General features: G+C 38.9%; 2 protein-coding genes across 2 annotated transcripts; one reads left to right on the forward strand and one right to left on the reverse strand.

Annotated features, from left to right (window-relative positions):
- Nucleotides 1-13,617: 13,617 nt before the first annotated feature.
- LOC139744723 (GTP-binding protein Rheb-like) lies at nucleotides 13,618-18,898 on the forward strand. The gene is made up of 4 exons (XM_071655146.1): nucleotides 13,618-13,643; nucleotides 14,281-14,435; nucleotides 17,730-17,786; nucleotides 18,321-18,898. Exons 1-4 carry the CDS (start codon nucleotides 13,618-13,620, stop codon nucleotides 18,896-18,898), a joined length of 816 nt encoding a protein of 271 aa, XP_071511247.1.
- Nucleotides 18,899-32,109: 13,211 nt separating this feature from the next.
- LOC139744724 (NADPH oxidase 5-like) lies at nucleotides 32,110-117,362 on the reverse strand. Its single transcript, XM_071655147.1, has 13 exons — nucleotides 116,822-117,362; nucleotides 108,636-108,786; nucleotides 92,317-92,527; nucleotides 77,892-78,091; nucleotides 67,671-67,871; nucleotides 61,102-61,292; nucleotides 59,247-59,438; nucleotides 57,154-57,286; nucleotides 45,893-46,209; nucleotides 43,881-43,991; nucleotides 39,320-39,529; nucleotides 34,060-34,323; nucleotides 32,110-32,778 (listed from the first exon to the last, which is right to left on the reverse strand). Exons 1-13 carry the CDS (start codon nucleotides 117,002-117,004, stop codon nucleotides 32,647-32,649), a joined length of 2,496 nt encoding a protein of 831 aa, XP_071511248.1. The 5' UTR covers nucleotides 117,005-117,362; the 3' UTR covers nucleotides 32,110-32,646.
- Between the last annotated feature and the right edge of the window lie 26,817 nt (nucleotides 117,363-144,179).

A 144,179-nucleotide genomic window follows, 5' to 3' on the forward strand; every position in this document is an offset into this window, starting at 1 on the left:
TCAGCTGTCAGTTTTCTATGGATGGACAAAAGAATTCCACAGGTGCATTTGTGCCTTTGATGTTCGATGTTTGAAGCCGCCATTTTTCTGAGCAATCTGAAGATTCATTTTTAACGCTAACGTAATATCGGGTATATGCTGCTCATTTATATATCAAATGCAATGAAATTTCACCTAATGATAAAGCATATAAAACAAAAGTCAATTCCGTTCGAAAATATGTGCAAAAGTGTAAATCTGAGCTGTATTTTGTGAAAGTGTTTGAAATTTTACCCTCATGGAAAGCCGGTTTTATCACTTTTCTGATTATTTCCGCAAAATGAAACTAATATGGTATCAACTTCAAGTATAGTTCTTTCTAAATTAATATGTCAGATTAGCGTACAGACACGTACAGTCGAGTAATTTTGATATCTATTTCAGCAATATTTGAGCAATTTCTATTTTTGCACTCCCGTGCCTTTACCATTGGCTACCGCCCATCGTTTCTAAGTAGGGATAGCGAAAAGTAATTACCATCATAAAGACATATCTTATCTTCCTTAGACAGTGGCTGGTCATTATGCAATGAGAGTTGACGTGAATTCATTTGCTTCCTATCTGATAAGGGGCAGATCCAGTTTGACACACACTTCAAATGTTTTTGAGTGGCGGCTTCGAGCATGGGATCAAAGCGAATAAGACTGTTGTGACTCCATTTCTCGAACCTCCTTGATAAAACAAATCACCACCATCAATGATATCAGACTTAACGTAACATGAAAACTTTATTCTTCCCTCGTCTCAAACGGCATCGTCCCAGCAGTTTTCTTCAGTTCTAACGTCGGCCGAACAGGCCACACCCATTTTTTCCTTTTAGTAATGGTATGTAGAGCTTTTAATGCTTTTCAACCCAGAAAACAAACAAAAACAAAAACCAAACCAAAAACTACAAAGGGTGTGAAACTTTAGTTTGTAGAACGCGCGATTTTTGCTCGTTTCACATTGATCGAGACAAAGGGAAGAATGAGGAAAGACCGCAACACTGGTAACCAGTTTTACGTAACAGAATGCATGAAAAAATGTACTATAGCATTTCCCTCGTGATTCCTGTTAAACAAAGAGAAATGTATGAAAGCTAAGTTCATGTATACCATTTTTAATCACTTCTATCACATTTATGAGGTAGAAGAGAAAAGACCTTTATCTATAACATCGTGATTTCATTCTAAATGTGTGAAGCTGTGTAGTCTGGTAGTTACGGAAACAGAATAAACTACAGACTATTTCTAAAACCCAAACATTCTTGTTATATCAGTCACAAGGTAACAAAGATTTGTCTCAGTGAGAAATGACGTGGGAGGATATTTTAGGTTCTGAAATCAATATCTATAACATATCTGCGTTTTATGACTCAAATTTGCCAAGGTGAGGAATCCCTAAAGTGCTCTTTACTTGGTCAGTGTGGGTATTTCTCATCCCGGTTACTACACAAATCTTTATCATTGTTACTTTTGTTCAAGGTTTTTGCGCTATATAAATGTAGCCTGTCTTGTCTATTATCACACTTGTTTTGTTGTTGCTGTTGTTGTTGTTGTTGTTTGTCCCTATCATTTAATCTAGTTACAGGAAATATTTATTCAACTCTTTGTTTGACTTTTATTACAACACCTGAGCTATGTAAGTCATGCAAGGGCAGATCAAGTTGTATAACAGAAAACAAATAGGAGATTAAAAGTAGAGGGCATGACAATCCTTTTTACCTTGAGTTTTGGCGTGGAGAAACCTTGCGTGTTTTTGGATGCATCCTGTGTCAAAGGTTACTCATTTGGGATCTTTTCGCTGGTGTTCAATGTTGAAACATGAGTCATAAGTCCATAAGCGACTCGTTCAAAGACACGTTTGACCGAACAAAGAGAAAGTTAGATTTAGAGGCATTTTCGTTGCTTCTCTTTGCAAACTTTTTGTTTTGTGTATTGCTTCTCTTTATATCATGTTGGGGACAGGTTGGGAATGAGTCATAAACATTTTTGTTGCTGCTGCTTACTTTCCATTTGAAAGCTCAAGAGTGGTATTGGGATTGTCGTTTGTTTGTTACTTTTCGGATTTTGGATTTCCTTCGTAATAACGTTGTTGCTGTACCGGGATATCAGCATATCTTTGATTGCTTCCTTTGGTAATCTGACGCGGAAAGAATCAGCGGGTAATTACCGGTATAATTCCTTTGTATGACGATAAAGCATCGGATGTTCCGACGGTCGGTTTGATCGATCGCAGGTGCAGTTATCCCCCCACATTCCAACAAGATTTGATGGGCTCGAAGTTCGCAGCGCTAATACTTCCTGCCTATATATTAGTAATCTGTTCTTGTGCACCTTGTACAGCGGATGTGTCCCAAAGATTATCTTCCGAAATGACTGAAACGTTGCACATGATAATACGGGTTCACCACGATGAGTCAGAATTAAGAGAAAGCCCAGGGAGAAAGCCTTTAAATATTTGAAACTTATCGATTCCGAAATTGACAAGCTCTGATCCACCACGTTTCTATCGATGTATAATTTCTTCGTGTGGGTTCTGTTGGTGTTGGTGTTGTTGTTGTTGTAGGTAAAATTTACAATGTAAATGATTTACAAACATGTTATGTTTACATTATTGTTATTATTATCATTATTATTATCATTATTATTATTATCATCATTATTATTATCATCATCAACTCTCTAAAAAAATCGAGTGAAAATATTCACTCCTAAAAGGGTGAATACTCAAAAAAGAGTGAATTTTGAGTGAAAATTCACTCGTTTTAGAGTGACCTCAGGGATCACTCCAAAATCTTCGAGTGATCCCTGAGGTCACTCCAAAATGAGTGAAAATGAACATTTTCACTCAAAATTCACTTCAATTTCACTCTAAATTCACTCTTTTTTTTATTCACTCTTTTAAGAGTGAATATTTTCACTCGATTTTTTTTTATAGAGAGAACATTAACATTCTAAATGAATCGTCATGTTCGTGTCATGATAGTTGATGAAAAGAAAAGGAAATCACCTTACCAACGAAGCAATCCAGTTCTCAACAAATGGCGCTTTTGACCATGCTATGCTGCATATACAACTTTGCTTTTCATTTCCTGTGCACATAATTTGCAAAGACAACTGTCAATATTCCCCTATAAAAATGGCTGTAAAAACAAACAAACAAACAAAAACTCATCATCAGAGAAGGATCTCGACAACCGACAACTAGTGAAAAGTTAAAAAGATTGTGAGTCGCCAAACATTTTTTTTCTTTTTTTTTTTGTCAGGTGATTGTTAGTTAATGATAGACTAAAAATGGGGACACAGCTATGACAATGGTATGAATTGGGATCATGCATTAAACATCTTAGTTTCTTTGTTTCATCCATTTTCAATGTATATCAGTCAATTGATCATATAATTTCTTGTATTACGTGTGAGGGAAATGCACCCTACAAGCCCAGCTTTTTAGCATTCCTCCCCATTTCCAACATTTTCATATACTTACAATTTTTCTGTAAATTTATCCTTTATTTTGCATTATGATGAAATCTTTGTACTTGTATTTCATTTCTGTAATATATTTATATGTTTCTGTTGGAAATGAAAAATGAATGAATGAATGAATGAATATTAAAATTGAAAGGTATCTGGAAAGGTATCCTTATGAGTGTCCTGGAATGGTGTTTGCGAAACACACGACACTTTGAATGAAGTGTCGAGTAACTTTGCTGGATTATTTGCGGGATTGTGGGGATGCTGCATGTATTGAAGGAGCAGCAACATGGTGCATCGACCCCCAACTCTAATTAAAGCTTGAAATTGGTAAATAGCCTACTAATCCATCGTTCAAGTATAGCTTAAAGGGATGGTACAGTTTTGGTTGAGATTGGACTTCAGCTTTCCAACGTTTTTTATGATGATTTTTTGACATAATGAGATACCTATTATGAAACATGAAAGAACACATAATTCTTAAAGAAATTCAAAGTTTATTTTATGAAAATTGGTTTTGTTGGGGCCGAGATATCCAAATAAAGCCGTCCTAATAAAAGGTGGGACCCACCTTTTATTAGGATTGCTTTGTTTTACCTTGTTTTGTTTTTTTATATCTCAGCCATTTCAAATGTGATTTTCATCAAATAAACTTTGAATTCCTCTCAGAATATCATGCTCCTCAACATTTCATGAAATTGTTTCTAAGTATCTCGCAAAAAAAAAGTTTAAGGCTGAATCTTTCCCTCAACCAATATTTGTCCCTTTAAGGCAATTGTGATATTATCGGTATGATTTGTGGGCGTTCATAATAATCTCTGCCCCAAAATGAATGATTGTGTCTTCTGTTCAATTTTTTCATGTCTTCTGCAAGCGACGAGATGGACGTGATGTATTGGAGACTGATATAGTAGGTTGATGGTAATTTGGCAAGGACGGGGGAAGGGGGGCTAGAATTTGCGAAATAACGGTAAAATGTTTTCCTTCAGCTTGATTAAAGCTGACGATGCAGCAAACACATTCCTATCTCCTTGAAATTCTTTGGTAGATTAAAACCTTTGTCTCAATGATCGCTCACGCTAAAATGTAAACGTGGTAGGCAGAGAACTGTTATCTCAATCTTGAAACAAGTTGGTTCTGTTGTTACAAGAATCGTGACGGGAATTATAAGGCGTAAATATTTCAGCGCTCCCGCAACAGATATCTGCATCTTGAGGTTTGTGGGTATCATAATGTGTGTTACTGGTCATGCGGATTAACCTGCTTGAACGCAGGAATCACATGGCTGTGTTTGCTAATACGTGTCATTAGTTTCATATCGTCCAAAGGGCATTGCCCAATCTCACGCCTGTCAGCTCGCCCACTCGGTTGTTGCATTGCTTGAGTGACCGCTGGAGAGTGGGATCAAAAGTCAAACGTCCGCGAGTCTAATGATGACCGTTAGGTCATTATATTCTGGATCACTTTCTCCCTTTATCACCCTTTTTCAACCAGACTTCTAGAGTACCTGTGATCTGTTATGTAAGAGTACCAACGCGATGGGGATTTCTGTGAAGTGTGCGCTTCAGCCCGACCGGTCAATCAACCCTTTTCTTTCCTGATCTCTTCGTTTATTTTACGCAGACATTTTATTTCACTCTCTCTTCATAGATTTTGAATGAAGACATTTTCAAGTTTTATTCGCTTAATGCATAGAATGATAATAAGTCATTATCTGGTAATACGATACACGCATAGTGACAATACAGTGACAAATTACAGAACCTATCAACATGTAGACATAGACAAAATAAATGTGAAAAAAAGTTGATTCATCATATGACTTGTACATAGTTGTGCGTGTATGTAAACACACACACAGACATATACATATATACACACACACACACAAGCAGGCGCCCACATACCAACACACATACACTCACGTTCATTCACATTGTACCCCTTTTCATCCATATGTGCATGTTGAAATGATATTATTCGCATTTAAACACTTAAAATAATAGCTTAAGACTTGATCAAGCAATGCTGATTACGATGCTGAATTGAGTGTTTATTTTTACAAACTGAATTCCTTCTAATGGTCATGAGCATTATCTTAACTGTTGCTACATAGGGTGAGTCCACGGCCAACTTCGAGCATCACTAATACTCAAACACAAGCTACAAACCTTTTGGAAGGTAATCAAATCACACACAAGTCTTCTGTATATCTTGACTCAGGTAACTGCATCGTAACCATGGCGACAATCAAAGCCCTTAGAGCTGATTGGTTGCCCGGCCGAGCTGTTACCACGGTGATTTCACTGTTGGACGTTTTAGCTATATTCTTCGTTATTAAAGGAGCTACTGCAAAATCTCTGTCTTTGTGTCTCTGTTAGTACATGTGTGTGTGGGGGGGGGGGGGGGGGGGGTCCGGAATAGTACTGTTCCCATTATATTAATGGTCAACGCACCTTTCTTACCTCTTTCTTCATCTTCGTGCTGAGCATCACAATTTGGTGATTACCTTCCCTCTTAGCGGGACTTAGGCAAACAATCATGAAAAAGCTCACTTTGATAGTCCAATCTCAGTTATTATGCATGTTCAGTCATAGCGACATTCTCCGCTATTTTATTCAAACCGTAGGTGGGTGTGCTAAGTGCTTAATTCTTAGCTACCAGGGCAGAGCAGGGCATTCTTAGAATTCAGTCTTAAAACCTGTGGCTCTCAGAACATATACTAAGAACTACTTACATGTCTTAATGGCAATAACTATCCTTAAGCAATATTAATGGAGGATGGGGACAAAGAGATATATGTATACGGGTCGAGAATGGTCATTCATGACATAAAGAAATGAAAAAGGCACCTGCATGGCCTATTATTAACGGACTTTTAAAAATGTGTCGTTGTGGTGTGTAAGATTGAAACATTTTAGATCTGCAGAGGTAGCGCAGTGTTAATATGTTGCATCTGTAACCGGACTGAAGCAGAGTCCTCAATATCCAAGTTATTGAGTATTACAAAAGACAGAAAATAACAACAACAGCAGCAATAATGATAACAAAGACAGCAAACACTGAATTGTCATCATCTCTTTGTTTAGGAAGAACACAAAAACACAGAGGATTTGCTATACCGCTCGAAAGGTCATTAATCTGTAAGCAGTTTGCAGCTGGCCCAAACTGACCACTTGGTTTCTCAAAAGGTTACTTACACATGAACAAAGGAATTACAGCATTCTTTTAAACTCTTCACACTACTTCAGCATTTCTTTCTTTTTTCTTCCTTTCTTCAGTTGCTTGGCCGTTTAAAGGATTACTTTACTAAACGGATTATTGTGATTGAAGGATGAAGAGTTGTACAAGATGGAGTGGTATTGTGTTTCCCAGGTCATAGCCCCGTATTCCCTTCGTACCACTCGTTAGCAGGCTCTAGGGGTAAATCCTAGGACGCTTCAATGCTCATCTCAGCGATTACACCCAAAACAACTCCATTCTTCACAGTTTTCTGTTTTCTGCATTTTTGGCCTGTTTTAGTGACTTCACCGCCTGACCGAAGTTCGTTGACGCGGAAGAGTACGCGGAGATACACCGACATTTTTGTGGTCAAGAGAAACCAGGACTCGTGCTATATACCTGCGATTCATTTTGCTTCGTTATTTTTAAGTTAGGGAATGACTTGTTTTGTCTAAACCACAGGAATTTATTTAAGTAAAACTCTTATTTCTGAAGTGTCATGTCCCTTGTGGTAGGCCTATGTTTCAATGAAAAAAAAAGCAACGAGAAAAAAAAAAGTAGTTCTCCATGGCACCCCCTCTCTATCTCTTTCTTGTTTGTATTTCCAGAGGATAATCTCGCTGAGTAGTATAAAGAATCGCCTGACCGAAATGTTTAATGATGGGATGGAAAAATGTTGAAAATTCGGTAATACCATTGATAAAGATAGAAAAAACTCACTTCGTGGTTTTTGTGATTGTCTTGACGAGATAATGATGAAGGTGATAGTAATAAAGGCACAACAGCTGCAACCACAGGACCCGAATCAGAGACCTCGTGAGTGACAATCCGTGATCATATCCACTCGGTCACATCAACTCCATAACCTAATTTCACTACCTTAATGTTAAAGGATAACCCCTCCTTTGCTGAACTATCAATCACCGTTTAGATTTCTGGGCACAAAACAAACGATATTTGAAATCATGTCACTGACATATTTTTTGTTTTCGCGAGACCAAAATGGCAATTCTAAAGAATCCATAATAAAGGATGCAATGCTGAATGACCTGCCAGAATTTAGTTTGCTGTATCTACTTCTTGCTTGATTTAATTGAGGTCAGATTTCTGTCCAACTTATCACGAGAAATATCTATAGCATTTGTTTGATTGGACGTGAACATTTTCAAAGTCTGGGACTCCTGTCCGTTTTGAAATAGAATTATCAGCATAATATATTATCTGTCAAACGAACAGATACAATTAGAATTCGAAACATTGACTAACATCATGACATAGCATGGATTTCATCAATTTCAGTGAAGACAGCTTTCATTTTTATTGTGATTTTCGGGGGGGGGGTGGAGGAAGGTTGAGACACCAATCTATTTGGACCGTAAACCATACTTCCTGTTTTCAGTAATATGATTGTTTGTCTGTATGGAAGTGTTTTAGTTGTTATAGATGCACTTTGAAGGAGTTTGATGAAGATCGTTGTTTAATGATAATATGGGGGGGGGGGGGATGAGGGTAGCGGAATACATTTCCTTACCTACGTCCGGAGTCTCTTCCGGTGAGTTATTCTTAGCTCTGTTTCTTTCTCTCCTCTCTCCTTAACTTTCAGGTCGACGGTCAAACCTTATCAGTGTATGAAGAGATCTTTGGGCGTCTGTGTGGTAGTTTGCATAAAGGATTCGTACCATATATTACTCGGAAATCCAGTTACCGATATGTTAATGTGGTCAAAACAAACAAACAAACAAACAAACAAACAAACAAACAAACAAACAAACAAACAAACAAACAAACAAACAAATAAACAAACAAACAACAAATGTAAGGATATATCTTTGGGCGTTTGTGTGGTGGTTCGCAACAACAACTTGTTTAACTACTCGGAAACCTATATAGTTGCGGATTTTTTTATGAAGTAATAAAACAACATCAACAACAGCGAATAGCTTGAATTTGGTACGGAATACAATACAACAACTTTCGTCGAAATTTTCACCCATAAACGAATACACATTACAACAATAGAAATGGACCTCACAACTGTCACGCGGTGTCCATTTTGAATGATCGCTTACTGATATTGCCGAATTGTCCCGTAAACCATACACTCTTTATTGCTTGTCTTGTCCTCCATTTAGCGTATATATGAGTCATTTTACATTTTCTTCTTTTCTTCTTTTTTTCTCTCCAGAATTAGGCAATTAGGAGATATAACAATAAGAAGAGCCGTTCCAGATCGTACCAATCTGTCCAAATGCTCCTATACATTCACAGAAGAATTTTCATTGCCATGAAAACATAATCCACAACACCTGCAATTGTGAAAAATCGGATTAGCATGATCAGCATGATTAGGACTGGACTTATGTGCTTTTCTATGTCGTCATTGGTGGCTTAAACCCGTTTCACAGTGTGTCAGATTTATACCAACAAAATCATCTCCGACAATAGACCGGTTTACTACCAATACTGCTTAAAATGTTATAGGTACCCCTATGACAATAATTGTGATATCTTACCCGATATACTGGAAGGCTTGCCTGCAACTTCCCGACATAGCAAAAACTGATTATTGAGGTTGGATTCCAAGCCCTGCAGTACATACAAGAGAAGAATAGCTTGTCACTCGATCCCCACTGGAAAAATGAAAACCTCAGATAACTTTTCAATTCAATAACTGCATAATTATGAGTCCAAATAAGAAGAGATTTGTCTCTCTAATGTATCCATCCCCTACAGCACTAGTTTTTGGGAAAACAGATACCTGAACAAATATCCTTGTGAAATAACTTGTGAAATAACACTCAACATGATGGAGTTTTGTCACTAAAAGTTCAGTTTAAAGAGAGAGAGAAAAAAATACCTAATATGTAGTGGCTGGTGAACAGAAGACTGGATTTGATTTACAATTTCAATTCATTTTTGTAATTCTCAATGAAAATTGCATGAAATGTAACAAAACAGGATGATGTATGCATGATGTACTATACATATTACAGTACAATGAAATGTTACTACCATAAAACATGGCTGCCAATACATGTATATCAAAGTTCAAATCTAAGTAAAACTGTGAGAGAGATACGATGGAACCTACTTCAAAGCAAACTTGTTAAGCGTGCGTCCCAATTCTCTTAAACATACCTTTGTATTTTGCCGGTATGCATATATTATCTTTATTTTGCTGATTATTATTCATTTTTATAAAGTCAAGTGTTTGCCTAAGATATCATGAGTGATTTAATCTACGTTTGTTTGTATTTTGAAAAGAAAAAGTGAAAATCGAATGAATTGAATTGAAATCTTTCCGGTGAAGAACAAGATAAGGAGCACGGATACAACTTAAGACCAATTAAGGGGGAAGGGGACAATACTATTTGGGGAATATATAGACAATTCTACTCAAATACAATTACAGGAAAAAAATAATCCACATTTACATCAACTGATAAAAGTATCAAACATATTACTTTCGCCAATCAAGGGATATCATAACAATAACTTAAGAGTCTGCGTTTTGTGCTCGTGCTTTTGAGGGGTAGACTGACGGAAAAAAAAATCCAGAATGTTTTCAACTCGCAGATAATGTCCTTGTCATTAGCTTCAAAGATCGCTGAAGGCTAATGAAGCACTGCTATGCCTCTCTATTGTTTGAAATGTTTTCCTTCTCCCAGTCCCATCAGTTGTTCTTTATGTAAAGGAGAGAGTGGTAAGTACCTATCTGAGAGACTTGGTATGTTATCTTCATTCAGATTCCTGGAACAATGCGATTGTAACGGCTTGAAGTCTGCCGGTGCGTGAAATCTTCTTAACTTGCGAGCAATCACAGATGAATAACACATGCAATGTACGATGTCATATAGGTAGGTCCAATCGGTTGACTTTTCGCAAGCACGTTATAGGTGCAGTCCCTCGCTTTGTCAGAACATTCCACTTGTGGGCTTCATTTTCACTAGTGTCCCTTCCCCATTACGCAAGTGACAATGTGTGAGATGCAATGCTCTCGTGCTCCAGTTATGACGTCACGAATGTGTTTATCTCTCTTATTTTTTTCTCTGTCACTTGAAAGGGAAGAGGGAAAGTTAACGGTATGCCTAAATTCACGGCAAACAACTCTTATTACATGGGAGGGAGCATCTCCCGATACCTGTGAACAAGAAGGGACAAAAGAGACTTTATGAGGTCACAAAAGAACTCTCTCACAAAAACATGTTTTCTTGTAATAGCGGTAAAACGAATACGAGACAACAGGAAAAGAAGGCAAAAACTAAGACGAAGAAGAAACTATTCTTCAAGGGAAACATAGAAGGAGGAACAGTGGACATTGCTAGTTGGAAAACAGACAATTATTCCTTCTCTTCTCCGATGTTCATTTTTTGTTGATACATCCATAATGCTTTTCGACCTACAGTAATTACAGTTCATTTTCCTGTCAATGTATCTATGTGTAACTATTCTTCAATGAAAACATAGAAGGAGGAAAAGCGGACATTGCTAGCTGGAAACGTGACAATTATTCCTTCCCTTCTCCAATGTTCGTTTTTTGTTGACACATCATAATGTTTTACGACCTACAGTATATAATCACAGTTCATTTTCCTGTCAATGTATCGTAACGTAACATTGACACATCTATGGATTCGGAAAACAAGACAGTAATTTCATTTCATTTTCATTTTATGGAATATTTCTTCACATACATTCGTGATACATACATACATACATCTACTGATCAAACTATCATAGAATTTGAAATTGCATGCATACAGAATAAACTTTACATGATAATAATAGTTGAAAATAAGAAAAAATCTAAGAATAATAATGATAATCACAACAAAATTACTTAAGTTAGATTTCGAGACGATCTGCCACCCTAAAGTCTTGAAACAAAAGGAAGTTTATCAGAACTTTCGTATCTGCAACTCTTTTCATCAATGGCTGTAACTAAGAAGATCGCAGTGCATTGTAGAGAGCGCAATCCGTGCTAAGTTGTCTACTTGTTGCCTTTATAAAGAATGATTATGGAGTGAAATCATGAATAATTATTGAGCGTCATTGTTGTTATGCTTAAACATAATATACATGTACGTATGCATGCTGTATGTAAGTACTGACCCAGCTTTAGGGAGATATCATAAATTATGCTCATAATTACTTACACACGACCTCAGGGAGACAATTTGTGTCTCTCTAACGTTTTCAACTATATTTTATCGATTTAATCGCATGCCTTACTGTTGACATTGCTCATCTACACAATGTCTGCCTAAAGCTGGATCCAGAGTTATATACAGAATATATATATATATATATATATATATATATATATATATATATATATATATATACATGTACAAATAGATACAACTGTTATGCAAATAATGATAAGGCGGCGATGTCGTTGTATTTATCACGTCTAAACCTGTTAATTAGTTCGTCAGCATTCTTTGTCATTTGTAAGTTTTCCTTCTCAAATCATTCCACTCGAATCATTTGTAATTGCATCTTGATCGTGGTATATTGTAGATTTCAGACCAATCGAATGACTAGTGAAATAATCAAGTACATAAAGCACGGATGAAAATCAGTCTGGTGGAAAGGACACGAAGGATGCCCTTGCTGCTCGTAGCAAATTATGTCTTTTTGTCTGTAGGTGGGTGCGCAAAATCAATCACTGGGAGAATAAATTTCATCCATTTGTTTGTTTGTTCGTTTGATTTTATTTTTTCAACATAATTTCACACATAAATCAAAGTTCTTTTCATTAATTCTTTTTTGTCATTTTTTTCAGTAATATCACAGAAAACGTCAATACACTGATTACAATTACAGCATATAGTTACAATTTTTTTCAAAGTGGAAATAGTATATATACCACATACTGCTGAAATTAAATATTAATGTCAAATAATATTGCTAATGATCTAATCCATTGTAATGAATTATTTTGTTTGCCTTACCTTCTGTTGTTTGTAATTTCTGACCTTTTCCAGAAACGGATGGGGAGAGGGGCAGCTATGTGTGTGTGTTTTTGTATGTATGTTTGTTTGTTTGTTTGTTTTGGCGGATGGCTGATGGCTACCTCCCACCTGTTCTCTGCTGTTATTTGTTTTTCACCTGTAGGCACATTACCACATTACACCTGCCAGCCCACCAGTGTGACTAATACGAAGGACAGTCTCCTTAATGACATTTTATTCTGACCCGACGCGAGATAAACAAACTCGAAATCTTACGTGCGTGAAAACAACAGTTAAAATGTTATATTGCAAACATTCTCAAAACAAGCTAACATTCTTTTTTGTCTGTGTATCTCTCCCTCTCTTTCTCTTCATCTCTCTCTCTCTCTCCCTCTGTTTCTCTTTCTCTATATATCTTTCCCTGTTTTTCACTCTTTCTCTCCTTTCTGACCCTGGAGGGCACTACCGTTCAACCGAAGCTGGTGTGTAAAAGCTTGTAAAGGTGACAACAACACATCGAGATAAAGACACTTTTTAACGTTTTCAGAGATTTCTAGGTAACCGAGGTGGATCAACTCGCAGGACGAAACTCATTGATGTTGTTGTTGTTTTTATTTTTTCTACCCCCGAGAAGAACAGACCGATCTCTCACTGGACAAAGAAGCCCCATCACGACCCTATATCACAGCCCCCGCAACTACCATTGTCCCAGGACGTATAAAAGGCAGACGACGGGTCAACAAGCATTCAGTTGATAACGCGTCTACCACGCATACAGTAAACGTTGATACACTCTGGTAAAACTGGACGCCAAGTCGCGCGGGATTACACGTTAGTATTCGCTTCCTTACACCGAGAGGAATACTCCGCAACTTTGTGCATCCTTCATTTATATTTTGACGACTTTTCCAGTTTGGGAAAGAAAACTCTTTGTATCTTTCAACATGACGATTTCTCCACACATCAAAAGGTAAGAATACTCGAACTCGCGTCTTTACTTTGTCTTAGAAGCAGTTTGACATCTCCTTTTAAGGAGCTCCTAAGTGCATTGGGATCTGAACTTAATCTCTTTTTATTTCTCAATGCCTGCAGCTGATTTCATTGTCAGAATATTATTGCAATGGTCATTGTCCAAGATGTATTGGATGTCAAGTGTTGAATGAATTAGATTCATACGAAGATAAAATATTTCCTTCGATATTGAAATCTATGCATATTCCACCATGCTTATCTGTTCATGTTGGTACTAATGTCAATGCACATTCCATGCTTATCTGTTCGTGTTGGTACTATCAATGCATATTCCATGTGTATATTATGTTCATGTTGGTACTATCATCCAAACTCTCTCTCTCTCTCGAATCCGTAATTTGTTCTGTCGATGAACATTCAGTTTCATGGAGCAAATGTCATTCCCGCGGAACTAATTATTCCAATTTTCCATCCTATTGTCGCCAATTATAGAAAAAAAAATATTTGTATATCACAGCAAAATCTGTCAGCACTGCACTGTCAGAACTATTTTGTATGCAACCCTCAGTGTGATGTTGACATGACAGTTGTTCGAGGGTTAACCTCCCTATTTTCCCTCCATTACGTCCGTCCAGCACTCTGCGCTCTGTGCAGAAGACCAAGGACCGGGAGAGGGCAGTGACTTTCTCCGCGGTGAAACCCGATCACTCGCCGATACTGAGAACCGATAAAACCGACAAGCACAACTTCAGACTCGTGCTCCTCGGACAGGATGGCGTGGGGAAATCCGGTGAGTTTCGATCTGGGCAAGATAGTATCTCTATTTATCAGGTTGCATGATATTGTCCTCGGTACGCATACGTTTTAGCAGTGATCGGATAATGTAAGCCGTACAGTGCTCCTCCTATAAGCTTCCGATAGCTTTCTGTTCTATCGGTATATTCTTTGAGATTAAACACTTTCACTTCTTCATGATCTTACGCTCACTGAAAAAAAAAATCCAAACGAGAACAAAGCAAAACAAAACAAAACAAAACAACAAATGCGTGAGATGGCAGAGTGTCTACAATGTGTTTTCAGAAAATTAAAATGTTCCTACTGAAATAAGCAAAAATGCGATATGTAGTTGATTTGCATTCGTGCTCAGACTGCATAATTTCTTGCAGATGTAATGTTAATGGTTAGTAGCAATTATCATTTCAGTTTTCATTTCATTTATTGTTTCTGCTTGGTACAAATCAACAAATCATCTTAAAAGATATACACATTCCAAATGATTGTTAAATGGGCAGCGAGAAGCCGTAAATACAAATTACAAACCACACACTATACATACTGTTATTGAGATGGCCTGGCACAGAAGGAACGGATAAAGTTTTATTAATTGGATTATCAAGGGGTTAGGCTGCCAAATGATGGGAATTAGTTGATGAGGGTAAGGATGCGGAGAGTAGGTAACCTTTCCCCCAATTTTAGAGCTAGCGAGGCCCAGGTGCTCCGGCGTCCCCCGTCCAGGCAAACTCCTAATCGATTTGTTTACCTGGTAATAATTAAACCACTTACTTTGTCGTGACTCATTAGCTTCGGCGGCGCTGTCTCTTCTGTGTAGAATAGAAGTCACGTGCGGGATTAAACCTAAACATGTCAGAAACAATTGTTGACTGACCTTAACTGTATTTTTTTTTTTTGGTCGGTCATATCTTATTTCTTGAAGCTTGTTTCTAAATGATTTCCCTGAGACTAGCGGGGATATTGAAGATGAAGCCTGTTGTCAGGAATGGTTTATTAGAATACGGGTCTTTAGTACTTACGAAAAAGTAAACGATTTTCTTCTATACCATAATTTGTCTCACTTTAAGATACTACGATAAGGAAATAAAGAGAAAGGGGGAGATAGATTGTGTGTGTGTGTATTTGTGTGTGTGTGAGAGAAAGAAAAAGAGATGTGAGATAATGCTCATAATGAGAAAATGGGAAACGTGGTTCATCATCAGCGGAGTATCACTTTTTGAATAGTGGTAGAGCGGCTTATACTCGCAACAACCTGTGATACACAAAGCAATTCATATTGGAGAAGAAGGGTGTTTCAACTCCCCCGTCTCAATACCATGGCAACACTTTAAATCTGACTCATTGGAGGACATTCCTGAGTAGAGCTGAAATAGCGCTCTTCACCTAGTAACCTCCATGTTGACAGTCAAACGGAGGAGGATGTATTGACTCTCTGGCGTTTCCATGGCTATTTTTAGACCAAGTGTGCCGCCACCATCTTCCCAATACTATGTTTATTTAGTTAGGGATGATCCGCATTACACTTGTCTTGTCTGACTCAAACTCGAAGACAAACGAAAATGAAGACATATGACAGAGAGAGAGCTATAGTGTCAAGAGAAATTCCTTTCACTTTGCGCTGGCGCTGATTTTAGTCATCAGTCAAACATGTTTCAGGACCAGTGTCACACTTTCCTCACGCACGTGATTGATAATGACTAATGACTCAATTCACCCACATTGTGACCTCAGTCTCGATAAGAAACGAAAAGACCACTAGAACAACGACGAGGGTTGACCTAATTAACGGAAACTCCCTTAATGATTAAATTAAATGCCTTGAAGTCATTAAAGGCTCTTCAAGAGACCTTCTCCGTTTGTCTCGAGTTAACTAGGGAATAGATATTCGAGCAAGGTGAACGAATAGGGTTCCATCGTATATCTTTAGGCAAAATAATTTCTTTGACTTGCCCGATAAAAGAAGAAAAGCATAATGTTCGAACAGGGTATATAGATGATTACTTTGAACAATTATCCTACACTGTCATGACTTGGGAAACCGTTTTACTTACACACTAAATTTGACATGCTTACCACAATAGGTTAAGTGTGATAAAGTTTGACATGAAGAGATACCGACAGCAATATCTGTTCCACCATGATTAATGGATGTCAGTAGAAACATTTTAAATCAGTTCAAAATACCGTTGGTGACACAAGATATTACATCTTATTTTATGTTTGGCTTCGGAGGCAAGTTCATATGATAGGGAATGTGATAAGGGCTAATAGTGAGAGTGGGTCGGTAAAACAGCAGACAAAATTGGACTTTTGGTGATTTCGACACAAGCCTGTACCAGGTTGAAGCAAATCTTATTTAGATTATGAACTGATGACGTACGAAGTGGTTTTACACCGCTACATATCTCATCTTGCACAATGCGATTAGGATTAGGGAAAACAAAAGCGAGATCACTAAAGACTTTTTCTTGATCAAAGGGAAACAACATGAAGTCCGGGACCCTTCCAAAAGCCCTGTAGAAGGTCCCGCTAACCATTCAGCTACTGAGGCATAATGTAAGGCTTACTTTGGGGTTTAATCATTGGTAATCCTCCCTAATAATCTAGTTTTTTGCTTTTTTACATTTGAGTACAAAGACGGTGTAATCCGACTGTTACCCTGAGATAAAATCACGAGAGGAGAGCCCGAAGAAAACCAGTGACCAGTGATATTTGCTGAGATGATTAGCGTACTGTGACCCTCTGGATCTGAGCCTCATTGTACCCAAGGTGTGGGAGGATGAGGCTTTCGTGAATCGGTGTTAAAAACCACTCGTGTGTGTATGAATTGTGTCGAGGGATGTTCTAAAGAGAAGGAATGTGCGCCGCTCCTGGCACTTGTCCGAACCAATTTCTCCTTTTCTACTCCATTGAAAAGTTCTCCCTTTTTATTTGTCAAATACCGAGGCGATGGTATGCAGGTTCTCCAGGGCAGCTGTTATGAGTCATTTATGGGATTATGTATTAACATTCCTTAACGAATAATGCAAGCAAGGACCTAATTGAATTTGCGTTGTGGTAAATTGTTCTTTTAAACAATTCAGCCTTAAGAGTAAAAAAGACCAAACAAAATTTCACAAACAAGTACACACATACTGTCGTATGACAAACACACGCAGACAGTCACAAACGCATACAAACCCATCCATATACACACGCACATTTTCGTTACCCATTGCGTATTTTTTCCCCACGCTGCAATGTTTTCATGGTTCTATTAATGTTTTCTCCCTTCTTTATTTTCTCGTTTCAGCAATTTCTGTGCGATTCCTTTGTGGGCGTTACCTGCATGAATACGACCCCACGCTAGGTGAGTAATTTCCGTAATTTGTGATCTGTGGTAGCAACGAGACCTGTTAAACTATCTCCAAAAATGTGAATAATTGTCGCTGAAACCTACATGAATATACAAACCTGAAAGGACTCTCCAACTTCGCCTTCTTAAGTAATTTTGCAGCCGCACATCTGCTTACTTTGACTTTCAAGGTTAAAATGACTCATATGCTCTGGTAAATACAGACTTTTAAGGGATGTTTAGGCTTATAGCTTTACGTAAACGTTTGAAATTATTATTAGACGACTGAAATATAAATTTGTACGAGTAATCATTGTTTCTAAGTTTCTAAGCTGCATCAGAATAGATTGATATATTTTTGTCCCGGTCTTGTGGGAATTATATTATATAAGTTAATGTAGCCACCATAGTTATATTATTGGTGTGCATATATCTGTTGGTAGAGTGTATAAGTATACCAGCCACCAGGTGCGAATAATAACCATTTATACGTCGTGCAATCACCAGTCACTTCAATCGAATTTCCTTTTCGTTTTCTTTCTGTTACAGAGAGCTGTTATGAAAAGTTGGAAACGATAGACGGCAGACTGACCAAGGTCGAGCTCTACGACACGGCCAACCAGTCTTCTTTGGAAGACTACCTGGTCGAGGCTGACGCCATTCTCTACGTCTACTCGATCACCAATCGCTCCAGCTTCGAGAAGGCCCGCCTCCTCGCCGACCAGCTCGAGCTCCACGGCAAGTCCCACCTACCCGTCATGTTGCTAGGCAACAAGCGAGAGATGGAGCGAGGGCGCTGCGTGAGCTTCAAGGAGGGTTACTGCTTGGCCAGGGACGCCGGCTGGACTTTCCGAGAGGTATCCGCCGCCACCGACAACGGCAAGCTGAAAGAGGGCATCCTCGAGTTCGTGCGCGATGTCCAGATCGAGCAAAAGAAGCTGAAGGCGAGCAGGAGAGGTCGGTATTTTAGGAGAGCTGTGTCCGCGCTGGCAACCATCAACAGCAACTCCAGGCAAGCGACAAAGGAAGAACACGTAGCAGCCCTTCCCGATTGGACTCTGAATTTGTTACACGTCGGCGCTATCCCTAGATTCCATCAAAGGAGACTTACTTGTCCCGCTGTCTAAAAGAGACGCTCTTGTTCATCGTACAGGACTAACGATTGAGAATATCATGAACTTAACGAGACTTTTGTAAATATATGTATATTTCAAAGCCACGCGGATTGCTGCAATAATAATTATTCTGTTAATCAAACCGACACACGTCGTGAAAGCCGACGTAAATGCTTGAACTAAATGGAACATGCAAATGAGTGCTTTGTATAGTGCGCAGATGTGTTTGTCCCGGTAAAGTGTGTAAAGTATTTTAAACTTTTCAATCATGCAGTTTGAATGCAAACTCTCTTTCGTTCTTTTTTTCTTTTTCTTTTTTTTTAAACGCAAAGCGTATATGGTAAAGATATTAAAATGTGACGACGGGCACCATTTGCTTCTTCAGCTCTGATGCCCTTAAAATGAAATTATACTTCCATCGATTACAATCCTTAACGATAATATATGACTTGTAATAGTCTTATATTTAAAGACATAAATCGTTTTAGACGGCTGGAAAATTATCCAGGTAACACAACTCTCTTTTGACAGTTTATATAATCATTTTGCCAAAAAATTGATTCAAAGGTACTATGGTATTCACCGTACCTTTTAAAAAATTATGGTTGACGTAATGGAAACCATTGCTTTCTAAAATTCACATGCCAAACATTTCGTTTGGTTTTCATTTTTATTAAGTTCTTTTATTTATTTATTTATTTATTTATTTATTCATTTATTTATTCATTTATTCATTTATTTTATTATGACTATGTTTTATACATTGCTCCAACGCACATACTTAATTGGTATGTCAGGTTAATCCTTCAAATTCAATGTTCTCTTTATTCGGTGACATGATTTATTTTTTTCATCATAGGTCTGCTCGTCGCTTTTGCTAAATAGTTTATGTCATTTTTTTTTTGGTTTTTTATTGAATTACTGCCTTCTGTTCCTATGTCATGTCGATATTCCTTCCAACGTTCCATGAATGTTTTATTTCGATTTTTATGAACTGCTTTTATTGATTTTATTCAAAATTATCTGATTAACTGAAATTATCTTTTATTCTTTATGAATTGTTCATTATCATTCATCTTCACCGTATGAATACAGTATAGAAGGATGAGAGAAGTGAGAGTATGTGACTGAGTGAGTGAGTGAGAGAATGATAGAAAGAGACGAGAGAAATATAGAAGTTAAAGGGCTGTATAGATTCTATAGGCCTACATGGAATCTAGATGTACACCAAGGTGTGCATGCAAACCAAATCGTTGCCTTTCAAGGTATTTGTTCAAATGTGTCGAGTGAAAACTTAAGATGCTTTAGTTCACAAATATTCCATATCAAAACAGATTCTTAAAATTTCGGTCAGAGTGATTGTCTGTCGGAAAATTCTCCATTTTCAACTATTTTTTTTCAAAAATAATTTGCTTCATTAAATCGAATGCTATTCAAAACAATCACATTCATAATTTTTAGTATGGTGCATGGCATGTCAAACAGCAGCAAGTAATGTCTGTACATTGCAAAATTCGGATTTACAAATTTACACATGCAGAAATCACATTTATTTTTTCATTCACGCTGATCAAATTATGTTTATAATGTGTTTTCTATCGTGCTTCGTAGAAAATGTACGACCACATTTTCAGTTGAAAGTCTTCCACTGATGACTATCAATAAACAACAAAACACTGGAACTTCTCTGTCTCATAATCTGTCTTGCTTGTTTGTATATATAAGTATGTGGTTCAGTGATGTTGTCCATATCGGTATTACGACGGTGACGAAGGACGAGAGAATGATATGTGTGTGAATAATTTATGCTCTATACTGGAGTTAACCTTGGACTGAATGAAACATGATGTTATGAACACACTATTACCAAGCACGCTGTACACACACACGCACACACACACATACACACATACACACACACTCACACACATAAAAACACACTCAAACTTGCACACAGAATGACTTTTATAGCGAGTAAAAATCCATGAAAATTTAAAAACTTTCTTTTTTGGATGGGGGGGGGGGGATCATCTCGATTCGAGAACTGAAAAAGAAAATGAGACATACAGAACTTCTCAGAATTTTTCGCTGTCTTTCTTTTGTTTTTTATTCTTTTCTTTTTTGTGCTTCCATCTGCAGGAAATTAACATACCTAATGGGTTTTTTTTCTTTACCTGGTGTACGAATATTGCATTTTTAATTTTACTCTTTTTTCATTTAAGCTCACAAATCTCTTCATAACGTGCACGTGCAATCGTGTCTCACGTTGTCTTATGAGTCTAACTAGTGTGAACAAGCTCTCTACACATCTCGCCATTAAACATAAGCCTTTTTTTAGGTTTTTCTAACGTTTGTTTGGATTCATGCTACTTGAAACCAGACACTCCACATTCTTCACGACCATGCTGATAGGCTTTTATGACCAAAACAGACATTTCGGTTGGCAATCATCAATATCTTACAGAATATTTACTAGAATGCAACCTTGAATATAGCGTTGATCCATACTCAGACTCAAGTGTAGTATTGGTCGACAAAGTATGTTTTATTGCGCTAAAATACCAAAATTTTGTTTCGCCTTTAATCGTTATAATATGAGATATCCATGATATATATCAACAGTGATCTATAAAGGAGTAGAACTTCATTGTACTGCTATGCTCCCTTATTACGTGCAAGTGTTGGCAGCGTGCCATAACTCTGTTTTTCGATAATCTATCCGTGCTTCGCAGGACTATTATTAGTGATGTGGTATCACCGTTTACACAATCCAGACTGGTGAGAATGACATAATTGGTTGTTACATTTGCACAGGCTACATTTAGCTGCGTCTAGCCTCAAACAAGCAATTCCTGTCATTAAAAAAAGTCTATCGTCGCTGTCTGTCGTCACTGCCATGATCATTAAGCTATTCAGGTTTCCGTCTCGGTTAAGAATACTTAACAAACCAGGATTTTGTTAATTGATTTTCATCCTTAAGAGATGACAGCAACACTGCTCCAATGTAAAATACATGGCAAATGTTGTTCAAATAACTCGCTTTGAAGCACAAATATGAATGTTACTTCATCTTTCTACTGCTCGGTTTTAATCGTTTCCTCTTGCAATATGATGTTAACTTCATTCAGTTATTGATTTCTCTATCAATCTATATCTATTTCAGATTTTTAAAGCTTATTTATTCAACGTGGAATAAATACATGACATTGCATTTTCAAAAGTTCAGTGATCGTTTTTCTATTTCAAAGTACTGTATTCCACTAAATTGATGATCTCCATTTGGAAGACATGAAACAAACAATTAGTGTATAGGTATTAGCATAATTCTTCTGTCCATTTACTCATTTTGAAAAAAAAAAGGTTTTAGTTTTATTCAATCATTCGTTGCATGCATTTTGTTTATATTCAATTGTGCAAAAACGTGTGTCCCTTTTCCTATTTTAATGAAATTTCCCTTACCACCTCGTATCATGCAACAAGACTGCATTGTAACCAGAAAAATAACCAGAATGTTCTAATATCAATATACACTGCAGGCTTGAATATGTGACATATAATGAAGTAATAAAACAATCCTGTATACAATAGTCTAGTTTACCCATTAACGATGACGAACGTGGGTGGGTATAGTCCTCGGTGTCATGTACCTTTATTTCCTGACCTGGCATTAAACACAATCAACCCTAATCAAAACTTGACGAGGTTTCTTGTTATTGCAAATTGAAGAAAGCGCTGGACTGTAAATCTAATTGGGTTACGCCAGAGAATGATTGATTGTGGGTAAGGGAATTTATAAGCGTATCTTTTGACCTGATATTTCTCGGAGCGTGTGGTATAAAGGATTTTGTGCTTTTGTGCGTGTGCGTGAGTCGCTAACAAAGAAAATGGCAACCATGTAGAATGTAAACGTCTTTGAAAAAGCGGCCTTAACGGTTGTAACTTTGATAAAAAGAACAATATAAATACTAACGAAAAAGACATAACGCACAAACCATTACAAAAAGTACATAGATTTCTTTGCATCACGCATGTAAGAGCTTTACGAGATTTATGGACATGTGTAACATGTAACAATATGTAAACAATAATATGTAAAATGTAACAATATATAAATATATGATCATATAATATATAATATATATATATATATATATAGTATTTGCATTTTACAATCATAGATTGAAATTACAAAAAGTATGTCTGAAAACTTGTCTGAAATCTAAGCAATCATTGACCACTACTCCTTCGTATGTAACACTATGCCTTATATATAAATACATATGTATATATGAGTATCATATATATATATATATATATATATATATATATATATATATACATGTATATATTATATATTTATACACGCCTATATCATACAGATGTGTGTGTGTGTGTGTGTGGTGTGTGTGTGTGTGTGTGTGTGTTTGTTGAATAAATGCGTCTGTGGGCGGGAGGAGTTTCAGCATTTTTAAATTCTAAATCAACGCCATCAGCGATAAACTTCTCAGGACAGATCTTAATAGAATTCTGTATGGACAAGATTATCTTTTGCGTCGTTAGGGGGCCATAATTGGTTTAATCGATCATCCGTCCCCTGGCAGACAAACAAAACAAAAATAAACAGCAGCAGCAACAACAACAACAACAACAACTCAACAGAAACATTTAAACCATCCCTTGGGACTTGGATTACCAAGGCCAGTTTTATCCCCCCCCCCCCTCTCCCCCCAGCAATCAATTCAATTAGTTGGGCGACCAAAGAGAGAAGGACGCCATAATAATCACCGTCAACAAATAAACATGCCCTGACCATCCCCATTCGTTGGTTTTCCATATCGGCAGTGTCAGGATGAATTTCATATCAATCTCCAGTCCATCCAAAGTTCCAAAAACTTCTTCTCTATTACAATTGTGTCATCACTTTAAAACAAAGACAAACACATTCAGGTGAGTGCAAACCTCAAGTCCTTAAATCTGAAAAAAAAAAAATCTGACGACTCTGGACACAATAAAGCTTTGAAGGAGCAGAGAAACCATTTAGACACCTTTGCAAAGCATCAATGAAGTGGACTTGGCAAGGGACTCCGACCCTTTACCATTACATTGACTACCATGCAGACTAGAACAGTCCTCGTGGAAGATAGCATACACGGACTACTATTATTAAGTGTTTGTGTGCTGACCTATAACTGGTACAGTAAAAGAGGAAGAAGGCAGTACCCACAGTACACCGCATCCTTCTTCCCTTCTCTTCCAAATGTACAGTATCAGGTTGCCGTTTCACCAACTTGTGAGGATGGGGTAAGCAGATGATTTCATGGAACTTTTTTAACCACATTTTATACTTTGACAGCGTAGACGCCATGAACTAATAGTGGAGAATTTTTGAGCATTATCTTTCCCCTGAAACTGTTCTGGGAAGGAAACAAGAAACAGGTAAACACATTAATAGATACAAGCAAAGCTGTAACATGGGGATTAGTATCACCGGAAAGTTAATGAGGGAACATCTATAATTGTTAATAGCCCTCATCAATCGATGTAATTGTGCTGGACATTTAGTGGACATACCAATCAATGTAATACAATCATTATCTGTACATTGACATTTCTGGGCCCTCGCTGATACAGTAAACTCGGAAGGGGGTGGGGGTAGTAACTGTCTTAACACATAATGCATCTCGGTATTTATATGCATTATTTCAACCTAAAATCTCATCAAGACTATATTGAAAACTATATATTGCTAGAGTCATGACTTCCTGATAAGTAGGCCTACGAGTTCCGGCAATCAAATAAGAATAGCTTATATTTAAGGTAAAGTTTGACTTTCAATTAAGCCGGGAGTAGGCACAGGTCTGGATGTTTCTTTGATCAAGCTACACAGGACGTTCCTCTCTACCATAATGAAGACGATTACTTGAACCTTGATATAAAAACAATAGGCTAGTTTACAAGTGGACTCGAATGTACCAACATTTTACCTCCAAGGTAAGGATATAAACAAGCTCCTCCATCGCACGCACAGAATGAATCAACCTGAAAACATTTTCCACATCGACTCATACGTTAGCATTGTCTAGTTTCGCAATTATATAGGTATATGTATACTTTATTTAATTCTATTTTTATTTTATTCTATTTCTACGGATTTTGCTTGTAGTGCCTGGGAAACTCTTGACACGAAGAGAAATAAATCAATTCAGTTTTTCATCACAAGAGGTGTTCCCATCATCTATCTTGTTCATCTGGGCAGAACATGTGCGTACGTCGAACTTTCGTCCTTTTCTTACTGGCTATTGACTCTTTCCATGCACTGACTATCTACCATAATACTTCAACCAGCTTTTCTTTTTTTTCAAATTAAAAGCGTTTCCATGAATTGTTGTCCCATGAAAGGACGAAAGCAATACGAACGTGTCCTTGACATGACCATTGTCCAGCCCCGTCCGAAAATCAACATTGTCCACTCCGACTTTCTCATTGTTTGCACGCTCCAAAGGATCTTCGTTGATGATGCAGCTCATTGACTCACTGGACACTTTGAATCATTTCTGATTCACCAGGATATTGACCTGAAAATCCATATAAAAATTTATTTCTAGGTACAGTATTGTCATTTACTATATCTATAGATACATTTCATAGTGACGCCCGGCGGTGCAAACCAGAAAGAAACACTCAATATTTTATTCCAGCACTTCTCGTTCATTTGGTGTGAATATCACTGGAGCATATTGAGGGTGAAGAAGAAATAAAGCAGAAATAAACAAAAAAGAGTACAGGAAAGGTTGATTCAAATAAATGGATTCTTGCATCGAGTTGTTTCTTTATTGCAACTGATTGACAATCATTCATTTGAATAAATACGCAAGTACCCTCTGCTATAAAGGATGAGAACCAACATTGGTTGTCGGGTGAAATTTCGGGTGTAATCTATAGTGTGTGGGTCGCCTGCCTAAGTTACCAGGTGATCGATAGTTCGAGTCCAACCCAAGTATGTATGCCTATGATTTTATCATGGCTACTACCAAAACACTGAGAAATCGATTCTTATTTTCGTCGATGAAGGGAAATATGTCAATCAGTTGCAACAAAGAGGAGGCGTGTATGTGGGCCAATCTTGTGGTGAACGCCATTCTCTCATTCCTACAAAATTTGAAAATAAAAAGTGTTTCCCAACTACAGTTCAGACTAAAGCGCGTTTAACAGTTCTGAGTCAGACAAATACACGACGTTCGTTAGTATTTGATTATATTCAAAAATCAACTTACTGTGATTGCTGCAGCCATTTTAGCGTTATCAAGTTTGGTCCAAGTAAAGAATAAATTCAAATACTTTTTATAGAAACAAATCCAAATTGTTATATGTATATATATATATATATATATATATATATATATATACATATGCTCAAATGCTCATGGTAAATACATCATTGGGATGGGCGCTTTCAGTATTGATGGAATAATGAGATCGTAAAGATGAGGGTTTATTAGTCCACTTTAGGAGCTGCTCTCTATCTCGAAAAGTGAATGCACGCCATGAGAGGTGAAATTGCATCATAAACGCTCAAAACAACTTTCACTTGTAACCTTCATAGCATCACGGAGACATTCTAAGACAGTATCCATACCTGTCAATGTGGGAGGAAGAAGGTCTCATGACTTAAAAGACACATTAGTGTACCCTGCCAAAAAACCTTGGGGCTTATCTTCCATCATGGCCAGAAAATCCCCGCACCGTTTCGACAATAACTGGTGTCCTTCCTCACTACATTAAATGCACGATTAGAAACAAGTGCTATTGTTCGGAACAGCATAGTGTTAAGAGGGACTTAACCTCCGTGAACAAACACGAGACATTAGGTGGTTGTTTGTCGACTTGTATTCCTTGGACATAATGCCTCTTGCGCAGTGCTGTGCTACCCAACTTATTTATCTGATGAAGTTGTTGAATTATAGAATATGACAGCAAATACAGAAATTGAAAATGCGGTGAATGAAGTAATCTGCTCGCAACGACAAAAAACAAGACAATTCAGCCAACCGACGCTATCATTTTGTAGATCATTACCAACCATCATGTTCCAAATTCAAATGTGTTCACTTTGTAATTTTTACAAGTTTAAGTGGAAATGAATGTCAATTCAATTCTATGAGTCATAAGACGTAACACAAACACTACATTGTAATATGTACCTTACGTAATAACAACTTTCATACTATATATATATATATATATGTATATATATATATATAATATATACATATATATATATACAATATAATGATTACATATGTACAAAATGCATGTATGTATGTATGTATGTATGTATATGTGTGCGTGTGTTTTGTGCCTGTGTTTTGTGCCTGTGTTTGTCAGCATTTATCTGGCAATCTTGAATTTAAACATGATCACGTGCATCAGGTGCTATTGCCAATATTGTCCTGATATCCAACAAATGTAGGATGTTTGAATGAGCGCTTTGAGAAAAAAAAGAAGAAAAAAGTTTAATAGAACCTTGATTGCTTCGACGAGGAATTGTATATCATAGAATATAAATCAGGTTGCAATAAAAACCAGTGAACACAGATTTTGTGTTGCGTCGTATAGAAAGTATTTATTACTCGAAATAGTATCATACAAAGATGTTGACAAACTTGGTAAAAGTTTTATTTTTCTTTAGGCTGATAGACGATATGTTGTTAGCTTGCGTACTTACGCTACTATGATTCCATAAATATACTCATTCGTTACAGTTCTTACATCATCTTCATGATTATACATATATATATATATATATATATATATATATATATATATATATATATTATGAAGCATAGTATTTGTAGTATTACCTCGTTTTACACACTTGTATACTCTATTTTGATGGGATAAATACTCTGATGCACACAAAATAAATCACAAAAACGCGACGGAAAAATTTGCATAATGAAGAGGATAGTTTGCTTAATTATTTAAATCAGAAAAAAAAATCAATTCCTTCTACCTTCACGGAATGCATATAGAACTTGCCCCAAAGTCGTGAAGTAGTATATACATGCAGTATGTACACTTTTATTTGTTTGTATCATTTTGTACATTCAATCTTTCTACTAAAGCTGAACGTGAAGGAAGATTAAAGATATGTACATCATGGTCTCCGATGGATTATATCGACCTGATTAAAGAATCAAAACTTTGCGGCTATTCCACACACAAACACACACATACACTTGCCATGTTTAAAGTTAGCAACTCAAAGTAATCATGTACGACTTCACATTCCAATTAATCAATCTAATATGAAAACTTGTAAACGTAACGCTAAAATATTCTAAAGCAAATATATTGCCGGTTTACATCTCACGTACATATGGGCTAATCAGGCAGATTGAACACCAAAAGTGTTATATCCATATATACTGATTGCTTTCAACGCAATCGGTGTACACTATGTATGATTCTACAAGATACTGATCTAGATATACCGCCGCCATACTGTAAAATGTATTGCAAAGCGAGGCACCATTCTTTATCAATATTTTTTTACTTTAGAGGAAATGCGGGATGGAAGGTAGACTCCTGGGGGCGCTTCATGAACGCTATAAATCGAACTTAAAAGCTACTATTGACTTGAAATTATGGTATGTCGTTGGATTCTCTTTTCAATTATAACTAATGTTTCAGAATCCACTTTATATTATCATAAAAATTTACCCCCAAAAAATCCTTTGTCCCTAATTATATTTGGTTTCGATCCTGCCTGTTAAAGTCTCCAAGATTTTAATTCTTATATAAATTTATATGAAAAATAAAATATTATTGAAATGACACACAGCATACCATAACTTTAAGTTGATCTTAAAATTGTGAAACACCCCCTTCCCCTGTCCATGAATAGTTCTGACTCTAATCAAAAGCATAATTTTGCAAATCTTTCGGTATCTCTAATCTCCACGAAAAAAAAAACAACCACAAAACATGAATCTCATTTATAATTTCATTATGACGCCTGAAAAATAAACTGTTATTTTTCTGAAGAAAAAAACCCAGAAAAAACTAAAAGCATGACCCACCAAGAACTTTGTGTTTAAAAAGAAATTTCTCTTATTATCAGGTGTCGCGCAGTAGACTAATTGTAAAACGGCTTGATATGAATGTGCTGAAACAAACGTATAAGTCTGCGGAAGCGATTTTGGCGTGATCATAAGCATAAATTTCAACCCTCTCCTTACTCTGTCAAAGAGTAGCGCGTATCTGTACATTCAGATAAAGGGTTGCCAAGTGAAACTGCAGAGCAAATATTATCACTGACAATGTTGTTACAGTGTATGACATCGCTAGGTGTTAGTCACGATCTTATCGTAGCGGTGCTAGATTGAAGGAGAAAGGATTTATCTGTCATGAAACTGGTACATTTCTCTCATCGCTATAATTGTAAGCACTACATTAGTGCCGTATGATGGCGCCCTCAGTGTTTTTCTTATAATACTTTTTCATGACTTGTGAAGCAGTTTCAATTCTGAACTACAATCAGCCCACAATTTACTGTACACCTTCAAAAAAAAATTGATAATTATAAACATTAATATCTAGGGTACGTGAATTACGTCAATACTATTCAAAAAGATTACTTGGGTAAATCTCCTACCCCAAGAAATCATTGTTGATATCCAGGGTAAAATTAATATCCTTGCGAAAATTGGACGTTCCAAGGTTTTCACATTGTCCGACATGAAAAAAAAAAAGTACTGGTGTAATGATTGAAAAGAAAGAAGGCGAATGGGGAGGGGGGGGGGGACAGGAAGAATAGCAAAATAACGATGATATAAGTAACAAATCTAGTAACTTATTGAAAACTATGAGCACGAAAAACCACAAGCACTGACAAATCACAGATGTTAATTCTTCTCGCAATCTGAGATGTATCGGTAATCCAATGTCATCAGCGGTGTTATAAGAGGGAGTTGAATAATAATAATTCAAGAAGTACTTTTGCTAGATGTACTACATAGTACTGTTTGAAACCGTCAAGTCCCCAAAATTCATTTCCGTGATTTCATGTCGCTTCTTGTTACAATGTTTATTCCTATCATTAGTGGCCTATTATTACTGTCTCAAAAACTACAGTAAAAACCTTTTCTTTTTTTCTTGGTAAGCTTATGAAAATTTAGATGCAGAGATCAATTCGTAGAAATTGTCCCGATAGTAGTAAAAAAAAAAGTAGCGGTATTGTAGAAGCAGTAGTAGTAGTAGTAGTAGTAGTAGTAGTAGTAGTAGTAGTAGTAATAGTAGTAGTAGTAATAGTAACAGTAATAGTAGTAGCAGTAGTAGTAGTAGTAGTAGTAATAGTAGTAGAAGCAGTATAGTAGTAGTACACTGTAGTAGTACACACGTAGTAGTAATAGTAGTAGTAGTAGTAGTAGTAGTAGTAGTAGTAGTAGTAATAGTAGTAATAGTAGTAGTAATTGTAATAGTAGTATTAGTAGTAGCAGTAGTCATTCAACGAAGTAGTGGTAGTCACAGTCGCAGCAGCAGTAGACTTATCGGCGGTTGCATGTGTAGTACGGTGGCAATATTGTTGTGGTCGTTTGGTTTCTTTTGTCCTTTCACACAACGCAACATTCAATCACTCGATTGTACATGTGTAAGTTCGTAAAGTCGACATATCGCACTGGAGCATTTTGTTGCTATGATATTTTCAAATGAAAGAAAGAAAGAAAGAAACCTAGGTCTAAAGAACACAGGCAGGATTATATTCTTCGAGAACTGAGAAAATTTCAATAAAATATATGATATATATATATATATATATATATATATATATATATATATATATATATATATAACATGAAAATAAAAGCGAGATAGTTGAGAGGGTGGGAGGAAGAGATATACGAACGTCCAAAGAAAAAAAAGAGAAAAAAAACCATGATGAATTAGAGATATAAGAGAGATACAGACAGCTAGACGGATGTGTAGAGAACGGGTAGGTAGAAAAGGAGAGCGAGTGAGAGAGAGAACAGGCTATGCAAGTACATTGTATGAAGAGCGAATCACCTTTGTGAATTAAGAAGGCAATAATAGCACCTACAACTGCATGAATACCAGACGAGAGATTACAAGATTGAATTGAAACTCGGCGGTGAAATCTTTCCATCATTTCCCAAACGTCTCGAACAAGTGATTCGACACGATTCAGATAGTTAATTTGCCCTGTTACAAAGTATCTTGTCCTGTAACAAAATATACATAACTAAAAAAACAAAGCCAAGCACACGATGTCGACCAGGCTACATCTTCTGTAATGTTGACATGATGATGATACGGAAGCTTAGGATACATGACATTTTGAATGTACAGCGTACGCGACACTTGCATAATGTATTATAGGAGAGTCAAACACGGGTGTTTTTCAGACAGGCAAATAACAATGGAACAATTTGATACAGTTTTGTTCGCAAAAGGAAAAAGACAAACAAAAATCTCGTTTCATGAAACCATGAAATAAGATTCAATAACGCATTGTCAGTCGCGATGAGCGACGATTTTAATGTACAAAGTGGCACATGATGATCATAGATTCTATATAATATGTCACTCAGATACACGTATAATAGACTCATTCACTGACACACACAAAAAAGAAAAAAAAAAACTAAAAAAAAAAAGCCGGCAGAATAGCAAAAGTAGCTTTGTACAGACATGAAAATGTTTAACGTTAGTAAACCCAACGACGCAATATCCGAAATGAATAATTCAAAGTATATATATACCACGGTTCTCATAAAGCTTTTTCTCAATATATGTCATTTCTGATACATATTTAACATACTTTTTTAGATCCAACATCTGACTATATTACATTTGGTCTCGCGTGTACGTCGTGGTCTGATGAAGGCTAAGTTGAGAGATAATTGATAACACTTTGAGGCTAGAATAATATATTTAGTTTGTGTGCATAAGTGTGTCATTTTAGAGAACACACGGGTCAATTATCGTTATATGTATCAGATACAGACCTTGGTATATAAATCTGATTTGTTCAATAACAATACATCTTTTATATAATTCCCTTCTCCTTTCAAAGGAAATAATAAAGTTCATATCCAGCCCAACATCGCATGAAACGATTTAATATTCATTTCTGGCGTCTGCTTTTTTCCTCTCTTTTTTTTTACTCACGAAAAATAACATTAATTTTCATGTTCATTTTCAAATTCATTTGTTCGGACGACACTGCCCTTTTTCTGACATGCTCTGATATTATGCAAATCAGACACCTTCTCAACTATGACTGCTTCAATTCCAAAGCTGTGCTTGCGTCAACGTCATTGTTTTCGCACCATAATAAACAATGGTACGTCAGAGGTGCTTCTCCGCCAGCTTGCAAGAGAAACTGATAGCATTATAAAAAAAAAATATCGGACTCTCTCTCTCTCTCTCTCTATCCATCTATCTCTCTTTCTTTCTATCTATACATCTGTCAATATGCCTCTCTCTATCTCTTCGATGTTATTGGCCTCATTCTTTTTTTTTTTCTATCTCCCCCTCTCTCTTACAATCTATTTCTTTCTCTCTTGGCACTACGCCCTCAACGTCTTAAACAAAAAAGTACTACTCATCTGCTCTTTGTCCCTACATCTGTCCTTCAGTGAAAATCAATCCGAAGTAATGGATTTCTCTACGTTGAATGTCTGAACCGATTCTGGTCCAAATTTCCCAGGGCGGGGGTTATGCGGGTCTCGATCAGCTTAAAAGTTTTCCTTATGGAATCCAAAGTTGAACTTTTCGCACGACTTCTTGATGACTTTACCCAGGCTCGGCGATCCGCAGAAAAAGACTTGTACTTTTCCTTTCTTCTCACGGGAGATTTGTGTGAAGATCTATCAAAATTGGATTGAATCGGAAAAGAAAAAAATGATTACTTCAATTGTGCATTTCTTCACAGCAACAAGTCAAATATGACCCTTGAAAATCGTATGTAAAGATGTACCGTGATACAAGCTGTTATCTAAGCTGTGCTCATAAAACGACCACTCATGAACTGATATCCTTGACCGGCGTATCTATTGCCAGTACAATCGATGCATCTTATTTGTCTCAGCACCTATTTTATCATCACTAATAACATTATCATTATCACTACGATTTTCTTCGTTTCCTCTTCCTAAAGTCTGCCTACACATACATTTTCTTCATCATCTCCATCATATTTGTATATATTATGTTTGATTATGTTGAAAAAAAATGTAAATGATGCCATACGGAGAATAAATAAATCAAATCAAATCAAATCAAATCATCAATACCAACATCTTCAAATCATAAAATTCATCATCGTTCACACCCAACTTATCATTAATAATTATCTTCATGACTACCGTTACATTATCGTCATTTATCGCTATATACTCATAGGCCCTACAATCAACATATCTCTCTCTCTATATATATATATATATCTGTCCATCGTTAATACCCATTTCCATTCATATCAACCAATGCATAATTATTTGAAGTCAAGAGTAACGTCATTTTATTCTGAAGCACAGAATTACAGATAGGCATACATGGTATCAATTGAAATATATGCATACAAATATTAATCATGTGAAAATTGATAGAGTAATTCTCATCATCGGTTTCATTGACTTCCCAAACATTGTTATTACCGCCATAATATTCTTCATCTTCATCATATATAGATGGATAGATAGATAGATAGATAGAAAGATAGATAGATGGATAGATAGATGGATATATATATATATATATATATATATATATATATAGAGAGAGAGAGAGAGAGAGAGAGAGAGAGAGAGAGATAAATAAATAGATAGACAGATAGATAGATAGATAGTAGATAGATAGATATAAAGATAGATAAATAGATAGATGGATAGATGGATAGATAGATAGATAGATAGATAAATAAATAATAGATAGATACGTATATAGATGGGTAGATAGATGGATGGATAGATTGATGGAAAGAAAGGAAGATAAATAGATAGATAAATAATCAAATAAAACATAAAGACAGACAGATAGATAGATAGATAGATAGATAGATAGATAGATAGATGGATACATACATAGATAGATAGGAAATACTGTGACAGTCATTCTCATTCTCCGCTCCATCTACAGAGTCTCATCACCTTGTTCCACTCCGGTCTGCCCGGCTGCGTCCTGGTCTTGAGCCCCGTGATGAGGTCCCGGTGGCCCTTTTTGTGCATGATATCCAGGGCCATCTGCAGCCCGATCCCCTTCATGTCGTTCTTGGCCATGGCCGAGGTCATGTACATGTGGAGTTCCAGGAACCGGTCGAACGGTTCCTGGGCTTGCTCCATCTCCAGCTGGGTGAGAAGGCTGACGAACCACTCGAACGCATTCTGGTTCCGGTTTATCCAGATGAAGTCCACCTGGGAATACGAGATGAATATGATAGTGTCTGTGCCGTAACATCGATGTTTTATCTTCAGTTTGTATATTCTCCGTACGTTAAAGCAAATATATTGTTTACAGTATGCTCTTATATCACCAGCAACATATATATCAACTATCAAATGCTATACATCAATATTGCGTAAAATATGTTGGTATAATTGTCGTTGCTGTTGTTTTCTGGTGATACAGATCTTACAAGCTCCGCTTTTGATACCTCTTATCCATCGCTATAATTACATTTGTCACCATTGCAAAGTGTGCATGTTTTCTCATTATGTAATTATTGGGGGAATATCTTATATAACATTTTATGACTTGCATTTTTTTTTAACCTGCACTTTCAAATTGCTAAGCAATATGAATTGATAAATGTACATTTTCGTATTATGTTTTACTTTAGTTTGACCTGAAATGGGAAGTATCCACTCTTGTTAACGATGCTCAAATCGCGATCAATCATTCGACGATTGAAAACCCTTTACTTCTCATCCAAAAAGTGATGAATTATAAACAAGGACACTCTACACATGATGAGATATTGGAAATCCTGTCGTGAACAAATTCGCAATTTAGCAGCCAACTATGCGCTCTGCTTCGACGCAGTGTCCATAAGACAGGTATAACGATCCGCATTATATGACCAGGAGCAAATGGAAGATTATGTAATGAAATATTTTGCTCAATAGGTGTTAGATAATGATGATTATTTTTAACGATAAAACATGATGAAGCTGATAAAACTCACAGGTAGAGCGTCATAAATACAGCTATTATTACTTCCATTATCGTTAACACAACCACTGACAATGATCCACAATGTCGATTATCAACTAGTGCAGCATTTGCAGCATGACCGTACATCAATTTTCACCTGATCCCTCACTCAATAAGTTGTGGATTAGAGGGAAACTTGTCAATCATTCTCATTTTTCTAAAATGCTGACCTCATATTGAGAGCTATCAATCGTCAGATTCTTTTTTGGCTCTCCATTAAAGCCAGAGAGATCATCGAGCGATTTATCTGTATCCCATAAATCAGTTTTAGGCCGACGCTGGCCGGGGATAATCAGACCCTATTGTTATCACCGGTAACTCAATTTGCAGATTGGAGGCATTGTGCCTTATGTATGGCAAAATAATACCGCCTCTGATCGAGGGCACTTTCACGAACTCGCCAATAATGACCTCGCATTGAAAAGACTTATAACTGTCTGTAATCCTCTTCGTATGACTCAATTCATGTTCAGCAAAAATAAACTGAAGGAAAATAAAGGAAGACAGTGACTGCTGGTTACAAAAAAAGACAAACCCGGAGTTACAAAGATCCTAATTAGACTCTTAATAGACTCGACATTGGCATGATTAGTCACGTGTGTTTCTTCATGATGTCTAGCACGTTTCATAAAACTTGTCATCAGTGACAAGTTGTCATAGATGTGACAAGCTACTAAAATCCTTGCATCCGATTGGCTGAGAGCAAATTTGTCATAGAAATGTGGCGGTTGTCACTGATAACAAGTTTTGTGAAACGGGCCCCTGGTAGTAGGATGAAGGAGAAGAATATCAAATTTATTTCTCAGACTTCACAACTCTAAAATGGTCCAGCATAACGCCAGTCAGATGCCTAATAATGATGAGATTGAAATGACCCTGATGATGATGGATTGACAAAGTGGGTAACATTGCCTGAAAGGTATGAGGCCATGGTACACTCAATATCGATCAATTCCGATACGATCTCAGCCGTCCAGTGAAAATAATTCATCGCAAAGAAAATCGAAATCGAATTGCGGTCCAATCTGTGTTAAGATTGGAGCCATTTACGACGCCATGGACGAAATTCGTAATCTGTCACTGAGTATATAGAAACTAACTAATATTGAATCGTTTAAACACATTTGTATTATAACCACGCTGTCTTAGTTTATTTTATCAGCTATAAAGGCAGGGTTCATCACACCGTCATAGTACGATCCACATTATATAACATTATTCACAGGAAAGGAATAAATGCATATTATGCCTATGCCATAAACTATTTATCTTATTCAAATCGATATTGTTTACCCAACAAAAACTTGATGATTAAACTTTTTTGACCTGTCTCAATATTATTGTTCTTCTGAGTCAAAATAATTACAATATGAAAAATTTATATAGCGTTTAAGACAAACATGTTTTGATGCGCTTTACAATTAACAAAAGAAAACAAACATGTGAATTAACTACGAATACAAATAATCAACAATACATTATCTTCAGCACTGCTCCTGAAATAAATCGGTTTCGAGTTTCTTGCTGAAAATGTCAATAAAGGTGGAGGACTGAATAATGAATAGAGAGGTTGACCCAAAGTGACCAAAGAGTGTGCCAGCCCCAGGGGGTGAGGTGTGACCCCACTTCTTCTTCTTCTCTCAAAGTAGCAGAGTAAATAAGAAAAAAAAATCACCCATATATAGTATTATAAATTATTGTATCATATAGATTGCTTTACTCCTTTCAGATATTGGTTATGCTGCTGCTAAGACAAAGCTTCTTCGACAGTTTTGTAAGGACACAATACCAAATACAGTTTGTAGGGTTTATTGCCACTTGGTCTAATATCAGATGGTCTACTTCCAAGTTCGTCTACCACCCCACTACGGCTAAACTCATTTGGTCTGCTATCAATTTCGTTTAATGCCCGTTTGATCTACTTTGCACTTAGTCTAATGTCCAGTTTGGCTAATTATCATATTGTCTTATGACCAGATGGTCTAATTGCAATTTTGACACCTTGGATTTCTTTTTTCCCATTTTGTCTAGTACTCTGTGGGTATTAGACGAAATTACATCCAGCCCTTGAGTTATAAAGCCCATGAGTCATACAGCCCATTTGTTCGACACTAAGCTAATATGGCCCACGAAACAGGTCCATGAGTCACACAGCTTACGAGTCATACAGCCCATGAGTTCGACACTAGGCAAATAAAGCCCATGAGTTCAACACTTGGTAGCAATGTGTCGGTCTCGTGGGCCTTATATGACTTGTGAGCTGAATGTCGAACTCGTGGGCGCTATGACTCGTGGGTGTCGGTCTAGTGGGATGACCCCAAATGACGGTGTTTCTTTGATTTCAAGAATCCCATTCGTTTATCTGGATTGGGCAGTGTCGCTGTGTCATGTCAACTTTCCCCCAAACAGTCCCGAATACTGTGACCTTTTTTTGTTTTGTTTGGGAAGCATTGCCGGGGACTCAAAAAGAAGTAGGGTTCACGGGACCTTATGTAAGAATGACTCATGGCACACAACGTGACATGTCATACTAAGTATCGCAATGTGACAATCAACGTGATGAAAGCGTTCTTCATCGTAAAGGTCAGTAGATGGATATTAAAACTATAAGATGAAAAGGAGAATGAAACGTCCTTGTCTTAATCCCAAGTAGTTAATCTGCTCGATAGTTATTCGGGAGACCATTTTTGTGCTAACTATGTGTATATAACACCTTGTAACATAAGAGTGCAAATTGTGATGAATAAAATAGGGAGAGAGTTTTGAGATAATGATCGGCAGGACATGAAAAAACTAACAATCTCGCGGATACAGAGCTCTTTCAAGCTGCGATCTTTGTTACTTTTTCTTTGGTCATTTCAATATCAAGCGAGTAATTCTTCAACTCTTGTTAAGCTTGTAACGCGAGAAGGTCTGAAAACAACCTTCTAATATTACAGATGAAGGCATCTTTGGGGAGACAAATTGGGTCTTACAGCGCTTAGACCAAATACATGCTATTGAAATAGTAATAGATTAAATTGGTACAGGTGCAAAAGAACCTTGCGTCTTTTTTTAAGTATTTATAAAGATTGGGGCAAAATAAACAAACACGTTCTCATCACTTGAGAACAGTTCTGGCTATGACTGGAAAGAAAATGGGGATGTTGAAAGGATATAAGAAAGAAGATGAAAGTGGTGGGAAACGTGTGATTTATGTGCGCGCCGTCTGGGTGCAAAAAAAAAAATCATAAGTCACTTTGGGCACCTCTTCCAATTTGGGAGTAAAAGAACTTCATGAGAAGCCAAACAAATAATGATGACGAATAAATGAATGCTCCTCATCTTTTCTTAAACCATTTTAAGATAATGTCGGATTATCAATGTCCAATATCTCGCGCTCACAATAAAAAGAAAAGTGTTGTTGTTGTTTTTTTTTATAAACCTGGCATTGTGCGTTAGAGAGATTTACCGGTATTAAGTCGTAAAGCACTGTATATCTATTGCGTCATGAAAATACCTTGCTCACGGAAGACCTTTTCTTTTTTAATCAAATCTAAACAAATAACCAGTCTGAAAATGATAATGAATTTCAATAAATATAAAGATTACTTGTTCATGGTAAAGTAATAGAAAAACAAATCACTCAAATAATGACAAAATAAAAAGGCGATAGTAATAACGTGTGTAATAATATTAGCTATAACCACTCTGAAACGTATATGAAAAAAAAAATAGTATAACATCGTCACCGATCTGAGTTCTTATCTTTTCAAAAGAGCTGGAGAGACAATATAAAATCTGTCACTCATGGTTCGTTACAAATTAATGGTTCCAACTCCCGTACTTTCACAAATGCCAAGTCTAATAACTCCAACGTGTCCTTCGATACTTCGGGTGTGGAAAAAAAATCAATTAATTGCGTAGTGCCAGTAATGACGGTGCTGTTGAAAATTGGTTAATGCCGCAGTAAATGTCAAACGATAAATCATTTCATCTTGCACAATTTGATTAATTAAAGTGCGACGGGAAGGAAAAAAAAAATGCCCAACAGAATGATAATGAAATCAACTTTGATAATGTCGGAAAGGATAAAAGGAGTGTGGATGGCGGGTGGCAAAAAGCAAATTGGCGGGGCGCGGCGGGGATTCAGTGTGCATACAAGAGCTCTCACCGTCCATTTGTCGCGCCCGCTCGCTGAAAAAAAGCGTGACGTACCTTTTTCAGTCTCATCATGTCGGTAGGGGGCGTGGCAAGCCACGTGTGTTGACATGCGGGACAGGTTTGCCTGCTCATCCGGTAGCGGTGCATTACTGACTGGAGGATCGAAGCGAACGGAGTGACACCAATACCAGCGCCGACCAGCACGGCGTGCTCGGCCTGGAAGATTCCCCTCGTGGCCGTCCCGTAGGGTCCGTCAATGAACACCTTCGAGATAAAAAGTACATCATGGAAAGTGCATTTTACTAGGTGACGATAAATATCACTCCTACAGAGAGCATTATTTATTGCGCTATTTTGATGTAATGATGGGGTTTTTATCTCATCATTCCTTATAATTCGGAAAAGGCAGACAGACACAAACACATCCCACCCAAAAAGTGTTTAGTATCTATATTCAGTATGCTTAGGGCAATACCAATAATATGGTTGTGTCTGAGTTTCCGGCTTTGTGTAAGTGTGTTAGTGTATGTATGTGTGTTATTACCAGTAGCGGTCACTTTCTTCTGTAACGAATCATATTACGCATGAAACAAAAAAGGGGGAGGAATAGAAGAAATGTACAGAGAAAGAGAAATAAAAGGAAGGAAGAGAGAGGAGAGAACGTACAACAATTTCTATATTGCTCATCATATTTACCCCATCAAAATCGGTGTATATGTAAATATATGCTAAAGATGACAGTGTGACATAAATATTTCTGACTTGATCAGTCATGGACGAGAAGTGTTATGTATTAATATTTCACGTGATGTCAAACGAAAAAATATCAAACGAAAAAAAAAAAAAAAGACACGGTTGCAATATCTGCGATTATTTCACAGTCGACAGATCTCCGGGCTACCAAGAGGTGTATGCACTGCATATTATGACACAGAAATGATGTGCGTCTGTACAGCTGCTTGAGCTAAACGCGCCCGTGACAGGCCGCAGTGTGTGAAGCATGAAGGCAGCTGGATCGCCCATGGGAAGGGGAACAGTGCGCAGGAAGTCACATGGATAATGCAGAAACAACAGTTATTGTGGTAGCCTCGCTGTGAGTGATTAGAAGATCGGGAAAATTGCCACACACGGGAGGGGGGGGGGGGGGGAGCTGATTATGAGACAAAAATGAAAGTGAACGTGAATAAGACAGAGAAAATGGGCGGGAGGTAGAGAGGAGAATATTATGGGCTAGTGAGAGCTGTGAGAGAAAAATACGTTAGTGAGCCAAACGAGGGAGAGTTGAAAATAGACGAAAACAAGAAGAGATAAAAAAGAGAATGAGATGGGGGAAAAACGAAGAGAACCACGAATAATTAGATAAGAGAGAGGGAGATAAATATATAATTAAATAGATCAAGATAGATGGATAGAAATACATATAAAAAGATAAATAGATAGAGAGACAAATAGACATTTAGCTAAATAGATAATTAGATAGATAAATGAATAGATAGCAAGATAAATAGATAGATAGCTTGACAGATAAATAGATAGATAGCTTGACAGATAAATAGATAAACAGATAAATAGATAGACAGATAGATGAATAGATAAATAGATAAATAGAAAGATAGATAGATAGATGAATACATAGATAAATATACAGATATAGAGATAAACTGATAGATAGATAGATGAAAAGGAGAGAGAGAGAAAGATAGAGAGGAAAGAGAGTAAGAACAATAAAGGAGGACACCTTTACTTATCTCCGACACCTCTGTTGGATTCATTTAATTATGATTATAACTTTACAACAGATAAAGCTATAAACAAACTCATATTAAGTAGAAAGAAAGCTTTCTATGTTATACGCACAAACACGAACTATACGTTGAATATCAACAAGTATCATTTAGTACATCACGCCAGGGGAGTATCGGTGGGCGTCTAAACAAAGACCGGGGTGTTTTGTTACTAGTTATAGTATGTCACTACAAATTTCTCACTCCCAATTTTCTCCCCATCATATAAAAGAACTCACTACCCGTTTAGAATGACAAATGGGGGATTTCATCGCGGTAGAAAAGCAAACAAACAAAACAAATTTTCACGTGTTTACTGCACGTCGGTCGAGTGTCACATCACAGCTGAAAGTGGCGCAAACAACTATGAGGATGACTTTTTTTTTTTGAATGTGTCAATGCCAAGACGGTGTTGCTTTTACCCAAAATACAAAGTATGACGTCATTTCACTCCATCAGCTTGATTAGGCATGGCATTGTTAAGAATGCAGGACATGGGAGAAAAAGTGAAAAAGGCAGACATTGAATGGGACAGAAGAGAACGAAAGGGGACGGACAATAGAAGAGTAGGGAAATAACAGGATATATCAGGACTAATGACAGAATGATACCATTATACATTATCTGTGAATGGGGGGAAAGAATGACGTAACAACGGTTTCCAAATTACGTCATTGCCTCTTCCTCCGGCTACCGATTGTCTTTGACATGATGTGAACACCTTCACAACAGAGGAGCTAGGGGGTAAGGCCATTTTGGATCATTTATCACACCCCGCGTCATCAGGACAGCGATGTCTGGGGCCCCCAGGGCAGCTCTATTTCATCATCATTCGCCGGTGAATAGCCACTTTTAGAAGTACATCCATATTTGAATGAGTTTTCCCTTTCTGCCCAAACACTTTGTTTCTTATTAAAGCTGAATGACACAAGTGAAAAAGACAAGGACAGAAAGATGGATCGAAAGATTAATAATCCCTGGTGGTCATATTGGCGTACGTAACATCGCCACCACGGTGGGAACAAATCAGAGATTCGCTATCCCTTATATGAGTATATTGTATACACAGACTAGTGAGTCTGGCGAATTGATTATGACGGCGCCGAGAGAGCTGCGAGTCAGAAAGCAGCAATTTTCCATCAACTTGAGCGCGTGGGTATCAGATATCTTCGTTTTAACAGGATTTTACGGGCGCACAATCGCAAACTTCGTAATTGTATTCATGCTGCGATCACTGATTTCATCCAATCAGAGAAGGTGGTGAGGCGTATAATGGTGCGCGGGTGTATCTGCGTTCGTTTGGGCGACTTGAGCGCTTTAATATCAAGCGTTACGGTCGACAGTGCATTCCGCTTAAATGAACGAACAATCCACTTCTTCTCGTCCTAATTGGGGTTGTCATTTGTATAGAAAAACTTCAGATTGTCTCTGGGATGAGCCTCAGTTTCTAAAATGAGATGCTCATCTGTTAATGTATTTCTGGGGTTTTTCCAAAAAATGTATTTTTTTTCGCGTACTTTGACTTTGCATCTGAATTCGAAAACCAAGGTCTGCTGCTATATGAACAAACAGTACCTGGGTGACATACTGGAATAAAAGTGAAGAGATGGATATTATGATATTAAGGAAAAATGGTTTTCAAAACTGATCGTCTGCTGAATTATTAGCAATGCGTACCACAGGTCATCGATTAAAATCTCTATCGTACTAGCCCTTCAAGGAACACAAGTATGAACGCGCTGTTTACCCCTAATAATAAAGATAAGAAACAGTTTGACAGGAGATGGAGGGGGAGGAAGGGGATGGAAAGGGGAATGTATAGACCTACAGATATATCAAAAGAATTAACGTGTACAGAGAGAGAAGCAAAGCACGAGGGAAAGCTTTGGCTAAATTATATGCTTCTACCAGTAATGGAAGACACTGTAGATCAACTTCACAGTTCGTTTGGTGCGTGTACCTCACCGAAGTAGTATTTGCCCCCTTTTGGTGGATGCATCGTGACCCCCGGACCCCCATACTCTTCTGTAATTCAATCATGACGCATTTTTGTATATGTTAGTTTCTTTCTATCTTTGCTTGTTACATTTCAATCCAATTCTGTTTCTTGCGAGATCACGACGGATGAGCTTAAAAAGCTGCAATGCAAGTACAGTTAATGCAAGAAGTACCTACGTCGTTGTAATGTTTTTGGCATTGTGATGGTTCATGAGCTCCAGGTTGAAAATAACAAGATGCTTTGTTCCAAAGTAAACAACAATGACCTACCGCTGTGGGGAAATTAACTACTCCTTTTGGCTAACACACTATGATGATCAATACAATTCCTTTTTATACCCCCTCCCCCTTCAGACATGTCAGAAGCTTTAAACACAGCACGAGAGAAGCGTTCTCAACTCTTTTTTGTTTTTGTTTTTTGTCAGCACTGCATTTGCACACGAAAAGACACGGCTTATCACAATGCGTGTGGACAAACACACACACACCGACACACACACACACACACACACCGACACACCCACATCCACACACACACACACACACACACACACACACACATACACAGTTACACACACACACACACACCGACACACCCACATCCACACACACACACACACACACACACCACACATACACAGTTACACACACACATTCATGCTCCCCCCCCCCCACACACACACACTGAATGAAAAGTTTTGGCCAATGAGAGGGACGTGCTGAGACAAGGTTTGACCTGTTGACCCATTCCTTGATAGCAACCTCTGATAACAACCTGTACCAATATTCCAGGATACCACTGGAATGACTGGATCGTGGTGGCGCCCTCTCACCTTGATCTTTTCTTCTCGGAGCGAGCTCCGCCACGATTTGGCGCCCTTCATCTCGAACGTCGTCTGACACGCGATGGTGCGATGCTGGTGCTGCTGAAGGTGTTCGGGGTCCTGTGGGTTAAGAAAGATTAAGATCATCATCAGTTACTGGATGAAGCAGCTCCGGTATCCTTGGCGTCCCATTCTCATCTCGCAGCGTTCTAATCATATCAATGACATAGATTGACTATAAAGACATTCAAATTAAAGCAAAAATATGATTGCTCTTTGCCAACCTAATTTTATATGTGTATTTTCAAACTGATTTTTAATCTGTCATGGAGTATAACTTTGACTTTACCATCTACATTTTTCAATGCGTCTGCTTAAAGATATACATGCTTGCCAGTTATGAATGCCACTAGAAGAGAAAAGAAAACTTAAGGATTAAGTTTAACATTTGCTATTGTGCATGGTAGAATCAACTATCAAAAAGCAAACAGTAGATATTTAACTACTTGAACTCAAAAGAGAAAGAGAGTAATTGTTTCTCAGCTAGATATCGATTCGTTTAGTATCCGTCAATAGAGCAATGGACGTTGAGGATATGCCAACTGTACTGAGACACTCAAGCCTTCATGCATTTAAGCCTCTAAGGGAGCTTTGAATAGCAGGATTATTGGGTGAGTTGACAATTACTGTGGTAATATTATGCCATGTGCTTTTTCTTCAAACAAAGCGCATTGTTTCATCTATTAATTTGAAAAGAACCATGGGGATCTATATGGCAGGTGATGACCACCGCTGGTATGACGCCTGGGCCCTGTTGCATGAAAAAATGCAATAATTAAACATAAGTCAGAAAATCAAACATAAGTCAGGTATCGGCCAATCAGAATTAAGTATTCAGAGACTTATGTTTGATTTTCTAACTTATGATTGATTTAAGCCTTTATGCAAGAGGGCCCAGGCAATGCCAGGTAACGTTTGTTGTACTCGTGGTGTTGATAGTATCATTTACCTACAGTCAGTAATGGTGGAGAAATCACGTGATCTACTTTGACATCTTTCGACTCGGCTGCGTATAATGTATGCAAAGGGGGCGTGAGGAAATAACTGTGCGGTTAAACTGAAAGCTGCCATTTTCTGCACAGCCTTCAATTGATAGTTGTACTCACGCTCCCATTACATTTTACTCTGACTCCGGACCCAGAAAGTCCCCGGATTTGATTTCCTCTAGTTGTCAATGTCTGAATATGAAAGTAGAAATCACTATTCTCTACGAAGTGTGTACGTGTATGCACTCAAGATTTCTGTTAATATCAAATCAAGTTCGAAGAAGACAAAATGAGCCATCTTTCCTTCCTTTTTTTTGGGGGGGGGGGAGGGGTATCACAAAGGGGAATTTCTATACTCTTCCTCGAATGGACTTGGGCATTCTTTGTTTCTCCATTTATATGTCAAGGCGTAGACTACTTTAACTTTATATTTTGCAACAAGCAGCTGACAAATTGGGCAACTAGCGTTAGAATATTCTAAACATTCTTGTAGTGTATTGCCTCCTTGTTTGATAGAGAGAGCACAAGAATCAATTATTTCTCAGATTTGATCTCATCGTATTTGAATGTGTCATAGCGCACCCTTTAGATGCCTCATGATAGCAATGGTGACGTAATCATTAAAAGTCAAGTATCCAGCAATGATCACGCCAATAAAGTATTCGCTGATAGAGTGCAAGTTTCATTGTCGTGTGGTTGTGAAGCAATTCCGCACGACCACTGAGGAAATAGTTCCTACAACTGGTCACGTGGTATCTGGGTAAAATGATAATGCTTTATTTAATCGTTCCCTGTTTAGGAGTGTGTGACAAGGCATATAACAAGTCGCATCAGTGAGTCCTAGCACAATCAAGAGTGCAGCAGTGGGGGGGGGGGGGTGATGGGGGCTGATGGGGGTGGGGTAATGGGGGTGATGGGTTGAAGAGGAGGGAATGGGGATGAGGTTGAGTAGCACACCGCTACTTGGGTTCTCACGTTGTCTTCGGTTTCCTCCCGGTCGACCGAGTAACCCCGCGGCATCCCGTGAGGCATGGTCCCGTTCGCTCCCCGGTGGTTCATCGACGGCTTCACGTCGGCCTCGGCCGCATCGAACTCCATCTCCTTCAGTCGGATGAACTCGCCGCCGTACTGGCTCTCCTCCGCTTCCTCCGTCTCCATTGCGACGCGGATGTCGGAGGCGCTGCCGAGGAGTAACTCGGTCTCCTCCCGGTTTCGCTTCTGCCTCTCCTCGAAGAACGCATAGAGACGGTTGGTCCAGTTACCCACGGATCGAATGTGCATGGAGATTATGCCTTGAAAGGAAATCATTGAGAAGGATTAAAGTATGCTGTACAGATGTAATAGTAGTAGTAGTTGTTGCTGCTGTTTTCAATGGTTGTAGTTGTTGTTACTATTTTTGGTTGTTGTTGCTGTTGTTGCTGTTGTTGGTTTTTAGATGCTAACAGTGGTGATATTCAACGTCTGGCCCGGTGCTGGACACAGTGAGATAAGTGTGAATTGTTTAGTTTGTATTATGCGTATGGAAAAAGTGTACTGAAAAGTCGTAACTCACATTTCATGAGTGCTTGCAGGATGTGTGCGAGTATTTTCACGTATTCACAGAAAAAAAAGATGAAGAACGGTGCGACTTTTCTGCGATTCACTTTGGATAACTTTTAAGTTGTACCATAAAAGCAAGAAATTATCTGGATTTAACGGCCCATGGAAGTTGCTACCAGAGGGTCTTTGGAGTCACTTCATCTTTTGGGGGTCTCTTAATGAGCAAATCCTTCCAAGCGGTAAAAGCCAATGTGAAATAGTATTACTTGCCTGTCATTTCAGGGGTATTCCTCGTGCTCGAAAGTGCTTCAGTCGCTAGGGGGACTTTTACGAATTGCCCACAAATTGAATTGGGAAATGCAGAATCTGATACTCATAATCATAATTCTGCACAAGTGTAGAAACTCCCCTTTTCTCCTCAGTATTGTTCAATATTTTATGTATTTATCTATTCATTCTTTACTTTACAGTTGTACGTGTGGTGTCTCCATGTGATACTTCCCGTTTGAAACGAGACAGTGCTCATGAAAGCGGCATTGTTTTTATGAAGCTTGTAACCAGGGAGGGTTATACACCCGGGGCCGCATCATGGGGAACACGAACCCTGTTGAGCCTCCGAGGCTTCCCGTCTCTGCCTCAATTTGAGCGTATCAACGTGACGCTCTACCGGAGCATATTCGACCTCTGCAATATCGACCCTAGAAATAAGGCATTATTTGCATGATTGCGATTCATCTGTTATTGGTTTTGTTCTCCTCCCACGTGGTATTATATATTTTGAAAGGGCACAAACATATCCAAGCGAAAGTATAAGTGGCTTTCACTTACTGGGAGGTTACGGCATTGTACCATTCACTTTTGTATCTCCTTTTTTTCACTTCTCTCTCACTTTGACATTGTTCTTGGTGGTTGGTAAAAAAAAAAGAAATATATATTATATATATTCTATTTTTTATCTTTTAAAGGTGTAGTGACAGTGAAGGAGACAACACGACCCTTGATAATTGCCTCTTATTCCCTTGCTGTTATTACCACTTGACATCGTTATCAAACATGATTGACTTTTTCAATCGGCAGTCTGTGGAACTTTTCTACGACAATTTGACGACCGTTTCTTGGAAACCTACGTATTGAACTCGGTTGGTTACCTCTGACCTGTAATAAACGGCCCGTTCCTGTGCCATCATTGTCGGATTATGGCACAGATACGAAGGCGAGGTACAATGAAACAGAGGGGAACTCCTTATACAATACATACTTTGTGTATGTGTGTGTGTGTGTGTGTGTGTGTGTGCGTGTGTATGTGTGTGTGTGTGTGTGCGTGTGCGCGTGTGTGTGTGTGCGTGTGCATGCGCGCACGCTTAGTGCTTTTCTGCAGAGAGGTTTCTCTCTCCACCCTGTTTTGTGCACGTCGTGCTGTTTACATTGCTCTATCTGCATAATATTGCATTTTGTTTCAACTTCTACTAGAGCTCGTTTCCTAAGCACCTCTAAACTAAACGCAACAAATATCAGTCCTTTTGTTGGCATTACTGGGATTCGTCTCACGAGGCATATAACATAACACCATTCTCTGTCAGGTAAACACTGGATAAGAATTCTGACTGTGTAATTTCGTTTATTTGTCTCCATATCCAGAATTGAGACGTGAACGAGCATAATAATATGTAGGTTGTAGGTATAGAACCGTCGTAAAACGTCAATCCCTTAGAAATTTTTATGAGATGACCGTAGAAATAAAAGAACAGAACCTGCTTTTCACAGTTTCCACTTTCGTACGATTGTCAGAAAAATACACGGATGATATTAGATCGGAGCCTGTCAGAAAATACTCCACGGGTTTCAAAACTGACATTAGTGATCAAACACACATAACGTTCTCACCTCTTTCCAACACTGCCAAACGAGCTCATTACACCACATTATATACGTCACTATTATGAGATGGAAAGTCAGCAGTAGCATAAGTTTGACGAGTCAGGAGCGCCGTCTAAAGGCAGTGAATGGTAAATTTGCACGGTTGTTTGTTTCCCCCGTCATGAACCCTCAGGGGACAAAAAGAGAGAGAGAGAGAGAGAGAGAAGGATATATAGATATAGATAGTTAGAGAAAGAGATAGAGAGAGAGAGAGAGAGAACGATTTTATGATATACATAGGTAGAGAGATAGACAGATAGAAAGATAGAGAGAGGGAGATAGAGAGAGATAAATAAAGATAGAGAAGGAGAGGGAGATTTTTGTGTGTATGTGTGTGACAGAATATAATAATATGACAGACTTGACCTGTGGTAGCGAAGATGATGCGTCGTGCTGGGAATCATTAACAATGAAGTGTTTACGAGCAGTACTGTAATGTATAACTGTCAGTCAAGGGCGAAAGAAAAATAAAGAAGATTAAGAATATTTTTCATTAACACTCCTCTGTTGCTAGGATGGAAGGAAAGGAGGAAGACAAATATTATTTGCCGGTTATCACAAAACAATATATGCTATGAGGTGTACAAACACATGGACACATTCAAGGGTGCTCTTGCACGTAGCTACGAAGATGCGAGCGGATATGAACCCAGCTTCACACGTTGGTGCGCTATACACTACACGTCGAAGATCGTCAACTTTCAACGCTCTTCCCTTTACAAAAATTATTGGTTACTGTGGGGCATCTCAACCTTAAAATCTGTACTCGGATCTTCAGCCATTTGAGCCGCAATTTGGCAGTTGTAGCTTGTGCACGATGTTTAAGATGACGGCAAAAAGTTCTTACTTGAAGAAATCAGGCTACTACTGTTACTCTTTATGAGATGCAAAAAAAAAAAGGGAAAAAAGATAATGATAATTCGGTACCGTGCAAGAGGTAATACTCGCACCAGCAAGATTTAGTGCAGGCCAATAAAGTGAAATAGGTTTGTACAGTATGGCTTGGCTGAGTTCCACCACGAAACATAAGTCATTGTCTCATCCTGCCGCAATATAATCTACTTACTGACATTCTACCTAAATTGGCATCCAAACAAAGATAAAAATAACAAGTATAAAGAAATAAACTAACTATTCCCTATACTTTAATTTAGTTGGAGTTAAGATTTCAGGAGTACTATATTCTTTGTTTGACGACGGATTGAGGGGGTGGGGGTGGACAGTGGGAGACAGGAAGATGCTTGTAAAAGTGGACTACTCTCCTCTAAAGGTTGCCAGCTGATGTCCCATCTCAGAGTTTAGTTACGCATTTAGGAGCCATATTGCGTCAAATATCGTTCATCTTAGCTCAAATCATTTATAGAGGTTTCTATAATATTGTGGAAAAGGTGAGTTAAGCAACAGAGGTTCAGTGGTCCGATAGATAGACAACATTAGTCTTTGCGGAATGTGTTGTGACATCCCGATATTAAAGAAGTTTTACATGACTGTACTGAGTTAGCTGTTAAACGTTAAGGATGTTAGATTAAAGGGGGACCATGTTTTGTTTCTCGTCTCGCCAGCTTTCTCGAGGGATCACTTACGGTTGACGTCATTTTTAACAGTTAAACCCTCCGAGGGCGTCTCTCTTGAAATTCAGTTGCAACTGCACAGCTTGTTTTTGCTACTGGTCGTGAAAGAGATCAGCGAATTCTGCGGACCTGCACTTCGACACTAGCTTTAAGCTATTCAAATAAATGCCTTATGCAACTGATGCAGGCATTTGTTTTTCTTTTTCTTTTTAAAAGAGAATGATAATCATTACAGATTGGTTGAGAAGGGGGGAAACACCCCTCACGTTTATACGCGTGGAACAGACTCGGATACAGTGTGTATTCCATTATTCGAAAGGGGGAGAGCAGGTGGTTTGGGAAAGAGGGTGTGAAAGCTGTGTATGCTGGCGGGGGTAGCTGATGAGGGCCTTACTCGGTGCACTCTGCGAAGGTTGATTAATTGGTGGTATGATCAACATGGCAATCCGAGGTAATCGATCAAGACGCTAATGAGAACAGTCGGTTCTCCTTTTTTGTGTATTCGTTTCATCAAGCACCACTTTCGTTTTCTTTTCCTCTCCCCTAACAATACCTACCACTTTTTTTTGTCTTTGCCTCAAAATGCACATTGGCAAAGACGGCTCACATCAAGAGACCTACTCTTATATTTTTGGACGGTTTTTATGCAAACAGGTTTGATTAAAGCTGCATTTCATATCTATTTTCTTTTGGCAGGGCGAAAGATAATACATTGCCAGAGGTCGAATTGAAGTGAGTTTACGTTGGTAACGCATATTTTTGTCCTTCTGTCTGGTCGGGGCTTCTTCATTTTTTTTTCTACCAAGTTTCTGTTTTGGCGCACACAGATGACGGAGGTAAAAATGATGGTGACATTACGAATGTCATCCCTCGTAGAATTACAGATTCAACAGCTGCAGGCAGGACCAATCCTTCTGGAGAGATCCATTTTCACCCCATTTGCTCCAATTGATCTCCACCTGATACGCGCTATTAGGGCGGAGTAATTAAAGGACTTGAACAGCGGCCGCAAGTTCGGCATCCCTCGCACCGCTCGATTACCCGCAGCGCGGGCTTCGTATGCCCGCGAGGACCTCGCCGTGTGGATTACAAAACTGTGCCGTTTTGACATCATTTCATATTTCTAGCAATGTTTGAAAATAGCTTGCACCCATTTTTCCTTATTTTCGTCCCCTTCCCTCTCTCGCGGTTCCTTCTCTCTTCCTCTATCTTTCATCGTCTGTCTATCTATCTATCTCTCAGTTATTTCAGTCTACGCACTATGAGCTTATGTCATGTATGTGTGCGTCTGTGTAAGTATGTAGAGTCTATGCAAGCATGCATGACAGTCTGAAAACCAGTATATCTAAAGCCCGCCGAACACTATATACGACTCACGACTATTAGTATATGACTGACACACTTTGGACCCGAAATAAATCACAATAGCCTCGGAATAAATACGCTTGTTTATTTCAGATCCGAAGTCTGTCAGTCGTAGAGCCGTGAGTTGTATAGTGTGCGACGGGCTTAAGTGTGGTCTCACTGACACACAACAGAAAATCCATCTATCGATAATTTCGCTCGAATGTGTTGTATCATCGCCTAGCTAGGCCAGTTTTCGTGATTTCCCTTTCTAGTTTACTCAATTTGTAATCGATAGCATTCAGTTAGTTTCTTTTTTAATCTCTCTCCCTCTGTCTCCGTCACACACACACACACAAAGAGACAGACAGACATACACACTTTGATCAATGTCCACTTTTATTTGTTGTTGTTGTTACAGAAAGTAGGGTTAAAGGGAAGTGCGCTTGATGCGAATAATTGTACTGAGAACATGAGTGCTTGGTTGTGTGAGTCTCCGTGCAAGTATGTCACGAGCTTCACATCTAACCCTGATAGCAGTGCTTTATAACTATGATATGCGTGTTGTCAGTGACGACATAACAGCGGAGTGACAAATCCTCTATAGAACTTAAACGAACTGGAATGTATTCGGAGGCAATGACCTCATGTAAGAGAACATAAAGTACAATATTCAATGAATGCCTTAATACGCTATCGACATTTTTTAAAACTTCGATGCGTAGTACATTCGGTCATGATTTCGATGGCACTATGTAAGATTATAATGAAACAGCGATATTACATTTTTAGTTAAGACCGTGGAAATGTACCATAACTCTCCTCAAAATGTAAAGTATTGATTTCAGACGTTCAATGCACGTTTGGGTTTAAATTTGATGGGTTTTTTTTTAATTTGAAAATGAAGCTAACAATGAAATCTAGACCCCATCCTCCCCCCCCCCCCCCAAAAAAAAAGTTCACTTTGAAGTTCAACCTGACGCCTCCTCCAAATCTCAGCGATCCTCTCCCTAGAAATGACCCCCCTCATCCAACATTCCACGACCCACCTGTTACCCCTTTCATCGTTACATTTGCCCACCCACCCCTTCCACCACGTCGTCTTTCTATTCTCGTTATCCCCATCACCACCTCACCCCCCCCCCCTCTACCGCTCTGCCCGTCCACAGCAAGTCCCTGTCCTGCCTAAATCGTCCCCGACTTCCACCCCATCCCTCCCACACCACTTTTCCCCACACTTTAAACGCTATATTCTAAAAAATCCCATTCCCTTTACCCATTCTTCTGCACATACTCCCTTGACATTCTGTACTGAGAGCATCAGTGAAATCAGAGGTGAGTGCAAATCAGCGCGAGAAGTCAAAGGGTAAGCTACTGTGTTTCTGGCCTCAGGGCGGCGTTTAATTGCAACGATTGTAATCCAGTCCGTGTTCTCTAGAGTGGTTACACTTCCCTGCAGGGCAGCTCATGAAATATTCAAATTATGTCTCCACCCCCTTGACATGAGATCTACTGAATGACGATTTCGCTTCATTGGTTCAGCAGAACGCGAGTAATGTAGTAAACAGTGATATTACTTCCGAGGAAATTTCTTCTGATTGGTCAAACTCCTTCTCTTCTCCCCCTCCCCCCCCCCCCTCCACGCGTCATTTGGGTCTCTAATTTCGATATCTATTGGCTCTCCAAGTGCGATCATGCGACCACATGTAAAGTGACGTGACATGACACATCTTACCAAGGACCGAATCGATGCATCGACACATTCAATTGCATTAGCGTCATTAAAAGGCTCAGACGTCATCTGGGTGCAAACTAGCGACGGCTCTGTCGCCGAAATTTATATCACAAAATACAAATGACCTTTTCATGGATTTACGAGGACTATCGCGATATCGCCGTGGGTAAACGGAGCAACTGTACTTCCTAAATCGGAAACAATTTGCCGTACATTGAGCTGATTACGGGATTTTGGCGCAAAGCTTCTCTTTACATGTTGAAAGTTACATTTTATTAACCGGTTCATGTGATGTAGAAAATTTCCTTCCTAAAACAGAAAGGTTAACAAAGGTCAGTGCAATTAAACACTGTCCCTCGGGAGATGGTAAAGGTGGTTCCCTTCGAAGTTTTCTCCTAGACACATGCAAGATGAGGCTCGTAAAATATTTGGCGTTCTTGTGAAGACAAGCCTGCCGGCAAGTTGTAAAACTTAATCCCTTCTTAATTTCTCCTTGGCAAGCTTACCTGGCAGTAGTCCTGGCAAGTTGTAAAATGTAATTCCTGCTCAATCTCTCCCAATATGTTTCCAACGAAGTCATTAATCGAAGACAGGTGGATGTTAAGTTATGAATACGTTCATGATCAATAATGAAAGACGTTAAAGATGACTCCGATGCCAACTTAATTCGAAACATGTACATTTCCGTTTCATTTCTTTTCCTTTTTAACAAAAATGAATAGAGCTCATCAGCAAAAAGGCAGAAAGTCTTATTGTGTAGATCTTCAGGACGAGTCGGAAAACTAAGCAATCTGATATTGTCAGAAACGAAATAGAAAAAAGAACACACACACATAGAGACACTTACTTCTACACATTTCTATCAAGAGTAAGGATAAAGCCAAACGAAGGAACTTCACGACTCATTACTGATTATTCCCTCTTTCAGCATACTGTTACAAGTACCGGGGAGTCTGTAATATAGTCGACTCTGCCTCCCAAACAGCTGATTAAAAACAACACCAAAAACAACTAGCAAAAGCAAAAAAAGGCACAAAACAAAACGAAACAAAAGCTTTAAGGGTACTCTCGCAGATTTCAAGCCTAGACAATACCACAGATCATTGCACGCAGACATAACAGGCATGTGAGTGCGTAACGGGAAAAGATCTCGTCGATTGATACACCATGGTCCTTTACAATGCTCTCACCAACCCCTCTTTGACCCTTTAGCTCTAAACTCTCAACTAATCCCAAGTCCATGAATTCTTCTGATGCTTGAGCTTGGTTCGAAAAAAAGGGTGAAACATTTTTTTTTGTTGCTATAATCCCATACATAGCCCAGAGAAGCATTGAAAATAATCATTAATGTATTCATGTCACGCCGCGTGCTGGTAGCATAAACTTAATGTGCCGGTATCGTGGTATCTTTCCGTCGTCCGCCAGCTGAAAAAAAATTCCCTTGATGGATTGAACATTGTGACTTTATGTAGAAGAAACAGTATGAAGGAAGGACACACAAGATAATGGATCGTCGTTAGATGAGTGAGGGTGATAGCATCATATACCTAGAAATGCTTCTTTAAGAAAAAAAAAGCGGAATGTGATGAGACGAAAATGACGACGGGATTAGTGCGGATTTCGCCTCGGTCACGTCTACGAATTCTCATTGTGAAATGCAAGGAGCAAGAGGGTGTACTTAGCGACTTTTACCTCTCGCATAATTCTCTCCTGCTTGGCTTCGATGGCGGGAACGTTATCCACGACACCCTTGACTTTGTTACTTCATGCCGTCTGAATGATAATGACGTTTGAAACGCATACTAACGGAATTTATCTCCCGCGCCAAGGTTCGGCGCATTTGTCATGTTTGTACAGAGCCGAGGTTAGCATACTGGCATCCTGCCTCGCATGGACTTACTATGCTGCCATTTATTATGAGCAAATACCTAGGGAGCAATCGGGGTCAGTAGTATTTTGCGTAACCTTTTGTAAAATTCTTTTATTGTTCATCTTTTATTTTTTACTCTTGGCATGATAACCAACGAGCAATATGACGGACAATCTTAAGTATATAAGACTAACGTTTCTTTGCGTCTTACCACCCATGTGCCAGAATGAGGGATGGTGTTTTCAAAGCATTATCTAATAATTATTCCACGCTTTACATGCCATAGAGTAATTTGATGTTTCAGTATGAACCATAAGCATGCACAAACTTATGAAGTTTAAAGTACTTATCTTTGGCATGACATGCTAATGAGTATATTATGCAATATAAACAGATAGGTTAAGGAAATAAGTGATATTTGATGATTTGCACATTTTGTTAAGGGGAATTTTTATATCATGTATCATTCATGATGAGAAAGTAGAAAGTTCCGCTGGTTTTATTTTGGGACGAGGTGTAGTATATTCCAGTATTGTCTACTGAATACACGATGTAAAATTTAACCAACTCTTCATTGTTTGGTACAACATCACTCCACTGCCCTCCTTCCATATAAAGAAATGAGTTAGTTGTGACAACATTCGGAGTGTGTGGTCTGCCAATTTTACTTTTTTTAAAACAAGTTAGAATTTCCCAATCAGGTAAATTAAAAATGGTATGAAGAGAAGGAGGAAGCGCATGGTTTTCTCCACAACAAAGCCCGATTTCTATCAAGTTTCTCAACTATAGATTAAAGGGCAAAAATTCCACACAAATACTCTTCTACTGAATACAGACAGGTGTTGTTCCTATACAGTAAAACCGTCTATTGTATGGCTATTGTTTGTCGAAACTGAGAAGGGTGATTCTCCCGTTGCTCTAAGGTAAGTTTTCCCAAAGGAGAGGGCGAAATGAGTAGAAGATAACCCGTATTCCCGATGTAGTTTTGATAATCATTCTCGATTCCCTCCCACATTAAAGATTAATGATTAAAGGGCATTACACACTCTTAAATTGCAAGATTTGAATAAAATGCAAATATGTTCTTTTATGCAACGTTTCCATGCTAAAACTCTTTCACCTTATTTACAAAATTTGTTTTCTGTGAACTCTGATGTACCTAATACAAGATCGTCAAACCATTTTCATCGATGGCGTTTTTTAACCGACAAATCTAAATATTCGTTGCGTCATACTGGTCCCGTTTTATGGAATACGTTAGAATTGAGCAAGTTCAATACACAGTTTAATAATATGTTCAAAAGGCAGTACAAGAAGTTGTTGATTAGTAAGTATTGATTGGATTATATGTATGGATGTATTGGTCTTTCTTCTATTTGTATTATGGCGTTTAATGTTTTCTCTTTTTTTGGTTATGATTAACTTGATTTTTTGTTTCTCCGTTCCTTTTTTTTAAAGTAATTTTTAAATGATTATAACGCGGGGTATGTGCAACATAACAAGCCTATTCTGGCTTTCTACGCGCATACCATTTTCCGATCAACCAAACACACAATGTTAATGAGTTTCTGTTCTTTATGTACCTGTGATATCTGTTTTCCCGAAGTGGTTTTCTATTCTTTTGTCTTTATCATAATCTCGCCTTGTTTTGTTGTCGTTTCCATTGTTTTTAAACTCACTCTTGTACAATCTGCTCATATCCACATGTATTTTTGTATATTATGTATTGAATCGGAAATAAAGATTGAATTGAATACTTGCTTTCATATCGTGTGATGAAGATGTTAGAATGGTTCGGAAGTTTGGCATTATTAGTGATATATTTGTTTGTTTGTGGTCGACTTTATGGAGACTTTGAAATGGGAAAACTGCTGCTGGAGGCATATTGATTGGTCCTTCGTGATCGGATCTTGGTAGTATTGCTATTGGAAAGAAATAACACCTACGAGATGGAGCAAAAATTGTTAATAAAGAAATGGTGAAAATGTCTTACATAACGATACAGCAATCGGACTGCCTGCGGTGTGTTGGCAAAAATCATTGTCTTCTTGCTTTATTCCAGATACTTTGGAATTATTTTACACAGTTTATCATGTAAGTGACTTATAGCCAATTCTTCATCTGTTTTGTTTTACTTTGCTTTTGCGTCTAACCCTCTCCCCCAAAGAGATAATTGACACTACGACCTTTGACATTTGACCCCTCGGCAGTGCATGACCCCATCCAATGTATACACGGAGTGTATAATGTTCCTTCTTACCTTGCTGTTCCGGCGCGCTGCTTATCGTGAATGGATGCCACTCGTATGTAGCGATCTGCGGAATCTGGATGAAGATGTAGTCACCCGCCTTGTAGTGGAATCGATTCGGTCTTGTGAGAACAAGGTGCGTCACCTGTGGTTCGACCGGGAGAGGAGGAGGAGGAAGAATGAAAAGATGCCATCTCATATACCAAAAAGCGTGCGTCGTCATCCACAGATGACCCTTAATGGTTTTAGGAGTTCGTGCAAGTATTGACCACGGTCCCGAGGAAAGTACTCGCCCCATTATTAAATAGTAAAGTACATGTATCACAGATGGACGACAGTAGAGGAGTACGATCCGGCAAAGAATCTTTAAAAAGACACGAACACAAGATGTGACCTTCTGAAGGAAGCACATACGGAAAGTTATGAATCGTGTTCTTCAGACCGAGTAAAAAATAAGTCTGTTGTTTAAGGGGAATGATACTCACATGACATAATCATGTGGATTCAGCGAATGCAGCAATATTAATTGAACAAATCAGTGAAGTTTGAGGAAAATTGGACAATTTGTTGCAGGAGAATGATACCCAAATGTACATGTGGATTGGGTCAGTTAGATGTAGCACTATAAGTAAAACATATCAGTAGACTTTAAGGAAAATCGGACAATCCGTTCAAAAGTTATGAATTTATAAAGTTTTGGTGCCGCCATCGCTGCCTAGGAAGACTACACCGATTCGTTTTTATATCTTTTTTACATCATTGTCCCGCAGTGACGTCACAAGCTGTTGTTTTCTTCCTTATCCAGCAATGGTGGCAACAAAACTTGAACAATTCATACCTTATAAATCTTCAATTTTCGTCAAACTTCACTAATGTGTTCCATTGATAATGCTGCACTCACTCAGTCCGTGTATGTATTTGGCCATCATTCCCCTTTAACAACTTACGTGCGGATATTTCTGCCCAATAAAAGTACTACTGGGAGTGAATAACGTATATGCTGAAGAGGAAGTTTGATTTTGCTGTTTCGAGGCATTTCTGAACATCCATACTGGATGAAAATTTGATGAATTATTATGTAGCACTTTGGGACACCGCAAATTTATGTCGTTTTGCTTCCTCCCCCATTTCATCTCATCCTCTCTTTCCCTTCCACTCTTATCTATCTATCTATCTATCTATCTATCTATCTATCTATCTATCTATCTATCTACCTCACCTACCTATCTATCTATCTATCTATCTATCTATCTATCTATCTATCTATCTATCTACCTCACCTACCTACCTATCTATCTATCTATCTATCTATCTATCTATCCACCTATCTATCTATCTATCTATCTATCTATCTACCTACCTACCTATCTATATATCTATATATCTATCTACCTATCTATCTATCTACCTATCTATCTATCTATCTATCTATCTACCGATCTATCTATCTATTTATCTACCTACCTACCTATCTATCTATCTATCTATCTATCTACCTATCTATCTATCTATCTATTTATCTATCTATCTATCTATCTACCTCACCTACCTATCTATCTATCTATCTATCCACCTATCTATCTATCTATCTACCTATCTATCTATCTATCCACCTATCTATCTATCTATCTGCCTATCTATCTATCTATCTACCTATCTATCTATCTATCTATCTATCTATCTACCTATCTATCTATCTATCAATCTATCTATCTATGTTGTAAACCTACACGTAAAGATTTTCTCATGTTTTCTCCTCTCTGAACTCTTCCTCACGCACTCCCCGTCAAGAAGAAATCGTTTAGTTTCCCTTTTTGAGTTAATATTTGTTCATGTATTCCTTTCTGTTCTGTTTTTTTATACAGAAACTCTTTCTGCCTCTCCTCATTTCATTGGCATTCCATCTTTTTAGTTTTTGCTTGTTTCTTTGCTCAATTTCATTGTCCATTCTCTTTCACTGTCCCTTTCCCATCCATCACCCTTCCCTCTTCCCTGCTCATTCCCCACCACCAAACCACTTCCATTCCCTACTCTGCACATCTCTTCCCCCACTTTCGCTCCATCTCCCATCATCCTGCGTCCAGACTGTAACCATGGAAACGTACACCTGACGGGAGAAGGTTGACTTCCTGGACGTATGTATTGCCGTATCTCGCCTGCTTCACGCACTTGGTCTGGCTGAGTTTCTCCACGATGAACACGACGCCTGGTACGACGAACCAGTAGTAGAAGCGCGGTCCGTGCATGAGGAGTAGCGTCCAGAACACAACGTACAACATGTGCGTGAAATAGAACACCTGTAGAGAGTAGGGACAGAGCGAGTGACAGAGAGGAAAAAAAAACACCCACAAATCCATCATGTTTACCTGCATCGGTATAGCAATTGTTGCAGACAGGCACGTTATTCCTCAATCTCTCTGAGCCTACACAGTGCCTTGGTAATAGATGTCGAGAACATTCGAGATGAAATCATTTCGTTTTGACGACTGACGTGAAGCATGACTACTTTATTAAACTTTATTTATGGTCAGTTGAACTCTATAAACCTCCGCCTTTGTTCCATAGTCAACCAAAACCTGCAGGCCGGCTGTAGGTTCAACAGGTAAAGCATTTCATTTAACATGCTGAACTAAGACTAGTATTTTAGGTGAGTGCTCGCTGCTAGAATGTAGGTCGTTTCAGCTTGGAAAAGATGCCTCGTGATATTCGAGTGAAAATACACTCATTGTTTAGGTCGACGTAACCATGGTAACAATTATAACTGTACAATCATACAAACAGAAGAGGAGAGTCTCACTAGATTTGGACACGGTAAAGAAAGTTCTCGAGTTCAGAAATCATAGTCTCATATTAATGTCGATCATGCAAATTAGAAGGGAAAATGATGTCATGGCCCGATCTCGCATTTACTCACGCACAAGGCGTGACTCACTTTCCTTATGTGACATGTTATCAAGTAGAAGAAATCATATCCTTATGACCTTAACACCTGATTGTTCTAGAGTTGTAAGGACTAGGCAATGACGATTTCGCGAAGGGGAGAATGGGGTATTGCTAAACCCTTGACAGAAAACTATGATATTGTCTCATCTACACTTTTTTGTATTACTCTGATGGACATTTGAGGGTTATGCTAAGTCATGATAACATTTAGAAAAGAATTTTGGTGGGCTGGCCGGTGCGAACATCATAAATCTCTACCACAAGTCTCCACCATCTTGCCGAAGTCCTCTGTTCTCTGATGACGTGTGTATATAGCTCGCCGCCACAGGATACCAGCCACGAGTACGGGTCAACTAATGGTGAAAACTATGACTGTCAACTACACTAGTGATTCAATTTCAATTGGACGAGCTTTTCGCGCGCAAATGGGCAAACCGGCCAATAGGGAGCCGAGTCTGTCCAGTCTTGTAGTTGTGAATGAAATGGTTCAGGCCTGTCTCATAAGTCCTCATAAGTTTTCTTCTATTCATATGAGAATGGGACATGACATAGCACCAGGAACCAGATTTCCTATGCTTCGGGCTAAGCAGAAGATCAAAACAATCATTATTGGTGATCTATAGCGTTTGGAATTTTCATGAAAGGGTCATATTTACCCGTCAACGGGCTACAAGGAGATGATCTTTTCACATCTGTATAATTATGATCCGAATTTATGACGTCAGTTTCATAGCCAGCCGCCTGAGCAATAACGGGATGCATTCACTTGTAGAATATGTTACAATGCATGGTGTATACTTGCGATATGTCGCCTCTAACTTCTGAAGATTTTTGTTTTTTCGCCAGTGGCGTAAATCCATCCAGGGTGGTATTTACCAGTCAAGTTTTATACTGTTACCATACATTCCGCTTTGGTACATTATTTAATCGTAGCTGCTATGTTTTGCCACACCGAATCTCTTCCGCTTAAGTACAAACCGGTTACAGGTCATCAAGTTCAATGACCTCTTCCCTTACCTGGAAATGACCCGATCTTCTCACAAAGGGCATCGAGCACACCACCATGATGCAGAGAAGAACATCCAGGACCCATCCGGTGATGTAGGCACTACCGGCTACAGGTGCCAACCCAAATGAGGTGGCACTGGTATTAGTGAAGAGCAACTCTACCATCGTGATGTCTATGTAGGGATTGCTCTCTACGTACCCTGTTCGTCGGACAAAAAACAAAAAACATGATTATGATGAGACATGACGCAGGATATTATGCCAGACAATTTGAATGGCTGCTTAATTCCCCCTCTTTTTTCCGAACACTCTCTTTGAGAACGAAAGCAACATCAGAATCAAATTATCTATGATATCACTTCAGTCTGTGAGTATAGCAACAATAGATAAAACCATAATTATAACCATATTGACAGTCATGTTCCATATTAGGAATATTGGCGATTATAATTGTCTTCAAGAGCTTCACATAATCAAAGAGATTGTTACTCTTCAGAGAAGACGGGTAATGCTTAGTGAAGAAAGAACAGAGAAAACTACTATCACTGCTAATGGCAGTGTATCATGAGACAGCACTCGTTGTATACGGTAATCATCAGTGTTTACTGTTACATCCATCATGTATTTCCGCCTGTTGTTAGTCGCTTTCCGAATGAAGAGAGTTACGTCAGTTTATTATTTATTCCACTTTTTGAGAAGCACCCGCCTATCAGAGACGGCACTCGGAAAATTCCTATGGAGGAAATTGGGCTGTAAAATGGTGAAGGTGTTTTTACTGTCTTGTATAGATATTAAACTACTATTCGGAAACGTGGCGTTTTCCCTGCCGATCGCTTTCACCCAGATGCAAGCAACGTGACCTAGCTAAGGAGCAGAAGTGTCTCATTATTCGTCTGCTGTCTACCCCGCCCTTATCCCGTCTCGGTCCCCGTCTACATCCTAATGGCAAGTCCTTCAACCAGATGTCACCAGCTAAGTCGATTAAATTCAGGCAGGCGGGGTCATTGATCGTGTAATGTGGCGCTGCGAGGAGGGCTGAGATAATAATGAACTGTGATTAGCGAGTTACGACAGAGACAAAGACGACAGGTATGCAGTTAATGTATCTATGTGTGCGGCTTATGAGGAGGTATACAGAGATAAAAAGACACTCTCTGCCGGGTGAGAAGAGTAACATCAAACATTCGTGCTTCGACTTTTACGAGTTTTCGGTTTCAACTCGGGCTTAGGGCTTAGGACATAAATTAATGAGTAGGTCTTATCATTTGTAGTCATCAAGATACATCACGTTTGGATTTGAAATATAAGGAGAAAGTTATACATCTCTGGTAATGTCCTGATCGATACTTCACATGTGCCGGCAGAAGAAAACCTCGAGGCTAACATCGCAATCATTTTCTATCCGCCGATTAAACAGATCAAGGTGGCTCACGAGTCATCAGTTATTGTGGTTTATCGATTTGTAAGGTTTATGAATAGGACACTGACATCCGACATGTAAAGATTCCATTCAGCAGACAGTGTAGCGCTTCGTGATGGATACAATGCGGGCAATACGATACAACTTCAGTTGCCATAGTAACGGAGCGGCTGGCGTCAGGCAAGAGGCGACGCGAAGCTGGCGCGGTGCTCCCTACCAGGTGTCATTCACACACTCTTTCATACATCATTTATTTATCCTGAATAAATAGTCCCAGATATCCAACCATTATCATAAATCACTTCTTTTCCTCCACACCTCTCGGCACCATCAAGTCCCATTTTCTATGTGCATTTAATTCCCAACATGGCGTTAATTAAATTTCTTCCGCCATTGCCAGCACCTGCCTCGCGACTGCTGGTAAGGATTGCCTTCAAGTCCTGCCACAGGTCTTACTTCACCTTTTATTCTAATGGACTTAATCGAATCATGGCTATTAACTCACTCCGAACGTTCCCTTTCTTTCGCTCTCATCAATGTAATCTTGCACTTCTTTAGGCGTCATAATCAGACAGAAGAAAGAAGACATCGAGTTTCACTTCACTCGGTCGTCGAACTCCACTTATTACCTATCGCTTGCCAGCCCGGTGAATGAGCTGAAAATAAAATGTAGGCCTTACGGGAAGTTTCAGTTACGAGGCTTGATTCTGCGAGTATTTACGCTTCTTTTAAAGAACGTCTAGACGCCCAAACTATAAAAAAAAGAATGTTCGCGGTGTAATCCTCACACAACCATAAAAGCAAAATCAGACATCTGCCTTTCTTGAGTGTCTCTATGTACTGAAGACAGACATGCCTGTGATGATACTGACAACAGTTTTCTAGTCAAGCGTCAAACTTGCCAGATACTGCTCACCTCTTCACTAATTGCTTTTCAAAACTTTTTTTTTAATATGTGTACGTGTTCTCATTTCACATTGTCGACAAGATATGAGGGATGGTTGTTACGGCACAATGACATCAAGGAAACCAATTGTAACGGTTAAAAAGCCTCCTAGATAATGGCCTCAATCAGACGAAAGTTGTACACATCGTGGCAGAAGCAGACTAAATATTGTAGCTTGTATAGATTAGCAATGTTTAGATGTTATTTTATGTATACTTGTTCATGTCAAACGAAAATAACATTTGAATTTTGCTAATACCGCGAAATAACATTTTTTCCAGTTCTATTTATCTTTCTCTCGCTTTCTCCATCATTCTTTCATTCTACAAATGTTTGTATCTAGCATCTTTTTTTTTATATTTGCTTTGTTCAGCAATGAGAGGAGAACGTACACGTCACGTGGTACATGGCTGAGGGGTTACGGGAAAGGGACGAATTATTGCAGCTTGATCTTGACGAGTTCGCAAATTGGCAGCTCGCCGTCAATTCAGGGAGCATGTGGATCCATGACAAATATTCCCACCCGCTTCGATCGAGCGCACGTACACATTGATATAGGAAGACCCATCAATCCTTGAAAGCTAACTATTTGCCTGCCGTAATAAACGACCTATACGATCAGAGCTCTATACAGCAAGGGGTACGTGAATCTTATTTCTGATTTCCGCACATGATTTCTTGCAAATACAACACGAATATTTTGCCTCGTCATACAGGAAAGCAAAGCGCAACTGTGTTTTAAGCTAACGATGAAAAGAACAGCTCCTCAGGACAGACACACAAACCTGAAATAACATAATACTTTTCTTCATTTTTTTTTGTCACGTAAACAACGGAAAGGAAGAGCTGCCTGATGTGCATATTTGATGCAGTATTTGACGCGACAAACTAAAAGGGTTACACTGTCAGGACCGTTTCATAGCCGCTTGGGGCTGCACGAAGGTTAAGTGCCTATGGAAAGGGGCTCAAAGGCTGTTGCGTTTATTCAAGAGGAGACATACCTACTCTTCTCCAATAGTGCGATTGTAGACCGAGTTGGCAATCAAATATGACAGGCTGAATTGATGCAAGGATGTCAGAAGTAACACTCAGGCACTTACAGTTATCATTTTTGTTTTCTACCTGCCAAATACAGGATGACAGGTCTTAATGCCAGACGCGTCCTGGGTTAGAAAAAATAATTTTGCTGCATGGGAACTCATGCATGATGATATCGTCGCACTCTGAAAAGAAACGGGTATTACAGTGGCACACTGTCAATCAACGAGAGAAGTAGTGATAGTATGTGTTAATATCGTAGGTTATTGATCAATGTGATCTCTGACATTGAAACTTTATAAGGTTGATGAGGATAAAATACTTTGAATACTTTTAAATGGAGGGCCAGAAAAGTTGTGTCTTCAGAAATTAGAAATTCATGAATCGTCGCTCGCTGCCTTCTGGAACGAGTTAATGCGTCGTGTTGAATTGTCACGTGACTGACTATACATCGATAATCATCTCCCAAGTTAGGCTTCCGGCAAACTCTGTTTTGTCCTTACATCGCGCTTCCTGAGGTGCTTTGCAGCGACTAATGTTGAAGAGGCACGATGACACTTAATTAACAGCAGTTTCATTCCATGAAATACCATGCGGAGATGCACTATCTCGCACGCTTATCTCTCATTGCGGGTACGAGCGTCAAACGAAATTGATTTAACCCATTTATCATGGTCTGAGAGCAGTCAAGGATGACAAGAGGTAAGACGAAATGCTTCACAACGTTCTCCTTGCCTCCCTCACGTCCGCAATGATTAGCATCTCTTATTGGTCACTCACAAGCCTAAGTCCCTCACTCATCTTATGGAATAGACTGAATGCACAAAGGGGGGAATATAATAGAATGCGCCTCGCGTTTACATAATGAGAAACTCATTCGCACAATGCATTTTAAAAGGAACTGAAGCGAAAGATAAGGATGTCAAAAAGAATCGCTTTTCAGGAAAGCGAATAAAATTGACCTCTCATATTAAAATATAACATAACATAACATAACATAACATAACATAACATAACATAACATAACATAGCATAACAAAACATAACATAACATAACATAACATAGCATAACATTACATTACAATATTACCAGTATGCAGTTAGAGAACGTGAAAAATATACTTTCCATGCAATATTTAAAAAAAAAAACAGGTTGGAACCACCATCACATGTCTTTGATCATCTGACAAAACGATTATCTAATGCGTCTGGAAATACGTACATCCTGATCAGAGTTATGTTGATGTGCTTTTTGTTTTCTCTTCTGTTTTTTTTTTCTCGAGTTCACCTCCACATACTTGGATCACAGCACACCTCCCATGTCTGTATTCAGTTGTTAATGCTTAATTCCTGGCTATAATTCCTCAAAAAATTTGTAAAGTAGTCAACCGAGTCTTACTTCCTAGTCCTGTTAAGCAATACGCATTTCCAGATAATATCTCTAATTGTGCTACTTCTTCCACAAAGCAAGACCAGAGGATGAAATTATGATGAAAAGGAGACCATGTGTTTCTTACTCTTCTTGGCATATTATGGCTTTCCTGAGTCTTATCTATACAGTAACATATCATACTTTCCTTCTGTTTTTAATTTTTTTTTCATCAATTGGTCTAAATAGTTGTCCGTGCTCGACATTTCCCTATACTAGAATCTGATTTCATCCTGAGACCCACGACTGAAAAAGCTTGCTTTTTAGTAGCACCATCATACTTTTCGTACTTTCGTACGTCCAATATGACTGCAAACAAACCTTTATGCCTATTTTACACCAGGACCGTCGTAGATTCTATCAAAGATTTCGCCTAATTTGTAATCGTTCTATTGTATAAATCTATTTTTGTACGACATTTTTTTTTCGAGGAATGGGAAAATAAAAAAAAAAAACTTGAAAGTTAAAATGAAACTTTTTATCACTGCAATGCCGACGATAACAATGAGACGATTTTTTTTTTGTACCAGCTTGTTTGCTTACAAAGCATTTCACTCCACCAGAAGTACTCTAAAGTGACGCCACTATAGTGTCGTTCAAGACAACCAAGACGTGAGCTCTAAGCTTTAAGATACACAAAAGTAAGTAGGGCCCTACAAAGAACTCTAAACAAGGAAGAACTTGTTTCAACTTTTTTTCCATACATACACACGTATAACAAATAGAGACATGTTTTATTCTCGACATCTGATTGGTCAAATGCTCATCACATGATCAAATAAACGCTGATCAAACATTTTTTCCCCATCTTCCACCTACTGATTGTCGCAGTCTTCTGATTCAGGCGTCTATCACATACATCACCAACCAACTCCTGATGACCATATATTTCTTTATATTTGATGTAGGCGAAAGCGCCCGGAAGTTGCACTCTCTTGGCTAAGTGTCTCGGAATGGATCACCGCCCCCAAGCTCTTGCTCTGTAAACCTCGTTATAAGAGCTTGCTTTCAACTGTCTAATCTCTCTCTCTTGTTGTTTATTCCAAAAGACCAAACCCTGCTCAAACACCTGTTTGCAGCTCTTGAACTATTTAGGAACATTTCCAGAAGAGCCAGATGACTTGGTGGAAAGGAATTTGGCCTCATGAAATGTCACATGTTTTGTATTTCCGCGTAAGATTAACAATAGTCTCCAGTGCTATTGATCCCTGATACACATTCCCGAATGGGCGGGAATTAGAGCCAGATTAAGATGGACAAGACCCAGTTCTTTCTAAAACTCTTGGATGTGATTTAACACTCAAGGGATCATCAGGCACCCCTTTGGAACTATCTTCAGAGTAGCGTTCCCATTGGGATGTTTGACAATAGGCTAAAATACAGCAAGAGCAAAATCCAATCGAAAGATATTAAGTTGTTATTTGCGTCTTGCCACGACAGTTGTTGCATCCAACGCGCGATTTCTCTTTCTTTTCTTTCCAATACCAATTCAATGACAATACTGTAAACAGAGAAAAAAGTGACGTTGGCTATTACTTTCATGGTCACTTTGTATTTGAGCCAGCCGGGTATTCGTCTTGGCAAAAGATTGTAATTTGGAGTATGGATGACATATCTGGCGCGCAAAGCAGTGTCAGTTTATATCTTGTTTCTAGAAGGCACATAAAGCCGCCATTTCTCCAAACTTGTCTGCAGTCTAACAGAGGCCAAGGGGTAAGTATGTATTTCGTGGCCTTCATACTTACAAGCATTGCCGATGTGACCCAGCGTGTGGACAAGCGCCATACAGGCGATGACAATGCCCACCATTTTGTGGAAGATGATATTCTGGTCCGTCGGCAGGATCTCGGCGGCTTTCGTCGTCCGAATAGTGGTAATCGTCTTGCGAAGCATGAGAACCAACACGAAGGCGGAGTTGAAATTTAGGCACTGTCCACAGCCGCGAGCTGAGCAATATCAAAGAAAGAAGAAAAAGATGCATCATGGGTGTTTCCATTCAATCTGCGTCATTTTCTGTATACACAAGTATTTTTTTTTTGCATTGTCGTATTCGTTTTTTCCCCCGTTTTTCAAGAAGCACGTTCTTTTAAATGACAGTCAGTCTTATCATCATACATGTAGGCCTACTACCAGGTAATCTAACAGCTGTAAAAAGTGGACACAGCGTCACAAGTAACATATGACAAACAATCACTTAAATGCAATCAGAATCTATCAATATTTCTATGAGAACATCTATGCTTTTGATTTTCTTTTTACATCATACAGTAAAAAAAAACAGTCATTTTTGGCCATTTTTTTTTCCTATGAAATTTGATTCGTTGATTTCAATAGCAGTCAGAAAACGCTTTTTAACTTGAATATTGAAAGAAAAGTCTTCAAGTTGACCTTAGATAAAATCAGTCGCACCCATCGAGGATAAGTTGCAAGGGATAGACAAACGAAACCAAAGAGAAAAAACATGCATACAATGATTGTACGAGGGAAATATTGCGCTAATCCATTCACAAGGTTGACAGTTGCTGAACAATGAAGACTGCAAGTTGCAAGAAACCACTCCCTATGTTTCTCAGACATTTTATCTGATATTTCACTTTTCTTTGTCTATATAGTAAGGGTGGATTTCTGAAATGGCAATTCTTTCTAAGTAAGACGCGCGAGATGGAAACAGCAGCATATGAGAATTAGGCTAATGGAATAATTATCGTAAAAACTGTTTGAAGAAAAAATCGAAAAGTTCAAGCAAAATAGGGATGTTGAACATCGATCCATTTCTGAAGTAAGTCACATGAGATCCATTGTTGATTGAGTTCGCACCACTTCAGCAAAACACTGAAATGAGATTAGCTGAACACACACACACACACACACGCACTCACTCACACACACACACACACACACACACACACACACACACACACACACACACACACACACACACATACATACAGTGAGAGAAACCAGAAGTTTATGAATCCATGAATTACACGATGGACCATAATTGTGTTTCAATAAAACAAAAATACGTCTGGGCTAGTTCTTCGTCGAGGAATTCAAATAACGTTCTTTTTTCCTGCGTTTTCATGTAGAGATTCTAACAGAAAATTACATTCTGCATCTTACTATCCTTCTTCTTTTTTGTACCAACAATGCTTAACTGATTATTCCATTTAGAAAAATAGGTCGAAGCATAAATAGCATCACCGCTCTCAGTATGACTTCTTAGCATGAGGCGATACGCGGTATTTTATCGGCGAATTGGAAGATTGACTTTTTGTCCCTCCCTCTTTGTCTCTCACTTCTAAGGGCATCTCTTGACGAGCTATGTTTATCCAGACTTCTTCGTCCTTTCCGGCATTGCATGTGCTAGACAGCGCAGTTATAGCGGTTTGGGGGGAAATTAGATAATATAATCTCGAGATTGGCTAGTGTAATCTTGAGGGGCCTCCGAGCTTAATGCAGAGTTCTCAAGACTCAGAATGTGGTTTTGTACTTGTGATAAATATATGGAATTGACCCTACGGTTTGCATGATGACGAGAGGCGACCTGTTTACTCTCTCTCTCCCTACAAGCTATATGCGTCTGTTTGACTAAAAGTCTCTCTCCGTCCCTCTGTCTGTCTGTCTGTTTGTCTCTCTATGATAGCAAAAAGTCACAGTAAACATGTTAATAAAAGTCCCATGGCGTTAACATGCAACTTTGTCTACTCATTTTGATTAGGAAAACTGTTGGCAAAGTTGAAATAAAGGATGTAGAATTTACATTAGTGTGTCCTAGTGGAGTTTTTTGTTTTCATAGTATGACTACAATAGCACAAATGATTTGATCTTTAAGACTAGCTCTTTCTGTTTGTGAAGTATAAAATGATGATTTATGAGAAGACAAGAGGAATGTGTGTAATCTTTCTGTGTATGATATCCGCTGTGTATAATCTACAAGTTTTCAAACTCCAGTTAACAGTGTCATTATCGTGAATTCGTGATTAATATGTTTGGTTAATTAAAACACACACACACATAGTGACCTCTCCCCTACACTTTGAGTAACACCGCGAGTAGACGAGAAAATCAATATGATTATGATTGAAAGAATTGTTAGAAACTGGACAATAAATGAACAGTAAAAGGCTTTCCTTTTTTCTTTTTCTTTTTTTGCTTATCATCAATGATTATCATTCAACTGTGTAAAGATATAAAACCGGACGGCATTTCCACTGGAAATGACCACTTGGTCTATATGATTAATAAATTATGTGTCATTGATTTAGAATAAAAATAATGTTTACCCGAGCATTGTTGTTCGAGTCTGTTTTGATGCATTCACGAGGTTAATAGAATTACTCACTTCACCGACTGCACAGTTCAGTTTGAGTCACGTTTTTCGTCTACCTAGCTGACAACTTATTCTCCCGTTCTTTCGGGGGTTGCCATGTACTTGCCTAATTAGTATTTACGTCAGCGATAGCTTACTCCTGCATCAACTAAATAATGATGAAAAGGTGTCGAGAGTTGCTGCTCTAGTAGAATCGATATGTCATTCGTCATTTATGGCGGCTGGATTCAAACGCTGAAACAAGGTGAATTCTCATGTGACCACTATTTCAGTGTCCCGTCCCCCCCCCCCCATCTCTCCATGTTTATGAAAGCAAATAACAAATATTCGCCCATGCTTCCAGAAAGAATTGCCATGGATCATGGCATACCAGGAAATGCGACATGAGGCAGTTTACAGGATCCACAGAGGTTCTATCATGAAGCTAGAGCGTATATCTGCCCTTCTCAAAGGCGAAATAATATAATAATGATAATAATAACTGCAAAATAGTACTCATAGAATGTGATTCAAATAAGAAAAATGATGAAATGTAAAAGAAATAGCAGTATGACTTAAGGCATTTCTGGAGTTTTTCTTTTGCAAAAGATGAATTGGAATAAAAAGAAACGTAGGCCTATGTGAAGAAAGAAATTGCGGTAGTATAACCCTGTAATGTCGTCATGGCTTAAATGGGAGCATTATTTGACGAGTTGATTCATCCCTCTGATAGGCTAATGGCAGAAATCACGGCGAAATATACTGTGGCGACACACGTTGATACGATTTCCCTTCATTACCACGGGATTGCTCCGTGGGAGGGGAATTCCTTGACCGTCTACCTGTAAGAACCGCGCGCGCTGATCCGGCCGCGGACGAAACGTGCATGATATCTGTAAACATCGCATCTACAATTCGATTACAGGAGTCCGCAGAGTAGTGATATATGTGGATTTGATTAAACGTGCTTATTTGCGATTCGGCCGATGGAATGCGAGAGTAATTTCTTGAGCGAATAGTTAGGAGCAAGATTCAATATTGGCAGACGGTTGCCGACATCTTGGTTGTCAGGGTAGGACCACGGCTCAGATCAGGAAATCGCGTGATTGACCTCAAAAGAAAACTTTTTTCCAAATTCTCTCGAGGAAATGGTCACACAAGAAATCCACAGAAGGGGCAATAAAAAGAAAGGGAACGCCAAAAATGTTGGACCCACGTAGCCATAGATTATTTCCAATATAAAGTTCTGTTTTAGTCTTTCTACTTCAGGTTGGTCCCAAACACTCAGAATCATTCTCGATAGATATTTTTAATCAGTCAAGTATTACATTCCACTTTATATGAATGCAATGTCAAAACTATCAAAGAATGTGACAATTGTTGTTTTTGTTGTTGTAGTTCAATCAAATTTCCTGATCGTATCAAATCTAGTGTATGAAGAGGATACGGGGACGACCAAATCTTTGGATGTTATTGGCAAATCCCTAATTAGATTTCATGTGTGTGCAATGTTTGTGTGTATGTGTGTGCGTGCGCACGCGTGTGTGTGTGTGTGTGTGTCTTCCTAATGCCGCAAGTTTATCTGAAATCAGTCTAAAAATCTTGCGTCAGTGTTGACATGGCCTTGATAAGTTGGCAAAAAGATGTAGCAGGCTTTGCACACGGCGTTTAATTTCAGCACAATGGCAAACTAGTAATATATTTGTTCAGAAACAAACGATATAAATATAACGATACTGAGATTTTGCTATATCACGTTCATAAAATCCTTTGAAATATTCATATTTTGTCAAGGCTCTCCGATATCAATATATGAACTTACAATAGAATAGTATACACTAATTATATACTTGCATCAGCTCTTCGCTAAAATATCTCCCATAAGCTATGACCATAATCCCTGCATTATCTTAAATGGTATGGAATGTGATTTAGAATTCGTTTCGATTGAAGAGGTAATTATATTAAAACCATTTAACTAGCAATATATTCAGTTGCCTTGAAAATTTTTAAACGTCGTCAGACGTGATATTTCTACGTGTAATTAAAAGCCCGATGAAACAGATTAACGTAGTCGTGCAGCTTTGTCTAATCGGCGAAACTATTCTTAATAGATTAATCGATCGCTGTGATCTCGGTAAAAATCCAATATTTCATGGTGTTTCACAGGGGAATACTGCTTTGTATGAATGAGATTTTTTTTTTTTAACGGGAAGACTGTCTTTGTTTTTATTTCATCTGTCATTAATTAATCCTACAATAAATCAACAAAGGCAGGCAGGAACAGAATGTTAGGTTTTCCACTGCATATATTTTTCTTTACTCAGTTAACTCATATTCGTTCATTTTTTGGCGCTTCATTTTTGTGAAATTCCTTTGTTCTGCTGAATGTGAAAGGGAAATAGGGACAGATATCTTCGTTTCTTTCTTCACATTTTTATTGTCGCTTTGTGTTTGTTCATTTTTCGGCTTTGTATCAAAATATGCCACGATGTCGAATCAGTAATTCATGTCACATTGAGATGAGGAACATCACGCAAAGAAACATTCATGGAAGTAATCCATCATGCTAAATAAATGTGCTTACGGTGGAATACTAACATACATTGCTTACGGCATCAAGTCATGATCAACAAAAGCTATTTGGTCACATTCATGCAATCGTTTCAGAAGGTTTCCACGAGAACTTGCATAGCCTCGTCAGAAGATGAAAAGGACATACCAAAATAACATTAGACGATCGGCAAAACACTGCACAGGTTTTTCACTCATTTTTTTCCCCAACCAATGTATTGCTTCTTCAGTTTAGACTAATACGTGCCACTCTCCTAGAATGGATCGGTCCTATGTGGAAGACACAAAAGATCGCCTGAAATGTCAGAATGTAATTAAGCTGATGATCATCAAAAGACTGATGCCTTCCATTAGTTTCATCTATTCAAGCGATTACTAGAGTGATAACAAAACGCACTGAATGAAAAAAGGGGCTGTAAATAAACGCAGTCGTCTTGGACGAAGATATTTAGCAGAAATAAATTAGTTTTTAGCCACCATCACATGTGATAAGTGGTAAAGCTGTAGTTGATTCATTATTAGCAATCTATGATAAAACAAGTACATTATTATAGAGATAAACAAACAAGGAAGAATAGTAAGAGAAATTATAATTTGAAAGCTACGCATCGCTTTCTCTTTCCTCAATGTAATATATGAAATATATAATATGTTAATTACATGAAGAGAGAGAGAGAGAGAAGAAAGGGTTGATACACACGTTAAAAGTTTACTCTTGTCCCTTGGTACTCTTCCAAGAGCTTTGTTTAAATTGCCATAGTTTGATACCTTATACACACACACACACACACACACACACACACACACACACACACACACACACACACACACACACATATATATATATATATATATATATATATATATATATTTACATTTAAGTTATGTTTGCATAAAATATACGTGCGTCTTTGTGTGGGCGTTTTAGTAAGTGTACTTGTGTGATGCATTCATCCTCACAAAAAATATTCATGTCTGCTGATGACGAGTTGCGGCAGAGACATAATATTTGCACAGAAAATGGAATTATGAGAAGTAATTCTTTTAAGTTAGAATCATCATTAGAATGCAAAAGCAAGCCTGTGATCATGGTGACGTGAACAGCCGTAAGTTTGTTAGCCAAATAACTACATATGTTAAGTGAGTTATCGTAGTGCTAGCAGCATTCAGCTCATCACAGGTCAATAATATGGAAGGAGGTTCTGATGAGTATGGTCAACCTCATGTCTTTTTTTTTCTTCTTTTAATACGTCACATTCCACATCAGGCTCCCCCGCTACTTACTTACTTCGCTTCATCCGCTCATAAACATGTCAACGTGCCCTTGAAATTGAAATGAATTGTGCACCGATAAATGAACAAATGAATAAATAAATCTAATCTACTACAAAAATTGTACGAATTGTATGAAGTCTTGCTCTATGTCCTCACAACACATAGAGCATAAAAAACTACAACAACAACAAAAAACAAAAAAGGGAAAGTTATATAAGCCATAGTCGGAATGTAATCAAAATGAATATGCTTTCTACAATCGCGGCCATGGTAGGTTAATATGTGTTATTTAGCTTCATGTGCAGCAATCCTATCAATAATAAAGACAACCTGAATTAGGGCATATATATATAGTTTGCCTGTCAAGTATTCCTCCGTTGTATTATATATTTAATTTGCAATGAAATATTTAGTATATCGACCCTCATATCTATACATAACATTCGAACATGTATATGACTATACTTGACGATATGGTATGGTGTTATCTATCAATGATAGTTAACCCTTTAGGAACTGAAAATTCCATACATAATGGCCTATTGTTCCCTGAGGTACTGCAACATTTCTCTCATTTCGACAACTTTCTAAATTATGCAAAATAGATCACTGCATGTTTATTTTTGTCTGTTATAAATCATGTTTATTTGGAAGCCTATTTAGACTTTACCAAGATACGTATGTTTTACAGTAATAATTCTGACATACTTTTGTTGATCTCTGACCTCTTTCAAACTATACGTAATTATATATTCTGTATGAAAACAATGAAAATTGTAAAGCATAACACTCTAAAAAAAAGGACGGGTGGTTTTGGGCAGTTCAGTTACTAATGGGTTAAAGGACAATAAAACACACACACATATATATATATATATATATATATATATATGCGTGAATTGATTAATTGCGTGAATTCAAAAATATTAGTAGAATATATCGATGAAGTTGGAGAAAAATCGGACAATCCGATCAAAAGTAATACATTTTTAAAATTTCGGTAACACCATTGTTAGATAAGAACATTGTGGCAATTCGTGATGCTATTGATGAATAACGATACAGAGAAATATAAAGAGAATGCAATATTCGTATTTTCATCATTCTAAAAAAATTAAAGAGCACTTGATTTTCCTCTTTCATGCATTCTATTTATGCCGTTGTCAAACTGTGACTTCATATTCTTGCTTGATTTTACCTTACTTAAATCACGGAATTGTGGCATGGGGAAACACCCATCAATATTTGTGACGTAAACTGCTCTTATTACAAAAGAAGGTGTTACGAATTATTTGCAGACTCGCCAAGCGTTCTCATTCATATGCATGGATTGAATTAAATTGAATTGAATTGAACGTTATTAATTGCTGTAGTTCACTTGATAAAACGTGCATGTTACTTAAAAATTTGACAAAATTACGACAAATATAACATGACAATGTGACAAAAACAAACAAATTTATCAAGTAAAGGGGTTAATAACTAGGCAATGGGCCTTATTTAAAACTAACCCCGGTAAAGTAAATACAGTGTTTTGTCTCTTCTTTCTACAAACTATAACTGACACAAAAATTCGGCACACACACACAAACGCACAAACATGCATACACAAACAAACATACACAATACACGAGATGCCATTTTCACAAACAGACCCATGCTAATCAATGCAGAATCATATTGATTAATTTTATGTAGAGTACGCTTAAAAATCTTTCTTAAACTCTTTACCGTCTTAATACATTTCACATCAGAGTGTATAGAATTCCAGATTTGAGGGCCTTGAAAAAATGTTGACTTTTTGTAGGAGGATGTACGAATCAGAGGAGAATAAAAAATTCTACAATTTCTTGTGCTTTGATTATGATTATCTTTGTTCGATTTAAAATAATCAAGAAGGGATTCAGGTAAAATTTCATTATTGAATAAGAACATATATGTTGCACCCTGAAATAGATATAAGTCTTCTTATGTAGTCTTCTTATTCAGCGGAGGCAGTACTGAAAATTTAACAATTCATAACGTTAAGCGGATTGTTTGATAATCCTCAAACTTAACGAATGTGTTCAAATGATATCAATGTATTTTGCTCCATATTCAAGATACTAATCCATAACATTTCCCTTTAATGGATTCTCTGATATACACGCATTGTTACTGTTGTTAAGGTGTTAAATTGAATGAAGTTTGATTTCGAACGAAACACTCCCATCTCCTTTTTAATGTTCTCTGGAGATTATCAACCTTTCTGATTTTATTTTCAAAATAGTGGTGTAGAACTATTAAGCCGTACTTATCTGTATTTCTTCCATTTTGTTACATATTCTATCACGTAGAAATCGCATGAGTAACAAAAAACAAGCACTGTATAAGTAAAAGTGCATGTGCAACTAAAAGTGCACAACTAAACAATCATAGCCTTAATGTGGCGGCAATCTGATATAATGATGTGTGCTAAAGCTTTTTCATAATGCATAAAAACACAAGATATACCATTAAAAAAAAACCCAGAAACAAGTCTATTATTCGAATGAATCCAGGTGCTAACGCGCAAACTCCGCAAGTTATGTGACCGGACTTGTTTACCGAGTCTATTTGGAGTACGATCGATACTCTAAACAGATATCGATGCGCTCTTATTGAAAAGAATGCCCCCTCTAGTGTTCATGAACATTGATTGACTTGTGTTTTCTAATAGTTACTTCCAAAGACATCGCCCATTACTACGCGTGCCTCGTGCGACACAAACAGGGTGTGAGGACATTTCTTATGCACCCCGATTATCATATAAACACCTCATAAAATACCGCCATGTATGTAAAACTTTCTCTTCCTTTAACATTTGTAGCATGGCAGCACTTAAGGACAAAAATGCTCTACCGAAAAAAACCCAACAAAAACATGCACAAACAGTCTAGGCCCCATGTATACACATACACTGTGTAGCTACACTTTTACATCATTCTCAGTTAACGTTTTAATTAGCGTCACTTCAAAACGAAACCCACATATTCCGTTGTACCTCTTGCAAAGTTGTACCACTTTCAGCGTTGTTTCGAATATTTTATCACAATAGCTTTCTGACTGACTCGGGTTACAAAATGGCGCCACATGTCCCGGGGGATCAACCATTGCTTTCGGGGAATGGGAGGGATAGGGATGAGGACGAACTCTGCGCGTAAAGGTAAAGAGAGTGCGCACCTGTTTCGAACATGTAAAGGAAACCAAAGCCCAAATATCAATGCGATTTGAGTTAAAGCTGCGATGGCGATAGAATGCATCAGTGAAAGTTTGAAGAAAATCGGACGATCCATTCAAAAGTTACAAAATGTAAGTTTCGGTGCTATTATCGCTGGATATAAAGGAGCCTTCTACACTACATGACGTCATTCTGGACAACAATATAAAGAGAATATAAGGAAAATTCTATAAAATCTAATCTTTTACGAAAAGTACACATTCTATCTACTTGTTACTGACTTATGGTAAGGGTATTATTATTCTTCCTGATTTCTGAAAGAGATAAGTCAAGTGCTCTTCCATTATACTAGAAAAGCGAAAAAAAAAGATTATGTCAACTTTTCTTTATATTTTCGTAATATTGTTGTCCATAAAGACGCCATAAAGACCTTAGTGTAGTAGTCTTCTCATCCAGCGATGACGTACGGCACCGAAACTTTAAAAATTCATACCCTTTGAATCGATCGCTCGACTTTCTTCAAACTTTCACTGATGTGTTCTACTTTTCATATTGCTGCTTTCACACAATCCTTGATTTATGTTTGGGGGTTCACTCGTGGCTCACCAGTTACGAGGCACCAGTTGGAATTTTCTTTACGACTCGTGACGTACGCAGCCTGGATAAACAGCGCCACGTTGATCAGCAAGTAGACCACAAGGAAGAGGATCTTTCGGTAGTTGTTGTGAACGTATCTCCAGGTCAGGTAACGGGGGAGCAATGGTCTCGTCCGCTTGATCGACGGCGGCTTCAGCCAGCTCGCTGCACTGTTGGGTCACCCCAAGCAAAAAGGAAGACACAGAGTATACAAAAAATGTCAGAGTTTTACTTTCAGCTAGTTATCGACATAACCATGCATTCAAATTCAAATTCAAATTCAAACTTTATTTTCACTTTCTTTCTTCAACAGAATGTACGAGAAACAATATTATGAATTTGACATGCGAATCGTTGAATATATATATAACCAGACAGGATTAACAACATGTTCATGCCTACATGATCAGTACAATAAAGATACATACACTCTATATACACCCTGAGAAAAAAAAAAGTGGAGGTACCCACTCAAAAGACTAAGCTTGTAACATGTGGATACCTCTGATTGCTTGATCATAGATAAGATACATTGCTTGATCATTGCTTGATCATAGATAAGATACATAAATAGGTTGTAGTAAATAATAGAGTGCGGGTATTTCCCCCCGTAAGACTGAGTGATATTGAGGTATAAGGATTATCCAGCTTTTAAAGTATAAAAAAAGAAGTTTAAATTGAAGAGATTAAACTTGCCTATGATCGCGAATCTTATCTTCGGTTTGCTAACCACTGAAGCTGGCAAAGTTTTCTACCGATATTCACAAACTTTCAAGATCCTTTTTTTTATTAGTCAGTCGTGTTAGAGATTAATGACTGTGATGTCATTTTACTACTTGTATAATAGTCCCTATCCTTGACTAACGTCGGAGAATGAAAAAAAAAAACAATCTGTTTCATGCTCAATAAGGTCACTTTCATCGATCTCCCATGCATCTTAAATCGTTATTTTCATCACTATTCTTTTTTTTTTTCAAATAAAAATCAACCTATATCTTTGATAAAACACAATCTACTGAAGTGTTGTGTAACAGAATATCACATACATGATCAACGATGCGTCCTCTTAGGCTAGTGAGGAAAGGAAAGTTAAATCAATCAAACTTGCCTGCGAGCCGTGTGCTCGACAACAGCGTATACATCATTAATTCTACCCACATCGCCGAAAAAGATATGAAGGTGAACAAAGAAAGGACATTGACGGAAACGGGATGTAGAGAGAGTGAGCGAGAGAGATTAAAACAGAGGAGAGGAAGTGGGCAAGAAAGACGAGATGGAAAGACAGAACTTTGATGCATTACTCCATCAAGAACAGGCAACAATGGCTAAAAATTCACTCAAGCCACAAATATCATTTCGCTTAATTCCATTTCATTTAATCTCATCTCAACTCCTTTCATTTTTTTTTTCATTTATTCTGCCATTTTTTTCCTACTTCATGCGAAACAAGATACATCTTGGCCGATACATAGTGGAAAAAACGATACAGTGAACGATCGATCATAGTCTAACTGTAAAATGTTGCATACAAAGGTTGCAAGATTTTGCCACAATAATCAAAACGTTTCATGACACAACTCTCATGATTTTTTTCTATTCAACAAATGAAAGAGAATCTAACTTTTACAGCCTGGACCTTGAGTACAGTGATTTTGGGAGAGTTTCTTTCATTTCAAGTCATTTCATATCATGTCATTGTATTCGTTATAGCTGCGCTTTTTATCACAATTCATTATGCTCCTGAGTGGTAGGAATTCATAGCTGGACAATATAATCTCAAGATCCTTTGATGTCAAATTTGATATAATTTCTTATCTCCTCGTTCCTAATCATTACATTAGTACTTTCAGCTGTCTGTTTGTCAGTGTTTTTTTTTTAATCCATCTACAGAGACCAAACTAGCAATAGGCCTACAGTTTGTATAGTTTTGCAAAAGTATCATTCAGCACTGACGTGTTAAACTAGTTTCATCATGACTAAAGCACGGAGCGACGTTACAGGACAACACACACACACACACACACTAAAAACAACAACAACAACTTTCAGATTCCTCTCTTCTTATCTTGAAAGCTATGAATTCTGTAATTTTTCAGTTCGTATAAATGCTTAATGAAGGAGGATTATTGTGCAGTCAATGTGAAGTCATTCAAGATGAGATGGTTGCTATGGGTGAGGCCGCTTGAGCATGTCAATGTGTGTTGTAACTTAGGTGAAATCATTGCAGTAGACTTATAGTAGAGAGCAACTTTTAACGTTGACTCCTCTATAGACTGAGTGAAATAGAATGAATTTGACATTTTCATGAAATACGGGCATTAGGAGGGAAACATCTGGAAGTTCAAAAGAAAGATTCACAATACCTATGTTTCATGAAGTTTACGAAGGCGGTCATTGAAACATGTAGATGAGAACCTTTGAAGTGACTGCATCCTTACAACATATAATACTTTGTAAGTATGCCCGCTATGATTAATTGTATGTGAAACTGTCAAATTTTCTTACTTCCATGTTTGTGTTCTGAAGTTAATAAAACTTTAACAGTTTCTTTGTGTAATTTAATCGTTCTTGTGAAAGTCAGTTAAAAAATCTTAGAATTGCTTTACATTTTTTAGAACTTATCTTGCAAACTATGCAAGGGGGTGGACGGTAAGCTATGATCATTATCACAGCTAACAAGAGGATAGATCAATATTATAACATCGATTTCGTTGGCTACATATCAATATCGTCAATTTCTCGTCACACCTTTTGTGTTCTACAGCTCCTCTGTCCTGAAATGAAAATACTTTCAATAAACTCTCCCAAGATTATGAAAATGCACAAACAAGAGAAACCTAATGCAAAGGATGCTGGGATACAGCTCATCAGAGAGGCACATAAATGATACCACCATGAGCGGAAATGCGTTTAAAATTGTTATTGCTTATACCAGCGGAAATAGGGTCGAGACTGCAAAAAGTGCAGTGGAAAAGAGTGAAAACAAGATAAAAAAAAATAATATTGAAACTAACCACACAAACGAATAAGCAAAAATCCAAATGGGTCACCTTGCCACCCTGGCCACAATTCGTAAATCAGTTCATGACGTAAGAGGCGCCTTTCACATGTAATGGTATTGTAACTTTCTCCGCTGATCGGCACACAGAACCGCATCCCCTACAAAGGCCCCTCAAATCTTTCTTCCCGAAATTAAATTTCCCTAACATGGACTATACACAACTGAGACCGGTACAATACCGTCGAACATAATATATGACGGGAGGAAACCATCATTTTACCCGCAGATAAATTGAAGGCAATCCCATAGGTGTTGGCAGCCCTAATAAGTCATATCTTGAAATAGATTGAGATTGCCGAAACAATGACGAACACAAAAAATACGAAAAGCACAACAACTCTACCGACTCATTTCTCCCACACTATATCTCTCTCCCCCTCTTTCTCCTTGCTGCCGAGAATACGTAATATTGTAATATTGATGTTGCGTGTGCCTACGTGGATATATCCAGTCGATCCCTCTAAAATTGGTTTAAGTGAATGATATTTGCCCCCCGCGGCCAGCTAAGTTACACTTAACGTCGTCAATGACCGATACGGGAGTCGATGGTGAGGAATCGCCTTTTCGGTCTGAAAGACCGTCAGGAGGGATATGTCAGGATCCACTCTTAACTGGGTGGCTTTTGAAAGGAAAGTGTGTCGGGTTAGATTGCGCTTTGTGCTGTGATTAGCGGCGATGGGGGGAAGGGATATATTATATACATAGTGTCACAATTTCTTCAGAGATTAATGCCTTGGTATTTCATGCTTTTTCTTCTGTGTTTCAATCACGATATGAGAGCAGAAGCGGGGGAGCGGGAAAGAGAGGGGGATAGACAGATAACAAATAGATGTAGGAAGGAGGGGGAGGGAGGGAGAGGGCATCACATTGAAAAGACTAAGCATCTTCCTTCTGGAGAACGAGAATGATGATGAGACAAAGTACTGGGGTGATGTGACGACAAAAAGGTGGTATTTCATGCTTTTTCTTCTGCCCTCCCCTCCCCAAGTCAGACAGCCTAGTTATTATTTTTTTAAGTCATGGGTCCCTGCACATATTTATTTAATGTCCTGTTTGACATTAATACATGAAAATGGACTTTCCAATAGTAAGTATTTTTTTAGTCATATTGATTCAGCAATAAGGACTTTTAAGATGGGGGGGGGGGGGGTTGTAGATGTTTATGGTTTCAACCAAAAACAAAAATGAGTTCGTAAAATGTCTTATGTACACACCAATGCGAGGATTATAAAGAAAATGGTTATATTGCATAATTAGTTTTATCGCTGATATCATTGACTTCTACAGTGCTAAACTTAGTAGCTTTCTTTCTAGAAGTTCGACTTTGATAACAACATTTGTTGAGGAAAATGAAGAAAAAAAGATGTTATTTGTTCGATTTTGGTATTCTTGTCATTAATGCCAATTCAATCATGGACTGGACTTTCTCCGTTAAAGGCGTTTGCAAAATCCTCAAAATATTAAGGTTTAAAGAGGTATGTGTATTTAAATTTGTGTATCCCTCTCGTTGGTAGCGGAGTGATCACCTACTTAGAATCAGTGCCTGGCTCCATGCAGTGAGTGATTCGACGGACCAGTAGAAGTAGGAAACAGCTATGGGAACGGAAGTAATTCATAACAAGAGCGAGACTAAGATTAGAGAAACGCCGGAAGGAAAGAAAGAAGAATAGATGTGACAAAAGACAAAAGATTGCTGAAGAGGAATGTAGAACGCACAGAAATTGAAATTGTATCCATACTTATTATTCGACATCACAGAAGAAATCTAAAATTGAAATGCTCTCTGCAGTCAATTTGTAAATGACTGCATCCCGGTGACGCCTTGCATACGCCATGTGATAAGGTGGGAAACGAATTCTCGTAAACATCTCACCGTCCCCCCTCGATAATAGATCATACGGAATGTGTGCACAACATTTTGCGTTCGGTAAATGGCAGCTCGTCGAGAAGTTCGCACGCTTTAAGAAATTATACTTGGCGCCTCCCTGCAGAAGGCAACACCCTTACTGCCACTCGAGGAATATTGGTGGTCGTTGGCAAGCACTTCGATTGTTTGTTTGTTTTTTTCTTGTTGAGTGTTATACAATGACAAAAGGATGGAGTTTGTTCTTGTCTTTTGATTTTACTGTGTCATGTTTGTAGAAGCTACATGGCGGCACGTTCCAGTTCTTTTCTTATAATCATAAGCCATAAAATTGAGCAAGAGAGAGCGAAACAAAGAGAAATATAAAGAAAATAAAACTGTTTGCAACATGCGGTTGTAATTGCCATGGTGAGAAGTGTTGTTGGTTTTTTGTTACTCTACATCCTGTATTCTGAGGCACTGAGCATTGTTTTTTTATTCGGAAAAAGAGTGTAATCACCTTGATTAAAGTTATCACACTCTATCACTTTAATTACACGAATCCCTTGGCCCCCTTTCAGCCCCCCCCCCCCTCTTGTGTCAATTTAGCTTAGAAATGCCTCTATATAAAACCAGATAAAACTATAAAAACTCAACAAAACAGCAGCACAAATTTACACAAGCACACATACACACACGCACACACACACACACACACACACACACACACACACACACACACACACACCTATATCCCCTATACGTAAGCGACATGGTATTTTGAGAAGTCAAATATGGTATTTTGAAAAGTCAAAGCAAGTGTAACTAAATATTCTTTGTGTTCTCAAAGAAAAATAAGCTGAGATGAGATTTAACATTTTGCAGCATATCATGATAGTAGAACTCGGTATTGTTCACTTTTGTTTGACGTGCTTCACAGTAAAGGCATGTCATAATTCGTGGGAGCAAATTATCAGGTATGAATATTAGTTACATGCACGTAGAAGCGACACAGCGCAAATCTGTGATATGATATTTGCGAGCGATATGACGGTCTCTTAATCAGATAAGTTGCTCTCGCGTATCCTTGCAAGCTTGATCAGTATTACTAACAGGGTTTTGTGTGTGTGTGTGTGTGTGTGTGTGTGTGTGTGTGTGTGTGTGTGTGTGTGTGTGTAGGGGGGTGATGGTGGTGTGAAGGATCAATTATTCTTTAAATTTGCCCCACCTTTTTTATGTTTGAAGAGCAAAAAGTGTGTGTGGGGGGGGGGGGGGGGGGACTGCAGCCCCACCCCACCATCATTCCGGCTTTTGAAATGCACAGCTCTTCCAGAGAGACTTGTCATTATCATCATCCACGCGTCGCCAGGTTTCCATATCTTTCCAAAAGTGTGTCAAGGGGGACAAAGTGAGGCAAAACATCGTCTCCAAGCCTCATCTACCAGGGGTCATTTCATCAGCCCAACGCCCACAAGTTAAACAGCCCACGAGTTCGACATTACTTTTCCAAAAAGGTAAATGAGTCATACAGCCCACGAATCACACAGCCCATAAGTTCGACTTTTGGTAAAAACAGCCCACGAGTTCGCCATAGGCTTATTGCATGTAGTGTGTCGGTCTCGTGGACCTTCTTTACTCAGTGTAGAACTCATGGCCTGTATGACTCGTGGGCTGTATAACTCGTGGGCTGAATGACTCGTGGGCTGTATGACTCGTGGGTGTCAGTCTCGTGACGTGCACCCCATCCACCATACCACCGGGCTCCCAGTGCCATATTATCTCATCGTGTGATGGCATGCATCCTTTTCCCCTTCGTGCATACAAAGTTAGGGAGAGAGCAAGACAGACAGGGCGGGGGGGGGGGGGGGGGGGAGGGGAAGAAACCTAGCGAGGATATCCTAGACTTTGTGAGCACCGTGTAATATCGATGTATTACCACCATAAGCGCATTAAAGAATTATTTGATGAAAGGGGGAAGCTTAATCAGATGGAATGTTGGTCACGTGATGCATATTATGCCCCATCATGATTACTGAAGATGTAAAATGACATCACTTTTCCTGACCTGGCCTCCACTCGTACATTCTAAGAATGGTACGGGCCTTTCGCAACGGTTCTGTGACAGGACGGAAGAAGACACGGTGGCAGATGAAATACTGCTAGGGACTGTCGCGAGACACTCGTTAAGAGTTCTAATGCACATGTACTGATATGGTCCGAAAATTGATGTCTATTCTAACGAGCGGAATGTTGCTGTTGTTCTCCAAGGACCGGTAAATCAGTGCCACGGCGCAAAGTGACATCGTGGTGGCAGTCATCTTTTAATAGATAACCCTAACACGAGGGCATAATGTAATCTAATGAACAAGGAGCCACGAGGGCGTCGTTTTGACCGAGATTTACTACCATTTTGCAGACGATGAAGAGACAATGCCTATAATGAACATACCTTAACGTGTCTCAAATATTTATGGTGGGTAAAGACATCCGCCGTTGAAATTTTGAATGATGGGATTGACCAGGGAGGTGGGAACCCCGCCTCCCTAGAATGACATAGCTATTAAGTTTTTCATTTTAGAATAAAGTACCTCGATTGTGTAAAAATAAAGATCCAGATACGTTGTATGTGTGTTCGCGTCATGATGCAATGATGTAAAATGTTGAATCGCTTTATTTAAGGGAAGGAGGTAAATGATTACATTATATGTTGTATAATAATCAATACCTTAATGAAGGTAAGTACGAGGTAATTGAACAATCACATGTAATAACGACGAGATAATTCAACTAGAAAATCACGGTATAATGACAATAATGTCTTCCTTGGTGCGATCAGTGGACACTTGTTTTCTAAAGGACGTGAATATAATTATTCCCAATGTTTTTCCCAAATATTTTTGTCTGTTTGACGCAAGTTGCATAAACTAGTGAAAATATGTGAAACAAACTTAATTTTTGTTTTGTTTCGTGAAAAATAAACAGAAGTTGAAGACAAATAGCTATACACTTCAGTAGAAGATGTGAACTTCTATTTCACCAAAGTTTCAAATAAATTGCTCATCAGTAATTATTTGACACTTCTTTTGGTTTCGTCCCTTTGTCATGTTTGTGTGCTTTTATACATTGCCGCCTTGAATGCCAGCGACCACGTGGGATCTCAACACTTCAAATACCCGATCTCCCTCCCCACTTCAATCCTCAAATAGTATCGTGAACAACATGAATAAAAATGAAACAGCCCCCAAGAGGGGGTAGGGGGTGGAAGGGTCCACCATGAGCATCATACTGTGCAAACGAAGTGCCGATTTTCATAAACGAGAGATCGTCTGTCTACTGAAACCTGTCGCAAGTCGGGACCTTTTCAAATTTCGTCAATCTAGTGACAGACATTACGGTTTGATTCCATGATTATGATTTGTCCTTCTAGGTGACAAAGAGTGCCGCCTGTAACTTGATTTTCCTTAAATCTTTTCCTATTTTTTGGAGATGGGGGGGGGGGGGGAGGGAGGGAGGGGGATAGACATTCGATAGTCTCTGGCCGGAACGTTCCTTTCACCATTGCGGCGTAGGAGTGCAAAGCCTCGCGACTGCGTTTAATTTCCGCAAGATTACCGTCTATTTAAACGCGATAAACGCGACACCAGCAGGAAGAGGAACGACGATCGGGTGCTCCAAACACAGTGGCCACCACGTCAACAAACTCTGGACAAGCCTTCCATGCTGCTGCTACGTCGTGACGACTGAAAGACTGATAAGATACGGAGAGATACATATATCCACCCGAAAGATTAGATGGTTAGATAGATAGATAGATAGATAGATAGATAGATAGATAGATAGATAGATAGATAGATAGATAAATGAATAAATAAATACATAAATACGTACAATCAAACATACATACATAAATAGACAGATAGGCCTAGATAAATACCAGTATATGTAGGTAGACAGAAAGATGAATGAAAATAATATTGTAATAGTTCAATGCAATTGTATAGCACCTATATAAGAGAGAAATGAATAGACGAATTTAGAGAAAGATAAACATTCAGGAAGAATAATAGAGGAGAAGATAGCTTGACAGACAGACAAGAGTATCAGAACAGACGAAGAACAAGTTGTAGGACGGACTACTGTTATTTGGACATAATATTGGATACAAGCTCGAAAGACAAGTTTAGAGTCTGTGGGTAAGAGAAGCATGAAATCAAAGTATCACACGTTTAAACGAGGGCAACTGAGATGAAAGACGCAAACGCTTTTAGGCTGTAAGAGCGGATTTTTTCTCTTCTGTTTTCATGCCAAACAATTTTCCCTAGCACTTCATACTTTCTTTCGGCTTATTTCTTGTAAAATAAAAGAAAGTTGTAGTAAAAGTGTATCATTGAGGCACTGATCTAATTTCACTTCGTTAATGATTACTACAAATGAACTGATTTAGAGACTAAGTTATTGTACATTTCTCGTTGGATTACTACAAGGAAAAGCAGTGGGCTCATATAAGCGTGAAGGTGTAAAGAAACGTCTGTCGGCGCGATACGCCGTTCATGCACGCAAGGCGACAAGCGTAATTTGTGACGGTGTAAAAATCGCGACGCCACACTATCATCTTTTAACCGAAATAATAATTGGAGTCAGTTGGGTTACACGATAGTGTGAACTGTGTCTCTGCTTGCGGTCGCGACGGAAAGCGAAGAATTAAATGGGTCGGATCAGCCATTATATCCTCAAGTTATCCATTGATTAACTTCCCATCACCATTCTCGCCCAATTACTGCGTGCAGGTGTTTCGCCCCATCTTCCTATATAATGGACTCGGTATCAATATCGCCTCGCCACAAAACCCCGGTCTCTCGCGGGAGCGCGGAGCCGAATAAACTTTCGAAAGAGTGCCACTAGTGTCTCCTGGTCCGCCCGACCGAGTTCGGTAAGAGGGAGAGTTTTGAACCGAGTGAGAACATAGGCACTTCTTTCTGGTCACCGAGAACTTTGTCCGATCCCCCCGAGGACACGAAAAATTCATCTTTCTTTTTAATAGATGGATGATAAGCTGTTCAAAGAGGATGAGTTGGGACCGTTACCAAACTATATCTTAGCAGCAAGATGCCATGACAGAGTGCAGTATAATCGAAGCGAAAGCCAGGCTGTGTTTGCTAATCGTAGAACGGCCTTCGTCGTCTGAAAAATTTGATACGGCCAGCAGAGCTTCCGGCAAACTTCTCCTGCTATTCTTTGGTCACGTGCAGTCTGCCCGGCACTTCTCCCGCCAAAAGCGAAGTCGCGAGTAACAAGAAAGAAACAGCCTGTCTACGATTCTTTCATCGATTCCATTCGACGGCATCGGCAAAAACATGGATTTCGATCATTTCTTTACCAGGAGAATAACGATTCCAGATATATGATTACCGAAACTCCGGTATCCAAATACCCCTGCAACTGAATATGATTCTAATGAAGCGTCCTCTTATTTTCGAGAGCTAGTTTACAATACACCCCTATACAAGCCGCTGGTTAGGTATAGAGACACTAATGTTTCGTATTTTCAGAGTAAATACGTCAAACTTGTCTTTGCAAACATCGCGTTCCGCGAGTATTATGTGATGGACAAAAGAATTAGACTTTTTTTTATCGGCTGCACATGGGTTGAAGTCTGTCAATAATGTTACACAATGTCATGTCCCTCAGAGAAAACATTCATCTCACGTAAATTAACTTGATACTGGAACCATGCCTCGAGGTACTTGGAAAGGATACAAGTTTTACGTATTTTTCAATAGACAGATAAAAGAAAAAACCGTAGGCACTCAAATGCACGCACACACATATACAAACATGTACTTCAGACAAAGTATATTATGAAGGGTTTTATCGCAAAATGAGCTAAGCGCCATTTTTAAACATTTCAAAGTAAATCCAGAATCAGATAGAGCAAAATTAAACCTTTCCAGTAATACTTCACTAGTAACATAACAGGAAATATTCTACAAGTTGTGACTAAAAATATCCTGTATTTTAAATTCTTATTATTTTCTTTATTTTTAGCAGCTTTAATCACAGATATCTCAACTTAACATAAATGGATTTAGCTCGTTTTGCGATAAAACTCTTCATATATATATATATAAAATGTGTGTGTCTGTGTGTTTATACAGGTGTGTGTATATGTACGTGAAAGCCAGAGTGGATATACAATGTGTATTTACATGTAATGTCAGTTTGATATAGACGGCTATGTGATCCTGTGTTCTTACCTGGTTGTCTTTATCCTCAATGCTCAAGTATGATGATTTTTTGATTTAATTTGATTTTTCAAACGTTGTGATAGCATTATTTTCGCAAGTAATCATAGAAACGACCATAAAAGATCGTGCTAAATTTTCATTTACGTTCCTGCGGCGAATTATATAAGGCCAATCGTATTTATTCTTATCATCCGCTCAAGTTTATCGAATACATAGCTTTACTCAAAGTGGCAGACTTATCTTCTTCTTAATTGTAACGCCACTGTACACTGACAATGGCATTGGTAACGGATCACCTTCAACATCAATTCAATTTCATATTCAATCGTATCCTTGTAGACTTTATACGGCACGCCCACACCTCCCCCTCCATTTCTGAACCTCTCTGCGTTCTCTGCGTTCATGTTTACAAGGTTTGGGGGCCACGAGGGCATTATGGCATTAGAAAATAGGAAAAAGGTATTTTGTATGTTTGTGTGCGTGTGTGTTTGTGTGTTTTGAAAATTGTGTCCAAATGATGCGTATATTTTGTTATGTTGTACAGAAATACCAGCTTACTATCCTTATATAGTCACTTTGAATGTGCGTGTGTGCGTATGTGTGTGTGTGTGTGTGTGTGTGTGTGTGTGTGTGTGTGACAAGGAAGTATGAATTTAAACCAAAAGGCTGGAAGCGTGGGCAGGGTGTGTGTATGTGTGTGTGAGTGTATCAGTGCGTGCACATATGTGTTTGCGCTTTAATTTTTTCATTCAAATCGTTTGCGGTATAACGTGCTGATATTGCAGTTAATCTATATCAGTTATCTATTCAATGACAGCTGGGAATATGAATTATACGAGTATGTGTGTGGTTGTTGTTTTGTTTTGTGTGTGTGTGTGTGTGTGTGTGTGTGTGTGTGTGCGTGTGTGTTACCCAGAATAATGTGCATAGTTTTTCAAACACTTTGTGATTTGTATCTATATATCTACTCTATTTTCAAAAAGTCAAACGCATGACTCTGTGTGCGAATGTCAACGTATGAAGTTTACATTATGATTTGAATGAAACTAATAATAGATATTACCGGGGAAAAAAATGAATATCCACACAAAAATGGTCGGCTTTTCTAAGAGGCTTGCCCCTCCAGAATCACACTGCGAGGTATAGACGAATATAGCACCCCACCCTGTAATCACATACCAGGCTATCTCTTGCGTGTAATCCATCCAGGGTGACCCGCAATCACCGTCAAACTCGCCATCAATCATAGTGAGAAAATAGAAAAAATAATTATAGATGAGACTTTTCTGAAATACCGCCTTAATCACTATCTCCTCTCGTTGGAATCCTAGAGGGAATCATATTTGTCTTGGCTAGGGGTCACTCACTAAAAACAAGGGACAACTTGCTTGTAGACTCTCTCAATGATAATTTTGATTACAACGATGAAAATTGGAACAAAACTATCGTAAAAAGAATGCTGATGATTTTAGAAATAATCGAGAGGCTATATATTCGTCTGTAACGCAAGTCATAGTGGACAGCTGAACAAGGAGACTTTGCCTCGAAGAAAAAGCTGATGCCAACGAAGTTCAAAACGTGATTGACAAATATCAAGCTAGTATCATCAATGTTTCAACACTGTTTAACCTTGTCTACTGAGAGTTAAAAAAATATCTTGTTTCAAAATAATGACTTCTCTGAATGTCCTAGCCCACTGCTGTGTATACTATCGATCATTTTTGTGACTATTCATACATGGATCTGTTTTCTCCATTAGAAGAAAGAATCATTAAAGACAGTGTGATGCAATGGGACACTCTGTGTCCATTACCATTACAAAAGCAGCGTTAAGATAACTTTAAAGATTTAAGGATATCTATGAACAGATGAATCTCCATGACAAACTCAGATATGACAGGCTATCTCTTTTGATATTTATCTATCACTCTCAAATTTCACTGATGTACAATTTTGTTTCATTGCGTTCGCGCAGTATTATAATTTTTCTTTGATTACTTGTTCGTTTTTCGCAATCTTTGACCTTATTTCATAATTATGTTACAATCTATACTACTTTTCTGTGTGATCATGTAGCAAAGATTAAACGAATCTGTCGGTGTATTCATTAATCAAAGAGGTGACTAAAATATGAAATATGGACTTCTTTATTGGGGAGACCATTCCTTTAAAGCACTGCTGTCAAGGACGAAAATGAAAGTGAAAAAATATAAGAAAGAAACAGAAAAATTCCGCTGTATGGATAAAGCAATTTGACTGCCACAATAATCTACAAAGCTGGCTGCATCGGTATACATACAGAAAGCCATGCGAGCGACATTGAGAACCCCATGAATGTCTCGCAGGTAGAGTATGGGATAAGAGGATTATCGGTATTAAGGTAAGGTACGCGGTGCAGCTACGAAAGGAGTAACGTCTTTATTTAACCCTCAACGGACTGCTCCACTGATAACCTATTGATATCTATCGCAGTATAGTCGAAGGGTGGTGATGAGAGACTTAAATGATGCGCCGGCATTATCCTATTGAAATGGAGACTGGTCTGTGGGCATGGTGGTATTGTAATGCCTTGCAGGCTCTGTTTTTCCCATTTTCTCCCCCAAAACACGCGCTATGTGTCTGCTTCTTCTCATCGCATTCATTAACATTTCCGTGCAATCCACTTTTTGAAAATTCAATAATGTGGCTCAAAGGAACAACACAACTTAGACAGAAAGGGAAGATGGAGTATGATGTGAGACGAACGAAAATGAGAGACATTGAGACAAAGATGTAGAAAAACAAGACCCTGAAATAGAAAGTACACGGAGCGGAAACGATGGCAACGAAGACCAAATAGAATCTGCCGCGAGTAATGAAGACAAAAATGGTGGATACAAGCGGAAATCGTATTCTTAAGATCTTGATATGTCTGAATACACGTTTACCAAAAAAAAAAAAGAAAGAAAACAAGCGAGAGAACACATACGACATCTGTATTCATAGAGCAATGTGTACAAGCAGGAAGGGTTTATCAAATCGATATGGTTATAATTATATGTAATGACATTATTTTGTTCTTTTGTTCCACATGTTTCTACCCAAGTTTTGGGCATATCAAATAAACAGGTACACAATGCCCAGAAAGAGAGTGTTTGTGTGTGTGTGTGTCTGTGTGTGTGGGGGGCGGGGGGGGGGGAGAAGAGAGAAGAATACACACGCTATTACGAGAGGGAGGGGGATTTATCATCACTTTTGATTACTTACCTTATGGTCAGATTTTCCATGACATCCGGGTTCTTTTCGAGTTCTTCTTTGAGCTCCTCGAAGCTGATAGCGCCGCTGCCGTCCGTGTCTGCGGCCTCGAAGAGTGCTGACGTCAGGGAGTCGATGGTTGCCTCACTTATGGTCATCGCACTTTCCTGTAAGCAAGCTCGTAAGACCACTTTGAGCTCCTCGTGGTCAATCGCCCCGTTGCCTACATGGGAAAAACAAAGATGGCGGATGTTGCGTGTCATAGTATTTTTATTGTTGCTGTTGTTGTTCTTTCATGCGATATTATTCATCGACTCTTCGTCAATATGGGCAGACGGGAATGTACTATTAGAATCTTGTAAATACAGTATCAAAATCGACTTCATTTTCTTAACCATGAGGCCGCCATGCAAGTCATAATTTGTTTATAATGGCCGTTTCCTGAAATTACTCTCTTATTTCCACATGAAACGATAAAGATGTTCTTTTTGCAAGATGTTGATATACATTATAGAATGAACGCAGTATTGCAAAGTGATGGAAACTTTCTCACATTATTTGTAGCAAGCATTCGGTTTGCTGTTTCAGTACTTGGGCGAAATACAAAATTGTGCTCCAAATAAAACCAAGTCATATGATTGCAATTGCTTTGAAATAAGGTGAATGCCAACGTAGTATAAGGGTCGATATGATGATAATCTATGTCTTGCACGTTATCTGGAAATACTTATAAATGGCATCTGTGATTCCAAACTAACTTTAAAAAAATGTTGCGCTCCATGTAGACGCACACTTTCATCGTAAAATACTAACCCCGGTTCCTCTGTCTGATTTTCCGGTACGTACAAAAAACAAACAAACAAACAAACAAACAAACAAACAAACAGTCATATGACCATCGTGTAGAGCGGTTGCAGTTCGTTATTCCTAAGGTTCATTATTTCAAGGGCTCGCTATTCCCAAAATGAAATAAGGTTTCATATTCCGAGGGTCCGCTAAACAAAAACGAAATACGATTAATGATTCAGAAGGTTCGTTAGAAGGTTCGTTCGTCTCTGTTTTGTATTTGTTTTTGTTTTTTTATTTTTCGGATCAACTAACCTTCTGAATAACGAACGACACCATTCAGAGCAATGCGATCTCGGGTAGTATTATTCCGAAGGCTTTTTATTCCAAAACTGATAAAAGGTTCGTTATTCTCAAGGTTTGATATTCCAAAACACTCAAATTCCCTAAACCTTGATGTTCTTTAATTCGCACATTTTGTGGCGTTATTTTCAAGGTTCATTATTCCAAAGGTTCGTTATTGCGAAAATGACACGAGGTTCGTCAATCCGAATGTTTGCTAATCTGGAAATGAAAGAGGGAGGGTACGTAATCGAAAGATTCGTCGGTCCGAAAAGAAGATATAAAGTTCTTTAATCTGATAATAAAAAAAAGTACATACCAATGAAACTTTTGAATTGCCAACCATATTTTGTTTTCAGATAAACAATCTTCATTTTATTTTTCATATCAACGAACCTTCGGACCCAACAAAAACAGAGAGATCAAGTCGTACAGTATAATTGCTTTAAAAAGTGTGTGTGTGTGTGTAGGAGGATTTTAGTGCTGTTTTTGTGTTGTTTTTTTTCATTGCTGTTTGAAGACAACAACGTTCAATCGTTCAGGGCGCTTAGTCCATTATTTGGTAGCATCTTTCAACGGAGTCTTTGAAAAGTTGTGTAAGACACAATGTTATTTTGCAGACAGAGATAAAAGAAGTTTGCGATTAAAGTGCACAGAATGTTGCGCTAACTCCGTTGTTTATCGTGACAGCCAATATATTGGGTAAGGATTGATACAGAGATTGTTTTCTTGGTGTGATGGTATCAAATAATCAAGTTATTATACATTTTCCTTAGGGGTGGATCCAGCAGAAATTTAAATAAGATTATTGAAACATTCTCTGACTAGCAAGCAATATGAACATCGCGGAGGTGAATGTAGTTCACATGTTTCTTTGAGGAAAAAAAGTGAACCCGGTGAACTATAGAATGGTGTCCCGCATTTGAAGATGGTGTCCCCATTCTCGGAGAGTGCTCCTTGTACGAACTGTTGGCAGCACCAACGCATCCGAATTCCATGCATTCGTAGCGTTGAAACCTAATGCCAAAAACACTTACACACGAATCCTGCCGATCGATAGGAAAATAAAGCCACACCTGAACGCAAGCTCTGGTCTTTAGGAGGCTCACCTTAAACACGTGGTAAGAAATCTCCCGGCACGCACCTTAGGACATCTGAAATTCCTCAGCGGGTGTTATTGCAACATTGCGTCATTGCATCATTAGAGAGTCTTGCATAAAAACAATATTCAATGGCCGACTTCAACTCCGATTTCAATGTCGGATTTACAAGAGGAAGTCTGACATGAAGGCACGAATCCGGAGGGTGCCGACTTTGGAACCGATCTTCATATTATGTCAGTAATTTCTTCCATGTATCCGAGTTGGGAAGGCTTTTTGCTAATTGAAGCATGTACTCAACATTCAACACTCAGCTGAACGAACAACTTTCTTCCGAATTCATCCTAGTATTTCCCCTAAATCTATGTTTTTCGTCCTGTGCAACAGTGACCTTCATACTTTTGTAATAGTCTTTACTGCATCAACTCATTTTTGCCCACTGAAACTTGCGCTCAAAATCCTAACTGGAGTGATATATTCAAAACCCTTTCTAATGTTTATTTCCTATACTGTAGAAATGCCCAATTGTAATAATTAATGCCAGCAAAGTAAGAAGAAAACGTATCTTTAAACAAGAATGATTTTGAAAGGAAACATTGAAAGCGAACAAAAGATGTCATTGTAAATCGAGCGTCAACAAAGTCTGAAAAGATATGATCAGTTCAATGCAGCTGTGTAAAATGTAATGATATGACATTCATTTTCAAATTAACAAACCTTCGGAATAACGAACATCACCCGTTGATGTAGCGGCGTTATTATTTTACTTCCCAACAGCCCGGGATGGTTTGTTTTTCCCTGATCTGCGTATAAGTGGTATGTCTCACCCCACCGGGTTAATAACTTTTTTTTTTTTTCTGTGGAGTAACCTGTCCTTAGACAATCTTAGCAGTTTGAAGATATGAAACAAATGCTGATTTCATGCATCGACAATTCTATAGATTCTATACTGTAGTATTTCTCCCATTTCCTGCAAAAGACAGCATGAATCATAATTATGAATAATTGATTAAACCAATACCAACTAGGAGCCTCAGCCAAACACTGTTTTAGCATAATTGAAAACATTAAATAAAAGACCCAAGCCTGGTCTGAATCATAATATTTCTGGGAAATTTTAATTCGTGGATTACATGTAAAGTTATGAGGGATTGATTTACCAAACCATTAAAAACCATTTCTCACTCCGTGTACAAGTCATCCCGTGGATTAAAGAAGAACTCCCGGTGATTTTCAGACTTTTACATTATCAAATATCTATAGATTGGTTATATCATGGACATACAGTACTTATGGACTGTGATGTGAGGCCCCGATGCTATCATCTTTGTTCAGTGTATTATCTTGTAAGTTTTTCAGAATATTGTTTTATCTACTCAAGGACCACAATCTCAATAAATTACACAAATCTGTACATGGCACTATCGATTTCATGTACTTCATGATGTAAAATTATATGAATTGTCTGGAATGCCTCTTAAGATATCTTTCTAGTTTCAAGAAGTGAAACAGATGCTGATTTCATGTGTCAAAAATTCTAGGATTCTATACGATACTCTGTTGTTTACGTCATTTCCCCATACTCACTATCTGCACAAACAGGAGCATGAATCATCATCATAAAAAAATAATTGATGAATTCGATATCAACTGAGAGCCCAAGCCAAACACTTTCATTTGAAAACATTGAATAAAAGCCCCCTGGTCGGAATCACATTTCACATAGTGCTCGGAGATTTTAATTCGTGGATTAGATGTAAAGTTGTGAGGGATTAATGTAGCACACCATTCAAAACCATTCTCAATCCGCGTACGAGTCATTTCGCGAGTTCAAGCCGTACAGCTGCGATTGGTTCAGGGAATTTCTTTCTGCGTCGCAGCATGAAACCGTATTGTGAGCTCTCTACTCGCTGTATAGCATTGTGATTTTCTGAAGCGCCGCTAATGAAGGCCGGGGCGGTCATAATCAAAGGCAATTTGTTGGTTGTTGTTTTGTTTTTTCTTTTCTTTTCTTTTTTTTTTTTGGTGGAAACTGCTAATTCTCAGAGTTCGTTTTCCTCGCTCAAAACAGCATTCCATGCGCCACTGGATGCAACCAGGCACCGCTGGTTTCCAAATTATTTACCATTAGCATGACTAGGGATATTTGCTATTTTTTGCCTTTCGTGCTTTCTCCTGTTTAAATGTCGACTACAGCTATTACGTGGCGCAGAATTGCATAGTGTAGTCAGGAGTTGAAAAGTTACATCAGTGCAGGTTTTTATTTCTCATTTGTTGTTGTCTGTTTTCTATATTTGTTTTTAGCCAGATACTGCTCTCGGTGCACACATCGAGATACCTGATATCGGCGATAGATGCTACAGTGTTGATTCATATATATAGCTTTAATATGTTGTCAGAGTAGTTTCAACTGTAGAACTTGATGTTGAAGGCAGGCAGGAGGAAGGGCAAATACGAATGAACGATTTTTTATTTTTTTTTTAATCGCGAGCAAGAAGATAGCTTGCCCAGCTACATGTATCAGTATTAAAGGGACACCTCTTACTTTGGTTACATTCAAGTCATCGTTGATTTTCATAAAAATCAAATGAAAATTTTTAGAGTGACGAGAAACTAATGTCTGTCCTTGCTCACTTCTCAATTCTTAACTTCATAGACAATTGGAATCAATTCAATTCAATTCAATTCAATTCAATTCAATTCAATTCAGTTTACTTTCACTTTTCCATGACATAATATATAAATGATACAAGCTATTACAAATTATCTTGAGCACAAATTGGTCAACTGAAAAATAGAAAATAGACTCTCAAGGTAATAATTGAAATGAAAGCTTGTATAAGTATAGATTCAACCAAGCTTGTTGCTTAAACTATGTTCTGAGCGGGGGGGGGGAATGAGGGGTGCAGTAAAATCAATGCTACATACATTGTGGACAACTTATGCATTGCGCAAAAACTTAGACTTTCTTGATTACAAAAGTAAAATATAACGTAGTTCAAAACAGAGCAAACATCGTAAAACAGAAAGGACAGAAAAAAAAAACATCCACAAACACAAACACAGAAGCACAGCAACGTGACATGACTAGTTGTAAGTGTAAATGTAAATGTAACTGCCTATATCCTACAAGCTGCAAATGAGGAACCGGAACATGGCCAATCAAGGAAGTGGCCCGAATAGCTGGTGATTCAGTGCACCTGGAAAGCTGTGCTGATAAAGTGAAGTAAACATGCGTTTCATTATCACGGGATGATGATGTTCGCATTTGTTATGGCTCAGTAAGATGCACTACTTCCAGGACCTATCTGGGACTCAAAAAGAAAAGGATTCAGCTTGCACTTAGAAGATCACATACAGTGAGCGGGCTTTGGTTTGTTTTATTTTTATTCGCAATCCAAAGAAATAAAAATATAGGGCAAGTGTACATGAAAGTATTTTGAGCTGATAAAGTCCTTGGGAGAGGTATATGAAAGTCATTAGACTGCCTGTGGGATAAAAGATGATTTGTTTCTTTTAAATAGGAAATGGAAGATACGCAAGAGTGTATCATAATCATAAGCAAACATGAATTGCCCCAGCTGAAACAAAGCAACAAAATGCTGACCATGAGATCTCCGAAAAATGAAATCATTGTCGACAGGGACACCAAGAAATGTAATTTCAGATGCATTTTCTCAAATAGAGTGTCATCAAATATAATATCTGTTTGTCACGGCTTCTATCGTATTGCTATAAAGTATGCTGTTAGTTTTCTGAAGACAGGACTCTTATCTATTGAGTAGTTTTTGCAATATATCTTCCAATGGGGAGGGTGAGGACGTGAGACGTAAATGGGTGAATTGTTCAGTTGTTAGTGAATGTTTCCTGTCATTATGTCAGAACAGTTTACATCACTGGAGCGGCACACACACACACACACACACACACACACACACATATATATATATATATATATATATATATATATATATATGCAAAAACACACACAAAACACACATACCAACATATACATGCCCACAAAAGATCTGAAAGAAAGAATTCTCATAAGAGGGAACAAGAGGAGCGTAACTGGAGTGAGAAAATGACAACGGACTCCTAGTATCAAAATGAAGAGCTTTGAACGGGTGCACGTCACGAGTTCGACACCCACGAATCATGCAGCTCACGAGTCATAAAGCCCACGAGTCATACAGTCCATAAGTTTGACACTAAGCAAACAAGGCCCACGAGACCGACACATTACGCCCCGTGTTGTGATGTCGAACTCGTGGCCTGTTTTTACCTAGTGTCGAAGTCATGGGCCTTATTTGCCTAGTGTAGAACTCGTGGTCTGCATGACTTGTGGGCTTCGGTCTAGTGGGTTGACCCCTTTTGAACTCTAGTCTTGATCCCACTGGCAACGAGAAGGAAAGGAAGAGGGAAGGAGATTGAGTTGGTTTTTGTTGAATGAGCCATTGTGGGCGAGATTTTGACGGTTGCAGTCCAGAGACATATAATCGACCCATGAAATATATATATATATATATATATATATATATATATATATATATATATATATATTTATTTTTTTTTTTTTAGAACTCGTGGTCTGCATGACTTGTGGGCTTCGGTCTAGTGGGTTGACCCCTTTTGAACTCTAGTCTTGATCCCACTGGCAACGAGAAGGAAAGGAAGAGGGAAGGAGATTGAGTTGGTTTTTGTTGAATGAGCCATTGTGGGCGAGATTTAGACGGTTGCAGTCCAGAGACATATAATCGACCCATGAAATATATATATATTTATATATATATATATATATATATATATATATATATACATATATTTTTTTTTCTTTTTTTTTGGGGGGGGGGGGGGAGGGAACCCGTTCTTTGGCTTGTTTAAAATCGAGTGCTCATATCCGGGTATAGAGTACAACTGGCACATAAGAAAAAAAAAAGAATGAGTACACCCCAAATAAATTCGACATTAAATTACGTCAAAACTAGAATAATCAGAACAGACTCTTGCAGAAATAGGACAACTTTGGATTTCGTGTTTGTCTTTAAGCGAGTATTCCACATTCAAATTGCAATCATGAGAAAGTAGATTTGTTTCGCTTTTTTTTTTTGAAGAGGGGTATGTTAAAGTGTAACTTTATCCATGATATCGCCAGCGTATGATAATGGTCAGCAGGATACTGGACAACCACAACTATTTCGTTCCTTCTATTGACATCTTTACGTAAACAAATATGAGCCAACACTGATGTTTCTTTGTTGTTTTTGTTCCTTGATGTATTCTCATGGTCGGACATCCGGGTATTTTGCGTGTCACGGGGTCATGGATAGCGGTGGAGTGAAAACAAACAGTCGCGTGAGCCTGGAGTGGTAACGCTGTACGTGTTTTCTGCCGGGGGCGCCCCGCGAGCATAGCGCTAGCGCAAGCTGTAGTACTGTAGCTGTGCGGGCGGAAGGATTAGGCCCTAGGCCTACTCTAAATTAGGGCACCCTAAGCCTACTACAGTACTAACGTTAGGCCTATAGACCTACCTGAAGTTTCTATGAGGTACTAAGTAAGCGTAGATATCGGGGTAGGGCCTACTCAAAGAGGTTCTAATTGCACATCTGGCCATTTTGTCGGGTCGTTGATCCAGAGTCCTGCCGCGATTTCATACGGGCACAGGTCCAGTCCGACTGCCGTCAACATGACAAAATACCGCGACCGATCGATCGACAGGATCCAGATTATTAGAATATTGCTGGCAAGACATGGTGCATGTATCTCATGAATGATGGCACAAATGACAAAATGAATAATGAAAAACAGTCCCCATGTATATGTCTGCGTAGAGTTGCACATAAATTATACGCGTCGCACATGCACAGCATGCAGTATGCGCATTATGCAGGCTTAGCGCTTGCAAGCTGTTTGTTTTCACTCCAGTCAACCGGAAGTGACGTGTAGCCGACCGCAAGAATATTTGATGGAAATTGCGTACTATTTATTGTTTGTAAGGGAATCGGCCTCGATAGGCTTCATACGGCCTTTACTGATCCCTCACGTGCTATGTCTGTTTGTATATTTTTCTCTTCTGTTTTATTGTGAACGTGATGTTTTCTTTTTAGCATGTGAAATAAATTTGAATTTGAATTTGAATTATATCCTCACATACATGTGAGCAAGAAAGCGCGTGTTCGTGTATGTGAAAATCTCTCTGGGGCTGCCAAAAGTATTTTATTAAACTCTAAGTAATAGTTTCCGTTAGACCTTGTCCTCATTTAAAAATAAAAGAATACCCTGGGAGTTTCACTGAATGAGTTGCTTCTCGCGCTTTCCTAGTTACAGGCAATAATTGCATTCTGCTCTAATACGCATTGTTTGATGTACTTTTTTGCGGGAACATCGGGACTTGCTTCATTACCCTCATCACCACTAGTATCCACAAAAGCGGTTTTTTTATTCCCGCACTTGTGGTCGGTCACACACAAAGGCTGAAAATATTCGTATTACATAGGAGCCTACGTACATCATCAATGGATGTTTCGATTTAGAGGTCAGGCTTGCTCGACAAAATAAGAATGCACTGAATCGTATCAAAATGTGGGGCAATACTGAGTCTTGGATATGTTTTATTAAACATTATAGAGTTGGCGGTAGCTTCAATCAGGTCTGTCGTGTTTTCAATTCCCAATTCTTTTCAGTTTGAAGAGCGTCTATACATTGCCTTTTTGGAGCAACTCAATCTGTGTACGAGATTATGTATAAAGAAAAAGTTATACGGATGATGATAAGGATATACAGTGTACATGTGTAATTGTATTTATGTATATGACTATATAGGATATTCCGTTTAACGAAGCAAGACTATCATTGTCAACACGTGCATCAATTTCCATTGACCCAGAAAAGAATAATCTTTGGCGAAATCACCTCGTTCTGGAGTAGGAAGAGGAGGAGGAAAAGTTGAAGGAGGAGGATGTTATATGGGGTCGGGGACATCGGGAACTCTTTATGACAAGGATCAGAAAGGGTGCCCGAATGAATCTTTTATAAATTAGACGCAAATGAGGCCTTCTTGTCATAACTTTGACGGCTTCATCTTTTCAGCGCAAGAAGAAGCATCTCTCACAGATCAACTGCTATGGTAAACAAACGTTAAATCATTTACATCGTATGTACTAAAAAAAGAATACAGTCGGACTTTCTGCAACGATAACCTTAAAAGAAGCAAAGCAATCAAAATACAATTAATTTCAGCGTTTGCAACAATAACCTATTACCTACATTCTGCAGAAAACCGCATTCGATTTGCTTCTGTGGTCACAGAGAAATGGGGATATTTTGTAAAGCCCCTTCCCTCCAAGGTTTGGAAGGAGACGCGCTATCCATTGTGATCTCTCACAAAAAAAAAAGTCTTTCGAAAAAGTGACTGCTTGTTTGTTTTCATGTTGAACTAAAGGATGAAGAATGAATTGCATCACAAAGGATGAAGATTTCTGAGATTTGTGAAAATTAGTAAGGTGTTAAAATGAATGATTAAAGAAACATATGGAAATTTAACTCATTGAAGACCAGATTGAAGTCGTATTCCATGTTGAATTCCTGTTTCATAATTTCTTTTTCATTTTTCTCTCTTTGTTTTTTATCAAGATGATCAAGACAGCAATATTTCCATATTTACAAATTTGCATATTTACATACTGATATAATGTTATGCACATCATTTATTGGTCGCCCTGTCAGATGTGAGCAAAACATTTTAATATGCTAAACTTGTGCAAAACTTGGGAGAAATGGACCCATACACGCATTACAAAGATGACTACTGAACCAAATTGAATGGGGTTTTCTACAAGATGTAAGGAAAAAGTTAAAATTTCATACCCTGAAAAAGCATTTAGATTGTGTCATTATTTTCACAGTTATTAATGCGAAAAATTGCATTGTATTTTTAGGGGGGGGGGGTACATACTGTATAAGGTGAAGTATTTTTCAGTTGAAAATCTGTTCCTCTCATTTTCACACTGGATTTACTTGTGTCCCTTGCAAATCTTACCAATAGTTCTATAACTGTTAGGTACAACTTTTATAATGATGTACAGTTAAGCCTGCCTTAGCGGCCATCTGCCTATAGTGGCCATCTGTCTATAACAGACCTGCGGAAGAACAGACCCTGGACTGAAGTATGAGCTGTGCTTAAATAAAGGAATGAAACCATGTTAAAGACCGTGCATAATCATAGCAGCCACCCATCTAAAAACGGCCACTTTTTCATCTCCCTTGCGTGGACGATATAGACAGGCTTGTCTTTATTTTTAATCTGTCCTTTAGTCTGCCTTCTTCATGTGATTGTTATCAAGAAAATTAAGGGCAATAACGCGCTCATCGTGTCGTCAGACATACATCTATTATTAACAGCTTTGGCATTTTAACATGTTTCCTTTGATGCTGATGTCGGTCTAGAAATACTCCTCCCTTCTGTCAGCCTGCAATGTCTTTGTCTGTCTGTCTGTCTGTCTGTCTTTGTCTTTTTGTGTAGCTGTACCATGATCACTTATTTAATTTCAAAGATAAGCGCATGACGTTGACTGCCAATGTCAATATGAACCACAATTTTTTTGACGGCATCTTTTTTATCCCATCACTAACAATGGAAGAATAGGAACAATTAATGAAACAAACCACCTGCAGTTCCGTTTGATTTCAAATAGTTGATATCAAATTCTTTCGATTAGGATCTATTTCTTTCCAACTATTTCAATGCAAACAAAAAACCCAACAAAATAAAATGTACTTGTTGATAAGCGAAGAACTTGATGAAACTCATTGATTACTAAATTCGTATGATGATACAAATGCCAAAAGTCTGATGTAACAGTTTCTTTAACCTCTCTTGACTGGAGTGAACAACAATGCATTGCATATATCGCCTGCAATTCGAGAAACACATCTTTTATTTAAGCAAACTGTGCACAACCTACGGCTCTACACTCAATGAATTAGTCTTTTAACCAGCCAACCTCTTGAAAGATAAGTTTTTCTTTAGATAGTGTACTAGCACCTGTCCGAGTCACGTTTTATCCGCCATGAACGAGACTACATGGACAAGACACATGCCCTCACATCATCTTACCATCAACAACCTCCTATGGCATCAAATACATTTGAAGAGTATTAGTTTCTGTCATCCCTTGCTAGCGTTTGTTTTCCATTTTCCCCTGCGCGCTGTCATATTATTAAGCGGATACCATCGTTCATTTAGCTCATTCCCTTCAATAAATAAGTGCCCGTTCACAGCATGCCCCTTTCAACCAAAGCCCTGATTGTAAGCGACGCTCGCTGAACAGGTTACAGGGCCAGCGGGACGCGCTACGCTCATGTGTCATTCGTTGTAAGCGGTGCCTTACAGGTCTTCGCTATTCATAAGATCTGAGCACATCTCACAGATTGAAGTAAATGCACGTCCACTTTGTCACTTTTGCACTCCGCTCAAGAGCTGCCCGAAGAAGTCACTGTACAGATGAATCCATGAACATGAAATGAGTAAAACTGATCTATATCGCGACCTATTTCTCTCCGTCGTCCCTTTCCTTTTCCCCAGTCTTTCTAGCTTTGCTTAAAACTCGCATAGAAATCGCAGAAACAGAATGTGTGTGAATAACTTCCATTCGAATACCAATCCAAATTTGCCCAGGGAGGTGCTATGAGCATGGAAGGGTGATATTTTAAATGTCATCCGTTTAAATTAACCGTGGTAGAGTTTATTGCCTGTCGAAATTTCGCGGCAGCTTTCCGATTTTCCCAACGACAAAGAACATATATATTTCAAGCATATTAACAACAAAGACTATTTTTGTTGCCTTGCATGAAAATTGGCTGGGGGATGTGCGGAGAATTATGGCCCGTCAGTTTTGTGTAATTAGAGTAATTTGAATGACTATTTGTCCAATGCTCTCTAAAGGTTGATTTATGGAGGCTCAATCGACGTAGCAACATGATGGAATGTATCCCCAATCATACCGCAGTGAGAAAAGGCGCGCGTTGCTTTCCCGACGCCGTCAATCGATCGCCCCGATCGATTATTTCGCATTTTTATATTTGCTGATCGTGCGATAACGTGTAACTGAGTAAGGTGCATGATAGAACTCCTCGGGGCGAGCCCCGGGAGCTATCACGCGCTTGTTCCTTCTACACTCACATTCCAACAAGACGATAAACTCCTTCAACTTCAATTTCTCCTTCGGACCACTCTTGAATTTCCGTCTTGACGTTTGTTTTTCCCTCTGTCTGTCGGCAAAGATTACTCTTTTATCTTTTCAATTTTCTCGCAGAGTCCTCGTGATTGAGGAGCCAAAATAACCCTTTCAAATTGACGATTGCACACTCAAAGCTTGCACTATGACTGCTAGAAATCGTATGCTCTCTTCCATTCATAATGTCAATTCTCGACTGACATTTACATAAGAAAAGAGAATCGCTTTACATTTCCTGACAAGAAAAGATCACATTCTTTATACTAAATGAAAAGTAAAAATGTCCTTCATTGCACCACAGTGCATTGCGATAAGTTACACCCCACGATTACCCCGATACAATAGAACTTGATTGGACTATATGGTCATAATATTAGAGTTAAACATTGGTTAATGTATTACTTCTATGATAAACATACCATAAAAATGTAAGTGCATGAAAAAAAAATATTTAAAGTCATGTTGAAGTCCTGTTGGATATTTGATATCAAGTTCCTTCTTCTTCTTTTTTGCCAGCAGAAAAAAATGACGAAAAGCCACTCCACCCTCCCTCCACGAGTGCCTTGTTATGGGATTAGCTATCTAACACTGATGTGAAGTTCTCGAGTTAGAAAAAAATCGTGAATAATACGGTTAAAGTGTATTCTGCACATTAAACATTAAATTCCAAGAGCTTTCAATATCATGCTTGATTGTAAATCTATTCTGTGTAATACACACACACACACATACACACACACGCACACATATGCATATATACATATTGTATATATATGTATGTATATATATATATATATATATATATATATATATATATACGTGTGTATGTGTGTGCTTGTGTATGTGATAATGATAATAATAATAATGATACATTTATAAAGCACATTTTCCATAACATACATGTTCAAATGCGCTTTACCAGTGGGTTATTAATATTAATGAAGCAAGTGAGTTTTTAGATGTTTTTTGAAGATGATGAGAGATTGCTGGTTGCGGAGAGTTTGGGATAGTTGATTCCACAGTTTGGGAGCAGCAGATGAAAATGCTTTATCACCAAGTGTCTTGGAAGTTGGATGATTCAGTGTGGTACCTTATGTGATGTGCATACATATCAGTATATTGTAGTCTAATAATGAGAAGTACTGTGATATTATATATTATTATACAAATTTAATCAAATACAATTATAACTTTACATGTACTAAGTAAGTGGTTTCCATCCATGTGTTTGTGTGCGTCGTGCACTTAATGGACTTTACAAGGACTATTGAACTGATGTTAGTAGACCCCCTAAAAACAAACAGACAAACAAACAAACGAATGGAGAAGAAAAGACTGATGAAAGAGATACGAAGGGAATGAAGTTGAACCGTGAACTTTGAATTATGAACCTTGCTCTCCCCCAAGGCGTAGTGCCGGAGAGGGCTCTGCTGCTGCTATTGACCATACAGTAATCTTAACAATGATCAAATTTCTAGGTACGTCGACAAGAGATGGGTCACTTTTTAGTCGCGACAAAGTTGTAACAAACTGCGATTCCACAATTCTTTACTACTCCAGACTCGTATACCGTGACTGACGGTTGACTGACATCTGTTATACTCTTCCATGCCCTTTTATCATTTTTCGTTGTGGCATTGCTACACGAATGATTGAAATATATTCGTAGATTAAAGTTCTAAAAGTACCATTTAAATGTCAAATGTTTTTAATCATGTGATGCGTACCGATAACGAAAAAGAAAAGAGTAACAGTGAGTAACCATTCAAAACATGCAAAGTGAATATGTTAAGGCCGCTACTTCATAATACCGATACACACATAATATGAGTCAGTTGACATCGTGCTTTAATAGTAAGGGATTAAGCCATGCGAATTGAAGTTCGCCTTAAGTTCGCGTCAACACGGCTTTTCCCTCAGCTCCACGTAATGTGCAGCACGATGTGAATGTCATGCAGACGCTCAGATTACATTGTGGAAACCGAGAGTACCGTCTATGGGGAACTATTTTCTACCCTCCTGTCAGCCGAACCTATCCTCCTCCTCCTCCTCCTCCTTCTCCTCCAGGGCTTCCCCTGGTCTATACAGGAGTCACCAGGAACCCATCAGACACACCGCTTATTATCAGGCCTGATCGCATTGGGATTTTGGGAAATTCTGATTAGCCAGAGGCAGCGTTAAAGTGACTGTATGTATCTTTTTCCCCCTTAGCGTCAAGAAGCATGCCTTTTTTCTACACTACTTAGAGGAGCCTGAGTTTGTTTGCATACTAAAGCAGTATAGGTTATGAGCAACTCTCAATTTTAATGGGAGGACATCCCAAGACGCAAGCTTCACCACACCCTCCGTACATCCTCCCTACCCCTCCCCCCCCCCATCATCACTATTATCAAATCAAGGACTGATTCAGACTATTTTTTGGACACACACAAGACAATGACAATTCGTTTGTATTGCAGTCTAACGGAACATACATCGACATAATCATCCTACACCATTAATCGAGTCACTCTTCATTACGATCGAGTCATTCAGCTCGGCGATTGATTTGCTGCTTTTATCGCTTCCTTTGTGGCTGTGACAGAAGGTCATTAATGTGATATGATCAGGAAGGTGAGAAATAATAAATCTGATTTACTTCGCTAAAAGGTACTATGTGGAAGGTCGATAGAAAAAAGTGACCAGTCGAATACAAGATGCAGCAGATTAGATTCCTCTTGTAAGTCAATTCGAAAAAAAAAACTTCCTACAGTTTCTGATGGCTTTAATGCCGTCACGATGCTGCAAGCTTACCTGTTTCTTTCTTTATTATTTTTTTTTTACAAATTTCAGAAATGCAGGCCTACTGCAAAAGTCAAAATTTGGAAAAGCAAGCGTTTAATAGAGAATAGTAATTCACTTGTAGTTAGACTAAGAAATTAAATTGAAAGTGTCCAATTTGGAAACGTAAAGAAACGACGATATCCTTAATTTTAAGTTGGATACGTACGAACTACGTAAGCGCACGTCATTCGATTAAAAAAAAATGAGACAAAAGTCAGAATCGAATATGTGTGCTTCAACTTCAATTTCACTTTCTGATCATTTTTGTTTCACTTACGGGGAACAACTGAGTCTTCTATAGTGTCAAATCTATACAACTGTTGTTCCAGTATTTGACAAGAACAGATGCGTACTCCGTTAAGCTATAGGTTTACGTAAGACAAGTTTTCGATGCGTTTGCTGCCTGTAAGTGGATGTGTTTATTCGCTGTCTGCAGAGAAGTTAGTGAAGAGTATATAGCGGGTGCCTTAGACACAAAGAAGTAATAAGCACGAAGATTGGTTGGATAAACAGAGAGAAAAAGTAAAGCATGTATGTATTTACTGTATTTTGAGGATTTTGAGACAGAGATAATGGCGCTAGGACAGAAATCATTTCAGCTTGTGCGTTTTACGAGTCGACACCGTTATTTCTTAGTTTACCTTTGTTTAATCTACCAGACACGACGTCGCAGCGATAGAATTATAGGAGCACTTAAGGCGCGCGAGTTTCTGACGGACATAAAGTAATAGCCAGCGATCAGTTCAAATAGAGGAAGGATGTCTTACGTAATTTTGTTTGTAATGCTGGTGTCCCAAGTCTTCACGGTATAATGTACCTCTATTTTTCAATTCATGTGTTCAAAATGGATTAACAATGATGTATCGTATGGCAAGAGTGTTAAGGCGCGAATAAATCTACACAGGGGCCAAGCGCTGATGGGTGTGCGGTCAATCAACGTGTTTACACTTCGTCCGCGTTTGGGAAAATAAATATCGCTTTGAAAGATTAACACTGCCACCCCGGAAGTGCCATTACGTATCATAGCAAACCATGAATCACTTACCATCGACATCGTACACGCTGAAGAGAAATCGTAGTTTATCAACCGGGTCGCCCTTCGTTAAGAGGTACAGCCCCTCCATCAGTTCGTCCAGTGAAATATAGCCGCTACCATCGGCGTCAAACAAGTGGAAGAATCGCTCGGCGAAGAACGACTACAAAGGAGAAAATGAAACAATGCCTACAGTGATAGATTAATTGTTTTCACATCTTCACTTTTTGATTAACACCCTTTTTTTATTCCTCTCAGTTTGCAAGTTCTTGAAAAGAAGTAAAAACTTATATTTGAATTCTCATCGGTTTACGCTTTCCATGAGGAACCAGGTTGCTTCTTGACAAAATATATGATTTCAGGGAAGTTATAGCTTTATTAACACACCTTAGACATAATAAATATGTTGCAGATGCTCTCCTACAGCAAGTCGTCTTGTAGTTACTTATAATCTTAAAAACTTAGATAAGTACAATGACATAATTACGCAAATAAACTACTGGATAGGTTTTAGGGGATTTGGCTGAAATATCAAATCTTATAGGTTGCTGAATTATTAGAACTAATTGGTATTCTAAAAAGTCAAATTTTGAAGTGATTGTCAACTGACCACGGTATCATGTGATTCTATTCTCTGTCTAACACCAACGAAGTTACTCTAATTCAATTTTTAGCTTTATAATAGATTACGAAAGGTCTCGACTCAAAGTTTTTAAGCCTATTTGATTTATCATCCCGTCGGTGATATCCACCGTGTATGCGTTCATTATATATGGAAGATACAAAGTGCTATTCTATCAATAAGGATTGAAGTTCAAGGTAGCTGTAGTTACTTTGCACTTGAAATTTTTTAGTTTGATTTTGGTTTTGGTTGTCCGACGTTGAACAACTTTGATTGGGATAATGGAGAAGGCAGCAAACATGATATGAGACGTATGTATAAAACTGGCCCAAACAATGGCGAGAGGATTTTAATCAGGGGCGCATCATTAGGAAAAGAAAAGTGCGCCATCGACGTCAACAAGAAGAGATGAGGCAAAGTGCCAGACATGACGCCAGATGCCAGATTTAATCCACATGTTGTCTTTGGGATACCAACACGGCGAGGTATATATACGATTATAAATGCGATACATTTCTACTAAATATGCATACACAGTGTGTGCGCGTGTGTATCTACACTAGTGTACTGTTCTTTTACCAGTCTCCACAGTCAACTCCTTTGCTTATACCGCTATTACGAATGTGATTCTAATTCTTTTACAGTTAATACAATACTTTTCGACGTTTGCATTCTCCCACTTCAAAATTGGTCATTTCTTTACAACTGCAAATTTCATGTATGAACGCACTTTTTGTTAGCATTTGTGAACTGCGTCTAATACAAGCAGTGCTTTTATATATCAATTATCGTATTTGTTGTATTTGACAACTTACACATTCAATATTCTGATATGCTTATGATTTATACGTAAAACGTTGAATATGGAACAATAAAACAAACAAATAAATAAACCCTTACTAGGATTTGTTTGTCTTACATACTTTAAGATCACAACACCAAAATAATATAGAAATAAAAATAAACACAATAATTTGAAGAGCATGAAGTTTAAAACAAGAGCTGACATCAAGAATATTGATCAGTTCTCCTTGGACCTGTCGGTAGTTAGGTGTACAAAGAATGTCATCAAATCAAGATAAAATAAACTCTTCTATTGGTATAATAATTACTCTATCAGCGCTACATGACGTCTCCCCGCCATTATTTTACCTGCCATTATACATGTGTTTGTATGTGTGTACATGAGGCTGTCTGTCTGTGTGTGTGGATGTGTGAGGGTGTGTATGTGTGTGTGTGCGTGTATGTGTGTATGTGTGTGTGTGCGTGCGTGCGTGTGCTTGTGCGTGCTTGAGATGATGATTGGGTGGATGTGCAGGTTTAGTATGTAGGTGTTGTCGGAGTTTCTTGTTCTCCTGTGCGTGCGTAAGTAGCTGTCCATCTCCATGTCTGCATCAATTATTAGAAAGAGACAGCTCGCATTCAAAGTGTGATTTGTGAGCTATTTGATGTCATTATTAGCTCGCAATCTGTAGGGTTACGATAATATTTTATGACTTTCGTGAGTTCTATTGAATGTGACGAAGGCAGGCAGGGAGAGCCAGCTTTAAGATTTGATGGAAAATGACGATCAGCCGACGGTCTTTACCGGATATTAAAAGTGTGCGATTCAATGTCACTAAACAGACTTGCTGATATTTCCTTACAGTATACATACATGCGGGGAAAGTAATATGTCATACTCCGATTGTGATGTAAATGAGGGCTAGGGGAGGAGGATTTATCATCGCACAATATTTGTCATTAATCATCGCTGGTTTTCTAACGCCATACGGGTGTACCTTTCATTTTGAAGTCTGACACAGTAAAGAAGTGCAGCGTGGCTTACGTGCAACTCACAGGAAGTCAGTAAATTTCGCGATCAAAGAGCTAAATTTCACAGGCCTAAGCTCAGGTACAAACCAATATGAATCGATTTTCATATTAGACTTGATTTATCGATTTACTCTCTCTGTGCACTTATATTTCAAATATTCTCTCTCTCAAAAAAAAAGATGAAGGCACTCTGCGTGTCATTCCCTTGTCCCTGTATTCGCGGCAGCCAGCAAAGGCGCGTCTAGTTTTCTGCTCCTCTGTTATAGAGGCGAAGTCCTATATATTAAACTATATCGGTTGAGATGTGGGTTTTTGCTGAGAGTTATTCAACGGTGCCGCATTTAACAGGCAACTGCTCCTTTGTAGGCAACATTTTTTTTTCTTTTCAACAATGGCGAATAGGGTCCCCCGCCACCTCCCGCTCCATCAAAATGTCGTATTAATGACGAGGAAATGCGTTCCAAAATTCTGCTTGTGTGTGAGTGTGTGAGTGTGAGTGAGTGTGTGTGTGTGTAGGTGCTGTTGCTGATGTGTGTGTGTGTGTGTGTGTGTGTGTGTGTGTGTCTGCGAGTGTGTGAAACTGGAGGGAGAGAGAGAGGGAGGGAGAGAGCGGAGACTTCAAACTGGGCATAACGAAAGCATCGACACCACCGCACAGCCCGCTCTCTGCTGCTATTGACCATTTCCCGCTCTTTCGAGCTCGCTAGGGCGTCAAAAAATTGATGCTAAGCAGTTACAGCGACATTACCAGGTTAACGTTCCATATAAGTAAATAGTTCCCGCTCATAAAAGGCATCTAAATCCATACTAGTCTCTTTTATCATGTTCTTTTTTGGGGGGAAAGTTTTGAAGCATTGGGGCCAACCTCGTTTAACCAAGGGCAAAATTTGCTTTCAATTATTGTTCGTCTTGTCATGTTTCTCCACAGGTTCAGACGGAGCAAGCTCAAGTTACAAATTATGTAATTTCCCGCTTTGTGGCAGGACAATGCAGTGAACACCTGTACGTGTCGCGGCGGCGATGCGCTGTAAGGCACCGTAAGAAGGCGAGCAACCGGTGTTAAGTGATGACCCCGTGTGACATTTCGTTGCCGGGCAGCGATGGGGAAATGACGAAAAATTGATTTCTCCGCATCGATTCGAAGTCTACATCTGGCTGATGGTTTTCATCAGTGTCTAATTCCTGTAGTTTGCGTGTCAAGACGACAAAAAGGATGTATCTCCAGTCACTGCTGGCGGCACAAGAATGCAGTTCTCCTGCATCTTTCACATACTCACACCCCCCCCCCCCACCGAAAAAAGATACCGTTATTGTTTCGAAACATTGTCCTTGTCGAACTGCGAACAAGCTTACAATGAATTCGGTATCTGGAAACGAAGAAGCTCGTTTGGTTCGTTGTGTTATGCTTTCGCACTTCTGGAAAGATGATGGACATAACTCGTCTTTTTTTTTCAGCCAGTTTCATCACAATGCACTTTATACCACTCGAATCGAATCTCGTTTCGTTGGGAGATGGAATAGGAGACATTGGCCTAACTGTCTGCCTCACAAATTGCACTAAAATACCCATAAACCTCCGCGTGGTCGATGTATTTTGGAGCAGTTAAAGCTATTGGAAGTGATGTATGATATGACGGAAATTTATGACGTTTGTCATGGAATATCAGCAGTACTTTGACAATATAGATATGACCTGTTTGCAATAGATTGCACAGTTCCGGCCTTAGCGTGTGTGTTTTTCCCTCTCTCTCACCGCTGTAAATTAGTTAAGTGTTAGTATTACCTGCATGGGTGACAGAGAAAAATGTATGAAATTCACATTTACTGCCATGTGTCGATTCTTTTGTCTTAAATATTCCAACTTTTATCTTTATAGAAAAAACAAACGAGCATACATTCCACTGAATGCATCCTGGGCTATATGAGATGCCTTTTAATACTAAGTTCGGAGTCTGACGTCCCGAAGAAGCATTACAAATTTGAGACATGAAGGCACCATGGATTCAAACAGGCCCTTAGATAAAGTCACTTAACCCTTTGGGGAGGAGCTGATTTTACTATACCACACTTTTCCCACAGACACCTGCCTGAGCATATTCGAGACTAGTCTTCAACGGATTAAAGAAGATCGATCGAACAATTATGATTGCTTAATGCACGCTGCATGTGTATTTTTGTCCACTCTTTGTTGGATGGAAAATAAAATGAAATTGAATTGAATCGAACTGAGCTGCAGAAATGTTTTCTCTTTTCTACAATGGTTCTGAGTCCCCTCGTAAACTAAGTTTGATTTATATATGTATGTATGCATGCATTATCTCTCTCTCTCTCTCTCTCTCTATATATATATATATACAATGTATATATATATATATATATATATATATATATATATATATATATAAGTAACAAAGCTGCAACAAAGTTCATGCTGTATTCACCAACGGTTTATTTCTTCACACAAATTTTGCAGTATATTGTTATGGCTTAATTTTGTTATTGTTCTCTCAGTATCAACACTTGAGAAAGGGCGGCGAGACGCTCGAAAATTTGTGTGAAGAAATAAACCGTTGGTGAATACAGCATGAACTTTGTTGCAGCTTTGTTACTTATCTTTTTATCTTGCCAACACGTGGACTACCTTATCAACATATATATATATATATATATATATATATATATATATATACACATATGTTTAGGATATGCAAATGCATATATAAAAGTAATGTATACAAATATATAAATTAGATAAATAATCTATATAATTTAAGTAATAACGAACGAATAGGGACAGTTGTTTACGATGATTTAACTATTTTGTTCCTGATTTTGTGGCTATCTGCACCTTTAGTACACGGACATAACATGCAGAAGTAATGGCTACTTGATTTCGCGTTTGACATAACACATCTTGTTCAGCACGCCCTTTTCTATTCCAGCGTTATACAATACTCTACGTGGGTTGATTTCAGGTTGTTTTTTTTTTTCCTGCAAACCATTACACGTCGGTCTTGGTTTTAATACTGTTTAGTTTCTGACTGAACAAGAGGGTGTTTATGTTATGTGAATGTGTATGTGTGTGTGAGTGTGTGTGTGTGTGTATGTGTGTATTTGTGTGCGTGGGTTTGTGTGTACGTGTGTGGGGATGCATGAGCAAGTGTGTAGGTTAAACCCCACGCACGTGTGAATCTTGACGTGGAAAATTGGCGACTGATGCGGCATCTCACGTTCGTATTGCCACCAGAAAAATGATGCTGGTTGTAATCAGCCTGCGGGTTGTAAGAGGAAAATGTCCCGGGTAAGTTCTCCTCGGGATGTGACAAACCCAGTGGTGATTGTCACTTGCTATCTATCCAGATATCGCAGCTTCTCCGGCAATGATAGTCCGATGGGAAATCGCCTCGGCGTTAATACACCGTCAGGGTGGTCATCCAATGTTTGATAGCTTTTCGTACGGAAACTATACACGGGGGCGGGGATATATAGGGTAGCCTACATCCTGTACGTGAGAGGAGGGGGGGGGGGGGGGGGGTAAAGAAGAGATTATGAAGGGTGCAGTGGTTTATGCCTGAAGGTTGTTTGGGGGTTTTTAACTTGTGGTAACTGACCAGTCAGCGCTTTCCTGAGGGTAATTGTCCAATTGGGAGTTGTTCAGCGCCGTAGACGTAAGTCGGTTGAATTTTGCTGATTCTTAGTGGAACTGATGACGAATGAATGCAATTTTCGCCAGAATGAAGCCGAAAATGCAATGTATTCTTATTCTTCGACATTTATACACACATACATATACATGTGTATATTTTTCATTACAATAGTATATATTATGTTATGTATATATATATACATACATACATACATACATACTCATTTAATGGGTTTCAATAATCATAGAAATTTCCCATAGTTTTTCTTGTTGGTACAGTAGTAGTAATGTGAGGTGTTAAAACCTTAACAGGGGTAATATGAGTGACAATCTTGATAGTCTAGTCTCTACAATTTCTAATACCATGCAGTCCTCCTCGATTCATTTTGGAAAAAAATACCCCTAAAGTTTAGGGAGCATGCCATCAGATAAAGACAGTTCTGAGAAAATCGACTTTGAAGTTTGGAAATCGTCAAACGTGCAGCAGATTAGGCAATCAGATAATTAAAATATATGGCTTTCAAACACCACATAGTCCTGCTTCATAATATCTGAAAAATTTCGAATTTCGATACAATCTCAGACAATGAAATTTGTCATTAAGATATAAAATATACGATACCATAGAGTTGAATATATTATATCAATCAACTTCTCAAAAACTCATCCTGTTTTTTCAGCGGTATTTTCCATTTTCACAGTTTTTCTTTTTTCTTCAAAGTATTAAACATGATGACTTGTCACAAATACAGCCTATATTTCCTGAATTATGAGTGAATTGTTTGAAGAAGAAAAAAACAACACTTTCTTGGCATTTCCTTCCTTATCATGCATCTGATAAACATACCGAGGAGAATGATTTGTTGTCACAGCATTCCAAAAGTATTCATATCCCAAAGCTGCCACAGAGGGTAGTGAACAGTGTGTTTTCAACACCATTAAGGCTGACATATATTTCATAGAAATCTCCTTAATAGCACAATTTTTCATCACTTACAATGTTGGCCGATTTCTTTAAAACGTATTAGTCTTCATGCTGGTTAGAACCCTTCCAAGACCATCACACTCTCACGATTGGTTTAATGTAATTTTCTCATAGCAATCATTATATCAATGCGTTTTATGACATGGGTGAACAAGTTGCCGCGAATCTATCCTCCTTCCTTAGAGGTGCCCATCAGCCACATCCTACAAGCTTAGCCTTTTGAGTGGGTACCTCCACCTTTTTTTTTCGCAGAGTGTATAAATACGATTGTATGTCTCTTTTTTTTTTCTACTGATCACATAGACATGAACATGAATATGTTGTTATCTCTGGCAGGTTTTGTATATTTTCAACGACACTCATGTCAAACTTCACATATTTCTTTGCATATTCTGTTGAAAAAAAAATGAAAATAAAGTTTGAATCAAGAATCAAGAATCAATGCTCATGCCTTATTTCACAACCAGAATGTCCACCATTCTAAAACGTGGTTGACCTCCTATCATAACAGAGGCGCTTCTCTTTTCGCCTCCGTCGGGATGCGCATGAACAGAGGAAAGCCTGAAACTTTCGGCCTTCTTTTCGCCTTGACACCACGGTAACTTCATATCACACCCTGATATAAACGTACCATTTCGAGCCAGATCAAAGGCATCCGTAATGTGAAAAGAAGGAAACTATCAGTTCAATGGCAAATGATTCAACATTACAACTGCAAGACTTAGGAACAACGCGTAATACTATAGGTTTAGGAAGATGTTCTTCCCCTAGCATCTTTCAGAAACATCTAAACAGTATTATTTGCATTGTAACAATACCTCATAGCGATACCTGCCTTGAAGGGGCTAGAGTGGCTCAATGTGTTTGGGGGGATTTAGATACATTTTTTTTTTGAACTCGTTGTTTTGGCCTCTTCCTTTTTTATTAATTTCTCCATTATCCAATTTGTGTCATTGTTTTCATGGTTATCATTATTCTTACAACTAATTTCATTGATATTGTTGTCATTGTCAATATCATCACATCACTGCTATAATAAGTCTACTGTCGAAAAACTTGACTAAGGATTAAGAGGGTCGATCTTGTAAACTCATTGTTGCCTCACTTCTCTACGTGTGTGTCGAACTTACCTTCTTGATTCCCAGAGCCATCTTGAATTCATCCTCGTCGATTTGTCTGTCCTCCCCGGCGATCTGGCAAAACTGCTTCTCGGCCCAGGAAAGCCACTGCGAGTCCTCGTCGGCCGGTTGGGCGTTCCCACACACCGTCGAGAACGCTAAACTGGACTTTCGTCTCGCTGTTGCCATCTCCATTATTCCAAGTTTTCACTTTTTCCCCTTTTCTTTGCCAAGTCGATTTCTTACTTTTAAAACAGTCCAGCAGTGGTTCATCAAGTTTGAAGACAGATAGAGAAACTGTCTAGGTCTGCTCCATCATTATGTTTGTTGTCATATCATTTGTGGTTGTTTCAATTAAACGGAGAATCTCCAAGAAAAAAAAAACACAGGGAAATGCGCTCTGGGTAACTCGTGTGGAACAAACTCCCTTTTTCTTGACTGTTTCCGATCATTAGCGATTGCCGATGTGATCGTGCGACGAGAGTATCAGATGAACAATGAATAACCATCAAATAATTCCTGGTTTTGACGATTGACGAACAACCTGCGGAAGATAGGGAGCGAGAGAGAAAAAAAGAGAAGAGAGAGAATTGATGCATCAGTACGATCAGGGGGAAAAAAGGTGAGTTTCAGCGACGTTACTCACGCACTGCGTCAACACACATTGGCGGGAATAGAAAGTATGCGAAAGGAGAACCATGGTGTAACAATTACGGACTCTGGCACCGCAGAACCGCGCAGAAACGCCTACCTAATTTATGATTGCGGGGGCGTCATCCGCTAACTTTCTGATGCTCGTAGTTGAATCCGTCAGGCAAATATGAAGGGAACATTGAAGTATGTCGTAAGCATTACAGAAATCGGTGGACACAGAGTAATGGTTTCTTTAAAGCCAACTGAAGTCGTTACGGATATCATATGATCGTTAAAGTTATGATAGACAAGGTGTAGTATTATGATTAAAATTAAATTGCGCGGGTGACGTTTTGGTTGAATCTGCCGCACTTTGTTATTAACTGGCCTATTTATTCTTAATCAAGTTTGCAACAAAGTGTTTATCCTGTAATAGATAGGCGCCATCTAGAACAAGAGGCAAGTTGGCGTGTACGATTACTGGCCGGGGAAGGGATACGGGATACCGTGGCGGCTTGGTCTATCACTCACCATAAAGTCATGGTAGACGCACGCTGATAAATGGGGCGTATCTTGCGTTTCGCAAGACTGTTTACTACCCGGTTCGTTCTCACTGCGGTGCGAAGGGATTTACATTAGAGCCCCCATAGTAAAGCACTCTGAGGCCAGACTCCCTACATCAACCGCGGATTACCTCACAAATATGGTAACAGAAGTAATTAATCAAGCTCGGACGGAGTTCCCCCGGTGTCTGGGCGGAGGGACTCCGAAGAAAGTTTACAAACAAAACGACACAATGGGGGCGGGAATCACGACAAACCTAATTGGATTGCACGCGAGAGGTCGCCTGCGATGAAACGCCCGACTCGGTGGTGGCGCTCTCATGACGCTATGAGCACTGATCATGTGATCTGCCATAGCGCCATCCTCCAAATCGCCTCATAACATTGCTAGCCAGAGTGTGCGCCACAATGTCGGTAAACAGGTGATGAAATGTATTCACAATGTAACACAGAAAATATTCAGAACAATATCAGACGTTTGAAGATTTACCGCCTGTCAATTGCCTGTGAGAGAAGTATAGCAACCAACTGGGCAGGTTGTTATCACAAATTTACAAAACTACAGAAAAAAAAAAGAAAAGGATTCTATCCAGCCACAGATAATACATTGTAACAACACAAGTCATGGCAACTTTAATCCCCGATGGAATAGCAAGCATGTGAGAATTCTAACCATTTCCAATATGCCATTCTACACGGAGAAGCAACAAACCTTCCAGGCTAAGAATGACAAGTTATGCCCCATAATCTTAGCTCTATTTGAAAGAGAGGGAGAGGGCAGGAAGATGAATAAATAAAATATTTTTTCTAAATATAAATATGTTAAGCTCCATGATAGTTCTGCTGTTCACTGTCAGTATTTGAATCATGCGCCCCTGTTTGTCAGTATCCTCCCAGATGATACGAAAGCTATACAATGACAAACTCTTGGGCACAAGGCTACCTCCTGGCGGATCTTGTCATATTGTGTTTTTGCCATTACGTTGACGGTACTTATTTCCCGCGTAAGCCGTCAGCTGACATTAGGCTTTAGCTAGTCTTATAGCTGGGTTGTTGGCCGTCTTCTATGGAAAGGAAAAAGAGGCCCTTCTGAGTACACTGCTCTTAAATGCTGATCTTCTCTTAGACCAGGGACTCCATATCGCTTTGCGAGAAATATTTTCATGGGCCCATTCGAGGGGTCTGTGCCCTGCTCGCGGAATAGGCCGGCAGGGGCATATCAACTTTGCCGAGCCGATTTATTAATGTTATGACCAGCTGCTTCACCGGATGTTACACCTCTAAAATTAAGAGAAGAAAAAATGTAAGTGATAAAAGTCATTTCAGGGTTTTCGGAGGTACGGTCGTCTGGAGCCAAGAGAAAGTTTTACGTGCAATGATCTGTCAGAAGCTTCTGAGACAAAGACTTGAATAGTTAGCAATGAGCCATCTCAAAACTATCTAGTCTACCCCCCATTCTCCTTCCCATTGACGAGACAAGGGGTTAGGAAAGGTTGCTATCTCCTAAAAATTATTTTTGTCTTGTTCATTTCATTCAGGGTAGCTCGTCTCTAGCCAGATAAAGACAAAATGTGAGAACGGACAAAAAACAATGGCGACCAACGCTTCAAGTTCAAAACAACACCAACAATATTGTATTGTCAGCACAGACGCTTTATACGCTGGACAGCCTTCATGCTGCTCAGTGCAGACTTCATGGCTTTTTACGACATTGTATCTATATTCAATTTTATAATTATCTTTGTAGTGAGCTAGCTGAGAATGCTTCTCCCTATCTCTGTCCTACACTGCTGTCTTAATTGTGGTAATTACAAACCTTTGAAGTCTTACATTTCGCTTGTAGCTGCCTCGCTCGTTTTTTTTTTCTTTTTCGTTCACGGCTTCAAAGATAATCACATATCGTTTAATTCGCCTGCCTTCAGACATTCTAAAGTCCGATTCAAGTAGGTGAATAGCCCCCCCCCCCCAAAAAAAGAAGAAGATAATAATAATGATGATGATGAATTTCTCATAGAACAAGTTTCAGCAAACTGCAAGTGAGAACTCATTGAAAAGTTGTAATCAAAGCAATACTGGATGACTGCTGTTTGACCGTCAGCTAGCACACACACGTCCACAAACACTGACACACTCGGTATGCATGTATGTGTGAATGCATATAACGTGTGTGTGATGATGATGCTGTGTGCCTGTATATTATTCATCGATAATACGTTTTTTGAAGAATGTTCATGTGATAAAATTACACGTCGTTTTTGTGACTGAGAACCCTCCACATTATTTGGAGTCATGATCTATATCAAATACGACAAATGCTGCTGCGCAAAGCATTATACTGCACTGTTATTACACATACATGTGTGTGCGTGCGCGCACGCATGTTTGATGATCCCATCAGACCTGCTAAGATTGTATTGCACTAATTATCATTTCACTCACTACCATTTGAAACTGAAAAGAAGCTAAAACATGACAAACACATCTTCGCAGGAATGAGTTGTCCCCACCCCCTCCCCATTAAAAACGAAAACAAAAATGAGGAGAGGAGAATACTAAGTAAAAAGACCTTTATTTTCACAAACTTTGCGTGATACTATCATGCATTATGAATGTTTGTGCATTTATCCATTCTTCGGAAATTTTTTCTTCTTTATTTCTATTTTTTCAGGTAATCCTGTTCAGCCTCGATCCAGATAAGTGGATTTTTAACAATATATTTGTGTGTGTGTGTGTGTGTGTGTGTGTGTGCGCGCGCGCGCGCGTGTTCCTTGAAGGTTGACTTAATCATGAATTATCTCTACATCATAAATGTGAATTACGCGAACGTCACTCGTGGTAGAGCAAAGGACTTCCCCCTGTACTCTTCGTGTGAGCTGCATTTTTAGTGTTTCCACAGATAAAGATCAATGGCTTCATCGATCTACGGGTCGTATTTGTTTCACGCGCGCCCAATATTTCCACGAGTAACATTTGGTTGGAAAGGAAAAAACGCCTCTCCTTCGACTCTTCGTTCCGGTGCTCGAGACACTTTCTAAGAAGCCATTTGGAACCCCTTTTCGATCCGTGCACCGCAGGGACAAGATTTGCCCTCTCTGTGTGTACAGACACAGGGGTAGGTTGTATTCCGATTGGTTTCTGTTTGGCTATCCGCCTGTCATTGCGTATGCCAGTCAGACGAGATTCCGACGTACACACAAGGTTGTGCGCTTTGCCAAGCGCCGTCGAGAGTAAAGCACTTTCAATATCATCAGGTTTTATCTGCACTACCTGCGCGTAATTGACTGGCTTGTGATTGTGTTCTACTTGTGACAAGAATTGCCAATATCGGTGCTGACAAAGGACGTGTCCGCGGACCCACCTCCGTGGCAAAGTTGATGGAAAAAGGGAGGAAAAAGGTGTGTATATTTGATCCTCTCCAGTCATTTTGGCCCCAAGATGTATATCCTCACAACACCGACCTTTTTTACCCGCTCACACACAACTGACTTTTTGGAGAGTGCACTCAAACCTAGCAAGCACACCAACACGAGTAGTGGAGAGACGCGAGTAGACTTTCATCTCGAACAAAAATTTACATAGAGGTGGCAGAAATGTCATTCGACCACGTGCTTTCCGCTTCTTATTTGTCTCGTTCCCTGCGTATTTACCGTCCTCACAACACCACGCAAACTCGCTGAAATCTGTATATTAAAAAAAAGGCGGGGAAAGGGAGAAAAAAAATCATCGATTCACGCTCTGAAGCTGAAATCAAGCTTAAGAGTGTCGTAATAGGACGGGGAGGTTGTATCTTTCAGGGGTATTGCACGGCGCAACGTGTATGGTGAAACAGAGGAAGGAAGGTGGGAGGCGGGGTGGGATGGGGGTGGCGACACCAACTGTCGTAAGCACTTGGATGACCAACGCGTTCTATAACATGCCGTTATGTTAATCAACATCCACTTAAAACGTATACAGTGCTCATCCACGAGACGAATTCCAGGGGGCTATATTTAAAAGTTATTGCCTTATGACCTTCCTTCTCTCGATGTTATACCTGAAACCCTTGTCATGACGCCTCCGCGCAGCACTGAACATTGCCATAGAGCCGATCACCATTCAATACATTACCATAGTTTTCATTTACCTGTTTGTTTGTTAGTTTGTTTGTATGCTGTTGCTGGGTTGCCATACTGCCTTCATCAATATTTGAATACGATATTGCGTAATGTTTAAGTACGCAATCAAAATGATTTGTGCTGTTACTGTTTTTTTTTATGACACAATTTCAAGAAACTGAGGAACTACTACCCGTCAAACTCATGTAATTAAGGAGAAGAATGTTGTGTTATTGTAGGACCGGGAGACATACAAAAAAAGTCGCTATCACTTAAATGGAAAGTCTGTTGTCAACAGCGTAATGGCAAGAGGACACGTGTCAGAATTACTAGTATACTCTACACTTAACAGTGTGGTGAGATATAACGCTTAATAATGATGCTAAAGCATAATTGCCTGCAGACCAGTTCAACTAAAATCGAGAGTGAACATGCCTATTCATAAACACAAATTTCAAAAGAATGAATGAATAGCTAAAAAGTGATCAATTTCACTCGCTCCCTCATACGTTCAAGTAATACTTTTTAGGTTGACATTTCAAATGACAGGTTCCAATTTTCACTATATTGTGTCCTTTTTGAAAGTTTTCTTACAATTAACCACACTCTTCTTCTTTTAAAGATTTTCCACTCAGGTATATCAATATTAAAAGAAAGGTCAAACATCATTACACAATGTCTCCGTAAAAACCGACAACTTTTGTTCTGCCTTCAGACGTAAGAATTCTGCAGCTGTCTAGACGATGCAAAGATAAAGTGTGTTACGAGCGTGTGCGACAGATTTCACCCCGTGAATGCCCATGATTATTCTTCAAATTGATCGGAGAGCGTGGGAGTGGAGATAGCTTCGCAAGGGAAGCATGTGTTTGTTTTCGCTGTGCTTTTGTTTCAGGTGGAAAAACCGGTGGAACGGATAAAAAGAAATAATCGAGTAGGGATGACTTGGCCAGAAGACAGGGTGGAGAAGAAATGTCAGGTCAGAGTTTTTGCGAGTATCGTAAATATTGCATTTGACGAGACCGACTGCTAATAGACCGAGCCGCAATCTCGATACTATCACTCCAATCGATCAATGCTGATCGCAGTCTAATGTTCGCGCCTGTCAAATTGCGCCCGGCTACGTATTTATGACCAAATTGATTAAATTATGTGTAGCATTGAAATATTAACGTTAAGGCGGTAGATGAAGTGGGATAGAATGCTAATACCCGTCGCCGAGCCAGATATTAAAGGTGCTTTGGTTTTCATATAGCACCCCGCATGACGTCAGAAAAGGGAGAGATTTAGCCTGTAATGAAAATTTGTCGCTAAAAGTATCATGTTACGCGTCTTTTGTGTCTAAAGAAAAGAAAATGTACTGGGAGGCATGTTCACTCACACCCTTCAACACACACAGGTATAAGACAGACTTGCGTATTAAACCTGTACGTACACGAGAAAAAATAATAATCATAATCATGCAGAGCAATATGTCTTACCTGTACTGTTGGACCGCGGAAAACCTTATGTGAGGCATTTAAATCTTCGTTTTTTATAATACTATAAAAAATATGATTGCTGCTGGAAAAAGAAAATCAAGACGCCACATCGAAGAGCAGCGATGACCGCAACGACGAAAGGAAGACTAATTAATTATCGCGTGTAGCTCTGGCCGAGCGACTCTTCGTACTGACAATATAGATTGTACACCGACTGATTATGAAATTATGCTCTGCCAAAGGAGAAAGGGAGGAATGTCTTCCAGGACTCCTACAATAGCAGAAATCGATTATTGGGGGACAAGGGATACGTAAAGTAATGCAATTACGCCATGTAACCAATCAGAAGATATGCCCTTTATTCGATCAGCACTCGGCATACCGACGGATTCCAACTCGGCCGCAATGAAAGGCGACTCACGCCAACTTGAAACTGATACGGCGACCTGGCCTGTATACACAGGTAGCAAGAAATATCTCGACATATTTGAACACTAAATTGGGTAGCGTACGCCTCAATCAACGCATTATAAACGCAGCAGAGAGGCGGTTATAAATTCCTCATTCTGTCCAGATTGTCCAATTTTAATCTCAGCCTCGCCAAAATTATTGCACTGGTCGGAAAGCAGCGGGGACCGTTACTCAGAGACCAAAAGAAAGTTTCCCTTTCGTTTTCCCTTAGGTTTGTTTTGTTTTGTTTTGGTTTGGTTTGGTTTTTGTATATGTCCGTTTTAAGCCTTCTCGGCGTGCATGGTTATAATGTGGCAGGAATTTGGTTTCGTAAGTCTGGCATGGCGCGTCGTCTCATTTGTATGTTTAGGAGGGGTCGAGGAATGACCTATTTATAATCCCTGGTAGACTTTGGTCACGTGACAATGATTTTAGAGGTACTGTTCAGAGGACCAATCATAATTATGATACAAACGGTGACACGACATTTGCTCCTGCGACAATTGCTCCGGTCTTATTTTCTCCAAGGACTTTGGGTTAGGGTTAGGGTTGTGATAGGGTTTTAGGTTCAGTTTGATATGAAGATTAGAATAAGGGTTAGGGTTGTGATATGGTTTTAGGTTTGGTTTGATGTGAGGATTAGGATTAGGTTAAGGTTTATGTTTGTGGCTAGAATTTACATTTGGTTTAACGTGCAGATAGCAAACAAATGTTATGGAACCAATACAAAAAATGATAATCACTTTTTTTTTTTGCTCACTTGTTGAACTCATAGTACATTTTGAGTAGAAAATAAATGAACCACTGAAAACAGAGATATAAAAGATCGGGTATGTAATTTTAAAAGATGATAAGCTCATTTGACTAAGTATTGTTCTGGTATGCACGTTACTTGAAACGTCTCATCTTTTAATACAATGTTTGTCGAACAAGGCGGGGTCCAAATCTTACCTGTATGTAATTGAAGACATTGGCTTCCATGTAGTACGGCGGAATATATAAAACATTCAACCTTGACAACGTTTTCTTGCCGTTTCCCGGGATTTTATACACAGGGGGCTTTAAGACAGAACTTGATGAGGAAGAGGGGGGTCGAAAGGATGAGGCGTCCAGAGGATAGCATCGGAGACCTTGTCATGGTCTTAATGCTCGGTTAAAGATGGGTCATTAATTCAGTCGCTAACCAGCCTTGCATCTACAGCGGGATGGGACTCTGCCATCTGGCAACTTCATTCACGACCAGGGCTCAATCAACGGCGAGATATGTTATACTCTGTCTTAATTACTGACACATCTCCATGTACCCGGGTACCCCCTTATAACCTCGTATTCGCGTTTACACTGTGTCCTCCGTCCATAAATCGCATGCCTTTGAAGTTATTGAATAATATGTCTAAATGAATCAAAAGAGACATGAAGAAGGTGAAATGATGCTGCACAAACATCTTCGACTAAGTCTACACTCGTATATACCAACCCTGACTGGAGTTAATGGTTTCGGAAGTACAGCTGCGGGTCTCTTTTAAGTAAGCGTGCAAAAAAAGAGAGTACACACGCACACAAAGACACACACACACCAAACTTCTTGTCCAGCCTCTCCGTCGGAAGAAATACGTCTGCCCGTAACCTTGTGTTGGAATAAATTCACTATGCAGAAGAACATCAATCTTTCTTTGAAAAGAGATCTCGCGTTTCTCTTTGCATTTGAAGCCTACCCACATGGTCATTTTACCCCAAGAGAATAGCTCCCTCATCATAGAGTGTTGAGTTTATAATCCGGAGTGCCCATCAGTTGTCATCCACAAGAGGTAACGGGGGGGGGGGGGTGCGAACCACTGTCAAATAAAAAGGAAATAAAACTGACATCCCGCTGTGTCTTTAGTTTGTCATCCCTGCAAAGCCTACGTAAAAATCCTCCATGTCGAAAAAATAAAAATGACAAAATAGGTCGAAGGGGGGAATGAAAATAAGATATGTCACTCACGGAATTGTTTTACATCTTCGTTAGATAGCACGCCAAAGTCACGTTCCAGCATTATCAGACGAACGTGCACAATTTCATATACAGAAAGGAGTATATCGAGGCAAGACTGAAATTCGAGAAGTGACTGGACCAATCTTGGCATGACGGACGAGCTTTGATGATTGGGCTCTAGCAGAAGACACGGGGAAAAGCATACTCAGCTGTTGCGTTCTGTCGTATTTTTGTGTCTTTTCTGCTCTCAATCCAGTCTTCATCTTAAGGTAACTGAACCATTGAAGCTCTGCCGACTTCCATGCCACCTTAGCCTCCTTTTTAAATATAGTACTTGTGTATTCTTGTGTTAGTATGTGTGTGTGTGTGTGTGTGTGTCTGTGTTAAGTGTTAGTGTTTGTGTGTATGTGTGTGTATCTTTCATGTGTTCAAGCAAGCCATCGTGTGTTTTCCCGCCCTGACCAGTATACACATAAAGATTTAAAGAAAGGAAGAATCCTTGCTTTGATCATGTGCACAAGAACTCCTAGAAGTGTCATGACATAGGCAGTTTCTGTGACCACGTCGCGGTGACTTCAAGCGTCGAAAAGTGTCTCGCGAGAAAGCATCCTGCCTCTGAAAACCTATGCGCCTCTCATGGGGCCTTAGGACGGATTAATTCGAAGACATTTATATTGTGGAGTCGCCGGCATCCGCCCGCGCCGTGTAGCACGCGCCGCCTCGCGAGCAGGCTCACGCGGCGTATTGTTTCTCCCTGGCTGTCTGACGGTTACTTTGTGGAGAGAGAAAGGTCTCTACTACTATCTCAATGCTCTCCTGAGATAAGACGCTACACCTACCATAATTAAAGTTTCGACCACTGGTGGCAAGTCAGACCATAGTTCGCTTTTCGGTGGAAGGTCTCAATCAGCTCAAATTTTGGGGATTTTTTTTTCCAATTCATTGCAATCGTCATAAATATCCACAGTGGAGTGAATGACACAAGGGATTGTTTCTATGGGGGGGGGGGGGGTGTAACAAAAATGAAATGGAACTTGATAATGCGCCGGTATTGTTTAGCTGAAACCATGAGAAGACATTGAGAGTCTATTTGAGGCTGTGATAGGTTCAGAGCTAATAAATGCCGCCGAACTTCATTGTGTGTGGTTCCACTATATCCATCGTGACCTGTGCATTCAGACCAATATCAATGCAGAGAGTTCCGTCTCACAAGCTCACTAATTACTCTGCGGAAACGTATCTACATATTATTGTACGAACGTCATTTCAAAGCAATATCATGATGGCTTACAAGGCTAAAAAATATAAGGGGAAAGTGAGGAGATAACAGAAAGATAAGCAATGAGTGGGCGAGAGAACGAGCTAGAGGGAAATATTACTAGAGTGTGTATGCGTGTTCGTGTGTGTGTCGGCTATTGTGCGTGGGAAAGAGAAGAGAAAGATATATATATATATATATATATATATATATATATATATATATATATATAGATAGATATATATATATGATAGATAGACAGATAGATAAGGATGGAGAGAGATAATTTTGAGAAAAAATAATGTAAGGGGAATATAGCAACCCACACAAAGCCCATCAAAAAAAATGGTAATGTGCTGACAATGAGATGCTTTATATATTTTATTTTTTCTGTTTGATATAGATACGATGATCTTCACTCACTCATTCATTCATTCATTTTATTTCCATTTTAACGCAAATTAGCATTTACAAAATTCAAAATACAATTGTCACACCATCCGTCTTAGGTGGTGGGAGGATGAGAAGCACACAAGATGACTAGATTGATACGAGGAGGAGCGGGGAGGAAACGGCATTGAGACCTAAATGAGATGTGTGATCAAGCCAAGACTGGACTGGTCAGTTTAGACCATCTGTGGTCATCCAACCCCATCTCATCGCACTTTGCGAGAGAAAGCCTACTATTCTTCGACGAGGGTTTTGCCAATCAGCGTGCTCAGGGCATTAGACCAACACCGTTAGCAGTTGAAAGGTCAGCGTTACTAGCGCTTGTGACCTTTGACAGTGGCTATTAATAGAATCCAGGAATATTATAGTGACGCAAATAAGGAAATTGACAGACGAGACCTTGGAAGCATTGTTACGTCAGCCATTGATATTAGAAGCGTCACATGACGGAAATTCTCCCCAGATATTGAGGTCACTCACGTGGCTGCCATTAGGTCGAAGTTTTGGACTATTCTTGAGACCTAGATCATCATTTCACAGGCTAGCGGGAAAAAAAACAGAACGCCGACGATGCGGACACGTCAGCACCGCCGAGTTTTCTCCGTGCATATATATAATGGCGGATTCTAGGCTATCTTTGAAATGGCGGATTCTCGGCTAGCTGTGATGTTGACCTTTAGTTTCCTTGCCAATCGTTGACATTCGTCTCTGTGAGTGGATTTGTTATGAGAGATCAACTCGTTAACGTTTGGGTCTCAGCAGGACCGATATTGAGTGGAATGTCGAGAGTGGTGCGAACCACCACGACCCACCGCCCGCTTCGTTACCCGCCTTCTCGCCGGCACTAATGCGCTAATTGGTCGGCGACAGTCGGAATGTTGCAGTCACTGTGTCTCTAGAAGTGACCGAAGACATCGGGCCGCTTTCTCGCAAAACAAATAGCCCAGGAAAAAAGAAGAAATAAACCCAATTACTGGTTTCTTCTCTAGCCCATGCCCACATGGCTTCACGACACCTGATATTATATATCATGTATAGGCACCATTAGCCAATTATCAACCTTTTACTTGGAATCTTAAAATATGTTTTGGTGGGTTGGGGTGGATCTTGTATGAGAATGCGGAGTATGAAGAACACAAACAAAAACATGCAAGATATGTTCTCTTTCGAAACAACATACTGCGAGCAAAAGACGTGAAGAGAGAGTAGAGAGTCGATTCAAGAGTATATGAATTCTACGAAGTGCATGAGCTACAACGTCAATACATCAATTCGTCGCAAGCAAACGTGGAAAGGGCCTCCAATTCAGCAGCCACAAAGATTTAGGCCTACAACTTTCAACTATACAAAGTGTTCCTCCTCATGCACTCTTCAAATCAGTGGACAATCTCACCTACTTAAAGTTTCATGCCTTTAACATAAACACTCATTCATTAGAATTATTTTCAACAAGTTGGGGAACACATTCGATTACGTAAACAGGGGCAGCAGAACGTTTTTAGTATGGGGGTGAGGCGCTCCGGCTCCAGAATTTGAGCAGGACAAAGATCCCCCCCCCCCCCGCCAAAAAAAAAAAAAAAAAATGATTCTCTTCCGATAGGCAGTATGATGGGGTGAGGGGTAAAGGGTCAATGTTCTCTCAACCACTTCCCCCACCCATGAGAAGAATCCCTAGAAAGTCATTGCTTTTCTTTCTTTTCGTTGTTGTTGTTGTTGTTGTTGTTGTTGTTGTTGTTGTTGTTGTTGTTGTTGTTGTTGTTGGAAGAGCTAAAAGTGTGTGGGGTGCACGCGGCCCCTGTGAAGCATTGGATCTTTTCTCCCTCTTCTAATCCTTTATCTGTGCTCATGAAAGAAAGAGAACGACACGCACATTCCGTTGGTTCAGCAGGTGTTCAGGCTGACAGCTTTCTTTATCTACTCATTCTATGGCCTACTCGTGAGGAACAACGACTCATACGGTACTAAACGAAAGAGATATCCTAAATCTTGCGTGTCCATGCCTTTGGCCAAATGTTGGATTTTGCTCGTAACTGTTGCGAGCAATCATAACTAAAGATCTATCAACTCGATAGCGGCGCCTCTGCAATGGTCATGGGTCACGTGTGTGATACAGTTACGATATACATATCATACAGAGAGAGAGAGAGAGAGAGAGAGAGAGAGAGAGAGAGGGAAAGATATATCTATATCTATATATATATATAAAATAATGTATATATATATATATATATATATATATATATATATATATATATGATTATCATAAAGTTGTTTTTACCTTCCCTTGCATCAGTCTACTTTTTGTCAGCTGTATTTTTAAGGGATGAGAATGATAATGATTAATGCACTTACAGACACCGAGAGAAAAAACAACAACAAAAACAAAACAAGCAAAACTCTGGATATATCTTAGAGGTTTATCTAATAATGTAGGAAAGCAAGGACTCCAATATCTTAATGAGCGATAATTACTATGTAATATAATAGATACCAAATCACTGTTGTCGATTCTCTTCATGCCAGATAAAGAAAATTCACATCTTCTAAAAAGTATAACCCGAGATATTTTCTCTCCATTCTTGGTGACTCATGATGGCTACTTATGAAAACAACAAACATCACGAGTGACAGAGGAGCTTGGTGCATCAGTGCAAGATGAGTGAATGACAAACAGACAGACTGTTTCCATGGAAACATTTAAGAGGAAGAATTTGGATAATTCCTCGTTGACATCAACGGGATACAAAGAACTGAATATGAAGTCAAGTCAAATCAATGAAATAACGAGGAAAAATGCAATTCATAGAACCGAAACAAAACGTTATTTTGTGTTTCATATTTCTCCGCGCTGCCGAATTGCATAAAATTGTACGCTGAACCTCTTGGATCTTTCATCAGCATGGCACAAGATGCTTGAACGACAATGACCAGTCCAATTTTGTTTACGCATGCGTGAAGTTGCGTCAGATGACGTCACAAATCCGAGACACAAATGTCTCCGTTGGCACCATGAAGCTGTTATTTCTCAAGCCGTGCACACCGCCGGGGTTGCAACAGTTAAAATCACAAGTACAATCACTGGAAGTAGACAAAAACCTTGTTGTCTGGTCATTCCATACCTCAAAGCGAGCAGAGACGTTACCAAGATATATATTTTATTTCATACATTATCACTCATAATGTGATATTTGGGGAAAATTGATATGACCGAAAGCCTTGTTTCTGGTTATTTCACTGATAGCAGACCAGAATATCGCTAAGGGCCTTACTTGGAAAACGTTACCTAATTCTAAACTGACATATAACTACCGGGTCGAAAATGAAAATGTTCTCTATCGAGTCCCTACTTGCATTCAGACCCGAGACTCAATTTCTTCATGCCTCTTCTTTGTTAGGGAGAATTCATCGAGGCAGAATCATTATTCAGATGAATAACAGCAACTTAAGGTATAAATTTGCAATGTTTAAGGTATAATAATATGAGGAGAACAGATAGAGGCCGTTCGCAAGCAAGATCACAGCAGTTTAACTTGCACCAACTATTTCTAGGTGTCAGTTTCAATAAAACTGAAGTGTTTTATGCCCTCAATCATTGTCGAATTTCTCTAAGAAACATGTAATCTGCGATATCGAATATTAAATGATATAAAATGTCTTCACCCTGAACAGTCCCCTTCATGGGTCATATTTGTATTTTTCTCTCCATTCTGATTTCATTTGCTTCAATTACTTTCACTTAATCATTCACTTCAAAGTTCACCTCTACCGTATTCTATTCTCCTCTTATTATTTTTTGAACCTGATAGAACGGTGAGAATGGTTCTAACTCTTGTATCATATCATATTAACAAGAGGGTCTTACCAGCCATGTTTAGCTCTTTCTATACCAATGAGTCGAATGCCCACAAATTTCAAACATAAACCTATGGACAGGAAAGAAATGTGGTACACAGATGATTAAACAAAGCAAAAAACACCTTCTTTAGTCCCTTGCGTTCTTCAGACGGGAATATGGCAGTGTTTGGAAAGTTCAGTTAAACGAAACCATACACTCAGGATACACAGTCAATTTTGGAAAACACGACTGTTACCCAAAGAAAAAAAATGGAACCTTGTCTTTAGTGATAAATTCATAATGTGCATAACTTTCCAGAATAAACTCATCTAACAAACAGACGAGATTCGAATCATGAAATAACTAGAAATATTGACGATTACATTATATTCTATTTGTTATGATGTAGAGTCTAACCTTTGCCTTTTGCGCCGATGGTATTCCATACACGTACTGATGTTTAATGCAGGGAGGGGATTTTACTTCTACCAAGAACAAATATGTAATCAGTTGATCACGTAAATGGCATATAGATCTCTGAAACCATCCAGTATAAGTTGAAACAACAAAAAATTCCCTCTTCTACAAGAGTCCCTTAAGAACGACATCAATCTTATTAAGGCATCTAGGCCTTCACATACCAATCCACTCTGTTTAGAATTGTTACAAAAATGATATGAATTGAGAGGCGGGACACTGTAAGGACAAGTAAAGGAGTTGATCTTTGCTGGAGGACACACCTGCACAGCTCCGATTTCCAAAAGCTCACAGAAACCCTGAAACCTGAATAACTGTTGTGAAGAAGCAACGTAATTCTGGAAGGTGAAGAAGATGATAATGAACTTAATATGATATTAATGTTGAGAGTAATTCCAATTACCATGGTGATAATGGTAATGACAGCTTAAGATATAATTGACACTCCTAACTGTCGAGAATGAACAATGAACTTAGAGTAAAGGCATTCCAGCCCGATCCCCATGTATATTAGGCTAACAATATTGATAATATTTCCCATCACACAATAACCGCGTTTCATATCTACTACTGATGTTGTATATGTGTTTGTGCGTGTTTGTGTGTATGTGTGTGTTTGACAGGCAAACAATGGCGGGTAGGCGATTTAGAAACCGAAAACACAAAAATGGAAACAACGACATTCTTCATACCTGTTATGAACATCGCTGATTGCTGCTTTGCAGCGTTAGCGGCCTCGTGGGTTTAGAATTTGGCTATCATCTTACAAAAACACAACAGTCAGCAATAGGAGCAGCGGTACGTGACCGGGTTTAGTTTACGTAAGTTTCTAACCTTCGTACCCCCGAGATATGACGTATCAGATGCTGTACCTACGGACAGCTGATGTCGGCTCCAGATTTTAGTCCCCAAGCCCAACCTGGAATTCCGATGGAAAAGTGAATGGGTAGTTCAAGATGGGATTGAATGCGGAAATGAATTCGGATGAGGAATGGGAGAAGAAGGAGTTATCTGTGAATATCATAAGACGATGATGAGGGGGAAATGGGCAAATCCGAAGCTCACAAAGGCACACAGAAGCTCCGATCTGTGCTAGGGATGCTAAACAAACACGAGGGGTGGAAACACAAACCTTATCAAATCAAGATACCACTGAACTTGATTGCTGTCGATCAGAAGTCGCTTCGGCTTCTGCAGAGCCAGCGAAGAATTATTGGGATGATGCCGGATAGATGAACTCACCCATTTAATAGAATAACACAGATTGCCCACTGCGTCGCCATGGCAACCCTTCAGGAGTAGCCAGGGAGGAAGCTATCGTCCTCATGGCGTGGAGGCTTAAGACATATTGAAATCCTTGCCATTTTCATGGTGTGCGATGCTTTTGGTACCTGGCGGTTCGGAGAATATACATTTTATATTTTCTATTTGTTTTTTGTTTTTTTGCTCAACAAATAGACTTCAGTTATCAGGTCTCCTACAAGTGATTATATGCACAATTTAATCATACAAGTCAACAAAATAAACAAAAGAGAAGCATCAGATTCATCGGTTCTTGCGAACCTTAAACTGTGGTGACAGTAAAGCGGTAAATCTGTGTAATACTCGAAGGATTTCAATCAAACTTCTGCTTCATTAGACCTGACATGCTGGAGAGTATTGGCGGCACAAGCTTTCGCCGCGGTATCGCTGAAAAGTGAGGCGTGTTAAAGACATGTGCATGCATCAATAGTTTGCGCGAAAAAAAAAGCCAACAACTTCCATTAAGGCTTCCGTTCTAGCTGATTCTCCAAACATGACGAATTCGCGGAAAGAGTCAGTATGGATTCAGAGAAACAATCATCCGAGGGCGTAGAAGAAACACGTGATGTATTTCCACTGCCATTTTCTTCTCCTCCCTTTATCAATAACGGAACACGAGGCAGATGGTTAAGAATCATTTCCCTGTCTAGTGATGGATAAGGCATTCAGGCCGAGAAGCATGTTTACTTCTTCTATACGTCCCCTACCCCCCCCCCCCCCCTTTGATTTCGGAAACGCAATATCTTGTGGAAGGACGATTTACAAAACGAGCCATAATCTTGTTCAATTTTGTATGAATGAAACTAGTCGGGCAGTTCTCACAGTTTGACTGCCCATACGTCCTGAAAGATCACAATAGTTTGAGGCTCTGGTCTGTAAACTTATAGATAGTGCTACTAGTTTTATTCAATGTTGCACGTTATCCAAACATGGTTTGTAATGTTATCATGATTTAACATGGTCTGGATGTCATCACAGGATAACCGGGAAAATATCGCCATTTTTTTTTTTTTTTTTTTTTTTTTTGGGGGGGGGGGACATTACCAGTATTTACGATATATACATTGCCATATACAGTATATCACAATCAATTTTGATTTCATTTCATTTCATTTATGATATACATCTATAGATGCGAGAACAGTGACGAAAATGAAGTAAGCGTGAAAGATGGTCAGTGTGTGTGTGTTGTGTGTTTTGTGCGTGTGTGTTGTGTTTCTCCTTGTCTCCTTGAATACCCGCATATGCATATGCTAATCTCAGATCCATCTATGACCTTATACCTTATATCCATTGTATCTTTCGAATTGTTAACCTATACTTAGGTAAAAAAAAATAGGCAGATAGGTGTAGGCTCTATAACCGTTTTATGACAAGGATACCAACAAGTAAGAGAGAAGCAGTTTTCGAGTAGGTTAAAAGATCCCTATATTATATGAGACAGAGAGTTCGGTGCTTTTTATTCTACTTACACCCTTATCCGTGTACCGTTTGTGTACATTGCATAAAGATAGCCACCTCTCAGTCCCATTCATTAGATTTGCCGTAACATGTGTCTATCTTGAATACGTAATGGATACTCCCGCTTCCGCTTACGGCTGCTGTTTATGTTCAATAGAATGCTTTTGATGGATCATGAATGTAATAGTTAATGCATCGCAAAAGAAGTTAACATCCGGGGTTAACATAGACCACAAGTAGACGTTGAATATTTAAATGCTGATTGCAGAGTTTGTTTCTCATCTGAAAAGAAAGAGAGATTTGGAGGAGAAAGAGAGAGAGAAAGAGTGCGGGGGGGGGGGGGGCTGCCTGGCGCCATCATTTTACATCCGGGAAGAGTACGCCATCAAGCGGCAATGTGTTCAGGAAAGCCTATATTTAGCGTAAGCGCAGCTCACTAAACCACAAATGGAGGTTCGCACCTTGTGGGAAAAGCGGATTTGTGTGTTTGCAGGTGTGAATCTTCCCCTCTCCATCTCACAACCAGTCCCCCCCCCCCCACCACCACCACCACTTTCTCTCTCTCTCTCTCTCTCCCTCCCTCCCTCTTTTCTTTCGCTCCCCTCTATTTCTGTCTTCCTGCCTCTCCGTGTAAGCAGTTTAGGTGAATGTGTGTGTGTGTGTGTGTGTGTGTGTGTGTGTGTGTGTGTGTATTTAAATGGCATGTGTGCTTTTGTCTTGGAGGTAGTAGGGTAGAGGAAACATCTCTGTCTGTCTGTCTGTCTGTCTATCTCTCCCTCTGTCTCTGTCTCTGCCTCTCTTTTAATGATTTATGTCTTCAGAGGTGAAGTGAATAGTGCCGCCAAAAGTATGGAGGAATAGCCTTACAATGGTACATGTGCCATTTTCCTCTTTCCATCAAGCGGTGAAGCGAGAATATTAGGTCACAAGATAAAGCATAAAAGCACCAATTCGATTTGTGCACGAAAAATACGGGGAAAACAAAAATAAACATGAATCCTAGCGACTACGAAGTATACCTTCTGATATCGGAGGTTACATCAGGAGCAGAGCACAAATGCGATAATATCTCGGGGAAAAATCAGGAAATTGAGGTATTTTCTTTTCTAACCTAGAGCACGTCATTTGTTTTTGTTCTGATTTTTAGTATTCTCGACAGAGCAGAATTGTGTTTCAAAATTATATAAACTATCATTACAAACTGTGCTTAACAGTGCCAAAAAAAAAAGGATAGAAAAGCTCATTCCAGCATGTTCATTGCTCATGGCTATGGATTTTATGAAAGGGTTTTGCAGTGCAATACAGTTGGCAGATATTATGAAGAACATGTTCACTTATGTGCAGATATTAATTCTATGTTTGACTCGTGAATTATTAATGGTTTTCCTCGCAGCAAAAAAAAAAAAAAATCATTGTCAAATCCCTACACGGCTTTTAATACATGTCTACATCTGCCCTGAGTGAATGAACATAAACGCCACGGTTATTTGATTTCAAGGCCTGTCCAGATCCCATACATGGCTTTGCTCCCTCAAAATGAACGACGTAACGGACCACATTGTTGGATTAAACACACTCGACAAAACGTAATCTCTACAGTGCCACTGTCAAGCGTGATCAAGGTTTTTCATCTGGTGAAAGTCGTTTAAAACAGTGACTCCGAAAGCTAATGGAACTACAAGTCGGATCAACCCTAAGCAGATTCGATATTTTACAACTGCATGTTTAGTGTGGATCGCTAGAGTTTGCCTCGACAATGTGACCATCGCCTTGCTAGCCGCATCGCGCGAAAAAAGTCGACTTGTTCTCCTTAATCGTCGTCACCATTGGGTTCTTGCTTCGTAAGATGTATCATGGAATCTTGCTTGTCAGCCGTGATGTCATGTCTTTTACGTGGCAAACAATATTGCACACTATAACACGGGTATTTAAAGAATAGAACTTGTAGACTTTCAAGGTATGGAAAGGAATCTCAACTATTCGAGACAAATGAAAAGCATTTTAAGGAATTATTCTGATTAGATAACGTTCACCGGCTACAATTAGGGGAAAATGACCCCCTTTAAAGTGAAAGAGAAAATTAATAGACTATAGATGAATCTGTGGGTGCACGTCACGAGACCGACACCCACGAATCATACAGCTCACGAGTCATATAGCCCACGGGTCATAAAGCCCACTGTTTATACAGCCCTCGAGTCATACAGCCCATGAGTTCGACACTAAGCAAACAGGGCCTACGAGACCGACACATTAAACCCTGTGTTGTAATGTCGAACTCGTGGGCTGTTTATACATAGTGTCGAACTAATGGGCCTTATTTGCCTTGTGTCGAACTCATGGGCTGTATGACTCGTGGGCGTAGGTCTCATGGGATGACCCCGTATTTGTATTCTCGTAGTAGGAAAACGTGAGGAGCTGTTGGGAAACAAAGCGTAAGACCATGGATTTTCAATCATAAGGTCAATAATTTTCGAGTCCCCTATCTGTATCGGTTGTGCCCATAGGCATGATAAATCATCATTGCCTATAAGTCCTTCGGAAGGGACTCGAAAACGTCAGACCCATGGTTGTGCACCTACAAGCATTTATTGTTTCATTGCTGATGCGCAAAATAAATCTAATGATGCAGATGATACAATAATTGTTTGAAAATGGACTAACCTTGTCTCACTTGTCAGCCCAGTATGATATCAGGCGTAAAGGCACATTATAATACAATGTATATAGAACTATAATGAATCTGCTCAATTTTCGTCACACTGCACTTGTGTGTGGGTTTGTTGTGTGTGTGTGCGTGTGTGTATATGTGTGTTTGTGTGTGTGTGTGTGTGTGTGTGTGCTTTTTTTTTTAAATTGGTATTTGTTTGTTAACTCAAAATAATGTTAAACACTAATGGCGGGTCTCATAGGGACCGTGTTTTGCAATCCTGCGCGGAAAGCGATATTTCTCTGAAATGTGCACTGCAATGGAATATACATTTTTCAGTGAGTATATCTCTTCATCATTTTATGTAGGTCAGCAATCCTTTTTAAGTGCAACACGCAACAAACCTTTCCTGTGAGTTTAGGAACCCACGTGACTGTGAGAATGGTAAAGTACACGAAGTGCTCAACCAAGGAATATGGGGCTTAGAGAGGATGCCTGTTTTACAGTCAGAATTAAACTTTCCTCTTTTTTTTTCTTACAAGAGTTGAAGTCTAAAAGTCACAGCGTTGTGCCTTCTCATTTGTCCTCTTTCTCTCGTCTTTTCTGCATCTTCCGCCCTCGCTCTTCCTCCGCTTCAAATCGCTTTAATACCCGCGATGAAAAATCGACCAGGCAGCCCTCTCTGGTACAACAGCAATCGCAAGACGATTTGTTAATCAGCGCTGACCTGTGACCTACTGGTGATATCCTAGCCAACAGTCATTTCATATCGCCGTCTCCCGCCATCCGGCACTCACGATTGATGTATAGAGGTGTAGTCGCACCGTCCATGCACGTAATTGGATAATCCATATGAAAAAAAGGGGGGATTTACGTGATATAAATAGGGCGAAATTCATGCCTTTTTGATATATTGCCTAGGTTTGAAGAGAAACCTTACTATAGCATGGCCCAAAAGTTCACCACTTTCGTTAATAGGAAATTTATTTGGGAACCTGCACTTAGCAATGTATTTATGATATGTCTGTATACATGCAGTACTACGTGTATTTGTATATCATGTCATAAAAGTAAAGAAGCTGGTTTTGACTAATATATGTACGTGCATGGAAACATACTTTTTTGAGATATGTTGTTAACGCATTTCGTCTTGGCATGATGATCTATCCATCCTCCTCGATGGCACTCCTTGTAAGACTGAGAAAAAAGAAAGTGATGATATAAAGCTAACCATCGTTGTCCAGCTCTGACCAGTCCAGTTGACACTTCTTGCGCAAAGCCGTCACGTACGCGCGTCTTCACACTATTCCATAATGATTCCGAATATGAATGACATTTCGAGAAAGCTTGCGAACGGATGTATTAGTACTTTATTTTTAGATTCTCATCTCTGTTGCTCGTTGATCATTCCGATTCAAAAACATCAATTCATGACAACACTCACATCAACAATATCAGTGTTCGCCAATGCCGACAAAAATATTGAAGTGTTTACGATATCCGTTTAATACCCATTGCAAGAGGCGATGGGGCACGCAATCAACCCCAGATAGGTATACCAAGAACACTAAGATAAAGGGCGAGGAGCCAGAAAATTTGTGTGTCAACAAATAAACTGTTGGTATTGATAACATAAGCTTAAGTTTTGTTATTTTTTTTACTATATGATATATAAATATATATAATATGATACTCTCTCTCTCTCTCTCTCTCAATATATATATATATATATATATATATATATATATATATATATATATATATATATATATATATATATATATATACCTATAAATAATATATATATACACCTCTCTTCTCTCTCATTCACTATTCTTCTCAATATCTAGCCGATGCTAGCTTACTTATCTACGCGTGAATGTCTGTCTTTGTCTATTTGTCCTTCGTGATTTGACACACATAATCACATCTTCTTTATCTCTCTCTCTCTCTCTTACTCACACACACACACACACACACACACACACACACACACACACAAACTTCTTCCCCCTCCCCCCCCCCCCCCTCCGCAAGATTGGCACGAAAAACCCCATTATACTCTTAAACTTGGACAACCTGACGAAATATGTTTGAAGGGAATTTTCGGAGATTCTGTGGCACCCAAGAGCTTCCACGCCCGTAAATCCCCCCCCCCAAAAAAAAAAAAAAAAAAAAAAAAAAAAAAATCTGAACAAAACCAAAAAAAAAACTAAACAAAGAGGGTTATTTTTCTCTTTTTTTTATTAGAAGTAGCAATCGGAGCAAGTTTCTCATGCGGCTGACGAGACTGCGGTGGAGTTGTTTTGTCACATTCACTGGACAAGAGACCTTTCTATCAAGAACCCTCACCCCCCCCCTTTTTTTTTTAAGCCAGCTATCAAACCGATGATTCCAGCTCCGTGGTCAACGAATACGGCGTAACACCGACCCAGGGTAACATCTTAGAAGCTCACTGAGAAGAAATCAAACCAAGGATCTGCCCGTTTCCGCCACGACAGATCCGTTTTTGTGAAGTTTGGCCAACACAGGAAGACTTTGCCTCTTCTCTTGGGCTTACACGACAGGATGTATTTCATTTTGATGTTTTGGTTTCGTGTCGTAATAACCACATTCAGAATGATATGAAATTGGGGAGAACAATGTTGGGATGTTTTCGTTTATTTTAGTGAGGGTAACCTGTCAGTTGGCGGTGTGATGCTTTCAAGCAATAAAATCGCTATCCAGAGTACATCAGAGTGGGGTGGAGAAAAAAAAGACAGCAATTTGACTTGGCGTCGGAATTTTATCCTCCGGGGGTAGAGAGGAATTTCCAGCCGTTCGCCAAAATGAAATGCCTCAATATGAATAATGTAAGGGGCTATAGCACTCTCTCCTGACACACAATCATCTCGCAAATTTTTATATATGTACATCTTTTTTTTTCTAACAACTCTCACATTTGTAGAGTTTGGAGGCTATTTTCCGAATGAATTCATATGCCAGGAAATACTTCCAGCCACAAAAAAAAAAAGCACGGGTTTATTTCACTCTACAGCAGAGTGCTGACCGCGACAATTACAGCTAATGTTGATGCTTTGCAGTCCAACGAGGCAGCAGTTCGACAGCAGCCATGCCAAGGCGCAATAATTCCCCCCTAGAGAGAAAGAGAGAAGAAAATAGCAGCATCCAGCTGAGCAAAGTGGTGGGAAAGATGTTGAAAATGGTACCCAAAGCATAACTTTAGATTCCTTCATAATCCTGTCGGTCATAATCGTTGTTTCCTTCTTTTTTATTCCCACCTATGCATTCAACTATCCTCTCCTATTTCTATTCTTCAAGTAGGTGTCATTATATCTTCATGACTGAGCGTCATGGTTTCTTCATTTATTCGGTTAATCGTTAAATGTGTGGTGCTTTCGTGTTTAAGAGTATACTCGCATTCGAAGTGATGCGGTGATAGTGTTGTTTGCAGTGCAACGGATGCCTACCAGTTGCACGTTGTAATGGAGCCCAGCACAATAGGGTCGAGGTCAGTCTAAAAAGGCGACGTTTGGACATCAACGACCAGAGATTTAAGGACTGAACGACGCTGTTAACCTTGCGAAAATGAGAAGATAAATTCTCCCCTTCCTTAGTGTCTGTTATCCACTTACCCTCCCGAAATGTTCGGCTAAGTGGTAGCATCTCAAGGTGTATGAGGACCTCCGTAAATAGCACGCGTCAACAACAAGGCTGACATGTAACGTTCCCTGAATCTACTATCGATCAACTCAGAACATTAGGGCGTCTCGGGACGCTGGGGACTATATCCTTTTTAACGCGAAAGCAATATGCAGCCTTTTATCCTTGTGAGTGCAAGTAAAATATGACAAAAAGCCAGTTCGCATTTGCATCACTTTTCGTCTAGAGCGAAAATTGGCCGAGGTGCGCATGCTCATTCCACTAACGGGGGCGCGCTACCCGCTGGAGATCGATACTTCTAAAACTGTCTTCAAAATGGCTTCTTGTCCTCATCATGTTGGTAGCTGATTTATGGGTCGAAAGACTCAGCGATTTGCTCAGATTTCGTTGACACTCTTTGTTCTTAAAATGTCTTGTAAATCTTGTATATGCTGAGGAAATGACGTCGGGGTACTTCGGCTCTGTATGTTTTAAGTGCTGAAGGAAAGTTCACGTATAATACACCATATTGTTTTGAGAGCAAACATTGCACATGAACACTATATATTATGCGTGGGACTAAGGCCATGGAAAGAAAAGAGCTAGTTATAAAAACATACACACACACACGGAATATAAACCTCTAGGCTTCTCAAGGAGGCAGACTTTGAGGACAATCACACTCCATCTGTGATTCAAGGACTACTTATATACGTAATCAGCATGAACTTTTCACCTTCATTTTCACTCAAACACACTTGCTCTGTAAACGGATGATTGGAGAAAAGTTACATCATCCCAGAAAAAAGGGAGACTAATGCAATGCTTTACTTTTACAGTGTCTGTGTGTCTGCGTCTTACACCCATTACAGTATAGATTCTACACCTGAGTCTATGGTGAACTCAAGCGAACGAAAATCAAACAGGCGTCAACGGCAGCTGGCATTTTGTGGGGAACAAAATACGCACAGCGGGATTTCATGTAAGACGTATTTTCCGCTGCGCACCGTCGTGTTCTTCTTTACCTTGCCAAGAATGCAGCACGCGCATTTGCTAAGTACCTAATGCTTATTACAGAAACAAAACACGCCGCGCTGACCTCGAGGCGTCTGCACGCTAACCTTTGCGGAAAGGTGCAAATCACGTTATTGCTGATCAATGAGAACCTCCTACATAACGGTAAACAATCCTCTTACTCTGTGCTTAGTAATAATGGGGGCATTTTCCGTCCACAGCTATCGCAGAATCGTATTTATTATGCCTTCTAAACATATAGTCGAGCATCAAGAGGGTCATACTATGCGCTTATCGTACATTTAAAATTTGAACCACTCATCACAGTTTGACAGTAACCATTATTTTGCATGTCATATCGTGCCAGCCGAATTCCTATATAGTAGACGAATGGAAAAATGCATGGAAGTTTGGCAAACGAGAACGATGCATTCATCAGCAATGATAATTGGGTGGTGTTTGCTCCTTAGTAAAATCAAGATTCTAGCAAGCGTTATCATGAATACAAATTCCGCTGTCTCTATTTTACATTTATGGTGCGCATTTGAATTGGCCGTCTCAGAAATACTCTATCGTATATTTCTTCTTTTTTTAACAGGAAGCATTACAAGGAATAAAACACACCTGTCACCTGACACCATTAACTGGATGGCTTGAAGATAAGAAAGAAAATATAGAAATACACGTAAATGGGTATGATTCCTAGTTAAAGGAAGGCTCCGAATTGTCAGATTTCGTCAATGTAATTCTTGCATCGTTCACTTTCGAATAGCCGAGGGGCGGATAGCTGAAGATAATTTCAAACGGATGCAAACTGAACAGATTGTTCTATATTAAAGTAAGAGAGGCAAAATAAATGTCAATTTCACCATTGTGAAAATAAAAGTAAAATATTACTCCTCGTCCGTTCTTATATTTAAAGAAGAATGAAACCCATTATGTGGACAGAGGAAATGCAGCAATATTAGTATCACGCTTCAGTGAAAATCTGACAATCAAGCGCTATGAATCTTCAAAGTTCAGTATACTGCCATCGCTGGATGAGAAGACTACAATATTTTGTGGACAACGATGATCAATGATCAGCTGATGATAAAACGAATGGATAGAACAAAGAAAATATTAAGATAATTCAACATATTTTCACTTTCCTAGCATACTGAAAGAAAACGTGGCTTATCTTTTTCAGAAAGCAGGAAAACAATTTTTACCCTAAAGTCAATATGTCAGTAATAAGTCAAGCATGCGTAATTTTCATGAAAATGAAATTTTGTAGAATTCTCCTTATATTTTCTTAAATCTTTTTCCATATGTTGCGTCACGAACAGTAATCGTAGTCTCTTTATTCAGTGATGGCTGCACTGAAACGTTAAAATTCACAGCTTTGGAACGGATTGTCGGATTTTCGTCAAACGTTCACTGATGTGTTCTACTAATATTGCTGCATTCACTCAATGTATACGTATATTTGGGTTTCATTTCCCTTATAATCCTATGTCCCATGGACTGAAGAATACGTTGAAGAATGAGAAGATCGCAAACTAATTCACATCCACTTCATCGACAGAATTTAATCCCTGCAGTTAATATCAATACCACGAGGAGCGCCATTAACATAGAAAAGAAATCTGATTTCCCCGATCTTAATTTCTTTCATCATTAACCATACCCGAGGGGATAATGATGCAAAAGGTAAGGTTCAACGTCAATAACGATAACAACTTATGCAAAGCTTCGCCTTACGTCAGCTATAATTAAACAGGAACTGGAAAAAGAAAAAGAAATAGGAATCATTAGTCATAAATACACATTTGAAACGCATTCGTCTGTTGATAACTTGTATTTCCTGAGGCAGGAACTGACAACACCTATAAAGGCTTTCAGTTTCATTCCAAACTACGCTTGATGTATAAACATTGCACTATGCTCCAACTTACTAATGATATCGGTAGAGAAGTATGGACTTCTAAACCTAATGAATAAATGATTCAACTTAGCGTATGAGAAGACTACGTGATCTACTTCTCAAAAAGACACATGCTGAGGTGATGAATAGTGCGGTTGGGTGAACTGAACAAATGTTATTGC

Source organism: Diadema antillarum, unplaced genomic scaffold, assembly GCF_040938485.1.
Source record: "Diadema antillarum isolate AM-2024a unplaced genomic scaffold, OU_Dant_1.0 seq00001206_RagTag, whole genome shotgun sequence".
In the NCBI taxonomy this organism is placed as follows: Eukaryota; Metazoa; Echinodermata; class Echinoidea; order Diadematoida; family Diadematidae; genus Diadema; species Diadema antillarum.

What these genes read in the sequence shown, in the direction of transcription:
- LOC139744723 (XM_071655146.1), top strand. Translation starts at nt 13,618, where the DNA reads ATGACGATTTCTCCACACATCAAAAG. An exon ending in GGATGGCGTGGGGAAATCCG is followed by an intron (nt 14,436 to 17,729) that starts GTGAGTTTCGAT and finishes TTCTCGTTTCAG; the next exon opens with CAATTTCTGTGCGATTCCTT. An exon ending in TGAATACGACCCCACGCTAG is followed by an intron (nt 17,787 to 18,320) that starts GTGAGTAATTTC and finishes TTTCTGTTACAG; the next exon opens with AGAGCTGTTATGAAAAGTTG.
- LOC139744724 (XM_071655147.1), bottom strand. Translation starts at nt 117,004, where the DNA reads ATGGAGATGGCAACAGCGAGACGAAAGTCCAGTTTAGCGTTCTCGACG. An exon ending in TCAACCTTCTCCCGTCAGGT is followed by an intron (nt 57,287 to 59,246) that starts GTACGTTTCCAT and finishes GTCGAACCACAG; the next exon opens with GTGACGCACCTTGTTCTCAC. An exon ending in ACATGATGAGACTGAAAAAG is followed by an intron (nt 34,324 to 39,319) that starts GTACGTCACGCT and finishes TCGTATTCCCAG; the next exon opens with GTGGACTTCATCTGGATAAA.